The sequence below is a fragment of the Triplophysa dalaica genome, chromosome 14 (assembly GCF_015846415.1).
Source record: "Triplophysa dalaica isolate WHDGS20190420 chromosome 14, ASM1584641v1, whole genome shotgun sequence".
Lineage (NCBI taxonomy): Eukaryota > Metazoa > Chordata > Actinopteri > Cypriniformes > Nemacheilidae > Triplophysa > Triplophysa dalaica.
In genome coordinates, this window is record NC_079555.1 from 19,102,728 (window position 1) to 19,224,623 (window position 121,896).

Genomic DNA, 121,896 nt, shown 5'->3' on the forward strand with positions numbered 1-121,896 from the left:
TCGGTTGCAGAAGTAGCTCTCGCATTTTTTATTGCCTTCCCGAAGCATTGTGCTGGATCCTGCTGGATGTCTGTAAACGTCCCTTCGTCCTACATCTACTCGACAATTCCTTACTCATCGATTTTCCCAATTCCCAGACTTCCACTCTCGAGACATCTTCGACGAAGTAGGCGTTCCCCTGTCAAACGGAAAAACACGGGGTCCATCGAAGTCACGAACATTTCTAGGCATATTACTCGATAGAGTCAAAACGCAAGCTTCCCTTCTAAGCCATAAGCCAGGGGTGTCCAATGTCGGTCCTGGAGGGCCACAGTCCTGCAGAGTTTAACTCCAACTTGGTTTAACACACCTGTTTTGAAGTTTCTAGTCTGCTTTATGAGACCTTGATTAGCTGTTCAGGGGTGTTAGATTAGGGTTGAAGCTAAACTTTCCAAGACACAGGCCCACCAGGACTGACTTTGGACACCCCTACAATAAACTCAATAGAATCCAATCCCTCACGGAAGAACTTGCGATCAAAGGGAGATCTCACTTTTCTCCATAATGTCATCATCAAAGCCAAACACATTCCAGGCCACAACAACGTAATAGCTGACGCACTGTCTCGTCTTCATCTAAAGGCATTCAGACGGCTCTGCCCATCAGCAAACCAGGAACCAATACCCTGCCCCAATTTAGACGAGATAATGCTATATTAAAAATACTTCAAAAATTTAGGTCAGACACTACATATCTAAAAGCGTGGCTCTGTCAACACTCAGACGCATACATTGATGCATGATGCTGCGCTCCGACCCCAGGAAACACGTATCCAGCCTCGAGCGCTGGGGGGAAGGCAGTGGGGTACACTGCAACCCAATGCTCACGGCTGCCCGGGTTAGCATGGTTGCCATCTTGCCATCCGCTTCCTCCTGAGCTCAACTCTCGACTCGATTCTTCGGCATCGGATGGCAACAGGTCTCCCGCCGATGCTACGAGCGACATCTCATCTACATCACACATCGTTTCCGAATACGTGGCTGGGGATCCGGACGGTCTGCCACCGTCGGTTGGGGAGCGGTCAGGTGAGCGAGGTGGGGTGCGAGCGGCCCGTGAGCACTTGGCTGGCGGGTTTATGCTGACAGAAGTCCCCATATCACCAACACTGCTAGCCATAGTGGACAGCGGGGCCTAAGCCACCGTAGTCATGGCTCGGGTAGCAAACGAAGTGTTGACTGGTTGCCGTAGGAAGACAGCCACCCGTGACCGCAACGTCTTTATGACCATCCGCCCACAGTGCGGGCAAGATGAGTCTACGAATGCCGCCACAGCGTGCTGGACGCCCAGACACTTGACGCAGGCATCGTGTCCGTCCCCCTCCTCGATGAGGGTACCACACACAGGAGAACAGCGGAACATGCAACGCTGGAGAAAATAGCTTTGCCTTGAAAAGTGACTTTTGGAAGTTATTCTCGAACACCTCCGGAACCGGCGAGACGCCCAGGGGAAGGTCGCTGCAGGATAGGGACGATCCGCTGCACACGTTGTAGACCCAGCCGTTAGGTTTCTTCATATTCGAAGAGGAGTTGCAATTCATGAGCGATGGCTCCGAAGAACAAAAGGTGAATGAATGGTGTCTTCCTTTTATACCGGATATCTGGGGGCGGAGACCGGCATGCAAATATCATTAGACAAATTTCATTGGCCTTTTCTAAAGTAGTCAGAGCTGATAGGTTCTCAAGGGCGAACCCCATCTGTCGGTTCGACACAATGTCGAAGAGACCGACAGAAAGGAAACTTCAGAATTCTGAAGCAGCTCCCCCAGCCAAGCAGATAGTGCAAAACAGTATGCAAACGGTGGTGAGCAACACAAAACTCCAAGAGAAAAAAAACTCAGGTGAACCTTGGCCCAACCAAGGGTTTCCAGTTCCCCTCTGGGAAATGCAGCTGGTACATGACTTTAGTTGTTCTGCTTATAGTCACTGTGTCTCATGTACAGCTGCTTTGTAACAATGGAAATTGTAAAAATCGCTATATAAATAAAGTTGAGTTGAGGTATGAGTTCAATTTTCACAAAAGGCTGGCTTCTGATATTCTGTGTTTAAAAAGCATGCAAAGACTGGTGAAAAGCCATCTGCAAAATCTAAGTGCTGCCCCAAATCTGTAACGGAACGTCCACGGGAACACAGACGGAGGTAACTATTACACTTTAATGATTGCGATAACCAGATACAGGAGGTACAAAATTCACTAATAGAGAACATTTACATTTAAGAATCGACAATAAACAAAGGAGCAGGCTGAGTATATAGAGTGTCTGGGTGATGAGGGGATTGCTGGCAGGTGTTGACAGATGAGGGACAGGTGATGGAGCGTGGAGGATCATGGGAGGTGTAATCCAAGGGGAAAAACAAGGAAAACTGGTCTGGGGACAGACGAGACTGTAGCTGTATCCGAAATGGCATACTTTCTTACTATATAGTAGGCATAAAGCAGTAGGCAAATTAATAGAATGTCCGAATCGTCAGTGCACACAAAAAGAAATACCCTGGTTGTGGACTTTTTCTCGCAAGATTTGGAAGTGCACGAGAAAAGGGTAGTATGTCCGAATCGTCAGTATTCATTAAAGAGTTGGCAAGAAATTCCCGGATGGCTTATTGGTTACGACCAGATTTAGAAGAACTCAGCGCCTGATACTTGAGATGCTCTTTTTCCCATGAGCCCATGGGACAGAATACAAATACTCAAATTACTGTAATTGAGTAGTTTCTTTCAGGAATTGTACTTTTTTAAGTAGATTAAAAACAGTGTACTTTAGGTAGGTGGCAGATATGGACCTCACACGTTAGTTGCCACCTGCGTTTGAAAAGGAAAAGAGGAAGAATTATGTCACGTGGGATCACATTCATACTACACCCATTCAGGCAAAACATTACGTACCCATTTAGCCCTCGCTAAGTAAGTAATTAGTGAAATTGAGTACCTACTCATTTAGTTTGAAATTTTTGATCCAGCCTGTGAGTAAAACACAAGCCAACTCCCACAAATGCAATAAAAATGACAGTTATGTACTGCATAGATAATTTGCTGTTTTACAGTATACTGGGTGATATAAAGTAAATTCCTTAAAAAATTACAGAGATATCTAACAGTGAAGGACCAACCCACTATCACTGAAATCAAGATCGGTTGTCTGGGACAGCGCATAATCATATTTGTTAGATAAAAACTCTAAAAAGAAAAGGAGCAGTGTGATTTTGTAAAAACATACAATACAGAAACAAATACAGATACAGATATTAGCTCTGCTGCACCCCCCTACGAGTATCTCCTTTTACCTCCTTTAATGATGGTAAACGTTCTATTGAAAACCATGTATTTTCTGCTGAAATGGTTCTCAACAGTCATGCTGAGCTGCCTTCAGACTGACACGCCACACTGGCAGGTTCAGATAATATATGGTTATTCAATTATTACACAAAATTATTACACTTAGTTAATGTATGGTTATATTATTAATGGAAATGTACTTTAACAATTCATTGGAAAATAATTTGTTAAAATACTAAGCATATTAATAAAAAAATCAGGTGAAATTACATCACTCATTATTAACGTCTACTGGTTTTTGAAACTCTCACTTTCATTAACTATATTTCTTAACTATTTTTGTGACCATTAATTTAATGTTTAGTCAGTTCAGCTAAGAAGTCTGAAAACTTTTCAACTGTGTCAAACTGTGTTTTAAAACAGCTGTAATTTACTGTAAAAATCATTTTGGAAATGGAAGGTGAGTGTGTTCTTATAGCACATATACATCTCTACTTTAAACAGTTAAACAGCTGCATGTCTGACTTTGGCTTGATAAAACTCCTGCTTTGTACCGATATGGGAATGACCAGAATGTTCAATACAGTTATGTTCCATTTGCTTAAAGCCAAGTTGGACACATGAATAGATAAACATCCCAGTCCTCCAATATAAACCAGATTTTAGTTGCTCGGGCTGGGTTTGGGTTCAAGATTTCTTTTTTAAACCTGTTAATTCCCCGAACAGGAATGTCGTTCCATTGTTGATCTAGCAACATGCCCTACTTGGCAAAACCACCATTTCATATCCACATTGACTTTCAGATATTATTTGCTTTCATCTTTCAAATCCGTCGCAAGTAAAACATTGTTCAGTCGGATCTGCTGCAGTACCACATTCCCGACTTTCCTGAAACGTCAACAGGCAACAGAAAGTTATCTCAGTCCAAGTGGTTGTCTTAGAACACCTAACCCAGCAGCATGCAAAAGTGGCAGCAGCTGCGCAAACACACGTGCTAGAGGTCACAATAACAGAGTGTATTCACCTAACAGGCCCTGTCTGAAGAAGTTGGCACGTGAGTCACTAGCCTCCATGACCCCACAGGCTGTCAAAGCAATTGAACCAGACCAGCGGATAAAACCATTTTTTTCCTGCAGGATGCCCCACCCGGGGCTCTCACCTTATGATATTTATTAGCAGAGAACTGGTGAAAGGGTTTGCCAAGAAGTTTGAGGTCTTAAGGACTGTATTTTTCAAAAGGCTGTGGCAAGGTCAAAAATTAGGCCACTTCCTCTGAGGCTGTTTACCCTCTGAGTAAGGGAGAAATGAGGGTTAGCGTGGTGAATTCATCTGATGCTACTAGTTACTAAATTAGAATGTTTTCTTCCTTATTTTTCCCCCATGTTCATGTGTTTTTGTAGCTGGTGCATGTTTTTTTCAGCCAATTATTTTGAGGAAAAAGTGTTAAAGGAAAACCTAATATTACCTGAATATATAAAGTTTTATTTTCTAACATTCCTGTTTCCTATGACAGACATCATTATCGCTTCGGCTATTGAAAGATGAAAACTGACTTTTATTTACTAGGTTTTGCTGCATGATTCATTAGTAGGCCTATACATTTTACGGAAAAAGTCTTTAATCTTTCATCAAAACTTGCTCAGCCTCTAAAATTACTTCCTGTTTGAGTTCGTCTTATATTTCCAACCCCTTCCCTCAAACCAGCTGTTTTATAGAGCAAGGGCGTAGGTTTGGTTCAAATGATGGTGATATTGCATGAAGATAGGAAACAATCTTGGAAACGGTATTTTTTTAAACACCAACTATTAAAGAAGCATATCACATGACCTTGATTGATTAAATAAAATAAATAAAACAAACATACTGTAGGAAAATTACATTAATCTCTCATTTCACAAGTTTCTCTCATCTTCAATGTTTCCTGCCCTATCATCTAAATTTGTACTGCCTGAGGTTCAGTACGAATCAACTTACCAAGCTCAAGCTCATATAACACAAAGAGATGTATGCCTGTTCTTTATTACAAAGCATCAGAGAGGGAGTGAGACAAACACCTTTTTGACATGACTGTCAAATCCCACTGGCACTGAAAATGACAGTTCCAGATGTCATTGCCCGATAGTCTGGCCCACCCAAGGGATTTTCCTAACAGAGCCATTTTAATTTGAAGTACTACAAAAATCTAGAGCATTGTTTTTTTCAAGTCCAAACCTTAAGCAGCCCAAGCACAACTATTATAGACACCATGCCAAGATAAACTTAATGGGCCTCATTCATGAAACATTCGTAAATATATGATTCAATTGCAAATAATTTGCGTGTGAAACAGACCTTGCCGAAAAATTTCCTCCGGATTCACAATTACTTGGTAGACGACAGATTTCTTAAAATGTGTGTGTGTATATGATTTCCAATCATTCGTAAAAAGGGCAACCATGCACGATCATTCACACTTAGCATAATGCCCTCCTATGAATTAGAGCTCCACAAATTACATATTTTGGAATGCTGTAATCCTAAGGACTTCATCCTCGGGTTTGGCTACATTATTGGCTAACTGTTGCGGATATTCTAAATCGCAGCAACCAACGCGTCTCCAGAATAACGCAAACTCTATCCAAAGCGTTCTCAGGCGCACCAGCTTGTCATTTTCAGAATTGAACCAGGTATTATTATTTTAGCTGGCTAAAAACACATTTTAATTGGAAATGTTTTCGGTAAGCAAATTGCCTATTAGTAAATAGGATGTGTGTTGGTTGCTGTGATTTAGAATATCTGCAACAGTTAACATACTTGTTACTAGTATCTTATTTCGAAAATTAATAGTTAAAATGAAAATGCAGTATTCATTAATATTAACTTCTCCATTACTGTGCATGATGGTTGGTTATCGAGGTGATTTTCCCATCTCTTCAACGCTGTGATTGGACGTCTGTGTAAATAAGGACACCGACAAGCTCTGTGTTTTACCCAAAGTTAAAAAGTAAAAAATTGATTAAAGACAGGGTCAAAAACTTGTGAAATATAATTATGATACATAGTAGATCTAAATGCAGTTTTAAATACAGAACTTTACCTGCGGTGTTATGCACTTTACACATGGTATGGAGCAGATGTACATTTCTTTCGTACCAAGTAACATTTGGAAAATACTAAGATTTTCATGAATCCGAAAATGTATGTTAGAATGACTTTACGTACGATTTACACAAAAATTGGTCTGCTCCTGTTTCATGAATGAGACCAACTGAGAGAGTAAGCAATGCCATTCACACTAAATGTATTCTGGTATTCAAACAATTAGGCAAAGCACAACAGAGCTCAACATAAAGCGTTTTTAACTTGACAAGCTGTCCTAGAACGCAGCACTCATATTGTGCTGAATAGATGAAACACATTAATCAAAAATGAAAGTTTTCCCATGTAAATAAACTTACAGTAAATAAAGAAATGCAGCAGCACAAGAATGTGACCTGTACATTGACAAACTCCACTGAAGAAAAGATTGCGATTTTATCTAAATTGCTCACTTTACAGTATATCTTTCATTAATGATAAGTAAGTTTGCTTCTTTTTGTCAATTTTTAGTCAGTTATGTATTAGACGACTACCTGCTTAATATCTGCAAACACTTTACTTTGATGGTCCCTTAAAAGACATTCTATAAGTCACTCTGAAACTGCATGTCAATTTATTCTCCTAATCCTAACCCTATCTACCTAACCATAACCTTAATCTAACAGTCTATGTATACTCTAGTGAGAGTTAATTGACATACAGTTGCAAAGTTACTAATAGTCAGTAGAATATCTAAAGTGGACTATCAAAAGTGTACTTAAGGATTCACTAATATGTCATGAAAAGGCATTAATTCTCCAAACCTGCTCGTCTTTATACAATGAAAATCATACGGAACATTCAAATAAAGCAATAGCAACCCCCCCCCCATCCAGCTGTCACTGACACAAAAGCAAATTGCACTAAAATATACTGTATATATTGGTCACCTCGAAAAATTGGCATGCAATTGTGTTGAAACTGCCATGAAAACATATACCGGTTTCACAAATAAGGCTTAAAACTAGTCCCTGACTAAAATGAAAGTTTCTTTAAATATGTCATTGTCACAATGCTGAATGCAAATAATAAAAATAAAAATTCCTTTATATAGCATAGGAAACAAAATAATTTAATAATATTTTTTTATCTTGTCTTGATATGGCATTAATGCATTAATATTCAAGATGAACAAATGAACAATGTAATGTTACCGTAATAACTTTACATTTTTTAACATTCTTTAAATTTTGTATGCAATACCTATTAAACTCAAAATATTGGAGATTCTTGGACTCCTGAAGCAAAACCACTAAGGACCTCTGCATTAGAAACAAATAGTGCTTTAACTCATGGGAGTGCCGCTTTGGCACACCACATGCGATTCCATAATGTTCAGTGAGTTATTACTCAAGCTAAATGGACAGTCTCCAGGGGAAATAATGTAAACTCATTAACAAAGCATCTACAAATTATTTATGTAATTTCAGCAATGTTTTCCTTGTAATATTCTACTTCTACTTCCGTCAAGCTTTCAACATCCATTAGCAAGTAACTCTGAAATCTATAAATGTCACTATCGCTTTCACTTAATTAAAACAATAGATATCATACAAAAAACTATGGTGTCGTTCACAAAGCTCTCTGCATTGCAACATCCTCCAGCCACTTATGCAGGAGGTTGGCATAAATAACAGTCATTAAAATGCCAAGCTGGGCACAAAACCACATTACTGAAATTACCAGGAACACGTTACTGTAAACACGACTGACCCCCTTATTTTATGGGCTGCCCGATCTGAAGGGGAGGTACTGTGACTTGAAATGTTAGGAAACATTGATGTATAAACATGGGATGGCACTCCGATAATGCTATGAATGAACGGACAGTGTATATGCTATATGCGTATATTTAGCGTAGCCTATATATCTGACAAGACTGTTCAGCAAAACTCATAAATGTCTCCTTCAACCCGAGTAATCAAAACTTGACATTTCATTTTGAAAATGATCTATTCCAAAGCTATTTTAAAGGAGGGAGTGGCCATTATTAGGTTTTACTGCTGACATCACAGATATTCTTGAGGTTTAGTGAGTCTGTGTGGTAAAGGATCAGGGCCTGAATAAATGCCATCATGTCTATTGTGTATGGTAAAGTATAACAACATGATTTAAATCCTCATAGCAGGAAGAAAGAAAGATAGCTAGCCAAAAAACATATAATGTTGTGACAGAACACCTCTTGAACGTTCATAGCCCGAAACTTAATCTAACAAAATTTGCACTATACTCACACATTGGCATGGACAACATCGCCATCTCTTGAAAGAATTCAAGTTTAAATATAACAGGGCCTGTTTTCTTATTGGATTTATGTTTAAAATATGAGGCCCTAGTACATGGACCAAGCAGAAAACACTAACAGTTATTTGCCACATCAAGTTACATTTGTGATACATTAAGTGAAAAATGGCATTTCTTGCACACATGTAATCAAGCTGTTTTGGACTATACAACATGTAAAACCTTATGATCCCAACATGGTTTTCCAGAAGAGTGAGCGAGTGCACTTTGAAAAAATGCTGTTGAGCAGCATGCAGTTGGTGTTTTTAGAGAAGTGACTGGCATTTTCAGCCGCATAAAAACGCTCTTGTGGACACAGGGCCCAAGTTTTACCCTGTAGAACAGTGGTTCTCAACTCTGGCCCGCGAGATTTATTTTCCTGCAGAGTTTAGCCCCAACTCTGATAAAACACCTGATGAGGCTAATCAGTGACTTCAGGAACAGACGCGTTCAACTTAATGTAGCGCAGCACAGATTGTTTGGCATATGGCATTAAAGTACCGCGAGAGCGATTCAAATCCGTACCGAGCACTCTGCAGTTGAATTGCTCTCGCGGTACTTAAATCTCATACGCTGATACATTTGCGCAGCGCCGCATTAAGTTGAACGCGTCTATTCATAAAGACGCTGATTAGCTTGTTCAGGTGTTTTATATCGGAGTTCGGGCTAAACTCGGAAGGAAAATGGATCACGCGGGCCAGAGTTGAGAACCACTGCTCTAGAATTTACCAAGTCTGCTGACTAGCTACACATTTACTAAAAGACGAACTTGTTTATGAAGTTTGTTAACTTATTAGGTCATTGAATGGGTAATGCTTGGAATAATATAATAGCCGTCATTCAATTTTATTTTATTTATATAGCGCTTTCCACAATGTACATTGTTCCAAAGCCGTTTAACAGGAGAAAATAAGAAAAACACAAAAACATAGCACAGTGCAAGATCATTCTAGTGAATAATATCTAATGAATGGTGGTTTATTGCATATTATGCATTAAGTGAAAGCTTGGCTGAAAAGATTAGTCTTTAATCTAGATTTAAATTTGGAGATTGTGTCTGACCCTCGAATAGTATCGGCAAGCCTATTCCAGAGTTTAGGTGCTACATATGAGAAAACTTTGCCCTCTTTGGTGGATTTAGTTATTCTAGGTGTTATCAAACATCTGGAGATTTGAGCGTGGTGGGTTGTAATGTGATTATTACAATTACTATTGCAAAACACAAAATATGAAATAATGTATAGCCTACTACAAATATACTGGGAATGGCCTAGAATCACTTGTGGTAATATTTTATATTTTCAGATCATTGATAGAGAATATCTCATTGTATTTATGTTAAATGTATGCTATCTCATAGAAAAAAGACATAGATTTTTTTATGTCAAAATAACTTCACAGCAAGGATTACAGTTTTTCTCAATTGCTTTGGCACATTTTTCGATTCTCTAAACTGTGAGTGCAAATGTCACAACTGTTTGCTGGAACTTTAGAACGTTATTGCATGTCTGCAAAATGAAGTTACTCACCCAAAATATTTCATTCATGCTTCAAAACCTAGTTATCTTAGTTAGGCAACCAAAATATAAAGTACTTTTGTCATCGTGTGAGCCACACTGGTCAAAATGTTTAGTTGTTTTTTCACCATGAGAGTCAACCATGGAAATGAAGGTATCATAAAAAAAAATTGAGAAGAGTCAATAGTAAATACGAAAAAAAGTAAATGAACATTTCGATTTATTCAGTACATTTAAGTTTGTATGTGTATTACATGTGAACTGAAATCTTGCTTGTCCAATTGCTGTACATTTCATACTTCTAACGGTATGTTACAACAAAAAAATTTTTTGTTACATTTTACATTTTAATTTATAATGTAATTTACATGCGTGTATACCAGTTTTTGATAAGTGAATGGATTGTTTTGAATATGATGGCGTACACGATGAAAAATGATTGAGAAGTTGTGAAGAGTTTGACAGTTGAAGTGAGAATTGAATCAACAAGCCATATGCAATTATTTGTTGTGCAAACTGCAGACGATTGTAGTTAATGTTTGCACACATGTGCCAAAGCATTTGCAATTTTTTTAAAATCAATAAGAAATTCCAATCTGATGTGAACAATAAGCTAATTGTTCAGAGATCTGATCTTATTGTTTTGGAAAATACAATTTTCATTTGAGAATTGAGCAAAAGCAATTGAGAAAAACTGTAATAATCCAATGTGGTCAAATGAGTTGGAGGACTTGTTGCATACTATGCTCACATAATTTTGTCGCTACACTGTTACTTTTATACACATTGTATTTGTCCTCATCATATTTGTACATACTATACACATGAACTCCACACTGCCTGTATACCTCATGACAATATTTTATCATTCAGATGTTATTTAATTTCTGTTTTGATTCAGATTTCAACAAGCGTATTTTCAAAAATATTGATGACTGTAGTTATTAGCTCGTTTACTGATTCAGTTGTTTGTCAATTTGAGCCCTTTGAGCAGTTTGAAAAGTACAAAGGCTTTCTATACCTTTACAACAATAATGTGCTGGGCCATTCGGAATCTGTGGACTTTTTGTTAATTCCGCTCTAAAATGTTGTGAAAATATGGAATTGCATAAAATAGTTTTAAATGTTTAGTTTCATACACAAAAACCTAACCCTGACCATCATTCAAAGCAAATTCTACAGAGAAGATTTGTTATTGATTGGTGCGACTGAATGAACTCTGAATACCAATTATCATGTATTTGTGTACACATGTATTTTTATTTAGTTTTATTATACAGAAAATATTCCTATGTGTTAATTGGGATTTTAATTCTGACACCTACACTTATAAGTATGCCTAATATACATTTATAATGTTCTAATTTTTTTCTACTTTACCTTGAATCAATAGTCATTGTACTCTTTTGTGATTTACATGATCATAACCATTACAACACTGTTTTAATGTATAGATTTAAATATATGTAATTTACTTGCAATAGGCCTACTTTGTTCCAAAATAAATACATATTATACAATAACAAGTTTTTATCTTTACAGAATTAAACTATAAAATGTACCACAACACATATTTTTCCAAAACAGCTAAAGAAAAGTATATGTATCCCGTGAGCCAGCAACTGATCTTTAACGATGAGGAACCTATATAATAACCTTTTCACTTTTTCCCCAGAGGGAGGCAGCATTTTACCACAAATGCAACCATGAATGAACGTTTTGTGTCTAGGAATCAGTGGAGCAACGATTCACACAAGATCTTGCTTGATGAAGCTGGTTGTTAACGCATGGAATATTTTGTAATTTTGGATGTCATACTGGATATTATATGTACATAAAGCTTGCCTTTTAATGGATTGTTTAATTTGGCATGAACTTTTTTGCTATAATGTTTCCAAAAGCAATGAAGGAGAACAAAATATGGAGAAAGAAACTATTTCCCAAATACTTCTCTAGAGGGTATAAATTGCTTATTAAGTAAGTTGCATTTTCGGCATTGCACATTTTCAAAGATACTACAGCCTTTTTAAATATGACTGCGGTTGGAAAGACGTGACGAGAGCCGTCAGGCGGGGCCGGTGGCGTGATTGATAGTTTGAATCAGCTGTGCCCACACCGGTCCCGGATATCTCATGGTGGAGATTGGGAGCATAAGAGGACGATGGACGGGACTGTTGTAGAGGACCGGACCGGGCCCGGACATGATTTATGTTCTTGTGACCGGCGGTCGACCGTGAGGTGGCTGCCGGCATTTTACTTCCGTGTTCTTGTTTGTTTATTTTATTAAAACTTTATTTAAATGTCTGCCGGTTCCCGTCTCCTTACTTCCCTACTTTGAATCTATTTACAATGACTCAATATTTTCTTTAGGTTTTTAGATTCTCATGGTATGCTGGTGAAATAATTTATTTTTATACCAATCCATGTCATTAATACTGTGGTTCCAGAAGCAGTACTGTCATTAATTGATCTTGGAGCTGCAGGATTTGATTTCCTGAGGACAGGAGGCAGTGAGTCAACTTGAAGACCCAGCCTGCTCCAGTCTGTTTAAGTCACTATCTAAGACAGGGCTGTTGCCTCTGAAGCTGGCAAAGAGTCGCTTTGGTGACCCACTTAGAATCTGAGGGGTCCTTGTTTCCATGGGACAGATGTAATCTGCTGATTCTTCTGTCCTGAGCTTTCTTAGTTGTCTGAAGTGGGTAAAGCCTAGCTTCTTTGGCTATGACAGAGAAATCACAGGAACACTGTTACTGCTGTGAGGGGGAAATAGCTTGTTTTTTGATATGTTGCATGGAATAAAAAATATCATACCCTGACTTTGGCGGTGGTGGTAAGTGGTGCATGCCTGCTGGCATTGTCAAATTCCCGTTTCTCTTGCTGTGCCTGAGATCCAACAAGTGTGCTGAAGTTGGTGGCGAGGTGCCGTCTGAGGAGGGTCTTCTGAGGGGGAATGTTGAGGAGCATGGCCAACGTTTCAAGGTTAAAGCGAGGCTCCAGAATCTGATGAACAAAAATATACAAGCACATATTTGCAATTTTTGAAACAACAATTTATTTTGCTAGTTTAGTGTATTACGGTAGGGGGAGTCTTGAAATTTAAAGGAATCATTTCATGAAAAACAGACTTTTTCCATGTTTAAATGCTAAAATCGGGTCTCTTGTGCATCTGCTAACTCAGAAAACGTGAAAAAAGACAAATCATTAACTTTTTTTATATGAGTCTATCTCTGCAAGCTTTTGAGAAAACGAGCGCTTAAGAAATCGCGCTCTTACTGACGTAAGTGGCCGTTCTTATTATAATATTTCCCCCCCTTGTTCTGAATGTGTCCACCCATTGCGCCACCGCCATTGTTGTTTTCACATGAGTTAAGTTCCAACACCATGGCAAAAGTAGCAAAGCTTACGAACTGTTGTGTTGTTGGCTGCACAGAACAATGTTCCCAGACTCACGGGAGACAGAGAGCAATGGATTTATTTAGTTTTCAATGGAAATCATCCACACTGAGCGAGGCAAAGCTAAAAATAAAGACATTGTAAGTACCGGTATTTTTTAAGTAAAACCCCAGAGAACTGCAGTAACTTAAAAGTAGCTCTCTTGCATTTAAAGAGACACACACACACCAAAACGGCGCGTTTCTCTTTTCACATGCAAAAGTGGGCATGTAGCGCATGGTATATTAAAAGATCTGTGGTGTTTTTTTAGCTAAAACTTCACAAACACACTCTGGGGACACCAGAGACTTATTTCACATCTAGTGAAACCATTCGAACAACCTCTCCTTTAAGGACCACTTATGGACAAGATATGACTTTCTAAATTCAGTAATTCAGAAAAACTCAAGCAGACAACAGCATTCTTAATGTAGCTTATAGTATTTTACAGGTACTGCCATATTTTAAAATTCAGGACCCACCTAGACAAGTTCAATCTACCCACCAAAATATTTTCAAATGGAAATATACACATGCATTTATAGAGAATAATTAGTTTGTGCCTTGTTTGAATGAACAAAATTGAATTACAATACCAAAATATTGACATACAACTTCCGTGTATCTTGTTTTTGTTTATTAAAAGTATGGCTTGCCATGCCTGTGGCAGTTCATGACAAATATTTTGTGTAAATCTAACCAAACCATTTCCATTGTTATTCATAAAATGGACCAAACAATTTTTTTGTCACTGCCACAGTATCACTGCGTGACCCACAAGTGGGTCCGGACCTGCAGTTGTTCTCAACTTTTATTTATTTATAAAGCGCTTTTTACACTATTGATGCCAACTATGGAAGTAAAATTATGCTGTTTCGTAAGTCATTTTCAGGTTGTTACATATGAAAATTGTGTGATGGTGAAGCTGGTGATGTTATAATCATGATTTTACTCCTGACCAACAGTTTGGGTCTGTTTGTTGTTTGGTTTGGTAGAATAACTATGCTATTGGTCTAATTCAGGGTGAACAGATAATCTGCATCGTGCATTTTTCCAGCTATTTTTTGTCTGAATACCTAGACATTTTGATATACTTTATAAAGAGTGTTTTGAAAAAAAAAGAAAGAGCTTGCCGCAAAAGTAAGTGTGTGTTACTTGCTGCGTCCGAAATCTCATAGAATAAAAAAAAAATTCTACATGTACATTTTTATACATTAGGCAGACGCTTTTATCCAAAGCCACTTACATTGCATTATACTATACATTTGTTTCTAGGTATGTCCAATCTCTGGGATCGAACCCATGAGCTTCTACCGCCATGGTGTTACCACTGAGCCGCAAGAAAGCTTACTGTAACAGTTCATACTGAATTTGAATAAGTACCTCTCTATCGACCGTTAAAACAGTATGTTCTATATAGTATGAATGGGGTAGAATGAATACATTCGGGACATACTGCGTCCGCCATGTTTTATGGTCATGTGACCCGTAATCTCTTTGACCAATTACGTATTAACAACCTGTACCTGGCGTCGGTACAAACATAATTTATTCACAAGAAATTAATTACTCTGTACTAACATTTAAAAACAGACACCCACTTTTACATTTCCTCAATTTTTATTTAAATCACTATTTTTTTTGATTAGGCCATCCGGGTATTTCTCGTCTACTGTTTTTTGCATACTGACGTTTCAGACATACTATTCATGGCTCATTCTCATTTTTGCCTACTATATAGTATGGAAGTGGGCAATTTCGGATGTAGCGATTGTGTTCATGGTTGTGACAATAATTGTATAGTATAGTTGGACTGGGGAGGACCAATGAACACTGTATCACTGTATATCTACACTTTACCATAAATTCTCTCCGGTTTTGTCTCACATTAGCTACATTACCAGAAATACTTAAATGTGGAATGAAAGTCAACGACTTACAACCAGGCCTCCATGAACTCCACTGCCTCTCAGATTTGGAGCATATTCGGCCAAATCCACTGATCTCAACCACTCCATCACACGGTGATTAGACCACTGAACCACCTCAGAGGGAGAAGTCTTATTCTGTATGGTAAAAATGCAAAAACTGTTTAAATCAGTTTAAAACAATGTGTCATCTAATTGTCTAATGAATTGCCAATTCTCCATGTATGTATTTTTTCCTATAAGTAGTGTTCTCAATTTGTAAAGCTTTGCATGAGCCCTTGTATGACCTCGTCCCCTGGTCTCCGTCTCAAGCAGTGTGGGTTGAACTTGTTGGCATGAAGAACATGGATTGCACATTTAATGCTCAAATGATGGAGTTGGCTGGTGACTTTCAGGAACAGTAGATCATTCTGAAAGAGAAAAAAAGCATTTACAGTGCATCATAAATGTGCAGAGATGTTATTTTTTACATTCCGGTCGTTCATTTACTCTTACCACCGTCAAATACTGTAGCATTCGTCCATCAACCCTGCTCTCATAGAACTGATCTTTGTATTGGGGTAAGCCAATGTCATCAAGCCAGCCTTCAAATGCAAAGTGCAAATATAAAACCAAGCAAATAATATTGCAGATTTTAATATATTATATTATTATAAAGAAAGGGTGACATGCATTATTCTCATAGAACACGTAAGGCCTGTCTAAGATCATTCTCCATGTTAAATGTTATTAATTGGTGACAATACGTACGTGTAACCCAGATGTGATTAAGTTCAGAAGATTTTTCCATTGACTTGTTATTAAAGGCTCTGAGTGCCAATTGCAGCTTCTTTCTGTGCAGAGGATGTTTAATACAAATCTCCTGCAGGAGACACTTTCGTAAATAAAAGACAAACTACTCATGCAACTGCTTTTTTAACTTTAATCTTCATTTTAAACTTTACAATGAAATAACTAAATATTGATAATACAATACTTTTCTGAAAATAATAAATGTAGACCTTCTCAAGCTCCTGTGGAGTGGCAGATAGTAAGGTTTGACCGCTCTCCACCCATTGACGGGCCAAATTAACATACTGCCCGAAACCGCTGTCCTCCAGCCAGCTACACACCTGCTCTGTGTTCCACTTACAGAATGGCATGTGCAGACTGATGAAAACATAAAAACACAAACATCAATATATTTTGTAAAAGGTATATCAGGAACCGTTACTTGACAGTTAGTTGCTTGGATGGAACATTTACCAAGCTGAGTGTCCTGAATCAGGGTTCCGTGTTAACCGGGGTCCCGCTGTGGCCCTGAACCCTCCTCTCCTGAACTCGATGGGCTCCAGGTCATCTGACAGCACACCTGTTCTCTTGGTCCTCAACACAAACATGCATAATTCTTAGATACACGCTCTATCTTTTACAAACACACGATCACAAACATACTCACTTTCCCCAAAGTTTGAGTATACTGGTGTTTTTAACATTTTCCTGTAACACAGGTGATTGCTGACCAGAATCTGCTCCAGACGACAGTGAGGATAGGTCAGATGCTGTATCCTTCATTTTCTCTGTGTTTTCTGTGGATTAAAAGTTAGACATCTCACATTCCTAATCCTCATAAACTCAATTTCATGGTAATTTGTCACTACTTTCTTCTTGGGGTGGGGTTTCATTGATTTTTTTTCACATAATGTTTTTGTAAGATTCACACTATCATATGTATGATAGCTACAAATTCCAAGACATCAAGCTGTAAAATTTCATCAAATCAAATCCAATAAAATCAAAACAAAATCAAACCAAGCAAAGCCACTTTGGGTTATGAGAGTGTGATGAAGTCAAATAAGGACTGGCCATGGAGCAACATGCAATTAATCTATCATCGTACATTTATATTGTTCTGGGGGGGGATTTTAGCTTAATTAACACTGTCTGGATAAGACCAGTGTCAAGCAAGTTCATTTAAATGTAAGCTCAATTTAGACTCATCCCTTCATTTGTGATAACAAAGAAAAAACACAATTACACGAAATACGTTTAAAATAGTATCTTTGAGCAGTAGAGCTGGAAATTGAAAGATAGGCAATTCCAATTTCATTGATGATGTTTTGTAGGGCGGGGTCACGGTGGCTTAGTGGTTAGCACGTTCGCCTCACACCTCCAGGGTTGGGGGTTCGATTCCCGCTTCCGACTTGTGTGTGTGGAGTTTGCATGTTCTCCCCGTGCCTCGGGGGTTTCCTCCGGGTACTCCGGTTTCCTCCCCTGGTCCAAAGACATGCATGGTAGGTTGATTGGCATCTCTGGAAAAATTGTCCGTAGGGTGTGAGTGTGTGAGTGTGTGAGTGAATGAGTGAGTGTGTGTGCCCTGCGATGGGTTGGCACTCCATCCAGGGTGTATCCTGCCTTGATGCCCGATGACTCCTGAGATAGGCGCAGGCTCCCCGTGACCCGAGGTAGTTCGGATAAGCGGTAGAAAATGGAATGGAATGGAATGTTTTGTAGGGCTTTGTGAAAACTAGTGACTTGGTATAAACGCTTGTTGTATTATAGCCTCCTTATGAAAAATCGCTTTATTGTTTCCTAATTTCTTTGTACAGTACTGAAGTCACTTTGGATAAAAGCGTCTACTAAATGCTTGTTACTCATGTAAATGTTGTGGAAATCAATTGAAAACAGCGGCACTCTTTACACAGAGACCAATGGAGCAGGGTTCCATAGATTAGTCTCCAGTCGACAGTCCCTGACTGAATGGCTCCGTCAAGCCACATCTGGCAGTGGTTTTGTCTCCCTTCAGTCATGCTTCAGTTCCAGAGATTGCCAAACAGGTGGGGTCCATATGAAGGCTGTTTGCCCCTCCTGAAGGCCCTTTCATTAGAGCCCATCAAAGGATCAGGGAGATGGAGAGTGTTTTTAAGGAATGGTAGAAGTGGTTTTTCCCTAGAGCATGGGTGGAGGATCGACTGGAAATATACATTCAAGCGATTGACCAAGAATAGAGGGCAGATATCTTAAACCTTCTGATCTTGTGCAAAAATTTTCCCAGAGAGCCATGACCAAGAGACAACACACTAAAAGAAGCGATACTACATATGCATAGGTCATGTCAAGGCTCACTATTTGTGCATTGACTTTACATAATGAGAACAAAAAATTACAGCAAGAAGTAAAACAACTGAAGACATTTTTTCTATACCATTTTGCAATACTGCAAAATTGGAACGAATGCAATAGGCTCTAAATTTAATAAACCAAAGACCAAACAACCCAGACAGACAGGGCTTATATACTCCTAAAAATGTGTATGATTTTGTTCCTGTCTACATGGAAAGTTTTGGGCTTGCAAGGATGCCCATACTTTATTCTACAAGTTAAAATCTGTTCTCTTACACACACTATAGGACATAAAATATTATAACTAGGTTTAAAAACATAAACTGCAGATTCGAAACAGGACATAAAAGAGTTTCATACTAAGGCTGACATCCTCTGGAGAACTCTGGTCTGATGTTCCACTCGCCTCACTCTCTCTTTTCTGCGAGAGTGTCTGTATCGCTGGTGGTGTTTGTTGTCTGTTATCAGCTGGATGAATCTTTAAAAGTGGGGAAAAATGTAATCATAAGTTTACAATTTCGCACTACAATTATCAACAGGGCCATGACATGAGCTGTGTAAACATCTTTAGTTTAAGGTTAACAGAAGACTAGAATGAATTAAAAAAGATAAATGTGTAGATGAAAGAGTGAGCACTGGTTAAATTGATAATCAGTGTACCTCCTCTGACAGGACGGGCCCTACCAGTTTGCCTTCTAGAGCCTATAGTAACACAACAAATGTTTGCAAAATGAGATTTAGCCAGCTATTAGTCTGGATTTTAATCTGGCCGTTGGTAAATCAGTATATGCAGGTCAAATTTTAAAAATCAAATTTAATTTTTATAGTATAGTCTTCAGTAAGATCATATCACATTGACGACAATGAGCATTGGACAGCAGGTAGTAGATGCTTGGGTTTTATTAAAGCACATTACGATGCAATGTCTGGGTTGTTGCACTCAGCACCCCCCAAAAAATTTTTTGCACCAACTACATGATCTACCTTCGGGGTTGGATACACTGGATTGTAAGGTTTATTAATTGTAACGTGAATTTGCACCTATATGTCACAGCACATTTATATCAAACTTGTCAAAGTGATTTGAGGTGATTCGGCCAAACCTTTTGTTCTGAGCTGGCTTTCAAGTCTTGCATGCTGATGGATCTATAGAAAAAAACAATTTATTTTAATTTTATTAATTTATGTGGGACTTTTATTTTTAATTTTTCAATTTTAAAGTTGCATAAATTATCTTAAATTAAGTGTAACAAGTTCAAACAGAGAAGAAAACTACATTACATGGAATTATTGAAAAATAAGGTCATCCTAATAAAAGGAATCTTAACGGAATTTACAGAACCCTAAGATTATCTAATGTCAGCAGTCAAAGAACCAAAACTCCAATGATGAATAAATGGAGAAAAAAACTTTGTGTTAACAAACTCAACTGGGAGGACCTGCACTTAAAAAATTGGTAGCACAATTTTCTGTAAAGACTACTAATGCTAACTTATTTTTTCTGTTGCATCCGCTTTAGGTTCTATGTTAATACAACTTAATCTGTTTTGTTTTAACCTGTGCAAAATCAGGCAACAGAGGAAGGTTTAAGCAGGAACGACAATAAAGGCATAATGGAACTATAATGGAACGATAATTATAAAATAAATAATAAATATATACTATTTACCTTGAGTTTGCATCCTTTTGTGAAGAATCTGAAGTGACCAGTAAAGGAGATGAGCTACTGAAGCTCAACTTTGACAAAAGAGAAAGCACATATAAGGAACCGAACATCACTGAAAAGCAGAAGTTTACATTTAAAGATGAACAATAACTCACAAACCTCAGTGTGAGCCTTGTGTGTTAAAGATTTCGTGTTTATACTTCCATTCTGTTCGTCTTCCTCACTGCTGATGGGAACAGATTTGTCTCCAGATGCTGTAAATATGATATCAATTCCATATTATTTATGATTTTAAACAACAACAACTACTACTACTACTAAAAACAACATCATAGAAATAAAAGCAAAAGCAGATTAGCACCGCAGAGTTTTAAAGGTTTAAACAGATTAATAAAAAGACTGTTGAATCAAACTGTCTTAAAAAAATGTTTTAAGACAGTTTTAAGACAGTAAAAACAAGATTTACCTTGAACTAATGTCATGATATCACTGATCTGTCTGCACTGGGTGAGGAGTAGAGTAAGCTCTACTATTCGCCGGTCCTAAAAACATAATAACAATAATTCAAAATAATTCCCAATAAATGGCAACAATCAGCAGTGTCACATTAGCACATGAACTGAATATCATAGACATAGAAGGCAATGAATTATAGCCTAAATCTGAGATCTGGAGTACAGGAGAAACAGAGAAACCTCTTCTGGATTTTGTTTCACGGACATTCTACGTCCTCAAGTCCATAAACACAGTGAGAGGAACAAAAGCCCCAGTGTGCTCGAAATTGATTTCGGCTCACCCTGTGGATATTACCGGTTGGGAGGGAAGTGTGTTGACAATATGTTTAATTTTATTTTTAAATCTGCATGTGATTATAACAGCTACAATAATTGATTCATTAATATTTATGTTGTTCAACTTATGAAATTTAAAAAAAAATCCTTCTACAGTTTATACTGTACCTTTTCATTATTGGCTGCAATAAGTGACTCCATCCCAATTTTTATTCTCTGGAGCTCCTGATCTGTTGAAAAGAGAAATCAGAATGTCAAATGTAAAAAATAATATACCGTATACTGTACTTACAAACAATTTTGTGTTTATGTCCACTGGTTACTGCCTGGATTTATATTAGTCAACATTTAAAGGTCTACAACTCAAACTCAAACTCAACTGAACTTCATTTACATTATATAGCGCTTTTAGCAATTTTCATTGTTACAAAGCAGCTGTACATGAGACATATTGACTATGAGCAAAACAATTAAAGTTATACCTGTCAATTACAAGAAAAGGGTGAAAACACAGAACCCACATACAAACGCTAAAAACACACAAAATATGCACACGTACTAACACACATAGACATAGACACACACAAAACCTCAGGAGAACCCCGGCCCAATCAGGGGGTTCCAGTTCCCCTCTGGCAAAAGCTGCTGCCTCTGTACAAGTGCTTACACGACAGTGCTTACACGACAAGGTTAAATAAAAATAAATAAACTTACTAACAAGGTAAATTATAGATGTATCATTAATAATATAATAGCATTTGAAATTTTGTAGTGGAGACGTGTCAAGTCGCCGCATCCTTCTTTATCCAGCTCAAAAACTCATTATGTTTTACAGACAATGAAAAATAAATCTTAAACCTCTCTATATAGAAGCTAAGTAGAGCTATAAACTCTTGAGTTACCACCTCAGAGACACACACACAGTTTACAGTCCCATTAAACAATAAGAGAATCCACATAGTGAAACAGAAATAAGTTTTACATGCACAGATGTGATTTGCATTTCGTTTTAATAGTTTTAAGTAGGGTTATTATGTATACATGTAGAAGAAAGCGTACATTTAGTGTTGAGTCTCCTCTTGTATATCTCTTTTAATGGTGAGAACATGTCAAAACGAAATGGGAACATAAAGTTGTCAACCAATATGTTTTATAGGCAAAAAAAGAGTGTGGTGGGTAAAATTGAATAATAAGGGAAGTAACACAAAAAAGCTCAAATTAAATTAATATTTATGTTACTAAATATATTTAATGTTTATATAATAAATCTGAAAATTAACTAAAAAATCTAAGTAAAAGTCTCCAGCTGTACAGCCACAGAGCCATACTGTACATAATTCACAAAAAAAGCACATTTACCAAATGATTTGCATGCTATCTTTTAATATGATCATACAAGTGTGTTCTTTTCAAAACAAATTGTGTGATCACAATTCTTCTAAGCCATATCTATTCATATATGTCTTTCCTTAGTTATCTGCCTACAAAAGCCACATATCTGTTCATTGGTCTGCAAATGGTCAGTATATTCATGTTTCACTAGGTAACACATGTAAGTTTAAGACACCTGTTAAAAACATTACATTGCAGGTGAGGTTAGTCTTGACATGCATAAGAAAAGGCATTTGTACCTCTCTCAGCGCTATCCACAGACACTGGAGCTCTGGAGAGCAGCTGAGACTGAAGACTCCCAATCTCAGCAGTTTTACAGCTCAACAGTTGCTGCAAACTTGTGATCTCTGCCTAAATGTAAGAAAGAAAGATTCACACTTTCTGTCATCATTTAACGTGTATAAACATCTAAAACATTTACAGTAGTCAGTCAAATACTACACAGCATCTTATAAAAGAGAAAAGTGAATTTTAAATTGTTTCTAAACACATTTTAAATGCTAGAAATGATAAAACACTACATATTAGAGGTCTTCACAGAGGACCTTGGATACGGGACCCGTACGGGTTCGGGTCTAAATTTTAACTGGTTAGTCGGCTCGGGTCCAAATCTTATTACTTCGGGTTCCGAGTCTATTTAATACTTTTTTATAATACCCGAGTTGATTAAAATTCAGCACCGTTTGTGTTTTGTAACTTAGTTTCAACTGGTAAAATTAGGTGAAAAAAACCCACAAGCGAGCTCAGTCAGTGAGAAATGACAACGTGTGAGCAGTGACAACGTGACTTTAACAATTGACGATTGGCTCTTTTATTTAGAAGGCAAGACTTATTCCATTGCGCGCATTGCAACGTACCCCATTCCATGTTTATATTGATACAAATTAAGCGTCTTGTTGTATTAAAAATTTTTATTCCGACTTGGCTCATCGATAAGGTCAGAGTAATGCTGCTCGTTCAATCGGCAAGAAAAGAATAACATGGATACCACATTAGCAATGATGATTGCATCACAATCCGGTACGAGGGAGGAACGTTAGAAGGTAAGACAAAAACTTTTATTTTTACAACTTGTTTACTGACTAAACAGAAATTTGCTGTGGAATTTGTGCTGATCAGGTCCAGGGTCTGTCTTTCCGGCCAGGTTCTGATCTTACTTTCAAATAATAGTAGGGTCAGGGTAGTACATTTCTAGCATTTCTCGGGTCTTAACCGGTTCGGGTCCAGCTTTCAAAATATTGGACGGGTCCGGGATGGGTCTGTGTAGCACAATTACGGATCTCTTCGGGTTGGGGTTCACATTTTTGGACCTGTGAAGACCTCTACTTCCACCTTATTTCTCGATGACACACTGGAGCCACAGAGCATGCATGACCCCTCCCCTAACACTAAAGCGCACGCGTGCACCCAGGTGAACTAGCGACTGCGTCGACTATAACCAGCCCTTTAGTTCCCTTTCGATACTTCACTCGTACTGCGTAGCAGGACGCTATGGGGAAAACTCCTTTTTCTTCGATGACTGAAGCTTTTCAATAACGCAGTGAATACTGCACGGCCATTGGTGCGTGCAAAGTAAAACTTTGCACCAATGGAAGCGAAGCTGCACGGACCTATGGCGATGAAGCCCGCCAGAAGGGGCGGGGCTTATGGCTATATAAGCAGACACATCGCCGTAGTGTCTTCAGATCTCTTCTCCTTCAGCGACGACTTGTACCTCGCTACCCGGACTGATAGCTTCGCCGTCGAAAAAGCCTTGCAGCGGATTGGACCTCTCTGCTCAGCGATTCCGCCAGTTTCAGCAGCGCTGTATCCTTTTCCCTGCCGCTATCCGGCAAAGAGCTCTAAAAGACAAATTTTCCAAGCAAATTTCCTGCGGCGATGTTGCAAATGCCGCGCCGTACCTGTCACTCGTGTGGGGTCCACCTCCACGCCGCTGACGGTCACGGCGAGTGCGTCTCATGCTTGGGAGTTTCCCACGCTCAAGACGCACTCAGAGAGACGGAATGCCCTCACTGTGAGAGCATGAGTCTCTCCTCTCTGCGCTCGCGGATAGCTTTCTTTTCAGAGAGCGATTCCGCTCCTCTGCGATCCCTCCCGCGATCCCTCCCGCTTCAATCCCCAGCGGAGACGAAGCAGCGGGGTAGAGGAACTAAGCGCTCGGGGAAGAGCGAGCTCACGTCTGTTTGGCGTGCCTCGCTCTCTCCACAGAGAGATATTTTGCCGGTTTGCTTCTTCCACCCTGACCAGCGTCCATCGGCATCCGCCGGTGACACGGTCTCGTTTGGCGGACGCGAATTCGATGAAGACGACGCTATGTCGTTAGCGGCTTCAGACGGGGAGGAGCTGTGGGGCTCGGCTTTCGACCCCGCCCCCCTGCCGTCTGTAGAGCACAGCGAACCCGCGCCGGGTGTGGACTGCAAGCTTTTTCGGGTTCTCACTAAGGCTGTGGAAGAGCTGGGCTTGGAGTGGTCCTCTCCAGAAGAGCCCACTCGCAGCCGCTTGGACGAATGGTTCCTGCCGGGGCGCCGCCCAGCCCCTCATCAGCGGACTTCATCGTTCTTTCCGGAAGTTCACGACGAACTCACCAGGTCATGGCGTGCTCCCTACTCGGCCCGCCTACGACCCTCATCCTCCTCCGCTCTCACCTCGGTTGACGGCGCAGAGGAAAAAGGCTATGAGAAGCTGCCTCCCCTGGATGAGTCGGTGGCCACACATCTGTGTCCGCCTTCGGCCATCGGTTGGAAGGCGAAAGCAGCTCATCCCTCCAAGCCGTGCAGAAACACATTGGCCCTTGCTGGACGCGCTTTTTCGTCTGCCGGCCAAGCGGCTTCAGCACTGCATTCCATTGGCAGTGCTCCAGGTATACCAGGCCAAACTTCTCCAGGGGATGGACGAGTCTGGCACTGACATCACGCCGTTCAAAGAGCTGCGGAGCGCAACGGATCTTGCTCTACGCGCCACCAAGGTCACGGCCCAGGCGATAGGCAGATCCATGGCCAGCCTCGTAGTACTCGAGCGTCATCTATGGCTGACACTCACGGAGATCAAGGAGGCTGACAAGGTCCCCTTCCTCGATACTCCGATTTCCGCCACCGGCCTTTTCGGACCAGCAGTGGAGGGTTTCGCGGATCGTTTCACGGCAGCGCAGAAGTCTTCGCAGGCCGTGAAACATTTCCTGCCAAAGAGACCTGGATCCAGACCTGCACCAGGCTCGCCCCAAACCAGTGCCGGCTCAGCAGCCTGTCAAGGCTGTGCCACCCGCTGCTCAGAAGGCTACCGGAAGCGAGACTCATCAACGCTCTCGCTCGGGGAGACGCTTCCCCCACCCTCAGTGCCAGGGACCCCGGCCAAAGACCACGCTGGACCCTGTGCCTCAGGCACCATCCTGAGACCTATGTGAGGAAGAGGAAGTTCCCGTGTCTCGCTGTTGCTGGACCTCCTCTAAAGAAAGCTCTGGTATGTGCCCAAGCACCCCGTTCTGTCCCGGGTGCCGGCAAAAATGTGTTTACCTTTGTTGTTGCAAATGCTGGGTCTGTTCTCATGCCCGCACAACCCACCGCTGTTCTAGCGAATACTTTAATAAAACACAAACATTGTCAGAAAAAGAGCAATCTTCCTCTTCCACTCTCCATGGGAGTCAAGCCCCCAATTGGCGGCATACCTCCCCAATGCATTCAACCCCTTGCCCTACGGGTCGAGGCCTGGCAGGCCATCCCCGGGGTATCGGATTGGGTAATGAGCATAATATCTCGGGGATATTCTCTCCAGTTCGCTCGCAGGCCCCCACGGTTCAGCGGGGTCATCTCCACCCGTGTTCAGAGCGCGAATGCACACGTTCTGCGCACAGAGTTGCGGAACTTACTGGACAAAGGAGCCATAGAACCAGTTCCTCCAGACCAAACCGAGTCGGGCTTCTACAGCCGCTACTTCCTCGTACCCAAAAAGGATAGCGGTCTCCGCCCCATCCTCGACCTCAGACATCTGAACCTCGCTCTTATGAAACGGCGCTTCAGAATGATTACACTGAAACAGATCCTCTCTCAAATACGCCCAGGGGACTGGTTTTTCTCCCTGGATCTGAAAGACGAGTACTTTCACATCCAGATAGCCCCCCATCACAGACGATTCTTGAGATTCGCCTACGAAGGGGTTGCATATCAATACATGGTCCTTCCGTTCGGGCTGTCTCTAGCTCCTCGCACCTTCACGAAGTGCATGGACTCTATCCCCTCTCAGGCAGACGGGAATCCGCATTTTGAACTACCTTGACGACTGGCTGATTCTAGCACAGTCAGAGGAAGAACTACGGGCCCACAGGTCCATTCTCCTCAGCCATCTCGAATGCCTGGGACTCAGGATCAACCATGCCAAGAGCGCTCTGTCCCCCAGCCAACGAATTTCGTTCCTGGGGGCGGTTTTCGATTCGATCCGTATGACGGCCAGAATCGCGCCAGACCGTGCTCTGGCTATTCAGCAGCTTGCGGCCTCCTTTACACCGGGAGCGTCACGCCCCCTCAAAGCGTTTCAGAAGATGCTGGGTCTCATGGCTTCTGCGTCTCAAGTACTGCAGTTGGGCGTTCTTCGGATGCGTCCACTGCAGTACTGGCTAAAACCAAGAGTTCCGCCACACGCTTGGCGTCTCGGACGTCTACACATCTGGGTGGATCAAGTCTGTGTAGCCGCTCTAGCACCATGGAAGGATCCCCATTGGCTGGAGCAGGGTGTGCCCCTGGGCACCACATGCAGATGAAAGGTGATCACGACAGACGCCTCCAACACGGGTTGGGGGACTCTGTGCGATGGCACACCGGCCTTCGGCCACTGGTCGATTCAGGAGAAGGGACTGCACATCAACTACCTGGAAATGCAGGCAGTATGGCTAGCCCTTCGTTACTTTCTGCCTGTCTTACGGGACCGCCATGTCTTAGTCCAGTCCACAACTGGCCCAATTGTCTCCTTTATGCCTTCCCTCCGATCTCTCTCATACCACAGACGATAAAGAGGATCATAGAACAGAAGCACAAGGTGCTGTTCGTAGCCCCACTCTGGAAGAACCATCCTTGGGTTGCAGAACTGTCTCAGCTGCTCGTAGCAGCCCCGTGGCCTATCCCCCTGAGACGAGACCTCGTCTCTCAGGCAGGCAACACGATTTGGCACTCCCAGCCAGAACTGTGGGCTCTGCACCTTTGGCCTCTCGACGGGAGCCTACGGTCCTCCCCGAGAGCGTCATAAATACGATATCACAGGCTAGAGCTCCGTCTACAAGGCGACTCTATAACCTCAAGTGGTCTGTCTTCTCTGCCTGGTGCTCCATGCGCGGAGCAAACCCAGAATACTGTGACATATCACTAATTCTGTCCTTCCTGCAGGAGCTGAAGGATAAGGGCCGTTCCCCTTCCACGCTCAAGGTTTATGTGGCAGCAATTGCAGCTTCTCATGCCCCCATGGAGGGCAGAGGAGTTGGGAAGAACGATTTGGTTGTTCGATATTTGAAGGGTTCCAGGCGGCTACGCCCTCCTCGCCCCCTCACAGTTCCCATATGGGATCTACCCACGGTGTTAAGAGCTCTCAAGGGTCCTTCCTTCGAGCCTCTGCAGTCCGAGGACCTTCGTCCCCTAACACTTAAAACCGCTCTGCTTCTAGCATTAGCATCGGTAAAACGTGTGGGCGATCTGCAGGCGCTCTCTGTGAGCCCCTCCTGTCTTGAATTTGGGCCTAATGACTCTAAAGTAGTCCTCAAACCGAGACATGGTTACGTGCCTAAAGTGCTCTCTACTCCCTTTAAAGCACAGGTAGTGACACTTTCTGCGCTCCCCTCCTCCGAGCAGGACCCGGAGCTCAATCTGCTCTGTCCTGTCAGAGCACTTAAGATTTACATTGAGCGTTCCGCCCCCTTATGGAAATCGGAACAACTCTTTGTCTGCTTCGGTGACCGCACTTTCTGGCGGGCTTCATCGCCATAGGTCCGTGCAGCTTCGCTTCCATTGGTGCAAAGTTTTACTTTGCACGCACCAATGGCCGTGCAGTATTCACTGCGTTATTGAAAAGCTTCAGTCATCGAAGAAAAAGGAGTTTTCCCCATAGCGTCCTGCTACGCAGTACTCGTTCCCGTATCTCAGGGAACCAAGGTTACGTAAGTAACCGAGTACGTTTCAGTGGTGAAGAACGCGAACGGCAAATGGATAAGATAAGAGTGCGTGCTTGCAGCGTTTCAGTGATTCCCTATGGATAAAGATTGTATGTATTTACTTTGTAGGGCATGTTTTGGAAAGAGGATAAGCAGCTGTCTGGCAGAAGTTCTAAAAAGGCTAACACTGCTTAAAACACGTTCAACTTCTCATCAAGCATCAAAAGTAAAGCACAAAGTCTCATACCTGTGTCACCTTGAGCTTTTGCTTGTACTCTGACTTCTCTTGTTCCAGATGTTCAACTTGATTCTTTAACATCTTCAGCTCCTGAAGCAGATTCTGTACAAAGACACACTTAAATGTTTACTTATATCATACATTAACACTAAAATAGGGCCTCCTTTGAAGACATAATCTAAGTATGGCACGAATTTCATAAAAAAACTGTCATCAACTGTAGTCATGGAAACAAATTATTACCTCAGCAAAAATTACTTTAAAGGATAAATCTCACATTTTTACAAACATCACAACAAAGTTAGTAAGTAAACATCCTTAACAAAATTGATATTAAAACCTATAGCGTCTCATTTAAGTGATAACTCATAAACTGTTTTGAAATAAATCATATATTCACCTATCAGAGAAATTATGAAAATTGAAATTGTGGTAAGCTATTTGTTTATGCAGGCTAAGTACTTTTAGACAATGTTTGTTACAGACATCATGTTATATGTAGGTCAGGGCATAAAAACAATATTTTTTAAACATGAAATAGACTTTAAGACACTCCCTACTAATTCTATCTCATCATCTGTAATAGATTGAATAGTTTGCTTAATATTTTCCCAAATATACAGAGTCTTTTCACAATTACTGCCTTGCATTCATCATAAAGCTGCTTGGTTCAGCTTACTTTTTTTCATAGTTGAACCAAAGGCTGCTAAAAAGTTTCCATATATTAGAGTTGGTGTTAAAAAACTTTTAAACAGTATTCAAATTACAGTTTTTTTATTTATTTTTGTTTTATGTGTGTTTTATATTGTGTCCTTGTGTAAAGCTGCTTCGCATAAGTATAATCTGTAAAAAGCATTTCATTGAAGAATGAATTAATTTAATGAATTTCATTTAACAATGAAAGATGCAATCTCTTGTACAAAACACTTCTGCTATTCTTCTTAGTGTGGAAATTTTAGCAACACATACTGCCGTTTTACACAGATGAGATTCGTGCAGAGCCTGTGTGTTCGCGTGTCCAAGCATGACTAAAGCTCCGGATCTCTGACCCACTGCTGGCTTCGGCTCAGTCAGAGACGCCTGAGCTGGCTCACAACCTTTCTCTTGGTCCAACAACAGTGGCTTCTCTGTGATCTTACTGGAAATCTCCTGCCGAATTCTGCACATCTGCTCCTGCAGCTCACTGATCAGATTCACTACGCTCTGTCAGATAGGATAGATAAAACAGATAAAAGCAGATGAGAGAAAGTGAAAAGGATGGATTAAGGGAAGGAGACATGATATGTGGACGTATGTGTTTTTCAAGTTAATTTAAGAACAAGGTTACAAAATAAATCCCTTTGTTAACTAGATGTAATTTTCTGATACAGTATTTTCCAGAGTGTGTTTCCTAGTTTATTTACATGGATTTAGGGGTGGTTTGCCAGGCAAGAATTAAATTAAACCAGGGCTAGGTCTTAGTTACAGTAAATTAGGACATGGCTAACGAAAAATATCACTTGTGTATTTTAAACAAAACAATGGCACTGAAATTTACATATGTCAGTCACATATTCTATGGTGACAATTCTAACATGTAATTTAGTCTAGGACTAGACTTGAGGCATGAAACCACTTCATAGAGATTTAAAATGGTTGTATAAATAGTTGTTAATTTGCCTTGGAAGTTTCATTTGTTAGGAAGTAAACCGGACGCTTATAAAAAACACTTTATTTTACAAGTTATCTCTAAACACAGTTTTTCAGGTTTTAATCGTTGATGACCCCGCTCCAGGAACTTACGCAGTGGCGTCTCAAGCCACGGTCACACTTGACTTTTCGCTCCATTCATATGCATGCGTCAGACCGGAACTGCAAGACCATTCGAAGATATTTTGCATTTTGCTGCAGTGCAAAGCTTCAGTTTGGTGAACTCTGACCTGCGAATTTGCGTCACGTGAGTGCGTGAGATCAATAGAAAATCAAAACAACACAGCATGACCTCTCAGTACTGAAATGTAAAAGATGGAGGAATTGCTCTCGCTAATTGTTGCAGCACCGTCTGAACACATTTCGCATGATCAAAGTTTAGCCAGACCGTGGCATCATTCAGACATAAACACACGTTTAGCGGGTAAATGCAATCGAAGCTGGACGACCAATGCCCTTTCCGAACGTAAGGGAATGTAATGACGCAACCAGTCACGAGACACACGAGAGCCAATGCACAATTACATTCCGGCAGCAGTTTTTAAAATTGTACTCAACCTGATGCGAGTTTTACGGCGGACGGAGAAGGCAATCGCTTTTGGGTCTGTTTCTCTGGCCTAGGAACACGTGGAACAATTGCACTTTTTGAATAAATAGCATACGTATCGAACTGAAGGGGCTTATTTTCCTCTTATAGATGGATACTTGCCGAGAAGAAACTGGACATTAAATGTGATTTTTAAATATTTTATTAGCTATTTTTGACCAAATGCAGACCTTCCGTGAGGAAAATCCGTTTGTATTCAAATACTATTTGTATTTGAGGTAAGAATCGAAGCTCAGATATCAGGAACAGGCAATTTGGTTTAATCATTTGTAAATATAATGCCATAGATGTTATTAAAAGATGTATACATTTAATTTGGAAAAAAAAACTCTCAAAATGATTTGCTCTATCCGGGTTAAGGTTTGTGTTTTGAGAGGTTGTTACTCTATCTGGGAATAATGAACCTGCAAATGTTGCGACTGGCCAATCAGAATCAAGCATTCCGAGGAGCCGCGTACTAAATGATATCATATCATTAAAAAATTATTAGGTTTAGGGGTTGGGTCGGTTACGTGCTAAAATGAGTTTAAAGTGCACTCACAAAGAAATAAATTAAAAATCACACCCGTACACGTCATGATGGCAAATTACATTAGGTAATTACATTAGAAAATCCCTGCTGCTAACGTTACTCCACCTTCATACATGCATTTCATTTTTCACACCTAGAAGAGGGAAAGCGTGACACTTACACACTTTCTTTAGTTGACCAGCTTATCTATTACACGTTTCGGTGTGATACTAAAAGTTTTACCATTTGCACTGATTCTCAAAAAATATTAATTATAAACCTGCTTACACAGATCACATAAAAACAAAGTGCAGTTTTGCAGTTTGATCTCTCTCTAAGTTTAAAGACCTGGAATATTTGAGGGGCGTTCAAGTTCTTAATTTCTCTGATTGACAGATGGTTAAAACCACAATGCTCACACCCGTATGCGGACCAAAATACCTATGTGACCCATTTCACAAGCAAGTGGCTCTAATATAGGGCCCTTTGTTAAAGAGCCAAGGATTTCTTTTCCAGGATTTCCAATCTGCATTTAAACACAAACCAAGTACTAAATGTGGTGTTTAAAATACCATCTACGCCTGGGTACTAATCTTTGAAAACATTTCAAGTGAACTTATGATTCAATGCATAAAACAGTCATCAGCTGGAACTTGGCTTTACTGTTTCCATAATGGCTTAATAACCTATAATAAACAAATAACGTTTGGTATGCCAAGCACAAAAACAGTGGTGAAAATAAGTTCCAGATACATATCAAGTTCATGAAACTCAAACAGTTAAAGTGTCAAATACAGCTTTGTGAGGAGTCATTCACAGCAGAGGAGTGTGTTCCAAGTGTACGGACAAACTTTCAGAAAGGCAGGAGAAACCAACAACATAGTAAACTAGTTGACCGGCGTATTAACAGCATGTATGAGAGAGAGAGACAGAGAGAGAGAGAGAGAGAGAGAGAGACAGTTTGGCATGCTTATGGAATGCTCATGAGAGAATCGGTGCCATTTTTTTCTCTGTGTGGACCCTAACAGTTGTCAGATCACACACTGGGGTCATCTTCAAGACTAAAATCACTTTGGCTATTTCTCACTCAACTTCTAGACTTTTATCCTGACTAAATGTCACATGTGCCAACGTATACTAGCCTCTAACATATTATTTTTAAAAAGGGGGTACACAAACTCAAAAACAAATAGTGCTTATGCCAACACACCATTATATCCAGAAAGCTATAATTTACATCTCTGTGCCACCACAGTACTTTACATAGATTGAACATAGTCATTACATGAATATAGCAAACAGTTTACTAAATGACTGGACAAATTTGTTGACTCTCTACAACATCAATCCTGTACACTGTCGCAATCTGTAATAGGTCCAATGACGTGCGTGTATAACGACCACTGGTCATGTGGTGCAACCAAAAAGATCAATTATCATATTCAATTAAAAATAAAATATATCTAGTGGCTGAAATATGCTGGTCATGGGCAATTCGTGGATGAAAAACACTAAAATCACTTCATTAAAAGTGTTCATCTGCATTTATGTGTAGGCTACACCACATTCATAATGTTTGAATAGCTTCAACAGATTATTTATTTGTATTTTAAAATTGGCATGTCGAAAATCCTTTTGTGTCATTGAACCAATAAGCACTTTTTTAATGGAACACATAATAACGATGAAATGAGGTTTACAAAATGTTTTAAGCTTTTTGTCAGTTAAGCACTGTGTGATATTGCTATATGCAACAAGTTAGTATTGAGATATATCAAACACAATGTGTTCATGTTTTTCCAATAACAAAAGAAGTTTCATTATAAATGGATGAAACAAATGTATCTAGCTAATACAAACTATGTAAAATGTTACAGGTAATGTTTTTTAAGCCTCTTGTCCACTGTCCACATGTTAACTGGTTTGTTCCTGAATAAGTGAACATCACTGAAATGGTCATTGGCTCAATGGTAGCAAATGATATGCTATACTCTGTTGTCCTGCATTTTCTATTCTGATTTTAAAGCACACCATTGAAAAGAGAGAGTTTAGATACCTCAGCTTTATGTTGCCTCTTAGTGCTTTGAGCTTGTTTGTTTTCCATGTCCCCAAGGTTTAGTTTCAGACAGGACACTTCCTCCATCAAACCCAGCTTCTGCGTTTCAAGACAAGTCCTGATTGTTAGCTCCTACAGATTCCAAGCACATAAAATCACAGAAAAAAAAGCAAGAGAATCTAAGGAAGCTGTATTAAGGCAAACAAATCTGAGGACTGAGCCGAGCTGTAGTCCCACAATAGCTAAATATATACAGGTTATGAGGGCTATATTTACCCTCTTCTCTGGTAGGGACTGTCACATGGCATAGAGAAAGTTCACACATTACACGTGAGCCATGTAAACAGAAAGATAAACAATGCAATAAAGTCCATGCACTCAATTCCATGCAGAACATTTTAAAAGCTTTTTTGGATCTTGATGCATTTTGAAATTCATGCTGACCTTTTGGAAAACACACTGAACAGGAATCCATTTTACAACAAAGAAGTCTAAAACCCCATTTCAAAAAGCCAGTAGCTTGTGTTGGGGACTTTTCTATGAGCTTTGAACCTTCCTGAGACGGCATATGGAAAATATTAGGCATGTGTGAATGGAATCGGATTTGAAGGCCAAAACCTCATAATGACCACAGGCACATGCCCTAAAAAGCTTCACATCTGAGAGGCAAACCCTGGATATTTAATCAGCTGTAGAGCTTTCAAAGTAAATGAAACAAAATTGCACAATCTTTTCAGGAAAATGAGGTTTAGGAATGTAAAGGTCATTAAAATGGTATGAAAAAGTACAGGAATCATGCCATGCTTTGTAAGATTCTATCATCGTAATTTGAAGGACATAAATGTCTCTAGCATGCCTGTCTTTCTTTGCTTTTGTAACTCTCACTCTCTCTTTATTTATTTTATTTGTTTTTAATTATATTGCTGTAAATCATGATTTTTTTTTCTTCTTTTCTCTCCCCTCACTGAACTCACTGTCAACTAATTCTTAACCTGATTTCAAATACCACTCCAGCTCAGGAGGCTGGTCTTCTGCCATTCCTTTATTTTTGGGTTGCTTAAATAATGTACATGAACAGTCTACTATATTGTGTGAGGATTGTTCTACTGATGTCTACAGTTAATGCTGCTTTCAAGACAGGCAACCCATATTATTTTTATCTTGTATACATTCACTGTAAAAAAAGTTTTTTGCTGTCTTAAGTTTTCATGTGCAACAACTTGACTTAGATGTCATTTCAACTTACTAGTTTAAATGGTGTCCAGTGGTGAGTTGCTTTTATATATCATTTTTTAAGTTGCTTTTACAAATAATGGACAATGAAATTGCTTAACTTAATTTGATGAGTTACCAAAAAATTCTGGGTCCTTTCAAAACAACGCTCTGGGTCAAAAATGGATACACCACGCCGTTGCATTACAAATTAACCTATGTTGGGTTGTTTTAAACCAAAGTTCTGGGTTTTTTTAATCCCGCCATCGGGTTTGTCCATATTTGACTCAACGATGGGTTAAAATGCACAACATGAGTGAACAGTGATGTGAAAACAGTTGAAATTACTGGTAGAGCCAAGTTGATCATACTTAAAAAGATTATTTTTAATTATGATAAGTACCAAAGATTTTTTGGTATCTCCAAAAGTTACCAAACCACACTTGATGAGTGAATTAAAAAACCTAAGTAAAAAAGCTGCAAATCAATGTGCCTTTGAACTTAAAATATATTGAACTGACAAAAAATCTATAGTTGTATTTTGTTTAAATTACAAAATGAAGTTATATGACCGCAGATTGACATATGCTGAATGTATCACTCTGTCTATTTCCCCATGCCAACATCGACAGAATACCTAACTACCACTATATATATATATTTCAAGTTTTGTGACTGATATTATGAGGCATGTAGTCGTGTGATAAGCAGGATAATGTACTGTACATTTAACAGGTTGTTATTGCTTAAAAAAACTTCATAAGATCTTATGCTTAAATGGATGCTCGTTACCTCTCACAAACACTAATATTAGAGTAGTTAGTTATTACAGAAAAAGAACAACTAGCAACTATATTTATATTTTCTGGATATTGATATTTGTGGATGATAAGAAACTTAATTATGCCAAACTTGGTCCACCATGTTTCTGTGAAGAAATTACTAACTAGATTGAAAGAATGATAAATGTTATTATTCTTACATTATAAAGAGAAGGCTTAATAAATCAAATGCGTCAAATAATGTGCAGTTACTGCTTGTGTAAGGTGAAAGAGAGGCAAAGATTCCCTTTTCACTCTAATCCAAGCAATTTGTGTGCTATAGGTGTGTACAAAAGTGCATTACATTTGTTAAGCAATAAAAACAACGTGCTTTTAAGATAACTGAGTAAAAATATATAACTTGTTGGCAGTCCTGGTGCAGTATACACCAAAAACAGAAGATGCCTGAAGCTCCCAAACTATTCTGAATTGTGTCTGAATAAATTTTGTTTTATACTATATTTATTTATTCATTCATTTAATGATTCATTTACTTATTAGATATATTATTTATTAGAATGATCTTGCTTCGTCTATAAACACCATGCACAGTGCTGTGTTTAACCTTTCTGTGTTTTACTATTTTTCATATTTGCTTCTGTAAAGCTGCTTTGGAACAACGCACAATTGAAAAGCGCAATATAAACAAATTGAATTGGTTTGACTGTACAACTCAAGATAACTCACTACTAATGTAAATCTTAGTTTAAAACTTTCCTTTACATTTGAAATCTTTTTTTGCACCTGTTGAAGCATCTTCTCAGTGCAGTTGAGCTTGTGTTGATATTCCTGAAGAGAGCTCTGCAGGTCTCTGATCTTCTCACCTTGAGCCTCCACCTCGTCTGTCAACACACTCACCTGAAAAACAGGATCAAATTAAGTAAGCCAAGGTACATTAAATCTGTCATCTGTGCTGCTAATTATGTCTTAAAGAAAATAAATATTTTACAATAGAATCACAGTTTCATTATCACAGTTATTATCTTTAGTCATTGACAGCAGGTCAAACCTATTGCTTTAATTTGTGTGATACAGTCTTGAATATTGTTGTCAGCCCGGTTGTTTAGGAATGATCAATCCTTAATACTTGCTCAGCACCTATTGTCAGCATACAACTTACTACTAAACAAGCCAGGACAAGACTAATCCATCTAAAACCCATGATCCCATGACACACCACCAGTCTGTAGTGACAGGAAAATACTTTAAAACCTTATAGTACAAAAGCCTATAGGGTTTTAAAACATATATTTTTGTACCCAATAAGTGACAGTCACAGTGATTGTGTGGGCAGTATGAGCAGATCTTTTGCTCATATAATCAGTATAATAAATAATTCAATAATACATCTTATCATGCCGCCTTAAACAGCAGATTTTATTATTTTTATTAGGTACTTTCTTAGGTATTAGTGTGTAAAATGTACGTACATTTCACATTTTGACATATTTAACCTGGGGCTGTCATAATATCAAATTGGTTATTGTCGATACTGGTATAATTGTGACACACTTAAATGGGCACTGACACACTGACCATTAATGACTTAGCCTCAAGTAGTTAATCATCTGTAGGACCTCCACTTTTCCCAAAAATGCAAGTTAAGGTAGTTTTGGAAGCTTTCCGACTCCTCCTTAGATTGCAATGCAACCAATCTTCATAGCGCTGAAAGTGCGTAGACATCGTAAAATTGTCAGACGGTTCAGTATAAAATTAATGTAATGTGACGGGGATACTTTTTGTGTGCAAACAAACAAAACCAACGACTATATTCAAAAAATTCCTGATTTAATTGTGAGTTTCCAGTGCGCTTTTCACGAGAGCCACAGTGACAGCATTCCTCGACGCATGCGTGTTCTGACGCCATATGCACTGTCATGTGGCTTGTGTGTTTGGTTGTGTTGCAATCTATGGAGGAGTCAGAAAGCTTCCAAAACGACTTAAATTCTGTTCTGATGTGCTAGGGATGTTAACTACTTGAGGGTGAGTAATAAATGGTAGAATTTTTGGTAGAAATTCCCCTTTAATTACAATATTGTATAATACTGACATATTCACATAAAACATTTACCTTTATAAAAGTTTACATTTTCAAGACATCCAACACAAAATATGTGAACGAAATATGAATATGTGAAAAATTGTTGTGAAGTCGTACTGTCCATATGTCCTTGAAGGAATAGTTTACCCCCAAAAGGAAAATTCTGTCATCATTTACATGCCCTCTTGTCATTTCAAACCTGTCTGACTATCTTTCTTCCGCAGAACACAAAAGAAGATGTTTTGAAAAATGTTGTTAACAGCCCCCCATTCACTTGCATTGGTTACAATAGAAGTGAATAGGAGGCAGTGCTTTTCATTTTCCAACATTTTCAAAATATATTCTGTTCTGTAGAAAAAGAAGTCATACAGGTTTGAAATGACAAGAGGGCGTGTAGATGATGAAAGAATTGTCATTTTGAAGGTGAACTACTCATTTAAGGTATTCATTACAGTTCACCCATATGTTTTACCTGTAACACAAGAGATTCTTTATCTCCTTCTAGACGAGACAGTCGCTCTAGATTGCTCTCACTGTTGCCTGCGCTCTGCACATTGACCTGTGATTCACAGATGGTTAAAGTTACAGTAAGCAGAGAAGATATCAAAAGACTGCAAGCAAACCATACCATAATACACGTGTATAGTGGCTCACTGGTTGAAAGAAATTTCTCTAAATCTCCTGTTTAAAACATTCAAATCTTTGTTAAATTTGTATCAACCCTTTATCAAACTTTACATTACTCAAGCTGTTTACAATAAACAATTTTGTTAGACAAGAGTTTTTGTAAAATATTTACATCTCTAAGTAGGTTTTATATAAATCCGTGTGCTGTGTTGAATATCTGAACAATGCAAAAAAAAAAAACAGAGAAGGATTGTTATTGTATTACTGTTATAAAAACTTAAATAAATGCATACTTGTGCAGATGTATGTATGTGATTAACTGTATTAGTCTTATACACAAGACTAATACACAACACTTCACAACATTTAGGAGGATAAAGCATAACTATAAACACACTATACAGGGACTGCAAAAATAAAGAAAAAGGTTTAGGAAGAATGAAGCAGCAATGTGGTCTCTGGTATATTTTATGAAGACTGTAAAGCCATTGCACCTGAATTGGCTTTTTTTTAAACACTAAAAGTGAACCTAACTTTACTGTACATCTTAAATTATGCAGTTATAATTTTTTCTCTATCGTTTGAGGCACAGACCTCACCTGGTAATACCACACAAATGCGTCAGGCAAATGACTTAAGAATAATAAGATGCTTTTAAATGTTTGCACTGAGCCATGCAGTTTCTGACTAAAAAAGATTCAATCATTTTGTTATAATATATAGTGCTTTCTGCATGCCTTCATTCCTTTAGTTAAATATAATCTGCTTATAATCAACAAGAGCCCATGGAGTATATAAGTGCTCACTCACCTTTTTAAGCCATGCAAAATGTTTGTAAAGATTAACTTCCAATTCCATTCTACAGGGCCATTACTACATCTTTATGCCTGATACGATAACATCCACTAGTCAAGAAACGTCTTGCAAAAATAAAGTCTCTTTCTTTGTTTTCACTCTTCGCCTGAGCATCTGGTTTGGTGCAGCAGTCTGTAATATCAGGCTTCACTCTTGCCAACTGCTATTTTTTGTTGCCTCCCTCCCTTTTCCCCTCCTAAACTCTCCTCCTACAAACTTTCTTCCTCAGCCAAACCATTTTCCTTTTTGTTTCTAAACTTTTTTGTACCGTTTGCTATTTTTAATTAGGCATGCTTTGAGGGGCTTTCCACCTCTTGCAAACACATGCCCATGACACAAGTAAAGAATTTGTGTGAATTGCTAGAGGTAGGGCGCACTGAAAAGCAGTGATACGAGAGCGTCTACTTGAGATCATGTAAGTACCAGTCAGCCTCTAGTGTCAAATCTCTATTGAGAAGAGCCGCTATGGTTGAGTCGCACAATAATCCAGTTAGCATTTTACATGGTGTGATGGCAAACCTCAGGTAGGTAGCGGCAGAAGGTAGGAGGGACGTTCCCTGAGTGCTATTCATTAAAAACACGATACCTTTAAAATGATTCAGTTGTAAGTTTAAGAGAACATTTCAACCAAAAATGAAAACACTGTTATCATTTATTTATTTATATAACCCTGAGTTACAACATAAAGGGACACAATTTTGGAATTGGGTCAAATTAACCCAGAAAATGTTTATTTTTGACCCAAAATTGGTTTAAGAAAACGCAGAACTTTGGGTTATAACAAGTCTGGTCAATTTCTAACCTATAGTGGTTAGGTTGTCCCTTTTTGACCACAACCTTGCATTTTTTAGTGTCCACAATACAAATTGTTTCGTAGCAGACAAGCAAAGACAAAAAGCAGGGTGTTGAATAAATGCTTGGTGCAACAGGTCTTTGCACGCTGCTACTTGTACAACTTCTGACTCTCATGTAGTTTCCTGCACTATAGGTCCCTGCTGTGGCGTCTCATGGCACCACCTTAATGAGTTTTTTTATGGAGAATTCCACCAGCCCTTCCTTGGCTACAGCTATGGGTGGTGCCATATTTTGAGGGTGAGGAGGTGAGAGTATTACCGATTAACATAAATAATTTATAGGCTGGTCCTTCTTTGGTGCCGCACCCCATTGTTTCCAACACCCCACTGAGAACTACCGACTGTTCTCAAGCGGCTTGTATTTATGCTGATTTAACAGCTGTAAACTAAAAATGGGGAGTGCCCTGTGCCTAAGTATATTGCTACTTGACAGATTAATAAAGAATTGTATTGTGTGGTCAGGTGTGTATGTGTAATTTATATGATGCTTTTTATGTGGCATAGATTCTGATGTTGGAACTATAGTATCGTAAGACAAAGGTACATTATAATCAAAGGTCGTATTGTAAAAACAATTTCAATGGGGAGGGTGTGGAAAAATATTATATATAAGTATAAAATAACTTTATACGACAATTACACATTATATTAAATGTAATGAATACCAAGTGTTGGAGTAAAAAAAATACTTTTTCTGGATGGACTGATTTATTTTAGTATTTTGTATTAAAATTTGTATTTGGTATTTATATATTAATTTGTTATATGAAGATTTGTATATTTTGCTATGAGTTTGGTATACTTTATGTTGTTCAGTCAGCCTATTCAGGCCAGGCAAGGAAGTGGGTGAGCGGTAGAGTTTTTCTTACTGTGGACTTCCGTGGTGTGGCGGGCTGTTCCATGTGCGATACACCAGCTATGATGTTTATCTGTTTTTACCTTTTGCTAAAAGTAACAATAGGATGTAAAGCAAACTAAGCTACGCATTCACGCATCGACTGTTTTACCTCTACAATGATAGCGGTTAAGAAGAAATTGACCGCTAAACTAAGTAATAATATAACTTTAATATTTATCCAACTAAATTGGAGCTCATCAAATATAAAACAATACAATAAATATTAAAAAATTAGAACAAAGAAAAAAAATACATATTGGATAAAAAAAAAAAAAAATGGAACTTTAGTGATTCCCTACAGCGTTACTCCTAATGGAGGAGGGAAGAATATGATGCAGTGGTAAATGCATATTAAGCTTGAAATTGTAAAGAGAAGAAACATTTATTAGACAAAATAAATGTAATTCTTGGGTAAAAATGAATGAAACCTATTTGTTGTGAGAACACAGTGCAACCTGAATGAATTAAGTAAGCTGATTGGCTGTCCAAACTGCATGTCACAGGGCATGCTGTGAAACACAATCCTGCCCCAAGGAATTAGATTTTAAAAATACGACTGACATGACCGTGACAAACACTTCCAGACATTTACTGCTGCAGTTAAAAAAATTAAGACAAACTAAGCCTGACTGAAAAACAACTTTTACCCATTATCCATGTACTGTTAAATTGACTCCAATCTGAAACTCAAAACTGATGTTATGAAGACATTTCATCTTATCTGATCCTCCCGTTTAAGCAATACTGCCTTTAACAAATACAAATCAGGAGTTCAGTATTTAGAAATAGCCTACATCTGACACATTAATCAACATGAAAAAGACCAGCTGTTCATGGGAGTAATGTATATATTAACTATGGATGTGGCTTATGGCTTTAAACTGTCCTCTTATTATATAGCAATCAGAGGGTCTTCTGTTGGTTATTTTTGATAGGGATTCAAGAGAGTGTGGCTCCAACAAAGATGCATACTGTAAAAAAATATCATTTCATCTTACAATTTTTTTTTAAATGTGTTTACATCACTGTAACTCTACGAAGAAAGTAACTTATTTTATAATTTAAATCAACTCTTTACACGATTTAAAATAGACTGATCTGTAAAGCCAATTTTGTACTTAAACAAAAGCACAAAAAGGCAAAACAATGTTTATTGGGGCATTTCTTAGTAATTGTCTTTAAAACATACTAACTATTAATTAAGTGCCTTCAAGTCTATTTGTATTTTGGGTAAAGAATGAAGTATAATTAAATATAATATACACGTTATAATGATATTATATCTTCAAAGAAAATATTACTCTAACTTTGCAGGCCGTGTTTCTCGATAACTATAGATCTTAGCACATTTCTAAGAGCAAATTTACAAATGTGTATTATTGTTTCACATGTGTTTCCCAAAAACGCATTTCACATAATCGTGCACAGCACTGCTTTAAGTGATACTGTACTTACGAGTCGCCATCCGTTTGTCACATGCTGAAACATTACCTTGCACCATTTTTTGTTTGGGGCCAAATATTTTTACACGATGAGCATGTGACAGGATAATATTTATGATTATATTAAATCATGACTCCAAAACCTTTTTGATTTAATGTTTTTGATGTCTGTGGGTTTGCTCCATTAAAGGCCTAACATCCTATGCAATACTACAGTATGAGTTTTCTTATTTTAGTGTTTGGCTAATATTGGATGTTTTCAAAAATAAGCATAGAAGCCATATACTGCAGCCAACTTTTTATTACACACCTTTGGGTGGTTTAAGTTTTTATATTGTTGCACACATTTCCATGGGTGAAAACAAACGTTAATTTTAAAATAAACGTTTAGTTTAAACGTTATAACAGGCTAACAGGAATTCCATCTTCAAAACAACATTATTACTGTCTGAAATGTATAGGCCAACTGTCATCCAGCAAAACCTAAAATTGGACAACCAGAGCATTACACCTAAAATTAATTAATAATCACTGCTACATGTGATATACATTAAAAATTATATAAATGTCACATGCAGCAGTGATCAATAATTAATTTGAAATGTAATGTACTGTTTGTCCTACAGGTGACCTCATAACTTCGTCCCTTTACAGCAGTGGTTCTCAACTCTGTCCCGCGAGATCCACTTTCCTGCCGCGTTTAGTGTGACAAGTTGTATGTGAAATTATAGTTCCTAATTTATCATTTCACAATAGTTAGTTATATTAATGTTTATATTAGAATGCATATTAGGTTTGGTAACCGTTTAAAAATAGACAACGAGTAATATTAATAGTATATTAATTAATAATAGTAATATTAATGCAGATAATACTGATCCTTGTCCTTATTGGTTGATTATTCGTCGATATGTTGGTAATGCCTTGGGGCTTCCGTCGGGAGATCGTGATTCGCGCTTCTCTTCCTCATTCAATACAGACGAGTGATTGCGAGAACTGCATGTGTGTGTTTCTTCAACCTTCTCCCGTTATTTTCCCCTTTTTAAGGTAATTACCACTCACGAGGCAAAGTAGATGTTAACATATGTTGATAGTACATTTCGTTATGTTACTGTGTTTTTTATGAGTAAACCGACGCTTTGCATGTGTATACTATATTGTTTAAAGAGTTTTGTGCTAACTGAGAAGATGTGTGAGTGTGACGTTATGCTAGCAGCCGGACACCTCGTGGCTCCGTCGTGTCTGAGTCCCGCCATATACAAGTGTTTATTTGATCGTTGGCGTCAAAGCTAGCTACTGCTACGTTAACATATTTTTGGTTGTAAGGGTTGTGTATTTATTATTATTATTATAAGGGTGAGTTTGTGTCATGCTGAGACAATAAATACTATTAGCAGGGCTCTCAAGTATCACGCATTGAGCGTGACAGTCACTCATTTCGGTCTTTTGTCACGCACTCCCGCCACACATTGTATTTCTCACGCAGAAAAACTATTTATAATACATTTAATATGCCGCAGAGCCCAAAAGTTATCTGGTCGCGCCGCTCTCACTATGGAAACCGGCAGGAATCAAGCGTGTCTCCCCTGGAGTTTTTAATCTAGCCTGCCACTTATCAGCCAATCAAAAAAAAGCAATAGGCTACACAATAGCCAATCAGAAAATAGCACTATTGTATCTGGGTAAGATTTAACACAACAACCAATGAAAAAAAAGCATCCTGGAATTGTTCACCATCTTCCTCGTTCACCCACAGAGGAAACCACTGGACCTACGAGCATCACTTTGAGCACAAAGTAAGTAATGATCTCCTGTTACAACAAATTCACAACTTAATTGACAAAAACAATGACAACTTGACTGCTGTTAGAGAATGTTTCCCAGATAATTAGCATCAGTTTTTCATGAGTGTCTGTTACTTAGCCAACAGTTTTACAGCCTGTTCACTGACAACATCTGCTCAAAACAAGTAACGTTAGTCTAGGCCTAGTCATATTTTCGTTATCACACGATGACTGACATATTGTCACATTATAAATATATCTCTCTCCAATAGGCTTAATAATTTTATTAGCACTAAATTAATTAAAGTGCATTGCATAGTCGATGTTATAGGTCACTTTTAAAATCATGTCATATTTTATAATTATATAATCCTGGCCATGTATGCATTTATCATTGCATCTGTCTTTCAAAGATGTCAGGTAAAAGGCAACTAAGCATCCTTTCATTCACCCTGAGAGGAAAGCCCCCCAAAAAGAGCAGGTTACAGGATGCTGGCCCAGAGAAGGTGGCGAAAATGGTAGGCACATTAGGGGAGGAGACAGAGGAGGAGACGGTGCAGGTGGAAGATGATGAGACAGTGCAGGTGGAAGAGACAGTGGAGGTGGAAGAGACAGTGCAGGTGGAAGATGATGAGACAGTGCAGGTGGCAGATGATGAGACAGTGCAGGTGGAAGAGACAGTGCAGGTGGAAGATGATGAGACAGTGCAGGTGGCAGATGATGAGACAGTGCAGGTGGAAGAGACAGTGCAGGTGGAAGATGATGAGACAGTGCAGGTGGAAGATGAAGAGACAGTGCAGGTGGAAGATGATGAGACAGTTTTGAGAACATTTATTGTGCAAAAGCAAAACTGTAATTATACAACAAAATGTTGCAGATGAATAGTGCTAAATGAAAGCACAAAATAAATAAATAAATAAAATACTTTCAGTATAAGGAACATATACGTCAACTAAAGAACATTTTTAAAGTATTAAAGTTTCTTTACAGTAGTGCCATGCCATATATACAGTAAAAAGTGCAAATGTAGCTTTAGTTTTCTTGAAGGACACAAAATATGCAAAGAACAGGAAAAACTGTCTGGTGTCTTCTCAGTTAAAAAGCAACAACAACGAACCCTAAAATCAGGCACTCACTGAGATTTTGTTTAATACACACCATTTGTCATTTGTTAGGCCCTAAAGATTATTAGCCAGGAACACAAGCTGGTCCACAGTCTCTGGCTTCAACAGAGACCGGTGGCATGTAACAATGTTGCCACCAAAACTAAATGCCCTTTCCGAAGGAGCACTTGTGGCCGGGATACAGAGATATTTCTGGGCCAGTCTAGCCACCCTTGGAAAATTAGCTTGGTGCAGTCGCCACCAGTCCAGTGGATCAGTCTCTCCATCAACCTGCATTGTCTGCAGGTAACTTTTTGGCTCCACTTCGATGGCCTCTCTGTCAGCGAGAGTAGCTGTGCCATCGGAGGAGGCCATTTTGAAAAAGCTTCCCAGGCTCCGTTTTACCTTCTTTGATTGCCTCTCAACAGCTACTTCAGCAGCTTCAGCACCATCAGCACCATCAGCTGCAGCTTCTGTGCTTGTGTGTGGCAGTGGCTCTCTGACCGTTGCAGCTTGCACCTCCAACAGTGACAGAATTTCTGCTACCGTTCTGATCTTGATGAACTCCTGGCAGTCATCAGCTATATATGCATCTTTAAACCGTGGGTCGACCAAGGAGGCCATATCCAGCAGGTCAACCGTTTTTGGGACCGAGTACTTGTCGTTTAAGTACTTTAGGATGACTCTTTTCATGTCCTTGGTCAGCTCGGTGTCATCATCAGCTGCAGCAAGAACAGTGTTGTTGAAAAGATGGAGAACAGGTTTGACGTACGACACACTGACATAATCTTCACCAGACAGCGCGTCTGTGAATTCCAGCAGTGGGCCGAGGGTCCGGCTTATAGATTCCAACACATCTGTATCTTGCCAAGTGGGTAACATGTGTTTGGTTTTCTTGTCTGCTTTCATTACCTGTGATAGTGCCTTCTTTTGTTCAAGCACCCTCTGGATCATCATCTGGCGTGACCCCCACCTTGTTGGTGTTTCTGTGATGAGCCGATGAAAGGGTAGATGGTGCTCTGCCTGGGCTTTCTTCAACTCTTTTCTTCTTCTCCAAGAGTATGAAAAGGCACTCACAATCTTCTTGCATACGCCAACAGTACGGCCAGTTCGGGGGTCTTTCATACTTTTTTCTGTTGACAAAATTTGTAAGATATTATTGGTTAATTTCATCTATAATCTCTCTCTCTCCCCACACACACACTGAACAACTATCATTACAATTATTGAAATGCTTGATTAGGATTGAATGAACATCACTTAACACAAATGCAACATTAAAATAGCATTAGGTATACAACTGAACAGATGCAAATTCTACATCTCTAAACGCAAATGCAATATTACTATGAAGTAATATAGGCAACTATTACAGTATAATGTTAAAATATTATAATTATGCACTATTACATGAATATTATATATACATACACACACCAAAATAATTAATATAATATTAATATAATACCAAGTGGGTTTATATATATATATATATTTATTAAAATAGTAATATTATGCATATGCACACATTTTTAACCTACCGATGGCGAGGTGCAGCCTGTGTCCAAAGCATTGCAGCCTGGTCCAATCATTCAGAGACGCTGCCTTGACCACGTTCGTTCCGTTATCAGTAGTAATGCAAACTTGGCGTTCTTCTTTAAACCCCCATGACTCAAGCGCTTCCTTGAGTCCTTGTGCTATCTCCTCGGCCGTATGTTCAGCGGGGAAGTACGACGTCTGCAAACACCGGCTGCCAAGATTCCAATCATCCGTTATATAGTGAATGGTCAGACTGAGGAAAGGCTCCATGGTAGGGCTCGACCATAGGTCCGTTGTAGTAGCAAAGTATGTCAAGTCACACAGCTCTTTTTCAACATTTTCACGGAGCTCGGCATACAATTTTGGCATCTCGGTTTCTGTGAAGTATTTGCGGCTTGGCACCTCATAACGTGGATCAATAGCTCTGATCATGGCTTTAAATCCGCGTCTCTCTACCGTTTGAAAAGGAACCATGTCCTTACACAAGTAAACAGTTATGGCCCTGGTAATTTAAATTCATCGCGGGCTCTTCCTAATATCAGGAGTACCTTTTAAAAAATGACTGTTGGATAGAGGTTTGGATCAGTTACTGTTTTTTCTGTCCAGCGTTCTTTGTACTGGATCTTGCGGTTGGCTTTATTGCCTGGCAATGCTGGTATTCAACGACATGTTTAGTTTTTAAGTGGTAGAACAGATTAGCAAATTATTTCGTGTTACCGCTCTTAGATGGAACTTTTGCCCCACACACTCTACAGAGTATATTTTTCTGCTGCTCGTCGGACGGCTTAAATCCAAACCAAGTCCAAATAATAGATGTTGCACCGGTCTTTTTCACGAGCTCCTCTGTTTCGCTGACGCTTTCAGACATGTTTATTCAAGATGACGAATATGATGATTCGTTGCAGCCGGCTGCAGCTCGTGGCTCTAAATTTTGCGGGTAGATTGCGTCATCAACATGCATTATCGCGATATCGTAGGCCAATTTTGTATCGTTTATATCGCATATCGCTTATATTGCCCATCCCTACTGTATAATGTAAAATACAATTTCCCATCAACAATATAATACTTGTCAAAAACTCGCAATACAATTGAAAAAATTCATATTTTTTTATATCGCTTTTCATGCAATTCCAGTCATTAAAGTTATGGTTCAGGCAAAAATTTTAATTGTGTCGTCATTCTCCCAACCTTAAAGATGATCCAAACCAGTATACATTTATTTGTTCTGCTGTATACATTTACGCATTTGGCAGACGCGTTTATCCAAAGCAACTTTCATTGCGTTTTCTTATACATTTTATATAATAGTATGTGCAATCCCCTGGGATCGAACCCACGACCATGCTCTTACCACTGAGTTACATGAAAGCTAAATGTTTTTGTTCTGCTGTACTCTGGAAGAATGTTGGTAACCACACAGGTCTCGACCACCATGGACTATATAGTAGAAAAAAATACTATCACTGTGAATGCTGGGCGAGATCTGTTTGGTAACTGACATTCTTTCAAATACCTTCCTTTGAGTACAGCAGAACAAAAATAATTGTATACAGGTTTGGATCAACTTGAGGGTGAGTGTATGATGACACAATTGTCATTATTGACTGAACTATTCCATCAACATTACAATTGTAACATTTTAAAGCTCAAATTATTTCTAATACAAACGAATGCAATGTATAACGCAAAAACATCCAAAAAACATTGTAACAATTCTACAAAAACCTGTTAAGTGACTACAAATATCTAGCTCCTACATACAAAACATGATCAACCATATAGAGGTCAAGTGCCGTGTAGTCCAGTTCATCTCCTAGCATCATACAAAACCAGTCCTTGTCATATGAAACATGTAAGAAAATGAGAATCAAACAAATGTGGAAGCAACAGTTTCCCACACAGTATCAACAATGTGTCTGTTGAAAACATAGTTAACCTGAAAGAATATTGGAACTTCCTCTGTATGCATAACAGACTCATTTTTGCAAAAGAAACGCTGACACTCATCAAGTCCGCACCAGATAGAAAAATTTGGCTAATGAGCATGAATCAAGCCTATATGTTTAATTAGTTTTACTGCAGTAAAATGTCCATGTGAAGACTTTGGACAAGCATAGGGCAGTGGCATGCTCTGAATCTGGGATAAAAGATGAATAATCCTGACAACACAGCAGTTGGCAATGACTTGTCACCAAGTGTAGTTACCTTCAACACATGCCTCTGGAGAAAGAGCAGGGTATTCCTGTTGTGCACAAAATACACACAAAAAGCAGAAAGAACTCTATCCTCAAACCCAACTGCAAATTTCAGATCCCTCCATTTTTACAGTGCTGAAGATACTCTTGTCACTGAAGACCTGTTCCCTATCAAAAGCTACACTCGATGCTGCGTTTCAAACGCTATGGGAGAACAGTCTTTGTTCGACCGGTTGTGAAGCACGTGTGTCAAACACGCCAAATCGCTCTGTGAGAGGATCCTCACCGATTTCGATAAACATGAGTTCTGCTTTGAGTGCTTGGGGGCTGACCATGTCACCCAGGGACTTGAGGGAGAGTTTGAACTTTGTGATATCTTTGACTTCAGAGTTCTGCATGCTCTGCTTGCCTTTTTTAAACGAGACAGAGCCACCTCTTCCTCACCCTGTGGTTTGCAGTTTGTTTTTGCTGATGCGCGGGAGATGGATCCGTCCGCTTCTCCTGTGCATTCGCTGAACCGCGACATGCCCCGGTACTTCTTCTGAGCCGGCGGAGGACGAGGTTTCCCTTGTTTCTGCAGGGTTAGATTGCTCCGCCTCGGGGCGGACCGGGCCCTCCCTTTCTTTGAGGATCTCCACGGTGAGCTATCTCGCTCATGGCAGAAACCTCACTTCTCCCGTGTTTTTTCCGACCATCGTTGGCGCAAGGACAAGGGGGTACACGGGGGTACACGGCGGTACACAGTGATGCCCAGGATGGAAGAGACGCTGGCTAGCTATCTCTCCCCTGGGACATCGTCGTCCCGGAAAAAGCCTTCTCTTCCCACCAAACCTTGCAGAGTCAAATCTGCACTGGTGGGAAAGGCTTTTCAGGCAGCGGGTCATGCTGATGCTGCCCTGCACACCATGGCAGTTTTGCAGGCGTACCAGGCTGACCTACTGGTTGATGTCAGCACTGGCGGGGTGATTGATGAAGCAGCATTTTCAGTCTGCCAGCCACTCCGGACCAGTTCCCCGGTCCCAACCAGGCACACAGTCTCAGGTGGGTCCAGTCTACCTGAGGCGTGATATCCATAGAGAGAGTGTGGCGAGTCGCGCCCCCCTTTGCAGAGGCAGGGGAGCGGCCCACCGTGCCCCTCAGGCCGCCTCGGGAAGGCCGGAACTGAGGCGCTTCATCTCTTCTAAGATGAGATCCTGAGATGTGTGCCCGGCACTGTGGGTGTGTGCTCCCCGAGGAGGGGTGCACAAAATTCCATGGGAAATTGGAGGCTCCCCTTCGGCACCCTCAAAAAGAATGCTAGATGTCTGGTTGTCTCCTGCCATATCTCAGGCCGCCATACATCTGGCATCCCCCAATGAGAAGTGCAAAAATTGATACCCCTTTTGGAGAAAAGCTGGCAGCGTGGAAACTACTGCCAGGTATCTCTCCATGGGTTGAAAGAACCGTAGACCAGGGCTACAGGATAAAATTTGCACATCGCCCTCCGCAAATGGCGTGGTCTTCACGTCCATGCAAGAGCGAGCAAATCTGTTGGCACAAGAATTACAAGCTCTGCTGGTTAAAAGGGCCACAGAATGTGTTCCCCTACCAGACAGAGAATTAGACTACTTAAGCCGGTATATTTTAGTTCCCAAAAGGGGATGGGGGATTGCGTCCGAAGACGCACATGATCAAAATGTTGACAATCAAGATGATTATGTCTTATATTCAGTCCCACAACTGGTTCGTGATGAGCGATCTGAAAGATGCATACTTTCATAAAGAGATCCTGCCACAACACAGGAAATTCCTGAGGTTCGCTTTTGGGGGCGAAGCTTACCAGTATCGGGTTCTTCCTTTCGGCCCTGCCTTGTCCGCCCGCACATACACAAAATGCACCCTGTGACTCCAGGGCATCCGCATTTGAAATACATAGATGACTGGCTGAATTTTAGCTCAGTCTTGCGAGTTAGCGCTTCAACATCGGGATGACGTCCTATCTCATCTCAAAGCTCTTGGGTTAAGACTCAACGCCACAAAGAGCGTTCTCTCCCTTACATAAAATACAATGTATCTAGGGATAATATGGGACTCGACCGCGATGCAAGCACAACTGTCTCCTGCACGTGTCAAATCCATCCTGAGGACCCTGAGAAGCATCAGGCTAGGCCAGAAAGCTACTCATCACTTTCAAAGAGTTCTAGGTCTCATGGCGGCGGCTTACACGGTGATACCTCATGGACGCCTGCACAAGAGACCGTTTCAGTTGTGGCTCAAAGCCAGGGAGTTATATTCAAGGGCCAACCCCCAGAGGCAGACAAGGGTGACGCGCCAGTGGCTTCTCACCCTTACTATGTGGTACAGACCTCGGTTTCAGACTTTTGGTCCCACTCTCGTTCCTTGTTGTCGTTGCAAGGTGCTAACGACAGACGCATACCTTATGGGTTGGGGTGTGGTCTTAAATGACTGTCCAGCCCAAGGGATCTGGAGAGGTCATCTTCTCTATTGGCACATCAATTGCCTCGAAATGATGGCTGTATTTCTGGCCCTGAAATACTTCCTCCGGTAGTTACGAGGCTACCATGTCCTAGTGCGGGGGGGACAACCCTTCAGTAAGTCTCGTACATAAATCAACAGGCCAGTCTGCGGTCGCGCCACCTGATCAAACTGGTCCAGCAAATCCTGCCCTGGGAAGAGGGCACATTCTTTTCCCTCAGAGCGATTCACATCCCGGGGCATAGGAATGAGGGAGCAGACTTGCTGTCCAGACACGCTGTGACAGACGGGGAATGGAAATTCCACCCCGAAATAGTCAAACAAATCCGGAAAGATTTTATGAAGCGGATATGGACCTCTTTGCTACGCAGGAGACAGCACAATGTCCCCTCTACTCATAAAGATTCCCTGGGTCTGGACGCGATGGCCAATACGTGGCCCAGACTGCGTCGTTACGTATTTCCTCCAATAGCTCTGCTCCCGGGAGTTCCGGCAAAGGTCTGTCAACAGGGCTCGCACCTCTTATTGATGGCTCCCCATTGACCAAACAGAATCTGGTTTTCAGACCTAGTATCCCTTCTCGACGACTCGCCATGGGCGATCCCAGTCAGGAGAGATCTATTGTCTCAGGCGAAGGGGACAGTGTTTCATCCCCATCCTGAGCTCTGGAACCTCCATGGCTGGCCCCTGAAGGGCAACAGCTGAGAGATGTCGAGCTTCCACCTGATGTAGTAGAGACAATTCTAAGTACTAGGCCTCCCTCCACTAGAAGGAGCTACGCCCTAACATGGAGCGATGTTGACAGATGCTGCATGGCACAGCATGCAGACCCAATTACTGCCAGAACATTTCAGTGTTGGAGTTTCTGCAAGATAAACTGTCCTCAGGGTCAAGCCCCGTTACTCATGGTTTATGTGGCCGCCATTTCGGCCTGCCACACCCTGATTGAGGGGGTTTCTGTGGGAAACACCCTTTAGTCGCCCGCTTTATTTGTGGAGCGCTTTTTACAATTTTCATTGTTACAAAGCAGCTGTACATGAGACACATTGAATACAAGAAAAACAACTAAAGGCATATACCTGTAAAAACAAGAAAAAGGTGAAAACAACAAAAGACAGACATACAAATGCTCCACACACACATATGCATACATACTTACACACTTTGACATAGACACACACTCGCACACAAACACACACAGTGAAATCACACATTTGAGATAAAGAAGAGAGAACCACAGGTCAAATATTAAACGGACTATAAATTCTTATATGCAATATTAATTAAGTCTAACTTCTAAATTCTTAAGCAGCCCCCCCGGCCAGGCAAATAGTGCAAAACAATATGCAAATGGTGGCGAGGAACCCAAAACTCTGATCGAGAAAAAAACCTCAGGAGAACCCAGGCCCAACCAGGGGATTCCAGTTCCCCTCTGGCAAAAGCTGCTGCCTCTGCACAAGCTCAACAGTGCTTGCACAACAAGGCTAAATAAAAAATTAATAAACTTACGAATAAGGTAAATTATAGATTTAAGATTGTCATTAACAATCTAATAGCATTTGAAGTGTTGTAAAAAATATCACATTCAAAAACCATATCACATTGGGTGAGGGATGCTATTGCTCTGGGCTATGAGTCGCGCTATCAAGCTTCACCTCTAGGAGTCAGAGCTCATTCTACAAGGGGGGTTTCATCTTCTATGGCCTTAGCAAGAGGTGTCCCCTTGCAGCAAGTGTGTGATGCGCATTCTCATCCGCCGGCCAAGCGGCTTCTCCTCTCCTCTCCTCCATAGCAGTATTCCAGGTAAACCAGGCCAAACTCCACCAGGGAATGGATGAGTCCGGTACTGACAGTACGGCCTTTAAAGAGCTGAGGAGCGCGACGGATCTGGCTCTACGCACCACCAAGGCCACGGCCCAGGCAATAGGCAGATCGATAGCCAGTCTCGTGGTTCTTGAGCGCCATTTGTGGCTGACGCTCATGGAGATTGAGGCGGACAATGTCCCCTTCCTCGACGCTCCGATTTCAGCCAGCGGCCTCTTCGGACTGGCAGTCAAGGGTTTTGCAGAACGTTTCACGGCAGCGCAGAAATCTTCGCAGGCCATGAAGCACTTCCTGCCCAAGAGACCCGGATCCAGACCAAGGTCGGCTCTCCCCAAGCCAGCGCAGACTCAGCAGCTGGTGAGCCACGCCCCCAGCTGCGCAGAAGGCAACAGGTGCTGAGACGCGTCAATGCTCTTTCTCCGGGAGACGTTTCCCCCATCCTCAGCGCCAGGGACCCCGGCCAAAGATCACGCTGGACCCAGCGCCTCAGGCACCATCCTGAGACCGAGGTGAGGAAAAGGAAGGGATCGTGTCTTGCTCTGGCTGGACCTCCCTCAAAGAGGGCTCTTGTTTGCGCCCAAGCATTCCGTTATGTTCCGGATGCAGGCGAAAATTTGTTTTTTTTCCCACAATGTGAATACCGGGTCTGTTCTAACGCCCACGCAACCCACCACTGTTATAGCGGGCACTTTAATAAAACACAAACTTTTTCAGAAAAAGAGCAATCTTCCTCTTCCACTCTCCGCGGAAGTCAAGCCCCCTGAGACGGGACCTCCTCTCTCAGGCAGGCAACATCATTTGGCACCCCCAGCTGTGAGCCCCTCCTGTCTTGAATTTGGGCCTGATGACTCTAGGGTAGTCCTCAAACCAAGACATGGTTACGTACCTAAGGTGCTCTCTACTCCGTTTAGAGCACAGGTAGTGACATTATCTGCGCTCCCCTCCTCTAAGCAGGACCCGGAGCTTAATCTGCCCTGTCCAGTCAGAGCACTTAAAATTTACATTGAGCGTTCCGCCACCTTCAGGCGGTCAGAACAGCTTTTTGTCTGCTTCGCTGACCGCAACAAAGGGGCCCCGGTCACGAAGCATAGACTATCTAATTGGATAGTTGAGGCTATCGCGCTTGCATATTCTTCATTGGGCCTTCAATGCCCCCACGGGAGTAAGGGCCTAGTACCGGCACCTAGCACATTTTGGGACGATTAACCGGATTAAGCCACCTATTAGCTTGGCTTTTCTGTCTTCTGAAGGGCTTCCCTGCCTTATAGCTTTGCTGTAGCACAATGGTAGGAGCATTGCGTTAACAACGCAAGGTTGTGGGTTCGATCCCAGGGGATTGCAAATGCCAATGTAAAATGTATAGGATTGTAAATCGCTTTGGATATACTGGTTCCCCATAGCGTCCTGCTACGCAGTACGAGTGAAGTATCGATAGGGAACGTACTCGGTTACTAACGTAACCTTTGTTCCCTGAGATACGGGAACGAGTACTGCGTTCCTGGCCGTGCTTACAAGCTGCATATGGTCGTCGCTTCAGTCGAAGTAACCTGAGGACCCTACGGCGATGTTCTGCTTATATAGCCATTAGCCCCGCCCCTTTTGGCGGGCGCCATCGCCATAGGTCCGTGCACCTTGCCAAGTTTTACTTTACACGCACCAATGGCCGTGAAGTATTCGCTGCGTTATTGTAAAGCTTCAGTCATCAGAGAAAAAGGAGTTTTCCCCATAGCGTCCTGCTACGCAGTACTCGTTCCCGTATCTCAGGGAACCGAGGTTACGTCAGTAACCGGAACGTTTTAGAAAAGTCTAAAGTACATTTAAATAGCCAGAAACTCATAATTCTAATTTATGATTGACATCACTGAGTTTACTGGTATTTTAGTAAGGATGTTCAGTAGTTCAGTAAAGATTCAGTAACCCTAAGGACCAATTGTGTATACCTTCAAATTTTTTCTCACCTAAGGTCTTTCTTTCTGACAGTGTACGTACAGTAAATTGTTTGATGTTATATTGTCTGATTTTATATATGTTATAACTGCTGTTGTGTTTCTACAAATACTGATTCTAACAAAAGCTCATGATGTCAGGATGCTTCTTTTTGATTTCTCCATGTAAGGAAAATCTAATTATTTCTAGCAAATGTAATTGATGATATTACAAGGTAAAATAGTATTAATAATATCATAATAATTATGATGTTATCACTTATGAGCTTTGTATACATGACAGGAGAGATTTTTTTTTTAGTTTTCAAAGCAGACTGCAATAAAATTCACCTGATTCATATTTTCACATCCAGATGGCAGTCAACCCCGACTTTTTACAAATCTTTACAGCTTCAGAAATCCGCATTTCGATGTAATAAGCATAAGCAAGGAAAATTATCTCCCAACTAAAGAAATACGACCACTAGATAAATGAATAAACAATACAAATCTGGAGACACTATAGGGCTTTATGATAAACAGACGTTTTCTATTGTGATCCTGCTATTACTAACCATAACAGTTAACTCCACAAATGTAACCGTCGACTAACTGATCTGTTTTAATACTGGAATAAACACATTGTTATAACAGAAGAGAATACATACTTCAAAGCACAACCTCAATAATATTGTTACAAATTTGCTCAAATTGTTCAACATTATATGTGCAAGCAGATCATTTTTCACGCATTAGGATTAGGATTTTTTTCCAGTCAAAATGAAATAATGGTTAATATCAACCAAAGACAACGCAGGGAGGCCATCGGAGGAGGGCGAAGAAGAGCTGCAGTCAGAAAGGCCATCATCCGGTGCGAAAAGAGGCCGGTGTTTGCATAAAGAGGACATCCATCAGCACTGATAAAATTTGACCATCTGTAGTAATAGTTCATGGTTTATGTATTACAACTAGTAAAATAATAAGTAATAAAGTCATATTATGTTAGACTGTGTTATTTTCTGTTGTCATTATACGCGTGTCTGGATGTAGACCTGATGTGTGCTTTTACGCAGTTGTGTACAATGTTTTTATACTTTTATTGCATTTGGTCCGAATGTAATGATAAGATGTCCCCCTTGTCTGTCAAACTAGTTTTTTTCTTATGTCATCATTTCGTGCTTTAATGATGCGCTCATAACCCGCGGCCTGGTCGGGACATTAAAATCAAAATAAAAAAACATGTATGTTGTGTGCAATTCCCTTTAGCCTATATGAAATATTTGGGAATATATACTTTAATGTTTTATTAGGTTCTTTGATAAGGTTATAATACGTAGGCCTATGTAGCAACGATGTCCCCAAACAAAACACGTCACGAATTTGCCAAGCAGCTCCCGCCCGCCAGCCACATCAACAAAACTAACAGAGACATTCAAGTGATGATGGAAGGAATTAAGGTCGCCAGTTTACATCATTAGAAGAAAAGTAGGGCCAAGCTGCTAAATCTAATGTTTTGGACCGGTTCTCAGGAATAGTTGCAACAGGAGACACCTATCGGCTACACGAAGTGCAAGTTTCTATGGTGCATAAGCCTATTTGTTGCCAATTTACAGGGTGATGTAATCTAATTGCTGTTTTCAAGCACTTTTAGGCTGAAATAAAGCCTGTGTTCATTTACATTAAAATGCCTAGCACGTCTATTTAATGGTCGCGGGGCGGGTTGTAAACATAGAGGCAGTGGTTTTTGTCCACTAGACTGAATGCCGAATCATGCTTACGTATTTCCGGTAAAATCTCAGGGAGCGGAAAATATTCCGGGTTGTATTCCGTATTCACCCACAGCAAATGTGCTTTACCAGTACTTATTTTGGGGGGAATTAACATGTAATATAGATTAGTGAAATACATCGTATTGTTAAGATACTGTATATTAAACATGTAGTACAAACAAAAGCTCGGGTTAAAATTGGGATTGGGGTTAAAAAGAGTGCTTCTGTATTTTACTTCACAGTTGTGCAGCTGACAGTCTCAAAATAATGACGAACAATTTTTGTTGTTCTACGGCAAACTTTATGTAACTAGCAAGTACAATTCATCTTCTCCTCTGTCATGTTCACAGCTCTAGGTAGAGATGAATGGCTTCCAGTGGGGCAGCGGATGTTTTCACGCACCCTGAGCGTAAACGCGGAAATGACCATGGATTAAGTCTATAACACTTTAGTTTTGTCAAACTGAAACCAACCTTGGGATCCTTCACTTGCTTTGCAGTACTGGAGGCAAGGAACGAATCATCCCTTGAAGATACGTAAATTTCATATTGAATCGGGAAGATCCGTAGTTATGCTTCTCATTTCCATATTATCAAAGATTTCCATGAACTGTGGGCATTGTAGTCCTTCTTCATCAATGCAGCGATCTAATTTAAAAATAAAATTATATCACACTTCATCTATAACGGTGTTCTATCATCAACAGAGCTCATGGTAGCTATGACTCTAAAACACTCTTTTTTTTTCCAGTACAAATGTTGAAACATTCTTATAGTTGTGCGGTTAAATTGTTGTATACCTTTCTTTTATGGCTATTAGAAAAATCTGAATCACAAATTTAAGACTAGCATAATGCTTCTGGCTGAGCCCTTTCTTTCGTACCATCTTCATCAGTTAGTTACAAAATTCCACCAGTGTTCCCTCCCCCAATGTCTGGCAGAATCAGGTTTTAGTTTCCTGGCAACCGAGAAGCTGAACATGTAATGCTTCACACACAGACTCACACAATAAAGATGATAGCTGTGAGTCAAAGCAAGACAATAAATGTGCCTCCTTTACAGCTGTGTCAACAGGAGGGGAAATTAAATGTATACTATCAAACATTCCAATACAAAAAAAATGCTTTCACTTTCAACGACTAAAAACATAGCTACTTAGCTTTTGTATGGAATCAGTCATTTGTAAAGAATAAAATAGCCATTAAATTGTTTACCGATATATATATAATGAACTCATTTATAAATTTTTGACAGTGGACCACAAAACCAGTCATAAGAAGCACAGGTATATTTTAAGCAATAGCCAACAATACATTGTATCTGTCAAAATTATTGGGATATTAAGTAAAGATCAGGTTCCAGGAAGATATTTTTTAAATTTGCGAGTCAGTACAACCTTTCTCCTTGTCACTCACACTGTAAAAAAATGACACAGATATTTACTCAAAAACTTCTGGTTACATTAATAAATCAAGTATAATTGCATAATTTTTTTAAGCACACGTCACATGATACACTTTAAAAGGTCAAGAAGAAATTCTAATTTAAGGATTGGAGTCAACTTTTTGATCTCTTTTTTTAACTTCTGTTTTACATGTATTATTGCTTATAACATATATGATGTGCAAGTAATCTGAGGGTTGTCTCAGTACAGGCATAAGCAGCAATACTGCTCACTGAGTGAAATAACATATCAAAACTTCCCATAAACTAAGCACATGCACTACTCTTCTAAACAATGAGCAAGGGAAGACGCGAGGACGGAGGAATAAAAAATGTGAAATGGCATATCCTCGCTCTCTTTAGCATCACTTCAAAGCATCGTCAATTAATGATGACTCTATACATTGCACATAAAACAAAGTTACATACATACTTTAGACAGATGTCATAATCCCCACTTAAATAAAATTTGTTAAAAACATGTTTAAAATTGTAGCCTATATAAAGTATGTCAAATGTATGTTATACATAAATATTACTTATAGTAATATCTTAACTATATGAATCTTAACTTCTGTCTGAAATAGATCTACATTTATAATAATATAATGATTTATTATCATATTAATGCGTGCTTGAATTTGATCTTAAGATGTGACAATGTGCAGGGGGAGGAGAATTTAAATGCGCATCAGGTTTAGTTGATAAACATTTCCGCAAAGGAAACACCTGTGTATCTTTAATCATGACTCCTCAGAAAGCCTCCTCGATCCTCGCCTCCTCCCGGTGCAATTTGAGGAATAAGATGTTCTTAGAGATGGTCGAGCTCAATTGGTTTCCGGGTCATAGGAGGGAGGACGGATGAGTGAGGAAGTGAGGAGGCATATTGAGAAGCACCCCAAGTCTTTCATTTTATTGTAAAGCACATAAAATATAACTTTTTCACAAAAATGACTCTCCTAATGCTGTCACATGCAAAGAATGCTGGGAACTCTGAATTAACTACTCAGTTATGGAAATTAACTTAAAGAATTCATGTAGTCCCACCACCAAATATTTAAGTAAAGATCCTTTATACAAGTTTAAGTGGGTTGAACATGATACGATAAAGTTGAATTCACTCAATATTTTGTGCATTTCGAATTCAGAGATTTTTTTCTATAATTTTAATTTAAAAACAAGGACACAATTGTATTAAGTAAAGCTTACTCGATTAATATCATGAAATCTACTATGACACAGAATACATTTTAACAGTGGCACGACTTTCAATGTATCATATTTTAATACGCAGTATCTTTGCTGTCTCTTGAAACTCGCATTTTTAGCTAAATTTGCCTTTGCGGCTGTGATTTTAGGGTTTGGGTGAGATAAGGTGCTGGTTAGCTATAAGGAGCATCAGGAGTCTCTTTTGATAGTCTTAAGACATCAATTATGAGCTAAATATTACTTTGGTCTTTACTGTTAAAATTAATGCATTTTAGTGGTATTAATAAGTAAAACATTTCCTGAATGTAAAAAGGGAGATATTTAGACAATAATGTGTTATTCAGTTTTATTATAAGTAGTCTAGTCATTATTTCTCAATGGATAGATAATTAATGTGGACCTCATGAAACCAGTCTGCCATATGAGTCACCACATGACTCACATGAGTGCATTTGCTTGAATTCAAGAGTTGCTTGAAAGTCAATTAATTTCATCTAACATCTCTCACACACAAACTGTACTTCCTGCTTTTACAGCTTGTTCCCGACTCGGGTTTCCAATAAAAACACGGTAATGAGGTTGTAACGACTCTGGTGAGCTCTCTTGTGACCGTTGACTTTTTAAAAGTGATGAGGTTGGGGGTGGGGATGGGTCGATGGTCCGCACATGCTGAAAACAAGTAACGCACCGACCTGTGCAGAAATAATGCAGATGCTTTATGCAGAACAAAACCATCAAACCAAGTAACAAACAATCTGATATTTTTAAGTTGAACTGATAAGAGTGTTTGGTGTGAGCAAAGATACTGTAACGCAGTAGCTTGGTTAATTATAATGGCTCCTGTTTGTGTCACATGTGTGTGTTTGTCAATTTATTCACTGTGAAAACAAATTCCTTCAACAAGCAAGGTAAAAATATAAATAGTAAATGTTGTTAATGCTCACGCACAGAACGAGCAGTATGGCTGGTGGCATTGTCCTGCTGGAGGATCATGTCCGGATGAGCATGCATAAAGGCTACCACATGAAGGAGGAGGATGTCTTCCCTGTACCGCAAGGCATTGAGATTGCCTGCAATGACAACAAGCTCAGTCCGATGGTGATCTGATATACCGCCCCAGACCATGACGGACCCCCCACCTACAAATCATCCCGCTCCAGGGTACAGGCCATGGTGTAACGCTCATTCCTTCGATGATAAACCCGAATCCGTCCATCACCCCTGGTGAGACAAAACCGTGACTCATCAGTGAAGAGCACTTTTTGCCACTCCTGTCTGGTCCAGCGAAGGTGGGTTTGTGCCCACAGGCGGATTGTTGCTGGTGATGTCTGGTAAGGACCTGCCTTACAACAGGCCTACAAGCCCTCAGTCCAGCCTCTCTCAGCCTATTGCGGACAGTCTGAGCACTGATGGAGGGATTGTGTGTACCTGGTGTGACTCGGGCAGTTGTTGTGGCCATCCTGTACCTGTCACGAAGGTGTGATATTTGGATGTACCGATCCTGTGCAGGTGTTGTTATACGTGGTCTTCCACTGAGAGGATGATCAGCTGTCCTCCCTGTCTCCCTGTAGCGCTGTCTTAGGTGTCTCACAGTACGGACATGGCAATTTATTGCCCTAGCCACATCAGCAGTCCTCATGCCTCCCTGCAGCATGCCTAATGCACGTTCACGCAGATAAGCAGGGACCCTGGGCATCTTTCTTTGGGTGTTTTTCACAGTCGGTAGACAAGTCTCTTTAGTGTCCTGCGTTTTTAGAACTGTGACCTTAAATGCCTACCCTCTGTAAGCTGTTAAGGTCTTAACAACCATTCCACAGGTGCATGTTAATTAATTGATTATGGTTAATTGAACATGCATGGAAAACATTGTTTAAATCCTTTACATTGAAGATCTGTAAAGTTATTTGGATTTTTACAACATTATTGTTGAAATACACAGTCCTGAAAAAGGGACGTTTCATTTTTTGCTGAGTTTATAACATTTCAAATAATAAATTAATATAAAATTCAATTAAGGATAAAATTTACATTTTTACTTTAACTTAGTTTTAATTTTACAAATAAAATACTCTGGTTTAATACACTCAGTGTAGTCTATATAAAGGGAATGAATTTTATGGGGAGTTTGGTCAAACTATGGCAGCGAGACAGCGAATAGTTGTCTTATATCAAAGACGGCGCCGTCCCCGGAGCCAGTTTGTGTATTTGCACAATTTCATTAGAGAACATTTTAGTCCCCTGGCTACCATGTCTGAAGAGAAAATTCTAAACAAATTCAGCCTGCCACGGGAACGAATTCTGCAGCTCTTGCATCTTGTTGGCCCAACTTTATCCAGACAACCTAGACGGAGCTACCCCCGAGCTGTGGCAGCTCTTCGTTTTTAGACCTCGGTGTGGCAGTGCGTTCACTCCGTGACAAACATCCTGCTCTGTCATGCCACTGATTACGTACTTATGCCTCTCGCTAGGCATGACGTGATGGAGCCTGGAGGCACATCAAGGCTTCCATGCCATTTCGGGTGTCCCGCGAGTGATTGGCATTCTGGATGGGACACTTATCCCTCTTCACAAATGAGTAATTTACGCCAATAATGTGAATCAAAACAGATCGTGGAGAACATTAACACTCAATGGCAAACTATGAGAATATAAATGACCCTTACTAAAAACAAGCAAAGCCAAATAGGCAGTTATGTAGCTGGTTAACGCAGAAAATAAATGGCTGTGAAGGTGCGGGATCGGACAGTTGCAAAATTATAAATACACACAAACACACACACAAACACACATTTCTTTATACCATTTCTGTGAGCCCTGATAAATGCAATTTCTACTATTTCTTCAGGGTTTCTTTATAATGAACATTGTTTTCTCAATACTTTACCCACTCTATAACGCGAGGTAGAGTGAACAATCGATTCTCGAGGCATCTATATCAACCTATTCAGCACAACCTCCATGGACAGCACCTGCTAATGTCTCACTTAAGAATGTTTACCATTAAGTAACCTCAAAAGGTATAGTTCGGGGAACAAGCCTAGACAAGATATAACTTGAGTTAAGGTGTACCTTTAGAGTCTTTTTAGCGTGCTTAGAGACAATGTTATCGGGAAACGCAGCCCAGTTTAGGTGTGATTAAATGTATCAACTGTAGCCTCAGTAACCTTTTAAAAGCTGACATTGTTGGTGGCTTGGTTCTGCCCATCTCTATGTTCAATTTGTTGACGCATGTGGTTATGTGAGTTCCTGTTGTCTTCATGACAGCTTGAACCAGTCTGTTCATGCCAAACAGGCCTACAGAAAGGCTCCGTTGAGGTTTTCTGTTTGTTGTGCATGAAAAATTAAGGAGATTTCCACTCATTGTGATCCATTCTGGTCAGAAATATAGGCACATATTACCAATGTCTACTTTTTTTTGCTGAGGTGCTGGCAGATAATTTGCTGAACAAATAATTGCATCAAAGAACGTGTGGACACTTCAAGGTTGGCACAATTTCATTTAATGCATTTTTGTAAGTCTAAATTTTTATTTATTGATTTAATTAACCATTTGAAGTCTGAAACGTTATTTCATGAGTTGTGCTGACTTAATAATGTTCAATTTATATTAAATTAATTTGTGTTTAATTATACTTATTTGTGTTAACGTGTTTACAACAACATTTAAGTTGCAGTATCTTAAGTATTTGATTAAATTGCTTTTTCCTATTAGAGTTAGGGCTGCGTTAATAATTGCTGAGGATTTCTATTTCACAGCATGCTTTGCTCTGGACTGGATGAGTGAATGTAGAAATAAAGTTTTATTTTATGGATATGAGAAGCAAGACACTTATTAATGTTCTTTATTTTGTTATTTTGGCATTTTCAAGGGATGGTTGTGATTATGTAAGTGGTTTTTAAAGGTAACCATAAAGAGTTGAGCATTTCCTTGGGGTGAAAACAGGCGCCTACACCTCTATCGAAAAATCAATTGTCTTGGAGTGTAGTTCCAACCTGCCTTAACACACTTAACTGCAAGTTTCTATAATGAGATCTCATAGAATGAGATCTGAGATCTTGATTAACTGGTCAGGTGTATGATTAGTGTTGGAGCTCAAATCTGTGAGAAAGTAAAATTCCGGGAGACTCATTTATCAACCGTGTGTATACAATAATATATGTGTATTCATGCACTTGTGACCTCAAGACTTGACAATTGTAATTCTCTACTTAGTGGTTGTCCTGTATCATCAATAAACAAACTACAGTTAATTCAGAATGCAGCTGCCAGAGTTCTTACTAGGTCAAGAAAATACGATCACATAACCCCAGTTTTATCATCGCTTCACTCGCTACCCATTAAGTATCGTATTGATTTTAAAATTCTTTTAATTACTTACAAAGCTTAAAATGGTTTTGCACCTACTTACTTAACTGAGCTTTTATCACATTACAACCCATCACGCTTTCTACGATCTCAAAACTTAGGACTTTTGATGACACCAAGGATAACTAAATCCACTAATAGCCTTCCCGATACTATTCGAGGGTCAGACACACTCTCCCAATTTAAATCTAGATAAAAGACACATATTTTCAGCCAAGCTTTCACTTAATGCATAGTTAATGAACAGCAGCTACACTAATTATTCTCCTTCTGCCTTCTGCCTGAGGTAGGATGAAATTCCGCCAGGTCCAGATGATCGACATATGCCCATCCCCACCTGGAGATTACGCCAGCTACAGCTGCAGACTGACTGACCATCCCAGCTCCATCTAAGGCAATTCCACCACCACCCAAGAGAAATACGACCATCGGACCATCATAGCTCAGACCACTACATCCCCAACCAAGAGCAAAGACGGACTACCTTTCACATTAATGCTGAAGTTACAATACTTGGTATTTAATGCTTAATTTACATCACATGTCAGTGATGCAGTTGTACTGTCTTGTTATTTCAAAAAGTTTTAGAACAATAAATCTCAATGAACTTGCATGAATTATACAGCAGGGGCGTAAAACGGCATACTCCCCCTCCTGGAGAAATAAGGAATAGCAGGGGCGTAAAACTGCCTGGGGCGCAAAACTTCATGCTCCAGGTCTGCAGACTCCCCATATAGGAGCATCTTGAAGAAGCCTGAAGTAGTGGGGGATGGGATCTCGCAAGGGTGCAACAGTTGTGAGCAATTAAAGTGGCTGCAGGTTTTAGTTTTTTTGCTCAATGTTTGTGGAAATTTGAGTAAATCTGCTTGACTGTTGAAATGAGTAGATTCTGATTAAGTGAAGTAATCCAAGTGTCAAAACAACATTTAAAATAAATATAAAGACACATAAGTGCACTATATCAATGTAATCACCCAATACGGGATTTATTGTGTTTGCACTTGTATATTTAATTAAACATTGTGTAGCTCATTTTGAGCCCATGCACACATTTCCCTGAAATGTTAAATCATTGTCAGATTCTGATTATCAGCATAACAGTGATGAATTTATGAACTACTTCACGAGTAAAATCCAAGATATAAGAGAACAAATTATAACAATGCAACCTGTAGTGAAATCCGCTGAACAAACTAACTACAGCACCCCTAAGGAGAAATTGCAATTATTTTCTACAGTAGATCACGATGAACTGTCTAAAATCATTAGATCATCTAAATCAACAACATGCATGCTAGACCCTATACCTAAAAAACTATTGAAAGAAATGATCCCAGAAATTATAGACCCTCTTCTCAGCATTATTAACTCATCTCTGACATTAGGGCATGTGCCTAAAGCATTTAAGGTGGCTGTTATAAGGCCTCTTTAAAAAAAAAAAAACTCGACCCTAAAGAACTAGGGAATTACAGGCCTATATCGAATTTACCTTTTATATCTAAAGTTCTGGAAAAAGTAGTTTCAACTCAATTATGCTCCTTCCTCCAAAGGAATGACATTAATGATGAATTCCAGTCTGGATTTCGAGCATGTCACAGTACAGAGACTGCTTTGATCAGAGTTACAAATGATCTGCTTTTGGCGTCTGACCGTGGCTGTATTTCATTATTGGTGCTGCTAGACCTCAGTGCTGCATTTGACACCATTGACCACAGCATACTCCTACATAGACTCGAAAATTACGTCGGCATTAACAGAATAGCATTAAAATGGTTTAAGTCTTATTTATCTGACCGTTTTCAATTTGTAGCAATAAACAATGAGGTGTCCCGCAAATCGCAAGTCCAGTACGGTGTACCACAGGGCTCAGTCTTAGGGCCTCTGCTCTTCGCATTATACATGCTACCTCTAGGAGATATAATAAAGCGACACGGAATTAGCTTTCACTGTTATGCTGATGATACTCAACTTTATATTTCCTCGAAGCGTCATGAAACACAGCAGTTCGATCGAACAATGTAATGCATAGTCGATTTAAAAAACTGGATGAGTAACAATTTTTTACCACTGAACTCGGACAAAACTGTAACAACCAAGAATACTGCTTGACTATTGAAGGATGCTCCATAAAATCCTTGTCGTCAGCTAAGAATCTTAGCGTTGTATTCGATAGTACGCTGTCATTTAAGAGCCATGTCGCCAACACCTGAAAAATTGCATTTTTCCATTTTAAGAATATATCTAAACTACGTCATATGCTGTCACTGTCAGAAGCAGAGAAATTAATTCATGCATTCATCACATCAAGACTAGATTACTATAATGCACTTTTAGGTGGTTGCCCTGCAGGCCTATTACAAAAACTCCAACTGGTTCAAAACGCGGCAGCTCGAGTTCTTACACGTACAAAAAAGTATGAGCATATAACCACGGTTCTGTCAACCATGCACTGGTTACCTATAAAGCATCGCATTAACTATAAGATCTTGCTTATTACCTATAAAGCCCTTCATGGTCTAGTGCTGCAGTATTTGAGTGAACTTCTATCGTATTACAGTCCTCCACATGCATTACGCTCTCAGGCGTCCTGTCAGTTGGTAATATCTAGAATTTCAAAATCAAGTGCAGGTGGTAGATCCTTTTCTTATCTAGCGCCTAAACTTTGGAATATTCTTCCCTGCGCTGTCCGATGGCAGACACACTCTGTCAGTTTAAATCTATACTAAAGACGCATCTTTTCAATCTTGCATACACTACACTTCCAAAATATGAATCCTCAGAGGATTTAGGCTGCATTATTTAGATCAACCAGAACCAGGAACACATCCAACAACAAATTATGTACTTGTTGCATCAAAGAATGCAGAACAGTACTCTACTCTCAGCCAGTATTGTCTCTTTGTTTCAAGGTCATGCCCAGACCTGATGGCAGAGCTGAGAATGGGAAGCGGTGACCTGACAAGAGCTGAGATGATAGAGCTGGATAAAGGACGCGGCGACTTGACAAGATTTCACTACAAAATTTCAAATGCTATTAGATTGCTAATGATAATCTTAAATCTATAACTTAGCTTATTAGTAAGTCTATTTCTTTTTTATTTAGCCTTGGTATGCAAGCATTTTTGAGCTTGTGCAGTTGCAGCAGCTTTAGCCAGAGGGGAACTGGAATCCCCTGGTTGGGCATGAGATTTTTTTTCTCGATTGGAGTTTTGGGTTCCTCGCCACCGTTTGCATACTGTTTTGCACTATTTGCCTGGCCAGGGGGGCTGCTTTAGAATTCAGAAGTTTTAAATAATTAATATTGCATATAGGAATTTATAGTCCGTTTAATACTTGACCTGTGGTTCTCTGCTTTATCTCAAATGAGTGCTTTCACTGTGCGTGTGTGTGAGTGTGTTTGCGTATTTGCGTTTATGTCGATGTGTGTAAGTACTTATGCATATTGTCTGTGTGGAGCATTTGTATGTTTGTCTTTTGTGTTTTTACTTTTTTCTTGTTTTTACAGGTGTATGACTTTAGTTGTTTTACTTGTAGTCAATGTGTCTCATGTACAGCTGCTTTGTAACAATGAAAATTGTAAAAAGCGCTATATAAATAAAGTTGAGGTGAGTTAAACGTTTACTTATAAGGTAGCTTGGGACAAAAATCGATTTGAAAAGTAAACAAAAAGGCTGTTATACTTTTAACAGTACATAAAATATAATAATATTACAGCAATATTTATCATGCAAACATGAGTTTCTGCTTCATATAAATCTGCATCACTTTGCATTCGGGTGTTACTACAAATCCCTTACAAAAATTATCAATGTTTTTTTGTGGTTGATTTGCAGTAAACATGTTTTTGGTGTATTGATACTGTGGCAAGTGGGGCGTGGTCTAGCAGAGTCTGGAGAGAGAGAGACAGGAAATCGGCGGGAAATAAGTAGGTCAAAGGCCGATTGTAAACACCTGTCTGTAATTACAGTGATTGGCGGGAAGAGGATAAAAGCCAACACGAGGGGAGGTTCGAGAGAAAGAGTTGAGTTAGGTACACGGAAGCAGACTAGACACCGACACTGGGAGAAGAAACAGAGAAAAGATTCTTACGTGCCAGGAGGCCGTAGTTTAATATTATTTCCTTTTACTTTGTGTTTTATGCTTATCAATAAAAGAGATTCTTACCAGCCACGCCGACCCTGTCTCCTTTCTTCCAAAACCACGAACCCTACTACAGATACTTTTGGCAAATCCGTAACCATGATTATGTTGTGCTAACCATGTTTTTAACTGTAGTGAAACAGTTTAAACAGTTTTTTGTTTTAGCTGAAACATTTTTGAAGGGATTATACAAATAGTTTAATACAATTACTATGCCTTTTCTGAAGGAAGTAATCCCGTTTTAGAGATCAAAGAAAAAAATAATATATAGTTGCTACCCATTTTTTTTCTTGTTACACAACAGAATGAATTTGAATGGAACATGACCTCAATGAACCATTGGAGGATTGCGTCTTTCATGATTGTGTCGCACGTAACAGAGAATTTAGTAAATGAACTACTTTATAGAAACAAGTTGTACGTTCTAACATAACATGACCATTTAGCAGGTTCATTTACATTTTCGCACATACACTGCAGAATGTTTTCAGTGCTGTAGCTTTTTATTCAATTTCATTCTTTGTGTTGACTCTTCAATAGTCATAATCTTGTTTTTTGTTAGGTTGTTGGTAAAATTAGAGGGAGTACTGTAGATGAAGCCGCAAAAAAAAATATGGCCTTCCTTTTAGACCGCACCTAGTCAAGAGAGTATAAGACCGCCTCAAACTGAGGTTGTATATGGTATGTTTACTTGCTGTTGGATTGTTTGAAACATTCACATGCAAAGAGAGGTAAATAGGTAAAACTTATTATTAAAAGCAATTTCGATGTATCCACATATTTATACCATACAGACAATTCCCCAAATTATGAGAATATGGATGAGGTGTAATTTAAAATGGACAAATTTTGAGAGATTTCTGAGGCTGATTTAATTTTGGGGTAAACCATGACTTTCAACCATAGTTCACAGTGCTGTTCCCGAATCACTTATTTTGTATGGAACAGAAACCAATGTAAGTGAATGGGTGCAGGATAACACAATTTTATCTTGATTTGTCATACTGGTTTGAAATAACAAGTGGGTGAGGAAATGGTGACAGACACATGTTTGGGTAAACTATAACTTTAAATGTTGCTTTGTGTCTTTGTCTGTGTTTGTCTGCTTAAGAAACCCTTGCAGCAAAAATTTGTTCTTGTCCCACAAATACACAGAAACCACTTATGTATGATAGAATATTATATACGATACCGTTATTGTACAGTATTTTCTTGAAAAATGTAAATAGAGATAACTTCTATCTGTTGCAAGGGTTTAAAAATGGTAATAATTTTCTTTTTTATTTGTGTTTTACAGGTAGCTTTAAACTAACCAAATTTAAGAAAAGAGGCAGAAAAGGCAATGTCAAATTGGCTATTCTGTGGGAGGGATGGGGAGGAAACCTTTCTGCGAGGGCACGTACTATAGTGGAGAGCAAGATGGGTAAAAGTCCATCCTTAAAAAGTCTTAAATTCCATAATGTCAAAATAAGGCCTTAAAATTTCTTAAATCTGCGTTTCCAAAGTCTTAGAGATGTAGTTGAACCGACACCGTAAAGAAGATTTTATTTTGTCTTTAAATGTATTTACTTTATTTATGTATTTAAATCATGTACGTCTATTTGTCATGCAGAACAAAATAGAGTGAACCAACTAAAAAATAACACGATCGCGGGGGTTAGGGGAGTGGACTGGACATTACCACATGGAGAAAAGTTAGAGCTTTAGCCATGGGGAAGTGCAAATTCGACGCTAAGAAATTGGTCTTAAATTTCATTCTGCACGGTATTAAAAAGTCTTAAATATACACCGAGTCACCGAGAGACATAGTCCCTCCAGCGTGTCCTAGGTCTTCCCCGGGGTCTCAGCCCGGTGGGACATGCCCGGAACACCTTCCCAGGAAGAAGTCCAGGGGGCATCCGAAAAAGATGCCCGAGCCACCTCAGCTGACCCCTCTCGATGTGGAGGAGCAGCGGATCTTCTCTGAGCTCCTCCAGAGTGACCGAGCTTCTCACCCTATCTCTAAGGGATCACCCAGCCACCCTGCGGAGAAAGCTCATTTCGGCCGCCTGTATCCGGGATCTTGTCCTTTCGGTCATGACCCACAGCTCATGACCATAGGTGAGAGTAGGAACGTAGATTGACCGGTAAATCGAGAGCTTCGCCTTGCGGCTCAGCTCCTTCTTCACCACGACAGACCAGTACAGCGACCGCATTACTGCAGATGCTGCACCGATCCGTTTGTCAATCTCCCGTTCCATCCTTCCCTCACTCGTGAACAAGACCCCCAGATACTTGAACTCCTCCACTTGAGGCAGGGACTCTCCACCCACCTGAAGTGGGCAAGCCACCCTTTTCCGTCTGACAAGTTATAATGGTCATGTTTAAATTTATTCCAAATAAACTTTACTTAAAAGCATTAACTAGTGGTTTATGTTCTTTGAATGCCTTTAGGATTCTAGTGGATGATTATATTTAGGGGTTTACTGTAAAATAAGGTAGCCCAAACAGACAATATAATAGCCCAAATGTGTATACCTGTTGTGACCCATAAGAGACCAACATATTACCTAGCTGGGTCCCATCAGTAAACCATGTAGACAGACTTTTGTGGGTACTAAATGGGAGCTGCCTGGTAACCCCGTATGGGCCCTGTATGGAACACATAAAGGGCCCATCAGCCCATCTCGGCTAACACATGTGGGACCTCCATGGAAACTGCGGACAAAATTAGCTGGGTCCCATGTGTGTTTAACAGGTGTATTTCCAGACTTTGACGTTTAATGATTATGCACATTATTAAAGGAAAATTTTATTTTCCTCACCCGCTCATAGTGTGATGATGAGACAACGCTGACTAAACATTTGTATTTAACATTTATTTAACATTTGAGTTTGATTTTACAGGAAGGTGCATGAAACAATTTTCACTCAATACAAGTGCAAATAACTATGCCGATCTGGGTTTTTTTGTGCCTTTGTGTCATTTATAAACATAGCATACGCACAAAATTGGGTGATCGGCATAGTTATTTGCGCATGTATTGAGTGATAATTGTTTCATGCACCTTCCTGTAAAATCCGACTCAAATCTTAAATAAATATTCAATACAAATGTTTAATCAGCGCTGTCTCACCATCACACTATGAGGGGGTGAGGAGAAGATGAATACAGGACAGCATCAAATACAATAACTGCAGAACACAGTGAAAATAAAAAACTAAATATATTTTCCTTAAATACTGTGCATAATCATCAAATGTCCAAGTCTGGAAATACAGCCATTAAGCTCTCGCACAATCGTTTCATTTGTATGTCCTCGTTATCAGTCCTAATTATGTTAAGATACATTTGTCTTTTACAATTATGTCTTCAAATTTGATCTCAGGTAAAAGACACCACTTATTAATGATGTAATTATAATGAGGTGTTAATGATCATTGTAAATGCGATAAACATATAACATGCAGCAGAGACCTTGTTTGACTTAATATAATTCTAATAATAATTTTGATAAAAAATTATAACAATTATTAATTAGTAAATCTCATCTGTGGCCATTTGTGATTTCGTTACGGAGATAAAGGATAAAATCACATGTTTTTTGGTGGTTTTAAATCATTTTTGTTATTTTTCTGTTGCATCCCATAGAGGTTGTCTGGTGCGTGACGTCAGACATAACAAGTGAATTGGATGACAGCCTTATTTATATACTAATCAGCATTCATGAGATGCTTTGCATTGACTATTTATGGGTAAAAATGGGCTTGTACAGGTTGGGATATTAGGCTGGTTGATGGATGCAAACTTGACGCATAGTTATACAAGTCTGAATATTTTTTGGCGTACGCTAATTTTGACTTTCTGGACTTTCCTATAGCTCAGTGGTAAGATCATTGCGTTAACAATGCAAGGTTGTGGGTTCGATCCCAGGGGATTGCACATACCTAAGTATAAATGTATAGGCTACTGCAATGTAAGTGGCTTTATATAAAAGCGTCTGCCAAATGCATAAATGTAAAAAAAGTATAAATGTAACATACACTTTGAGTAAGGATCCTATGCACAGTTTTATAAATGAGACCCCTGGTGATTAGGAATCAAGTAGGAATATCCCTAAGTATTTAAGATACTGTGTTTTGTGATTGTCTGAATGCATTCTGTATATAGAGAGAGGAAACCGGTGTTTCAGATTGGTACAAGCCCCCTGTGTACTCACAGGAACAAATGGAGTGAGATTGGCAACAACGCAAACAGATCAATGAATAGCTAAATCAATCTCCATCAATACAACCCATCTGACATGACTCGCACCTTCTCTTGGACAGATAACACCACGTTTTCATCACAGCTGTTATAATGAGCATACTAGAATCATAACGACCAAACGAGAGAGACCAAACGTCTGCCAGACTCTAATGGGGGAATGAGACCAGTTGGATCCTCTCTAGAGTCATGAGAGGAAATGGCTGTGGGTTTTACCAAATGTAGATCAATATATCAGCAGTTCCTGGAGTGAAAATATATCAATATACAGTTGAAAGAAAAAATATGTGAACCCTTTGGGCTTACTTGGATTTCTTAATAAATTGGTCATAAAATGTGTTCTGATCTTCATCTAAGTCACAACAATAGAGAAACACAGTCTGCTTAAACTAATACCGCACAAACATTATACGTTTTCATGTTTTTATTGAACACAACATTTAAACATTCATAGTTCAGGGTGGAAAAAGTATGTGAACCTTTGGGTTTAATAACTGGTTGACCCTCCTTTGGCAGCAATAACCTCAACCAAACGTTTCCTATAGTTGCAGATCAGACCTGCACAACGGTCAGGAGAAATTTTGGACCATTCCTCTTTACAAAAGTGTTTCAGTTCAGCAATATTCTTGGGATGTCTGGTGTGAATCGCTCTCATGAGGTCATGCCACAGCATCTCAATCGGGTTGAGGTCAGGACTCTGACTGGGCCACTCCAGAAGGCGTATTTTCTTCTGTTGAAGCCATTCTGTTGTTGATTTACTTCTATGCTTTGGGTCGATGTCCTGTTGCATCGTCCATCCTCTGTTAAGCTTCAGTTGGCGGACAGAGGGTCTTAAGTTTTCCTGCAAAATGTCTTGATAAACTTTGGAATTCATTTTTCCATCGATGACAGTAATCCGTCCAGGGCCTGAGGCAGCAAAGCAGCCCCAAACCATGATGCCCCCTCCACCATATTTCACAGTTGGGATGAGGTTTTGATGTTGGTGTGCTGTGCCTTTTGTTCTCCACACAAAGCGTTGTGTGTTCTTTTCAAACAACTAAATTTTGGTTTCATCTGTCCACAGAATGTTTTGCCAGTAGTTCTGTGGAACATCCAGGTGCTCTTTTGCAAACTTCAAACGAGCTGCAGTGTTTTTTTGGACAGCAGTGGCTTCCTCCGTGGTGTCCTCCCATGAAGTCCATTCTTGTTTAATGTTTTCCTTATTGTAGATTTGTCAACAAAAATGTTAGCATGTGCCAGAGATTTCTTTAAGTGTTTAGCTGACACTCTAGGATTCTTCTTCACCTCATTGAGCATTCTGCGCTGTTCTCTTGCAGTCATCTTTACAGGACGACCACGCCTAGGGAGTGTAGCAACAGTGCTGAACTTTCTCCATTTGTAGACAATCTGTCTTACTGTGGACACATGGACATCAAGGCTTTTAGATATACTTTTGTAGCCCTTTCCAGCTTTATGTAAGTCAACAATTCTTGATCGTAGGTCTTCTGAGGGCTCTTTTGTGCGAGGCATGGTTCACATTAGACAACGCTTCTTCGGAACAGCAAACTCAAAACTGGTGTGTGTTTTTTATTGGACAGCCCAGCTTTAATCAACACATCCAATCTCATCACATTGATTGGACCCCAGGTTGGCTGACTCCTGGCTCCAATTAGCTCTTGGAGATGTCATTAGCCTTGGGTGTCAACTACTTTTTCCACCCTGCACTATGAATGTTTAAATGTTGTGTTCAATAAAAACATGAAAACGTATAATGTTTGTGCGGTATTAGTTTAAGCAGACTGAGGTTTTTTTCTATTGTTGTGTCTTAGATGAAGATCAGAACACATTTTATGACCAATTTATGAAGAAATCCAAGTAAGCCCGAAGGGTTCACATACTTTTTCTTTCAAATGTATATCAATTCGTTTGTGAATGTACTAAGTCAACACTTTTGTATGGTTGAATACTTATGGATATTTATGTTATCATATTGATATCTATAACAAAGCTTTTTACCAACACACATCTTTTGAAACTAACAGATGTTTTCAAATTCTCTCTGAGGATGCTTCAAAGCTGTCCGTACAGTATACAAGTTAACATTATCTTCAAAGTTTTGATACAGTCATACAAAAATATATCAGCTAAATTTACGCTTAACCTTTGATCATTTACTGTTCTCTGGAATACTTGATTTTGATAACGGCTGATAAAACTGATCATCCCCTCATCTTGACTGGCACTTGTGTGTTTAATGTATCACTCCACTGTCTCTATACTTGATCCAGGTTTGAATCTGTTACAAATTATCCAGATAATAAGAAATAATAATATTATTTGTTACAAATAATATCTAGCTCCAGATGGATATGATCCATCATAGTTCTCTACCCGCCGTATACTGTGGAAATAAACTGAATATCTAATGAAGTAATTGTATTTCAAGAAGCTTGGCTTTGTAAGAAATAAATGTTTAATAACATGAGAAATAACATTTTACTAATCGCAATGTCTGTAAACAATTCACCACCAAGACTTTTTGACAAATCCACAGAGCATTTCAAACAGAAACAGAGAACATCTTGAACTGTACCACACCAAAACACATCCATGCGCTGTGATGGGGAGAGCGGGTAAATAAATACAAAAAGGGAAATTCACATTCTGACCTTGAGAGCGTTGAGTGAAACATTGACACTCCCTTCAAAAACATATACCAGGACTGATTTAGAAAACACTTAGTTTGGATCGAAACTTGGAGAACAACATAAAATACTCTGCACTTTTTCCACTAAATTCTTTTCCATTTCACCATGAGTAGCACAAAATAACCATACAGTATGTGATCACTCAACATGCATCTGAAACATTCATTGTCCCCATGCAGTGGAAGGGCCTCCAGGTGCACGGGTTGAAAACAGCACGGCACTTTCTTCGTTGTGAGAACCAGCCATCTGGAGGTTTCTGTTACTGGGCCTCTGGATCCCAGAGCAAAACATCTTGTGTATGAATCCTGTAGTAGGTCTGAAGATGAGACCATGGACTTCCTCAGGCTATGGAGATGGTGGGCCCTTCAGGGAATTACAGGAGCCCCCCTGGCTTCCACCTCCGGTGCTGTGATACTGCAAAGAGTAAAGCAGAACAAAGTCCTAGTTACCCTGGTTCTGTCACAGCTCCCTCGGGGGCTGTTTATACCTGGTATTAAGATCCTTTTGGTCAATCGGATCACAAGTAAAACATAAACACAATTGTATTGTGTGCTACAAAAGACTACAAAAAATTAAGTTAATTCAACACAATAAAGAAAACTCAAATAAGGTTTTGTTGGAAAAATGTACTTAATTTTTTTTGTGTGCATGCTTTTTGACTTTGAAATTGAAAGGAATGCTACCCTTAGTTACCAATTAAGCAGTAAGCCATTGAGTAACTGAAGTAACATGCTTTAATATACATGTCTTATTTAGTAATATAATAATCATAATTTTTGGGGGTAAAATGTGAGCCTGACAGGTCTTCTACAAGTAACAATGATATACAAGTAAACCCTGACAGTGCAATACAAATCAACAATGATAAATCTGACTCAAAGATTTTATTTAATGTCACAGACTTTAATATCCTATTCATGCTTGAAATTTTTTTATGAGGGAAATAATAATTTGATCCCCTGCTGATTTTGTTAGTTTACCTTAAAAAGAAATGAAGGGTTTATTTATTTTAGGGACAGAATATTAAAACAAATCAGGGGAAAATGTTACATAAAGGTTATAACTTGATTTGCATTTCATTCAGTGAAATAAGTATTTGATCCCCTATCAACCAGCAAGAATTCTGGCTCCAAAGATTGGTTATGTACCTATATGGACTGCAGATTAGTCCTGTCACTTTAAGTAAGTACTCATAAGTCAGCATGGGAAATGGATTCACATGTGAAATGGATTCACATGGGAAATGTCAAAGGTGAAATGAAAAGACAACAGCTGATGTTAAGGAATGGTTACCATCAATAGTCATATTTAGATTAGGAGATACAGTTGAAAGAAAAAGTATGTGAACCCTTTGGGCTTACTTGGATTTCTTCATAAATTGTTCATAAAATGTGTTCTGATCTTCATCTAAGTCACAACAGTAGAGAAACACAGTCTGCTTAAACTAATACCGCACAAACATTATACGTTTTCATGTTTTTGAAACATGAAACATTTATAGTGCAGGGTGGAAAAATTATGTGAACCTTTGGGTTTAATAACTGGTTGACCCTCCTTTGGCAGCAATAACCTCAACCAAACGTTTCCTATAGTTGCAGATCAGACCTGCACAATGGTCAGGAGAAATTTTGGACCATTCCTCTTTACAAAAGGGTTTCAGTTCAGCAATATTCTTGGGATGTCTGGTGTGAATCACTCTCTTGAGGTCATCCCACAGCATCTCAATCGGGTTGAGGTCAGGACTCTGACTGGGCCACTCCAGAAGGCGTATTTTCTTCTGTTGAAGCCATTCTGTTGTTGATTTACTTCTATGCTTTGGGTCGTTGTCCTGTTGCATCGTCCATCCTCTGTTAAGCTTCAGTTGGCGGACAGATGGTCTTAAGTTTTCCCGGAAAATGTCTTGATAAACTTTGGAATTCATTTTTCCATCGATGACAGTAATCCGTCCAGGGCCTGAGGCAGCAAAGCAGCCCCAAACCATGATGCCCCCTCCACCATATTTCACAGTTGGGATGAGGTTTTGATGTTGGTGTGCTGTGCCTTTTGTTCTCCACACAAAGCGTTGTGTGTTCTTTTCAAACAACTCAATTTTGGTTTCATCTGTCCACAGAATGTTTTGCCAGTAGTTCTGTGGAACACCCAGGTGCTCTTTTGCAAACTTCAAACGAGCTGCAATGTTTTTTTTGGACAGCAGTGGCTTCCTCCGTGGTGTCCTCCCATGAAGTCCATTCTTGTTTAATGTTTTCCTTATTGTAGATTTGTCAACAAAAATGTTAGCATGTGCCAGAGATTTCTGTAAGTGTTTAGCTGACACTCTAGGATTCTTTTTCACCTCATTGAGCATTCTGCGCTGTGCTCTTGTAGTCATCTTTACAGGATGACCACGCCTAGGGAGTGTAGCAACAGAGCTGATCTTTCTCCATTTGTAGACAATCTGTCTTACTGTGGACACATGGACATCAAGGCTTTTAGATATACTTTTGTAGCCCTTTCCCGCTTTATGTAAGTCAACAATTCTTGATCGTAGGTCTTCTGAGAGCTCTTTTGTGCGAGGCATGGTTCACATCAGACAACGCTTCTTCAGAACAGCAAACTCAAAACTGGTGTGTGTTTTTTATTGGACAGGCCAGCTTTAATCAACACATCCAATCTCATCACATTGATTGGACCCCAGGTTGGCTGACTCCTGGTTCCAATTAGCTCTTGGAGAAGTCATTAGCCTAGGGTTTCATATAATTTTTCCACACTGCACTATGAATGTTTAGATGTTGTGTTCAATTAAAACATGAAAACGTATAATGTTTGTGTGGTATTAGTTTAAGCAGACTGTGTTTCTCTATTGTTGTGACTTAGATGAAGATCAGAACACATTTTATGACCAATTTATGAAGAAATCCAAGTAAGCCCAAAGGGTTCACATACTTTTTCTTTCAACTGTATATGCACTGCTTCGTATGTAGCACTGCAGGGAAAAGACATATGAAATTCACATGTGCAAAAAACACATGTGATCACACGTGAAATGTGTTTTTGGAACACTTTTGTGTGATTCCAATGTGAATTCCCATGTGAAACCCATGGGATAACATTTTATATCACATGTGCAATATGTGGTGACATGTCTCCAGTCTACATTTGAAAAACTTGAAATTTGTGTCTTTTTTGTAAGGGACAAATGATTTATCTCACACAGCAGATGGTTTTGAAGGCTGAGGTGAAAAGTGCTTTTTATCTTTTAAATGAGAAAAATCTTTAAGCGTACACTCCCACCTTACATATCTTACACCTACAGTGAGGGAAATAATAATTTGATCCGCTGCTGATTTTGTAAGTTTGAAATGAAATGAAGGTCTATAATTTTTATGGTAGGTTTATTTTAACAGATAGAGACAGAATATGTCTAAAAAATCTGGGGGGAATTTCTTTTATATAAAGGTTATAAATTGATTTGCATTTCAGTCAGTGAAATAAGTATTTGATCCCGGAAAAAAATAACTTTGTGGCAAGCACAGAGGTAAAACATTTCTGATAATTGGTCACCAGGTTTGCACATATGTCTGGATACATTTTAGTCCACTCCTCTTTGGACTTGGCTGGTTTCTCAGAAAATTTGAGTTTAAAGCGCGAAGTATATCTGTCCGCATGACGCAATTTTCGTCATCAGAAGGGTCTGTGGTCGTCCGCACAGCCCGTCTGCGTGCAGCCCATTTTTTGTGACCGCACTGACGTGTCGCTTACAACAGCACATGCGCAAAAAAGTGCACTAGTCCAATATGGGGGCAATACACACACAGAAAGTTTGCAGTGTCCCGTTGTCGAAGAAGAATGATAAAAACTCAACATGCTAAAACCACGAACATTATGCTAAGAAGCATATCCTTCTCCATACTGTTTGGTTGTTGTTCTTGTTGTCTTGCTATTTGCTTGGATTGTTAATGGCAATGGCGAAAACACTTTCTCAATCTTTAATTTGGAGTGGGGCTGTGAATAATGCAACTCAGCGCTTCCCTTTGACGGTCTGGTAGAGCACACATACTCATTTATATTGTGCATGTGTTAAACCCGGACATCCATGCTTATCTGGGATGAGTATGTGCAAAAAGTCAAAGTATAACCTGGCCTTTTGCCTCCTTCACAAATGTTCTTTAGGAATATGGTCTAGAGACTGGCTAGGACATTTAATGTGCTTCTCCTTAAGCCACTCTTTGGTTGTCTTGGCAATATGTTTTGGGTCCTTGTCATGTTAATGGCACATCCACGACCCATCTTCAGTGACCTAGTTAAGGGGAGGAGGTTTTCGTCCAAGATTTTAGGGTCCCTCAGCCCCTCAATGCGGTGAAATCATCTTGTACCTGTAGCAGAGAAAAATCCCTAAAGCATAATGTTTCAAACACTCTGCTTCTCTGTAGGGATGGTGTTCTGGGGTAATGGTCATCATTTCTCTTCCTCCGAAAACAGGAGTCAATTTTGGTCTCACAGCAGTGCCAGGACTTTCGCCAAAGCCTTTTCTGAATCATTTTGATGTTCATTGTCAAACTTCAAAGGCCTTCTTGGGCAGTAGGACCTTGCGGGTGCTTGCTAACTGTGGTCCGAACTGTCTTGAAATCATTAACAAGCTTCTTCCATTAAGTTCTGGGCTGATCTTTAACCTTTCTCATGATCACCTTTACCCCATTGGGGATATCTTGCAGGGAGGTCCAGATCAAGGCCAATTAATAGTTATTTTTTATTTCTTCTATTTCCAAATAATCGCACCAACAGTTGTCTCATCTTTTATACATTTGTTATGCAAAACAAGCTGACTTATGCGTACTTACTTAAAATGACAGGACTAATCTGTGATCCATATAGGTACATAACCAATCTTTGGAGCCAGAATTCTTGCTGGTTGATAGGGGAAATTCCCCCAGGTTTTTTTAGACATATATTGTCTCTATCAGTTAAAATAAACCTACCATAAAAAGGATAGACCCTTCATTTCTTTATAGCAGGAAAACTTACAAAATCAGCAGCGGATCAAATTATTATTTCCCTCACTGTAGGTGTAAGATATGTAAGGTGGGAGTGTACGCTTAAAGATTTTGCTAATTTAAAAGACAGAAAGCACTTTTCACCTCAGCCTTCAAAACCATCTGATGTGGGAGATAAATCATTTACAAAAAAGTCACAAATTTCACATTTTTCACATGTGGACTGGAGACATGTCACCACATATTGCACATGTGATTTGAAATGTTATCCCATGGGTTTCACATGGGAATTCACATTGGAATCACACAAAAGTGTTCCAAAAAAACACATTTCACGTGTGAGCACATTTGTCTTTTCCCTGCAGTGCTACAGACGAAGCCGTGCATATATCTCTTAATTTAAATATGACTATTCATGGTAACCATTCCTTAACATCAGCTGTTGTCTTTTCATTTCACCTTTGATATTTTCCATGTGAATTTTTTTTCTTTTAAAATATCAAGACAGGACAACTAACATAGGAAGAAAGCTATTATTATTTTATTGTTTGGTGTTCAATTTAACAGGACATAATTTACAGGAGCGATATGGACTGGGATCACATTTATGATGCTAAATAATCAATTACATTTGGCTTCAGAATTTCCAACCAACAGAGCATAAGAAACGTCTTCACGTAAATTACTATTTTTTTTTTCTTACATTTTATTTGTTATATAGGGTTATATCCACGTTTTAAGACTGACGTCATGCACCACCGGTTCAGGGTCCAAACGCTCAATCAGTTGCCAAAGGCAAACAATAGAAATGCTAAGATACACTCATAACATGCTGTAAACTACTGTACTACTTTATCTCCATAGTGAAATTTCTGATGGAAATATTAAACATTAAAATATTAATGTCGGAGGCTTCTTAAATAGTAGCTTCACTTGAAATGAGTAGATGCTTGTATTACTTACATTACGACTTATCAAGTAGATTAGGCTTTCACAGAAGCATTCTTTTCGGTAAACACATTGTCTTGGCCCAGTAAAGGTAAGCAGGTATTCTGACCTCTTTTTTAGCTGTTTCTTTTGCTTTGCCTTTCAGAGCACTGTGTGCGAATTTCAACTCTGAACACAGCAACTTGGCATTTGTAAAAAACTATTCTAGAAGTGATCACATCAAAGGCTCAAAATCAGAGTACAACTCTGGATTGAATGTTTTTTTTATGATGAGAAGGCATGGTCACATTGAGGACAGCACTGAGTGAACATTTGCAAAGCTGGAAGAAATGGAGTGTGTATTAACTCCAATCTGGACTTTTCAGTGAAGCTTAAAATAGTCAGGCACTCTGTCACAAATGAAAAGCCCAAGAGACCTAGAGAACAGCTTTTTCAGATAATGAGATGTCATTGTTGGCTAGCCTGACATCCTAATATGCACATGCTACAGTTTTGTTTTTAAACAACACCTCAACAGAGACATACAGTAACATACTGTAAGGCTACTGTAGTAGAGTAGGCGGGGCGAGACCGTGGTTCGAGTCCGGTGAGTAATTGTGAATTAGCGCCAGCTGTGCGCACACCGGGCTTGAATCGCGTAGGAGATAGGGAGCATATAAAAGGAACGAGCGACCGGACCGTCGAAGAGAGAGGACCGGGCCCGAACTTGTGTTATGTTTATGTTTGTATTTGTATTTGTATTTGTATTTATATTATCCGTGAGGGGCCGCCGGCTGTTATATTACTTTATTAAATGTTAAAATGTTTGCCGGTTCCCGCCTACTTCCTTCCTTTTATGGAGAATTGTTACATTGGTGCCGAAACCCGGGAGGAAGGAGAGACATGCTGTCGGAGAGTCCTCGCCGCCGAGTGGCCTCGCGGTGCCGGAGAGTTCGGGCAGCGCGGACGAAGGGCGTCCGCCAGTGGCTGCCCGAAGCGGTGGCTCTGGGGAAACGGAAGTGCACAGTGCGGCCACCGTCAAAGCTTCGGTGGAACGGCGACCTTTGCTGCCGCGCCCCTGGGTCGAGGTGGGGTGGCTGTCGTCCAAGCGGGAGCGGGGGGGTTGCCGCCGTCCGCCAGAGGCCGGAGCCTGTGTCCGTCCCCCGAGGGGGAGGAGCAGGGGGCGGAAGTGCTGAGTGCGGCCACCGCCTGCCAGAGCTTGAATCACGTAGGAGATAGGGAGCATATAAAAGGAACGAGCGACCGGACCGTCGAAGAGAGAGGACCGGGCCCGAACTTGTGTTATGTTTGTATTTGTATTTGTATTTATATTATGTTTTGTTTTGTTTGCCGGCGGTCGTCCGTGAGGGGCTGTTATATTACTTTATTAAATGTTTAAATGTTTGCCGGTTCCCGCCTCCTTCCTTCCTTTTATGGAGAATTGTTACAGCTACATTCTAGAAAAAGCATGCTGAGTTTACCTACACCATGTGAGGACTATTCCAACCACAATTTTAAAAGTATTAGCTTTTCATATGTTAAATGATTTTAAATTGGGTTGTTATTTTTAGAATAATAAGCTTGACCTTTCTTTTGAGGCAATTATTAGAGTATTTTACTACTGTCACATTCAGAGCTTTTCCACTGGTGGCCTATGGGCATCCCACGCAGAAATCTAATATATATTAAAATAATGTATAGACAGAGACATAAAAATATGTAACATACTTAGATTTGAAACACATATTTCAAAATACTACAAATACTTTCCATATGCTGTTTTTATTTATATAATGGCCTTATATATAAGGGTACTGTAATTTTCCCTGTGATTGTCTGACTAAAACTCCAGACAAGATGCTCAATCAAAACAAAAAGCTTGTGGGTTGCAGAAGTGATGAAAAAAATCTAAATCGGTCCTACCTCTACCAGAGGGTGCCAGTGTGCGATGGGTTTGCGTGGGTAGGTAAGCATCTCATTCCAGTGTTCTCTGCCCAAACCCTCAGCATCATTACCTACTCGACACACACCTATGACCTCATTGTGACCTACACTGTGAAAAAAAGCAGAATACTCTCATTACAAATAGTTCTGTAAAAAACAGTAAAAGCAAGACTGGAAGAAAGCAAGGCAGTTTTAAATCATTTTAAGATACATCTCAGGTGATGTCGACAAGCAATTTCACCCAAATGGATGGACTGTATTTCTGAGAAAATATGAAACATATTGAAAAACGCTCCACAGTTTTTCTGTCCTAGGCCCTGTTGATTGTCTTACCATCTAATGGTGGGGGGGTATCTTATCTTTATGAGATGACGGAATATCAGTTTTGGGTGAACTATCACTTTAACGCCTAAACAATTATAAAGTTTAGATATAGGTGATATTAACAGGTGATGTGTCAAAATGCAATGTTACACAGTAATACTTGATCCATTAAACAGAAAAGGACAACAATTTTTTTTTACTTTTATGTTGAACAGATTTGTTCACAAAATTATATTTTTTACATATAGGATTGTTTCCAAACAAACTCCATATGAATAATTATTAAGCATTATGTCAATAAGACAAACATCAATGAAAAAATGCATTTAAAAGGTATCTGTAAAACAAGTCTCTCCATGTTGTACAACACATTACTATTATACCCATCAACTTACAGAGAAAATATTACAATCAAAATTGTGTTGATAAAAGTGGTTTGATTAAAAAAAAACTTCACATGAAGCTATTTTTCTTAATTTAGACCTTTAAAACTAAATCTAACATTATTTTCAGGTTCAGTTTATACTTCTGTATGTTCTGAATGCTAGACACGAAAGACAAACAGACAATTCTCACCGGTCATAGTCCATAACAGCTACTAGAAGGCTGATTTGGTTGATGTTCTCTGGAGGGACATCAAACACTATAGCCTCATTGTACACTGGGTTCAATGTGTTTCTTTTAGTGGAGGTTTTCCGCTTTTTCAGTCTGCGACCATCACACATCAAAGAAACCTTCACATACGGATCTAGAGTTCAAGTGGAAAGTGTATAGTTTTAGTACATTGTGAAAATGACAAACTAAAGAAGCAAATATATAATAAATATATCGAATACATCTTCAAAGTCAACAATTATTTTGCTGTACAAATGAAATGTTAAGTTGCAGAATAAACGAGTCAGATGTCATGCTTTTATTGTAGTTTTACATTGTTTTTGAGCTTTACTGAGTCTGTCCCCACTTCATTGTAGGAACAATCGTTTTGAGTTCAAAACAAAGTAACATTAGTTTAAAACATGGATATGAGATGTAGTATATGTATAGATACTAGTACAATCTAATGATTATCAATCATTTCTGAAAAGTAGGTCAAACTTTAACATTTTGAAATATACATTTTTAAATGTATCATAATACCAAGTACATTTCTGTATGCAGAAATAAAGCTATACAAAGCGCCTTCTTTAATCCTTGATTTACAGTGCCCACCTGAAGCTCCAGTGATGTCCATTGCCTTCAGATTTCTTGCTTTGATCATGGTGATGGTGAGACGTCCAGCAGTAGGCAGGAAGCAAAGAGAAAACATCAAATCGCCCAGATCAACATTATCCTAAAGACAGAAACAGGCAGAGTGTACTCTTAATTTAATAAATAAATCTATTTTTAGAATGCATTGATTTTTATTATGCATTGACCGATTGATTCAATTTTACATTTGTTCATGAATTCACTCTTTCATTGAAAATCGTGTAATCGCTGAGTAGGAAACGCCCATCATGAGTTTTATAGCACCAAAGTCAGCAGCGTTGAAAAGTAACAGCCATTTTATCACTTGCTCTGGAAATAACTCCGTCGAGAAAGTGAGATGAGGTTTTCAACACCTATTTAACAGAAGTTCATCCAATCTGCTGCAGAAAGATTCCACTGAGATGCCAATGCCATAATGCTGAGAACTATCAGCTCTACAATGTGAACGTAAACAACATAGTTACAGGGATCTAATGATGTTATGTTGCCTGGTGTCTTAAAGGGGTTTAAAATGTATAAACATAGATATTTTAAATCAAAATGTTGTGAAACAAATGATTAAATAAAACCAATTTAAAATACCAACTGTTCTCTATTCATATGCCATGGTACTTATATGGGCTTCAGTGTATATCTCTGTAACATTGTAATGGCCCTATGTTTTTGTAAAGAGTTTTAGCAAGTCTATGGCTTGCAAATATATGAGTCTCTTTTCTGACAGCATTTGGAGGTGCAGAAAACCCCAGGGGTGACACTGAGTATGCATGTCCAACAGCCGTTGTACGCCTGAGGCCTTGGGTTAAAGATAAGAAGATCTGAGAGGATAGTGTTCCCTAAATGTATTGTTATATAATAAAGAGGTTTTGTGCACTATCGGCAACAGAGCATTTTACCTGGGGCATTTCCCCTCGCGACCATACCCACTGTACAGAAACATTTTGAAAGCCTGAATAATACTGTATAAGATCGCTCTGTAAAAACACTACACAGTCTAAAGCTATCTCTACAAAAATACCAAATGTGGCTCAGAAACCACCCCCTGTAGCAAAATAAAACCACGAAAATGTATATTTATGAAGGCTGATTTATATTGTTCAGAAGCAACAAACTCGCATTTAAACATCAATAAAAATAGTGGTAAATAAAAAATAAATATAAAATGAGTTTTGCCAATATATCAATAAATATTTGTAATAGTATAAAACACCAAATTAAGGATGACCATAAATAACCAATAGTTGCGAATTTGGGCTGATTAATTAAAAAGTTTGTGTTTTAATAGACAGTTTTGAATGTGGCAAATTTCACCTCATACACTTTGAAGTAAAATAACTAACAAGAACTATTGCTAAAAATAGAACAGATACTTGAGACAAGGCTTGGACTTCAACTCCAAGACTACATCAAGAGACTGCATTCATTCATTTATTTATTTAGAAATTAGATGTTATTTATTAGAATGAACTTACTCGTTGTATAAATACCATGCACTGTGCTGTGTTTTAACTTTTCTGTTTTTCCTGTTTGCCCCTGTAAAGCTGCTTTGAAACAATACACATTGTGAAAAGAGCTATATAAATAAACTTGAATTGAATTGAACTCGGAGACTTAAGACTTTACTTGGAGTCCACTTTAGAGACTTGACTTAGACTCAACCTCAAAGACTTGAGACTTGACTTGGACCTCAGAGACTTGTGTCCATGTCACACGCTTACAGCTGAATGTTTGGTAGTCACTTTCAGAGGACGGGTCCAGTGGAGATTAATCAAGAACGGGCAAGTGGTGAGGAAAGAAAAGGCGAATGGCTGTGGTTTAGGCGGATGGACACAGCATGGGCTGCCAGATGACCTTGTAACAATGCGACACACTCCCTTGGCTGAGGGTGTATTGTGATAAAGGACCGAAACACCCAATGAGGCTGAGGTGCACAATTGATGATGTGTTGCATTGATGGGAAATTTACAAAGGGCATTATCAGCAGCACCTCTCCAAAAGGCATCTTTCACCCAGGATAAGGGATGTGATGAAAGTGGGATCGGACAAACAACTCATAAAGGTACATACATATGCTATGTATTTTTAAGTGGTGGGCATAGATTTTTTTTTTTTAATCTAGATTAATCTTGGAAATAATCTAGATTAATCTAGATTAAAATGGCTCATTTGAATTCTGCCGAAGGCATTCAGAATAATTGTGTTACCCAAATAATGACTAAAAGTAAGTCTTTGAGAACGGGTTTCTCAAGCCAGGTGGCGCATTAGACCAGGGGGTTAATCTCCTGTTTCTCCTGATTGCATCGCTGCCGGCGGCTAGTTTGTATCCTCTGACACTTGCTTCACATCACATTTGTTCCTGGTCTAAATATTAGTGTATTTTACTATAGTTACCTATCATTGTCGTTGCCGAATTATTTATAACTTTATTTTCTAAATCTATATTAATTGAAGCGTAACGCCGCTAGCATATTAGCGTGTTAGCTTGCCTTCTGTTTACAGTGTGGAATATCATCTCCCCCTATTTGTCTTGTGTGCTAACTGTTTCTCTTTTTAAGCGTATATACTAAGACTCATCAAGCAACCTTGGTAAGTTAGGATTGCACTTCATACCCGGTGAGTTATGGCTTCTATTCCTATTGTTGTTACTTGCACCTCATGTCATATGTTTAGTTTAGCCTTCTCTGTCAGCGGCGAGGGTTTTACATGTGATAAATGCAGGGAAGTAGTTAGGCTGACGGAGAAGATCTTAGAATTAGAGTCTCGCATCCAATCTTTATTTGAGGATAGTAAGAGTGTAAAGACTGTAAAAAACACTTCGGATGCGAGCAATGTTAGCGCACACAGCTCGGTTCCGGTTGAAAATCCCCTGCAGCTGGGAAACTTTGTGACGGTGAGACGGCATAGTCGCAGGACAAAACATCACTCAACCGTTCCGATTAAAGTCTCGAACAGGTTTGCCCCGCTCAGTGACGCACCGACTGAGAAACCTGCTGAAAGTGCCCTAGGGATCGGTGATTCTATTGTCCGGAACGTTAACATAGAGACACCAGCCACCATAGTCAAATGTTTACCGGGAGCCAGAGCGCCTGACATCAAGTCAAATTTAAATGTGCTGGCTAAGGCTAATCGTAAATACAGTAAGATTGTTATTCATGTCGGCACAAATGATGTTAGACTCCGTCAATCGGAGATCACTAAAGATAATATTAAGGAGGTGTGTGAGCTCGCAAAAACGATGTCAGACACTGTAATATTCTCTGGCCCCCTCACTGTTTACCGTGGTGATGAGATTTATAGCAGATTATCATCACTAAATGGCTGGTTGTCTGAGTGGTGCCTGCAGAATAATATAGATTTTATAAATAACTGGAAGAGTTTTGAGCGCAGACCTGACCTGTTGAAACGAGATGGTCTCCATCCCTCCTGGGATGGGGTTTCCCTCCTCTCTAGAAATTTGGCACACAGTCTTAATAATGCTAAAGTCTGACTACCTAGGGCCCAGGTCAGGAAGGAGACAGAATGGCTTAACCAACTGTCTGCTTGCCGTCTCGCGTTACAGAATACACAAAATATACAACATGTAATAATCCCTTCTTACAAACAACATAAAATAGAGACTGTGTCTGTCCCCCGGATTAGCAAACATAAGATATTGCGTAAACCTCTTGAAAGTAATTTAATAAATGTTAAACAAATCAAACATGAACAAAATACAGATAATCAGCTGTTACGACTCGGATTGCTTAATATTAGATCTCTCTCAAATAAAGCACTTTTTGTTAACGATTTGATAACCGATCATAAAATAGACATGCTTTGTTTGACAGAAACATGGCTAAAGCCAGATGATTTTATTACTCTAAATGAATCCGTTCCCCATGATTATTACTATAAACACGAGCCTCGTCTAAAAGGTAGAGGGGGAGGTGTCGCTGCACTTTACAAGAATTCTTTTATTACCTCTCAGAAGTCTAATTTTAAATACAATTCTTTTGAAGTCATGGTACTTCACGTATCGACACCTAATACTAAGGACAAAACATTTTTAAAATTTATTCTAGCTATTGTATATAGGCCTCCAGGGCACCACACAGATTTTATTAAAGATTTTGGTGGGTTCTTATCAGAACAAGTACTGGCCGCAGATAGAGTCCTTGTCGTCGGTGACTTTAATATCCATGTAGACAATGATACAGATGCCTTGGGACTGGCTTTCAAAGACACTCTTAACTCCATGGGCGTTAGTCAACATGTGTCAGGACCCACTCACCTTCGTAATCATACTTTAGATTTAATACTTTCTTATGGTATAAATGTGGACGATGTTAAAATCGTTCAGCAGAGTGAAGATGTTTCGGATCATTATCTGATATTATGTTTGCTTCAATGGCCTACGGCTGCAAATCAAACTCCTTGTTACAAATATGGTAGAACGATTACTTCAACTACCAAAGATGCGTTTCTCGATAATCTGCCTGAATTGTCTAAAATATCTAGCATGAGTAATAACGTTGACGATTTTGACACTACTATTGAAAATTTTAACTCTACTTTCTCGGAAATATTAGACACAGTTGCTCCTCTGCGTTTAAAGAAAATTAAAAATAGCAGCCCAACACCGTGGTATAATGAACACACTCAGACTCTAAAAAAAGCATCCCGTAAAATGGAGCGCAACTTTAAGAAAACGAATTTAGAGGTATTTCGTATAGCATGGAAGGATAGTACTCGAAATTACAGGAATGCAATAAAAACGTCTAGATCCGCCTACTTTTCAACACTAATAGAGGAAAACCATCACAACCCTAGGTTCTTATTTAACACCGTGGCTAAATTAACAAAAAATAAGTCGTCATCGACGTCAGATTCTGATTATCAGCATAACAGTGATGAATTTATGAACTACTTCACGAGTAAAATCCAAGATATAAGAGAAAAAATCAGCTGAACAAACTAACTACAGCACCCCTAAGGAGAAATTGCAATTATTTTCTACATTAGATCACGATGAACTGTCTAAAATCATTAGATCATCTAAATCATCAACATGCATGCTAGACCCTATACCTACAAAACTACTGAAAGAAATGCTCCCAGAAATTATAGATCCTCTTCTTAGTATTATTAACTCATCTCTGACATTAGGGCATGTGCCTAAAGCATTTAAGGTGGCTGTTATAAGGCCTCTTTTAAAAAAAACCAAACTCGACCCTAAAGAACTAGGGAATTACAGGCCTATATCGAATTTACCTTTTATATCTAAAGTTCTGGAAAAAGTAGTTTCAACTCAATTATGCTCCTTCCTCCAAAGGAATGACATTAATGATGAATTCCAGTCTGGATTTCGAGCATGTCACAGTACAGAGACTGCTTTGATCAGAGTTACAAATGATCTGCTTTTAGCGTCTGACCGTGGCTGTATTTCGTTATTGGTGCTGCTAGACCTCAGTGCTGCATTTGACACCATTGACCACAGCATACTTCTACATAGACTCGAAAATTACGTCGGCATTAACGGAATAGCATTGAAATGGTTTAAGTCTTATTTATCCGACCGTTTTCAATTTGTAGCAATAAACAATGAGGTGTCCCGCAAATCACAAGTCCAGTACGGTGTACCACAGGGCTCAGTCTTGGGACCCCTGCTCTTCGCATTATACATGCTACCTCTAGGAGATATAATAAAGCGACACGGAATTAGCTTTCACTGTTATGCTGATGATACTCAACTTTATATTTCCTCGATGCCTCATGAAACCCAGCAGTTTCATCGAATAAAGGATTGCATAGTTGACTTAAAAATGTGGATGAGTAACAATTTTTTACTACTAAACTCGGACAAAACAGAAGTGTTACTTACTGGACCGAAAACTGCTATGCGTAACAACCAAGAATACTGCTTAACGATTGACGGATGCTCCATAAAATCCTCGTCATCAGCTAAGAATCTTGGCGTTGTATTCGACAGTACTCTCTCATTTGAAAGCCATGTCGCAAACACCTGTAAAATTGCATTTTTCCATTTTAAGAATATATCTAAATTACGTCATATGCTGTCACTGTCAGATGCAGAGAAATTAATTCATGCATTCATGACATCAAGACTAGATTACTGTAATGCACTTCTAGGTGGTTGCCCTGCGGGCCTATTACAAAAACTGCAACTGGTTCAAAACGCGGCAGCTCGAGTTCTTACACGTACAAAAAAGTATGAGCATATAACCCCGGTTCTGTCAACCTTGCACTGGTTACCTATAAAGCATCGCATTAACTTTAAGATCTTGCTTATTACCTATAAAGCCCTACATGGTCTAGCGCCGCAGTATTTGAATGAACTTCTATTGTATTACAGACCTCCACGTACATTACGCTCTAAGGGGTCCTGTCAGTTGGTAATACCTAGAATTTCAAAATCAAGTGCAGGTGGTAGATCCTTTTCTTATCTAGCGCCTAAACTTTGGAATATTCTTCCCTGCACGGTCCGGGAGGCAGACACACTCTGTCAGTTTAAATCTAGACTAAAGACTCATCTTTTTAATCTTGCATACACTACACTTCCATAATATTAATCCTCAGAGGATTTAGGCTGCCTTATTTAGATCAACCGGAACCAGGAACACATCCAACAACAAATGATGTACTTGTTGCATCAAAGAGTGCAGAACAGTACTCTACTCTCAGCCAGTCTTGTCTCTTTGTTCCAAGGTTACCGCAGGATGCAGTTCATGCCCAGACCTGATGGCAGAGCTGAGAATGGGAAGCGGTGACCTGACAAGTGCTAAGAGGATAGAGCCGGATAAAGGACGCGACAACTTTGTTTTTCCTACAACATTTCAAATGCTATTAGATTGTTAATGATAATCTTTAATCCTTAATTTTTATATTTTTACTAAGCCTTGTTGTGCAAGCACTGTTGAGCTTGTGCAGAGGCAGCAGCTTTTGCCAGAGGGGAACTGGAATCCCCTGGTTGGGCCTGGGTTCCCCTGAGGTTTTTTTTCTCGATGGGAGTTTTGGGTTCCTCACCACCGTTTGCATATTGTTTTGCACTATCTGCCTGGCCGGGGGGGCTGCTTTAGAATTCATACTTGTATTAAATGTGTCTCATGTACAGCTGCTTTGTAACAATGAAAATTGTAAAAAGCGCTATATAAATAAAGTTGAGTTGAGTTGAGTTGTTTCCAAAATGCATCACAAACTGCTTGAGAAAGCTGTTCTACTATGATAATTGGTGATGAAAATAAATTATGTTCAATAAGATGTACTTGTGTTTACTTCCGCATTAGCTAAGGGATGCTTTGCGTTTAGGTGGTACTTGAGACTGGAAGAGCTCCTACAGTACATTTACATTTAGTCATTTAGCAGACGCTTTTATCCAAAGCAATTTACAAAGAGTTAGGAGTTAGTTAGCAACAAGCGATATGTCATACAGGATCCATAATACATTAGGTGCCAATACAAATTTACTGGTTTTAACTAAAGCTAGACCACTACCTGTTGAGAGAAAGTTTTTTTTCTAAACCAATTCCGCATTGCACTAGGTGCAAACAACCTCAGTTTTGTCGATGTTTCCATTGGGAAGCTTCTTAAAAATAAATTTTCCCTGAAGCAAACCCGGCGGCTTCAAAGCTGCATCCATGTTAGCACATCACGTTTGATGTGATAATTTCACAGTAACGTTATGTTGTGTTCAGACCAAACGCGAATGGCGCGTCAAGTGCGAGTGATTTACATGTTAACACTTAAGTGAACCCTTGTGTTGTTTTAAATACTGTTTCCTCTGGGGAACACAAAACTAATAAAGAAAACTGGGGATCTATATAGTAAGAGCAAAAAAGAACCTATTCAACATTTGCTATATTTAAATTCTTCTGAATAAAATACACAATAGCTTTGTTTTGAAATACAGACCAAAGTTTAAGTGATTCTCACTGAATAGTGGGCCTTCTACGGTTCTAAAAGATCATTCAGTATATTACATTTTGGTTATTGAGACACGCAAAAGACATTTGGCATCATTCAGTGGTGCAACACTAACAGCCCGTCATCACAAAATTCTAACATTCACTCATTTACCATCACTAACAAATCATATATGAGGTATAATAAATAACAAATATTCTTTCAATTTTCACTTTCCATATTTTTAAACCACCTTTTTAGCTGAACAATTACATTTCTTACAAAGAATACATTAACACAATGATTGAGTAAGAGTTAATTTTAAGATAATTTGACTGAAATGTTTAATGTTTTCAATGTCTACAGTATTGATGAAGGAAACATCTTGATGGCACAAACCCGTACAGGCATTTTTTCTATGGTGAAATTCTGTTGAGTAAAGATCTGTTTAGTGGCACCAAAATAGGTACAGAGAACCCCCCCATTCCCACAGGTCAAACAACATAGAGATGCGATCATCTTGTCACATTCAAAAGCCATTCTCTCTAAACAGCCAACACTATATTATATGTGAAGCAATTGCTCATCCTCATGGTCTGAGGCATATGTAGAGATAATGATGAGGGAGGAAAATGGAGGCAGAAAGACATTGAAGAAAAATGGGATACATTAAAACAAGCAGTCGAGAAAGTATAAGATGAAGTTAAGAGTCGATTTGTGTCATCTGTATGAAAGTTGAAGGAGGTTTGGGATGCCTGTTTATGTGTCAATGACAGCACGCTCATTTTTTGTGTCCCTGTGGTTTAATTACAGATAATAACAGTTCAAATGTCAAAATATATGAGAAAATTACTTGTATACATTCTCTTTGCTAGGGACCAAGTCTAAAATTCTGTTTTTAATTGATTTTGAGGGAATATTTAGGGAATGTCAATGTGGTGTAACCGTAAAACCATATAATTGATCTTGTTTAAAAAAGGGGAAATTCATATCAGCTAACTTGGCATAATCTTACAATAGCCCTTTTTTATAGTAAATAAAAGTAAATAGAACACCATTGTATTGAATATTATAATTAATTTGGGGAAGCATCTAAGTCAAATCAAATTCATGAAGTGTCAAGGTGGTATAACCACCATTCAAGGAGTAATTCTGTTAATATTGTGCAAGACAACATGAGACAGGAAATAAAGTGTGTAGCATTAGTTCTGGCAGGTCACATGAGTCAAGCTCGCATCAGCTGATCTTTATCTAACTATAGAAATATGATGCTATCACATCTTAAATTGTATTAAAGCTAACAACAGCTTACCGCGTTGCTCAGGAGCAAATTACCCTCCTCCATCCCCAGCTCCACATCACATTTTAAATCGGGATTCAACTTCTGTTATTCCTTTTCACAATCTCAATGACTTTATTGAAACTTTAAAAATGTCATTTGAAATATTCCCATCAAGGCTATATGTATTTTTATTTTAAATTGAAATGTCAAATAGTGTAACCCATTACACCATTGGACTTCTATAACAAACCTTTCTGTTAGGGGCCAATTTAGTCAAATATCACTAGTTAAGGACGTCATTTAAACTAAACTACTATAATTGGAACTATTTTCAAGAATTCATTGTTACATGTTTGAGAAAGTGGTGCCTTATCCACAACTTTAGAATTAAGATCTGTATGTCTATGATAAATTATGATAAATAAGATAATTATGTTGCTCAACATTAGATGAAATGTTTAGTTTGAATGCATATTTCTATTCCATTTATTTAAAATCTTAAGCAATATATAACATCACTTAATATAATCTAATTGTAGTGGAGTAGGCGGGGCGAGACCGTGGTTCGAGACCGGTGAGTAATTGTGAATGAGCGCCAGCTGTGCGCACACCGGCTCGAATCATGTAGGAGATTGAGGGCATACAAGAGAACGAGCGACCGGACCGTCGAAGAGAGAGGACCGGGCCAGAACATGTTTTACGGTTGTATGTATGTTTTTGTTTTGTGATTTGTTTTGTTCGCCGGCGGCCGGCCGTGAGGGGCTGCCGGCTGTTATTATTTATATTAAAACTTTATTTTAAATGTCTGCCGTTTCCCGACTCCTTCCTTCCATATCTTGAATCTTGTTGCAGTAATATATACATATATGATTTAATTATGTAACAGAATGAAGTGGGTGTCTACATTTAAATTTAAATTCAGAGCTAAAAGAAATAATACAATTTCTGAAATTGTATATGACCAGGCACATATGCTCAGTGCTCTCATGGACTTGTGAAAAGGCAGGAAATTATTTAATATTGTTGATGTTTTTGTTTTATTTTTTCCCCAAAAAATATTCTTCTCGCTTCATTAAATGAAGGTTGGACCACTGTAGTCACATGAATTATTTTAATCATATCACTATACTCTCTGACTTGGTCGAAACTATCCAAATTTGTCTTCTGAAGATGAACAAAGGTCTTATGATTGTGAAACGACTTCAAGATGAGTAGTTCATCACAGAATTTTCATTCTAACCCTGATCTAACCCTTTAACTGAATTTACACAACGAGATATGACTTTTCAGCATTGAAAATTTTAAAACCACTTCAGCTGAGCTTGTTGAGCGTCATACTTGATTTTCAGTGTTAATGATTTGAACAAACAATTGCCTTTGACTGCAGAACCAACATGGTTTTAATGGTCTGTGTCAATTAACCAGAATTTTCCATAAAAATATAATTATTAAGAGGAAAAGTAATGTGAGATAAAAGAGAAACATCCAGTTTAGTGTATTACTATATATTTTCTAAACATTTTTACATAATTTCTCAAATATTATTTGGAAAACAAAGGTGTTTTCAGCATATGTCCTAATAAACATTACAAAAAGCATTACATTTTATTTTTTGAGATAACCCTAATAAAATCTATTTTCGTGTGATATTTAAAAATGAATGATTCATTTTTGTGAGTATGTTTACATTCCATCTACGTAGATTCCATTCCATTCCATTTTCTACCGCTTATCCGAACTACCTCGGGTCACGGGGAGCCTGTGCCTATCTCAGGAGTCATCAGGCATCAAGGCAGGATACACCCTGGATGGAGTGCCAACCCATCGCAGGGCACACACACTCACTCATTCACTCACGCACTCACACCCTACGGACAATTTTCATCTACGTAGATAAAATATATAATATTTTCATTTACTTTCACTATTAACTTTCATAAAAAATGGTGCAAATGCTATTTTTAATTACACACAATCAAATAAATACACTAAATACATTTTAAAATGATGTTGTCTACAAAATCACCGTCTTTGTCTACATTGTCAGACAATTAAAAAACAAGACACATTTGCTACTCACCGAAGACACATACTGAATATCCCTGGAGAGTTTGGTCTCCCTGGGAAAGTCTACTAGGTCCAGAAAGTTGTCAACCACCACCTGGCCGATGATATCATGCCGTGAAAAACGATCAAAATCGTAGACACTGAAGTGCAGCTTTCTTGTAGGCAGATCGGCATACTCCACAGGGAAGAGGAAGACCTCATCAAACACAGGGTTTAAAGTCTTACGGTGCACCTTGGTTTGATGCTTGGTTTTGCGGTCTGGTAGAAGATAGATTTTCACATATGGGTCAGAGGTCCCAGAGAAGTCCTTGGCGGGCAAGTCTTGGGCTCGGTGGATCTTGACGATCAGCTGCTCCAGGTCACAGTCATATTTGAGGATGAAGTGGAGACGTCCACAGCTTCCCACGTGACTGCTTCGGTTATCATCGCCATCCAGGGATCGTTGTTTGTAGAGCTCTGGTTTTAGCTGGCCGAGGCTCATACCAGTCAAAGAGTCCTGCCTCTGAAACTGACTTACTGTGAAGTCAGGGTTTGATTGATTCATCTGACGCCGAATTGAACTTTGCCTGCTGACAAAAAGAAAAATATGTGATGTTAATTTGGAGAGTAAATCAATATAAAATCGCATATTAGAAAAGTAGAAAATTATTGTCAAATGCAAATGAGTGGGAATATGAACATATGAAAAGAGATCCAAAATATATACGGTGCACAGTAGGGGAGAAACTGAATATCTGAAGATCTGTGTAGATCTGAATATCACAATGATTTGCATTAGTGAAATGGTTTTAAAACTGGAAGAACTTTGTACAGTCAAATTTTTGGTTATTGAAGACTGAAAGATTAGTGATGCTTTCTATTCCCATAAAGAATGAGAATCATGTAAGTTTGTCATACAATTTCAGGTCATAAATATGTCATAATATAATTACATATTTTATAGCTTTCAGCATTATCACATTGCACATTAAGTTATTTAGCATTTATTTTCTTCAGCATACCCAGTGCACATGTTCATGAAGTGTACAGGCCATGATATATTATACAAATGCAAAAATATATATTAGACAATTTAGGCCAACCAATTACCAAGCAATAATTTTTAGGTACTGTATAATATGTCATAGTTAACTTCCTTTTCCTATCCTCACTTACAACTACGGTGTCCTGCACCCAAAAATAAAAATCTGGTGTCTAATTATTTTTGGGCTTGACTGTATACTGAGGTGCATACATCTACTCTCAAATAAAAGATTGTGTTAATACTAGAAATCTGTCACCTCAACCTTTATGAGGTTGTTTTCCTCTCTTGCAGAGGTATTAATTCCTGATTTCTTGTAAAGAGACTGAAATTTCCCCAGAATCCATTAAAAGAATAATTAAAAGTCTACTTACCTGACACAGGTTGAGGAAGGATCTGTGATTTGCCTCTGCGTGCGTGTGCTGCCATTGACACCATTCTCCTGAGTCTTGGTCTCCACCTCCACCTCCAAAGGAATATCAGGTGAAGTGTGGCTTATCTTTAGGGATGCCTCAGGCACCGGGACAGCAGGAGGAGATCCCGGGGCCGCTGGAGAGACTGGAGTGGGCAGCACCATGGTCTCTTTGACCACTGAACCACGGGCATTATTCCGGCGGTCGAGGGTGGCATCCACCTCTGTATAGATGGACTGGGGCTGAAGGGGTGGAGGACGGTGGTGAGGAGCCTGTGGATGTCCCTCCTTGGTGCTGGTTGAAGGGGCTCGCTCTCGCCATGGAATCCAGCACAATTTCCAAGAAACAAAGAGAGAGACGCCAAAAAGGGCCAAACCACAGGCAGTCACCACCAAAGACAGCAGGCTCACTGATATTTCTAAGAAGACACAATTGAGCATACAGAGAGTGAGTGAGCGAGGATGATTTGCATCACGTGATTATGTAGCCACAGAAGTTACACAGAAGGTTAGGTATTTGGTGTGATTCTGTTGGAGGTGCAACAAATAGATTCATTAGATTAATATGCATGCTTAATGCTGTTGATGCAATTGCCATTATTTATTTTTGTGTGGGTAAGCAGCACAGAGGTTTTGGGTTTAGTCCCAGAGAACAAACATACTAATATAAAAAAATTACAGATAAAATGCATTGCAAGTTACTTTGGATAAAAGCATCTGACAAATGTATCTTAATCACTGTGTAAAATATTTTGTAGAGTTTTGCACTAAGAGAATGTATTCAATTAGATCACTAAGGAATAGTAAGAGTACACATGTGATTTATAGACTTTAATGTCCTTATAACTCCTTCTATGTGGACCAAAAAGCTTAGACTTTTAAATACGGGAAAGATAAATTACGGGATCACAAAAATGCAATTTGTCCAAAAACAAAGACTATCACATGGCAATACACTATGCATCTGTACATAACTCTGATCGATCTACCTTAAAAATTATTGGATTAGAAACAGTGACTGGATCTATAAGAAAGGGTGATAGACTACCCAGACTGCAAAGGGAAGCTTATTGGATTTATCAGTTGAAAGCAACCAGTTTTCATGGGCTGAATGAAGAACTAGATTCAGCTTTATTTATGTGAATATGTTTTGGTATGGTACCTTTTCTTTGGTTGAGGTATGCTTTAGAATCTTATAGAGGTTGACACCATTATAGGTTCACTCTTATCCCCCCCAAAGTTTTTGGTTTATCCTAACCATACACAGTTGCTGTGTCCGAAATAGCCCCCCATACCCTAATATAGGGCACTATTTGAAAGGACATCCATTTTTAGTGATGTCCGAATTCATATTGGACATTATTGATCTCACGATGCATCATATTAACGAGTGTACAGCCATTGTACACTCACGGCTAACTGCTAGCCATCTATCATGATGCTTCCACTGAATGAATTCCCGCGTCTCGGCAGAAGATGGCGCCCGCAACATTTCACGTGAACTGAATATCAAAATCTACTCACTAGTTGCTCCTTAAAGTGGACTATATTAGTGAACTAAAGTAGGGAATAGTAAATGAGGGTATAGCGGGCCGTTTAGGACACAGCCAATGAGTAATTGTTTTCACACCTGAGAATGATCTTGTATCTGACACACACTGAGGAAGGCTGGAAGCAGAAATGCATTAGTGTACAATTATTTCGATTTTTTTACTCTGTTTTTGTGATGTGAATAAAGGCTTTTTTACCATTTTTGTCAACGGAAGAAGTGCCTTGTATTCTCTTTTAAAGTATTCATTTTTATATACTCGTAATCAGACTACAGTTACTCTTTTTATTGATTACATGGTTACATATAATAATCATATAAATATGTAAAGAACAACAGCTTTAATGGGCATTAAGATAAATTAAAGTACCGTAGTATGTGTAACAGATCATAGAGTAAACGCAAGTATGATGACATCATGAATATGCCACCTTGCGGCCTAGTCATACAAAATACTGTGGGAAATACTGACTTTTATAATGTAATTTGATATCAGTAACTGATTACATTTCCTAAGTAATCTACCCAGCTCTGAGACGTTACATGTCGAAGCATGCAAGGTGTAAGTAGATAGAAATAGCTCGTTCTAAGGTAGTAAAAACATAACGCTTCATTATATAAGGTCTTAAATACACCTCTGATGACACTGTTATGTATGTTATATTGCATTTCTATCAATAGATCTTCCAAAACAATATTAAATGTTAATGTTCAAACATGCAATACTAGCTTCAATTTAGCTGTAGTGAGAAACCATCAATACATATAATCGGTTTACCCTCTTTAGCGTTTTGTTAAGTTGCAATGTAGTAGAAAAATCAGAAACGGCATCAGAAGGCAGACATCGCAGTGCTGTTACTGGAGAACAAACTGTTGTTGCTGTTATAACATTGTAAGGAGCTTATGATTACACTTACAGTAATCTTAGACCTACAGAAACTGAGACATCAAGCAACATTGCTAAGAACTTTACAAATGCCTTACAATGACCCCATAGGGAACAGACCTGGGTTTGCACAACGAGGCAAGGGGGAAACTGTAAGGCTTGTACCAAGGTGTCCACACCCAAAGGGCATCCCACCTTGAGAAGCACAGAGCTTCACTCAATACAATGAACTCTCCACAGGGTTTGCATCTCCATCTCAGACAGCATACAACATTGAATGATGATTATCAACTCACACCTTTACATCTGTTCTCTTCTCAGCCTCTCCCCTTTCTCTTCAACTCAACTCAAAGCACTTCAAAGCTCACCTATGAACTGAATTTGACAAATAGCTTGTCTTTTATGAACAAAGAATCTTCATATGCATGTTTTGTATTATTTGAAATGTCTCATTTCCACAGCAGTAGAGCAGATCATAACATAGGTTTGAGGGTTTAAAGATAGTCTGCTCACTGTTGAGGTTGTGTCTTCATGTAAATGCCCATTTGTGGCCTGATCAGATCCAGCAAAGAGTCCTTTAAAATGTTGATTGTTGTTGTGTGGAGGAAGGGTATTCTGGTCTGGGTAGCTGGCAAAATGTTCTAGGGAATTCTTACTAAGATGAACCACATGGTGCTGTGTGCCTTTAGACACACAGCACTGTGTTTTTTCCGATCGCATCTTGTTCTTCTGTCAGGTATGCATCTTAGACTTGTAGACTTATCTTTTAGGATTTTACGTTTTTTTTTTTTAATTCTCTGAATTGAATTGTAATTGGCAAGAAACATTTACCTGACTAATAAATTGTCATGTTTGAATTCGTTATGCATTATTCTGAGTTTATGAACTTTAGTAGATCACTCTATATCCTTTGTTACTGCAAATCTACGTTCAGGTTAGTGACGGACTAAAATCCTGTATTAGGTGGAGCATTGGGGCATGCCATCCGAGATTTTAGAGCTCCGGCAAACTACTTGCCATTAGTTTAAGTGTACTTAGACCGTAGGGGCTAATGTTTCCGTTTAGAACAGCACATATGTCGTCTGACCAATCTAAATAGGGTAAGTCTCAAACCTCTGATTATTGGAATATTATTCTAAGTAAGTGTAAATAGGAAACTATGGCATGATTATACAAAGCTACCATGAGAGGAAGTAAGATTGGTCTATTTATCTTTTTATATATAGTGGTCATGACCTCTGGTTAAAAATAATCATTACTTTAATTAAGTTTTTATCCATAAATACATTTCACAAGCCATAAACGAAACCTGTTATATTAACTGATAGCATACATTGCAAAGTATAGATCATGTGATCAAAATAAACAAGTCAGCTGTGTGCTGAGGTGTTTTATTTACTTCCATTTTAAATTTACAATAAACGCATCTCTGAAGGATGACATGACACTTATCTGTCTGTTTCTAATAATTTCCCCATACATTTTATTAAATATATGTGTCAGTAGTCATTTTAAAGTTAAAACATAACTGAGAGAAAACTCAGAGTTTAAAATAATGGAACAACAGGATTAAGGTTAATCTTGATTTACTGTAAAATTAAAACCCGGATCACATATAACCCTTGTTATTTTTAAACAAGGTTTAAAGTTTGGTGCCACAGAATAATTAAATAAACCTTGAGTTACAGTAGATTGAAGACTAATCGTTGTTAGTACAACCCACCCTTATCTGGGTTAAGACTAGACTTTGAGCATGCAAAATTCGTTCTGACGGTGCAACGAAAATGGGCGGGAGCAATTCCTTCATCTTCTATTGATCTTACACACCCACGTGACGCAAAATCGAAGGTCAAAGTTCACCAAACTTGAACTTTGCTACGCAGCGAAATGCTAAATATCTTCGGACTGGGTTGCATTTCCGGTCTGAGGTATTTGCATTTGTGTGAATGTGAAAATTTTATGTGAAGACATGCAACAACGGGACAAGTGTATACCATATATAATTTAGCAAACATGTCATTATAATAGATTTTTTAGAGGTAGAGTTTGACAGCTTAGGACAGCATCCAGTGAGAGCCGCGTTCATGTGATGTCATCAGACAGTGTTTTCAGGGTGTGATTTTGTTATGATTAATTACACTTAGGTATACAGTTTATGTAAGGTGTACATTAGAGAAAGAATATCGACATCTGACTTCCAATGAGTAGATAGAGCCCGAAAACAGGTCACATGATTCTCTTGAGCCAAATAAAGCAACTGCCATTGAGATAACAGCAATAGGATATGGAAATCATAATTTACTCTTTATATTAAACCACAGTTGACAGGGGCACCATGTTTTATGTATTTTCATTAAGCTGCTGGTTTAACACAGCACAATCTATCTGGTAACTCCTAGGCCATGGGATTGGTGTGACCGACTATACCTGAGACAGTTGAATAAGTTTCTTTGTTTGGTCACAGGGTTTGATCAGTTGCTATTTATTCAAACCATATATGTGACCCTGGATGACAAAACCAGTCTTATGGGTACATTTTTCAAAATTGAGATTTATACACCACATGAAAGCTGACTAAATACACTTTCTATTGATATATAGTTTGTTATGATAGGACACTATTTGGCCGAGATATAACCATTTAAAATTCTGGAATCTGAGAGTGGGAAAAATCTAAATATTGAGAAAATCGCCTTTAAAGTTTTCCAGAAGTAGTCCTTAGCAACGCATATTAGTAATGATGGGAAATAAATGAAACTAACACCCTTGATTTACCACAGCTTAAACTTTATACACACAAAATTTCATAAAATTAATTTTCCAGGAACATATAAAATTTTACACCTGAATTTTACACTTGAGCTGGCAACGAATCATCATTAACAGAGGCAGACCAACATGCTAAGATGATGTTTTGTTTACATTTTGTCAGAGCAAAATTGGCATAACTTTGACATAAACAACTCATGAAAACCACTACTTTGTAAAGAAGGCATTTAAGAACGTATGTGACTGACTGACCTGAACTTTGAAGAATTTTCCCACTCAAGCGGGTCGAATTCTGAGTCCGCAGTGAACACTTTGTATTCCTTCATGTCACGGAGTCGAAGCGATCTAAACATTGATTGAATTCGTCGTCTTCCGGGGCATCCTATTATGTCAAGCCGGTCTCTGGACATTCTGTATTATCTTCCCAATGATTTGCGAAACAATCATTTACTAGGTTCGTTAAATTATTGCTGTCATTAGCGTTTAGATTGAGCAAACGCGCTTCCATCAGAATCCATGTTTTGAAGCGCGATCATGACGGATTGTGTACGCTGCGCACGTGAGACGCTATAGCAGGCCGTTGCTAAGAAGAAACAGGTTTGTTTTAACACTCTCTATTGGCTTACCCTTGTAATGACATAGAAGTAGATTAATTTGAAAGCGGAATCTCTTAACTTTACATAGATACCAAACTTGAATGGGTAGTTTTCATAGAGCGGACAGCAGCGAGTTAAGTTTGTAGGCATGTTTCTGACCATTTTTTGTTCGCGATATTAAGGGATAGACTGACTAAAATAAAGTTTTGATATATTTACGGTAGGAAATTTACAAAATATCTTCATGGAACATGATCTTTACTTAATATACTAACGATTTTTGGCATAAAATAAAAATTGATCATTTTGACCCTAACAATGTATTTCGGCTTTTGTCAGAAATATACCCGTGCGACTTACGACTGGTTTTGTTGGCCAGGGTCACATATTTTCTGTTTCTTGCTTATTTTTTTTTCTTCATGAGATATCTTATTGTGCACCTTATTGCTTTCCAGAACACCTAAGGAAAGGCCTATTCTCAGCCATAGCTATATGAAAGAGCGGGTATTGTTGCTGCATTAGCAACCAGTGACTCTAATGAAATGTCTGAACTTCTCTGAACTCGGAAAATCTGTAACTTTAGTTAATGATCAGTGAGCAGTAAAAAGGAAACTCTCTCTCTATTCACTATAAGCAGGTCACAGCAGGTTAATTTGGATGGACAAAACTGGTCTATTTGATTAATTTGCATTGACCCCTGTCTAGACAGCCCACTTCACAGATCAGAACAATGAGATTTAAATTGAGCAATATAACATTTTCGCTGGTTCAAAATAAATTCACTGATCATTTCATTACATTATCATTACTCTTAAAATTACACAAACTTGATGTTAATTTAGACTGCCATTCTTTTCTATTTTTGAGTGTTCTGGATTGCATCCACTTGTTTTTTAGTACTTATTAGTATGACGTCTTATTATTATTATTGCAACTGTATTACTTTCTTAAGATTGTTTTTGACCATTCTATATTTAAAGCCAGTGGGAACCAAAATGGAGCTTGTTATAGACCGAAACGATGCACCTAAATAATTTTTTTTTCAAAAAGAAAAGAATTTGGGCCAAAACGAGTGTTGTTCTGTATCAATGGAAAATAGCTAAACATATTTGGAATTTAGCTAAATGTCGTTATATAACCTCACATGCAAATTGGTTTTTCCATGACGTCATCACAACGTATTTGACTAGTGTAAGTTCTTCAGGCCCGCTTTGCTTTTTTTATATTATCTGTATTATAACTGTATTTAAAAAAAAAAATATTCATCAAAGGGTGGCTTGCCCACTTCAGGTGGGTGGAGAGTCCCTGCCTCAAGTGGAGGAGTTCAAGTATCTGGGGGTCTTGTTTGGAACGGGAGATTGACAGACAGAACGGCGCAGCTTCTGCAGTAATGCGGTCGCTGTACCGGTCTGTCGTGGTGTAGAAGGAGCTGATCAATTTACCGGTCAATCTACATTCCTACTCTCACCTATGGTCATGAGCTGCGGGTCATGACCGAAAGGACAAGATCCCGGAAACAGGGGGCCGAAATGAGCTTTCTCCGCACGGTGGCTGGGCGATCCCTTAGAGATAGGATGAGAAGCTCAGTCACTCGGGAGGAGCTCAGAGTAGAGCCACTTCTCCTCCACATCGAGAGGGGCCAGCTGAGGTGGCTCGGGCATCTTTTCCGGATGCCCCCTGGACGTCTTCCCGGGAAGGTGGACCCCGGGGAAGACCTAGGACACGCTGGAGGGACTATGTCTCCCGGCTGGCCTGGGAACGCCTCGGTGTCCCCCAAAAAAGCTGGAGGAAGTGTCAAGGGAGAGGGAAGTCTGGGCATCCCTGCTTAGACTGCTGCCCCCGCGACCCGGCCCAGGATAAGCAGAAGAAAATGGATGGATGGATGGACTATTCTCATTTACTTATATACTGTTGTCAGACAATTAATTAGTATGAAACAGTTTATAAAAGCGACCTATTAAAACAACATATAACGAACAATCATTAAACAGCTAAAATCCATCTGCACAAATGATACACATTTTTAAATGTGCATTGTTCATATTCACATATTCCAAACAGTAAAATATGTTTTTATATAATGAAAATGAGGGTAAGATATTACTTCTCAGGAGATGGACGTTAACCTTGTGGGTTTTCTCCCATCTAGAGATGGACGGCTGACGAACGGACACTATCTCACGGACACTATTTTACAAACATGCCGGGCTACCCAGAGGATTCATGAGCACAAAGAGGACAGACCCTAATACCTGTAGCGATTTTAGCTGCATGTTAAAATAAGGATGAGTTTAACTCACCAAATATGATTCTCCACGAGATCTATCAAGATCACATCCATGAAATTAGTTATTTGAAACATCAATTTCAGTCAAGGAATTATTTTAGCTCGAAGGAAAATACGTATAATAATCGTCATTATACATACATTACAATTCTGATTAGCAGTATAGTGATAAAAATCCTATATGTATTCGTCCAGCAAATGCATCAATAATTTATACACTATCGTTATCTCATGACCATAAGTAACGTGACTTTACCAAACAGAACTAATGCGGGCGCACTGAACAATTAGCGATATGGCAGTAAGCACTCACCCCCATGTTAGTCCTTGTCCCCCAGGAAGTTACGCCCTCCCTCCCACCTGGACGATCGCAATGGAGGAGATCATTCGCCGGCTAACGGAGCTCACCGCTCGCCAGATGCAGTTCTCTGAGCAGCTCACCAGGAGACAGGAAGCCACGGAGCAGGAAGCTCAAATGTTATTGTTTGTTTTAGATGTAATGCAATTTGTATAAACGATTTAAGGTTAAAAAGTGCTGTATTTTCCACACACCGTGCATGTTTGTTTCTCCTCTTTGCACCGCCTCACTGAAACACACAGATTTCTTACAAAGTGCATTTCTCTGAAAAGCAAGGTGTGCTATGATTGGGGCAGTTAACCATTGCGTATTGATTGATCGAATACTACAAGTGAGTGACGGAAATGTAACGCATCTTACTATACTTGGAAAATCAGGATCCAAAGCAATTGTAATGACAGGTACACCTTACTTGTGTAAACATTTGGGCGGTTTTAATCAAATCATACCACGAACTGACGGTCTGGGTGAGCATTGGCTTTTAGATAGTTGTTCCCGACACTTTTTTTCGGAAAGTTTTCAAAATAATGAGATGACATGAGAAACATTTTTTCAGGTTACTCAGCTGTATACAACCTTTTGCTTTTATGCATAGATACAGAATATTTCATGTCAGCATTGCGATTCTACAATTTAAGATTTTATCAATCAGTTTGAACTATTTTTTAAAAGTGACTAATGTAAAGTTGAATGATGAATTTAGCTAGGGAGTTGAGTTTGTGCTTACGAATTGGAATTGACTCTGAATTCCCTATATCTTTGAATCAAGGAATAATTTTTTTTAATTTTAATTTTTTAATCTGGATCTGGTGAAAAGTAGTAAAAACAGTAGTAATTTTTTTTTACTACTGAACTCTGACAAAACAGAAGTGTTACTTACTGGACCAAAAACCGCCATACGTAACAACCAAGAATACTGCTTAACTATTGACGGATGCTCCATAAAATCCTCATCGTCAGCTAAGAATCTTGCCGTTGTATTCGATAGTAATCTGTCATTTGAGGGCCATGTCGCCAACACCTGTAAAATTGCATTTTTTCATCTTAAGAATATATCTAAACTACGTCATATGTTGTCAATGTCAGATGCAGAGAAATTAATTCATGCATTCATGACATCAAGACTAGATTACTGTAAATCACATTTAGGTGGTTGCCCTGCAGGCCTATTACAAAAACTGCAACTGGTTCAAAACGCGGCAGCTCGAGTTCTTACATGTACAAAAAAGTATGAGCATATAACCCAGGTTCTGTCAACCATGCACTGGTTACCTATAAAGCATCGCATTAACTTTAAGATCTTGCTTATTACCTATAAAGCCCTACATGGTCTAGCGCCGCAGTATTTGAATGAACTTCTATTGTATTACAGACCTCCACGTACATTACTCTCTCAGGCGTCCTGTCAGTAAGTAATACCTAGAATTTCAAAATCAAGTGCAGGTGGTAGATCGTATTCTTATCTATCACCTAAACTTTGGAATGTTCTTCCCTGCACTCTCCCGGAAGCAGACACACTCTGTCAGTTTAAATCTAGACTAAAGATGCATCTTTTTAATCTTGCATTCACTACACTTCCATAATATTAATCCTCAGAGGATTTAGGCTGAATTATTTAGATCAACCGGAACCAGGAACACATCCAACAACAAAATGATGTACTTGTTGCATCAAAGAGTGCAGAACAGTACTCCACTCTCAGCCAGTCTTGTCTTTTTGTTCGTAGGTTACCGCAGGATGCAGTTCATGCCCAGACCTGATGGCAGAGCTGAGAGTGGGAAGCGATGACCTGACAAAAGCTGAGATGATAGAGCTGGATAAAGGATGCGGCAATCTTGACATGATTTTTCTACAACACTTCAAATGCTATAAGATTGTTCATGATAATCTTAAATCTATAATTTACCTCATTCGTAAGTTTATTTATTTTTTATTTAGCCTTGTTGTGCAAGCACTGTTGAGCTTGTGCAGAGGCAGCAGCTTTTGCCAGAGGGGAACTGGAATCCCCTGGTTGGGCCTTGTTCTCCTGAGGTTTTTTTTCTCGATTGTAGTTTTGGGTTCCTTGCCACCGTTTGCATATTATTTTGCACTATTTGCTTCTTTAGAATTTAGACATAATTAATATTGCATATAAGAATTTATAGTCCGTTTAATATTTGACCTGTGTTTCTCTCTCTTATGTGTGCTTTCACTGTGCGTGTGTTTGAGTGTGTTTGCGTGTGTGCGTCTATGTCAATGTGTGTAAGTATGTATGCATATTGTGTGTGTGGAGCATTTGTATGTCTGTCTTTTGTTGTTTTCACCTTTTTCTTGTTTTTACAGGTATATGCCTTTAGTTGTTTTTTCTTGTATTCAATGTGTCTCATGTACAGTTGCTTTGTAACAATAAAAAATTGTAAAAAGCGCTATATAAATAAAGTTGAGTTGAGTTGAAACTGGACGACGGATCTGGTATTCCATTCATGCTTTAGCAGCTACTTCCCCTTTATCCCCTTGACCCTATACAGTAAACTATTCTATTTTTTAATTAAATTGTAACTTTTCTATTTTTCATTAAATTGTAGTGTAAAAACCCTGAGACTGTTTTCAGGTCTCTGTTTATAATTCTTAAAATAAATGCTGCATTGTCTGTCTTCCACATTAATAGTTGAAATGTTCATTTTCAAAGTTAAAACTGGTTAAAAATAAACTATGAAAGCTCTTCGGCGTACTGCTACTCTTAATCAAGCATGACTCAATGAGGTATCAGGAAGTCATTATCATTTCCAAAAACAGAGAGATGAGTACAACAATACATAAAGTTGATTTAGTTTCTACATTATGAACTTTTCAAACAACGTAAAATAATTTGTTATTTGTTTATGGACATTAAATATATATATATATATATATATATATATATATACAGTATATATTGGCTTGATACCAAAATTTTGGCTTCGGTATGGTGCTAGAATCTAAAACAGGTAATATCTGGACCATATGTGATCAATAATCAAGCCCCAAAAAAAATTATTAAAATATTATTAAGACTGCATGAAACATTTAGATATAACAAATATTAAGTATACGGTTAGGTAAAACTCAAATATTTTCACAAAATCAAAAAAATTTTATGCTTTTACATTCACTGTACTCAACATAATATTTTACGTCAGTGGACAACCTGAAAGGTAATCTCTAGACAATTTCTAGAAAGGTAAAGAAAATCAGACACTGAATTTGGCAACTATAAAATAGGAAAAAAGACAAAGACCTGCAGGAAAAGAAGACTACCTGCAGGTCAATTTACTAAATTAAAGAATAGAGTATATTAGATCTGTGAAGTGCATAAAACAAAGGAAAAATATTATAAATAATATTATGAAATTATATATTGCACTATAATTTGCAATTATGAAAAATATTACAGTCTAACTTTCAATTTAAACCGTCAGGATTAACTGTATTACATTACACCATCCACGCATTTTGAGCAAGTAGAGTAGCACATTTATTTATTATAAAACATAAAAGAGAGCATATAAACAATCAAAATTCTTTAGTTTTTGAATATATAATTTTTCCAAGTTGCCGTTGAGATAGAGACAAGCTCGCATTACAGCGGGGAATGGTAACATAATAAATAACGCAAGCGCTTTGGCCCTTCTTGATCACCCAGTGTAACGCCACATCTCGTCGCGACTCAACAAAGTTAACCCAAAATAACCCAGTTAACCCAAAATAAATACTAAATAAAAAACATTATAAACACAAAATTTGTTGCCTCTGGTTGGAACATTATAACTTATTATTAGGACTTATGTTGTCTTTTTTCACGATGCGCATGTGTCTGCATTTGCAGAACACAAACACACGACAAACTCAACTCGCATTAGTCCGTAACAAAGTCTTTTACAATGAAAATATACTTGGAAGGATTGGAATGGCCCCACTTTTTAACCAAAGCTTTTGTGCATAGCCGGTCTTATTCTCTCTCCCACTTTCGTGAAGCAATCGTCAGTGAAATGTGGTACACAAACTTGAACATTTGGATTGTACTTTTCTTGATCAGTGTTGTAAATAAAATGTAACCATTCATTTTAGTTGTATCATCTTTTGGCAGGGGCCCGTTTCAATAAGGAAGTTCAACCAACACAGAGTTAAAAACTGAACTCTGAGTTGATTTACTCAGAGAATCGCTACTCTGAGTTTTCAGTTTCAGACCAGCTGATTAAGCTGAGTAAGTTCACCCTAGGTTATGCGCGTGCAGCATGGCGATGAAAAGCCATCATCAATTGAGTGAAGATAGCACGATTCACCATGGCAACGGCACGTGACAAAAAGCGCTCTGTTCATTTGTCGCCAATCGAATTGAAGGTACTGTTCACAAGCGTATGGTGAATATGAGCACATATTTAGAAAAAGAGCAACACAGCCGCAGCAGTGGGAGAAAATTGCTGCACGTGTTAATGCGCAAGTTTATATGTCAATCACTCTTATATTTATATTGTTGAAACTGTGAAAATGTGAATTATATTTAACTCTCTCGCTCTCACTCTCATGTAGGTGCAATCCTTCTGCAATAAAAAGATCTTGGCAGCAGCTGAATGTGAAATACAATAACATCATTCATTCAGGAAAGTTTAAAGAAATAAAATGCTCTTTCTAGTAGGATGCATGATTGGGAAATGTTAAATATACTACTTAAACTGGCCTTAAAAGTAAAGATAAAAGGTCCATACCGTGCCTCACAATTCTTTCCTGACATAAATGAAACTCTCTGCGAATTAATGCAGCTTCCTCATCTATGGGTTCCTGAAAAAAAAGGACATGCCATTTTAAGGTCTGTGTGACTAAATTGAGCGCGATTAGGAACACCAATCAATAAACAAATGGCGTATGCAATTTCAACAACGCTCGCACTTCTTAAAAGGATGGAGATTGTAACAAACCATGTTTTTTGCGGAATAAAACCTGCAGCCGACCAGGTTAGGTTCACAGAGTATGTTACTCTGGTTACTTACTAGGAGTATAAGATACCTCGATTTCAGAAATGGGTTTGACTTACCCACCAGTCGCGGGTTTGACATACCTCGCGTTCTGAAACCAAAAAACCCTGAGTATTCCGTTTTCTGGGGTTGACTTACTCTGAGTTTGCACTTATCCTGCTTTCTGAAGCGGGCCCCAGGGAAAACAATGAGGCTTTCTTTTTGCAACGACACACAGCGTCTCCACGACATGGATGCGGCGGCGACGATACAATGAGATTTTCAAGTACTCCCACCTCACTCGTGTTTAGATTTGGGCGGTCTTAGTCAAATCTTGTTACGAAGTGACATGAGGCGTTTCTGGCAGGTCTGGGTTCACATTCGCTTTAAGATAAAATGCATCTTTTGTTCCGACACTTTAATTTTAGCAATTGTACGAAAAACACGTATTCACGCCATATGACCCCTTTAATGCAATGAAAAATTAACTTGGTTTTGAGGGCCTGCTATGCGTGACTTGTCTAATCTAGGCGAGTTGACCCCTTTTTGTAAGACACTGGTCACAAATGTAGGGGTATTGCTGGATAACACTTTGAAAATTGATAAACAAATAAATTCAGTTGTCAAAACTGCTTTCTTTCATCCAAGACTCTTGGCCATGGTCAAATAATTTCTGTCGTACTGAAGAAGATCTGAAGAAGCTGATTCATGCTTTTGTGTTCTCTAGACTTGACTACTGTAATTCTCAGTGAGTGGGCGTATGTCAAACAACATTAATTCAGCTGCACCTAATTCAAAATGCTGCAGCCAGACTCTTGACAGGGACTCGCAAGTATGACCATAATTCCCCTATTTTGGCTACCTTGGGCTGATTACCACTCCAAGATAGAATTGATTTTAGACTTTTAGTTTATGTTTACAAGGGCTTACATTGACTAGCCCCTCCCTATCTATCTGAGATCCTTCAGGTATACAAGCCACTTAGGTCTTTGAGATCGAGGGGTTTTATGTGTTCTGAGGACAAAGTACAAGCGAAGGGGTGACAGGGCTTTTGCAGTGCAGGACCTAAGGGATGGAATAGTCTACCATCCTATCTTAGACTTGCTTTAAACTTGAAGTTCTTTCAAGAGTCATCGGAACGTGCATCTCCTTTTTGTAGTCTTTGTGAGTGTAGAGGGTTGATCCCGTGTTTTAATTTTTTTTAATAGTTATCAAGTGACTTAAATAGTGATGTTCCGTGTTTTATAATTGTGCTTTCCTTTTATTTGTATTGTATGATTATTAAATGGTTGTACAGAACTTTGGTTCAACGTCATGTTGTTTAAATAGTGTTTTATAAAGAATCTGAACTGAAATTTCCGGAGATCATTACTGTAAAATTGAACGTGGGTACAACTTCCGGTGAAGCGGCGGAAGTAGTGTATTGCGTTATTCTGATGTGTAATGCCTTATTCTGATGACAGAAATGAGAGTTTGATTCATATTTTTAAATGTAATACTGTTGGTTTCAAGTTGTTATCTATTAAAATATAATTTGCTCCACTTACAACAAGGCAAAGCTAATTTCACGTTGTATTAAAAAAAACGCTTCACACACAGATCTAAAGTTAAGACGGACTGCTCCTGTGAGGGATGGTACAGACAAACTTCAAAATGTGGACCTCTTATCTCAAGCAAATAGATAACGAACATAAAACCTCACTTAGACTGAATGTGCTATTTATCACATCTTTAAATAGCACATAATTGACATGATGTAAAGAACTTGTTTTACTGTCACAACAACTGAATCAATAAAATTGCTAATTATCCGCAGTCAAGTATTCAAATCATCATCCTATAGAGAAATCATTTAAATCTCCTTTAAAAGGTTTGATATCCACTAAGATTTTGACAACTACTTAAAAAAGTGGTTGGAGCCATTTGAAACAGTTACTGAATCCAAACCATCAGATGATAAAAAAACGAATATATTCATCTGTCCATAATTTCCTAGAGCCCTATAATTATACAAATTAACACACATGAAACTAGCATGGGTGAAGTGCAGCTGACGAGACAAACAACCTTCTGCTCACAAAAACTTCAGACCTGCAAATGTCTATCCTAGGCAATCTGTGAAAACATAACTATTGTATTGTATATGCAAATATTGTAAATATTGATTTTATAACATATTAAGAGTTTTACGGAATGACACCCCATTTACATCACAATATTATCGGTCTGGTTGCTGTGACCACACTAGACTCTGATAGAGTCACTGAAATCACAAATGTGGCTGTCACATTCTTTTGCCAAAGGCATGTTTCTCGTCACAGCTTCTGCTATATGTCTTATTCTAAGTTGCTAATAGGTATAGAGGCATATCCTTCAACACAATGCAATAGTGTTATAAAATTATGGTTATAAATGTGTCTCTTGCAACTTGTTCCACATTTACTCAAGTTGTATGTTGTTGCATTTGCTACGGGGACCCACATTTTGTAGAAAGTGGGGCAAAGACCTTGATGTCTTTCTACAGATCTCATTAAATGGTTTTCAGCATTAGCCCAATATCCCTCTAATTTATTAAATCTTCCCACACACTCTATAGCCCATGAGTTATGACGTAAGAAGTACTCAATCACTTTTGACAGTAGGTAAATGCCAAGCATCTTGCCATGTCAGTTCTTAAGAATTCGCCCCTTTAAAGTAAAACCAATGACTACATTGACCACATTTTCTTCAGTCCTTAAAATACTAAATATTTAGCAATGATCAATTTTCAAATTTGCTTGTGTAATGTAAGAAATTAAAAAAATACAAAACATTACTTTAACATTGTATTATGGATGATTTAATACATATAATTGCTTAAACCATTGTTTTTTGTTTGTCACAAGAGGCTGTCAATTAGACCGGTATAACATTTGTCGGAGGATTTACTGTATAATTTTTCATGACTTCTTTATTTTCTTCAGAGTTCAGCAGAGGCAGTCGCAGCAAAATTCTATTTGATTTGTGCAGTCTCTAAGCAGACTTCACTCTGAGCAGTCCAACTTGTTTCAGTCCACAGAGTATGTCAGTTACACTTCAAAGTAAAAGCTCCAAAATGGCCAGCATCTCTCAAACCTGTAGAAACATTCCAATACACAAAGAGCTTCAAAGAGCCAAGTTTCTGAGGTTCCCCCTGTGGTGCAGCTTTCTGTGTGAATGCATTTGTGTTACCGTTGTATGAACACAGAGAGAATGCAAACTGATCTCCCATTTGAACTGCAGCAGATTTTAGTACTTGACTACTCATCAATGGGTATGAAACATATCAATTTAAATTGCTTGGTTCTTAAGTGATATCTTAGAGGGTGAAAATATATAGCATTATTCTATACAGTGTAATATTGTCTATTTGCAGTAAATTAACATGTAAAATATCAAAAGGTTTGCGACACAAGATGTTGAGCCCCCCCGCACGTCGAAAAATGGCGGTAAACTGGCAACCTTGTGCGTTGATAAATGACAAAGATAGGCGCTGACTGCTCATTAATATCTGACGAGTTGGCAGTGATAATGTGCTGACAGATGAAGAAAATGCATGTATTTAAGGTAAAAACAATGTGATTTGAAAATTAGTGAATCTCTAAAATGATGCTTAACACGTTTCTCTTTCTTTCTAAACACAGCGTACCTTTTCCTAACATGGTCTTTAAGTTGCTTTAAAAGCTTTAAATAAGCATCATTATCTCATCAGTTATGCTCAAATTGTATTTTCCTCATGCAGGACTTGCCAGAGAGTAATCTCAATGAGATCCCAGGCAACGTGAAAGAAACTGTTCATTTTCCAATTTTAAAACATGAATTGCTCATGTCTCTAGACCTGAAATTGTGTTATTATAATCACATTTAAAACTACTAGACTAGACTGTTATTCTTAAAAAATGCTAGACTGTCATTCACTTTAAAGGGATAGTTCACCTTAAAATGAAAATTATATTATGATTTACTCACCCTCAAATTGTTCCAAACCTGTGTAAATGTCTTTGTTCTGTTGGGCACAAAGAAACATATTTGGAAGAATGTTGGCACCTGACAGTTCTGGGTTATCATTGACTACCATAGTACAAATAACTGTTTTTTTGTTGTTGTTCAGTTTAACACAAAAGGAGATATTATATATGTAGTCAAGCAAATAGTTCTGAGGAACCTTTGACTACCATTTTAACTGTATTCTATGGTAGTAAATGATGTCCCAGAAATGAACATTGATGACATTCTTCTAAATATATTTCTTTGTGTTCAACCAAACAAATAAATGTTTAGATGTTTGAAGCAACTAGAGTAATTCATGACAGAATTTTCATTTTTGGGTGAACTATCCATTTAAAGCATCTTGTGATAAACCAAAACTAAACACTTAAGATAGTTTTGCATTAACACCTCATCCCTTCTTCAGTTTCAGCTTCAGTTTTGAATAAGGTGTATTTGTGATTGTTTAGGGTTTCAAATGTTGATGTGCTTTGATGCAAAATATTAGGACAACAATTTGGTCTAAAGCTGTTGAGTGATTACAAAAAAAACACAAACACAGAAACACACTCAATATCGCCCCTTGTGTTTTCAAGCCTGTTCTCAAAAATGGTTTGATTTTCTAACAATACAAAAAGAAGAAAATTGCTGGTTGACATGCCACTTAGAGAAGGGTGACCATTCCGGCATTGTGTGAGGCTGGATAATGATTGTTTTGCCTTTTTTCTTTTCTCTCGGGCTTCATGCTGCTGATTATTTAATTATAGTTTACACAGCCACTTTGTCTGTATGGCCTGATCTCCTACAGAGCAAGGAACTGCCTGCCATAGCATAAGACAGGTCAAATCCCTTTGCTCATCTAACGGTATCCAACTGTGAGGGAGAATCGAGATCTTTAATGTATAAATGTTTGATTTCTGCTGAAAGCACACTGACTACATTTTAAGGGTCAGATCACCATAAAATGGCTCCCTAAATGTTCCATTCCCTGCTATCATATTTTTCAACATTAAGATAGTGTGTAGTGTTGCTGTTAGAGCATAAACAATACCCGCAAAACGACAAGGCTCAAAGTTCAGTGTCAACCAAGATATTGTCTTTAACAGAATTTGCTTTTCAAACTACAGAGAACGGCTGGTATCGGCCTACAGCCCTGTCCTTCCCGGGTACATGATGTCACAATTCCGAGTGCTTTTATTAACCTCTCCCCAAAGAAATACGCAAAAAAAGGCCAATCAGAGCGTTTCGGAAGGAGGGAAATTATACATACTGGAAGAAATTCAGTTTTTTTTTTATTTGTTAGAAGAGGGACAGCGGTGAACAATATACGTAATACGAAATATTTTAAATATAAAGCGTTTTTTGAAACTACAAACATGAACATCCATTGTTAAAACACCCAAAATACATAATCAAAGCTTTAAAAACGGCAAAAGAATGTCTCCTTCCAGATATCGACTACTTGTATTCACTTTTTATGGTGCATACAATATATATGTCATGATTCTGCCTCCTTGGTCATGGTTTTCTAGTCTAGTGGCAGGATCATGGCAGATCCCACGTGTTTAGTGTGAGAAAGACATGGCAATGTTTATATATTGCCATGCTTTCTCTTGTCTTCTCATGGCCCCACCCCTATCGTTTCCTTGTTGGCTTTCCTTCAGTGTTTCATTACCCACACCTGTCAATTGTTATTTATTCTTTGTTAGTTTGTTAGTCTGTTAGTCGTTTTGTTCCATGCCCTAATGACGGTGTCTTGTTGTTCTGCTACATTTCCCAAAGTCAAGTAAGTTGGTTTAGTATTAGTTCATTGTAGTTATGTCAATTGTTGTGTTTAGTCTTTGTTAGTTTAGTCTAGTCAGTTTATGTTACGTATTTTCCCTTGTTTTTTAATACAAGTCTTTGTGTTAATCCCCACTGCCGTTAATTGGGTTCTTTCCTAGTGTATCACAACAATATACAGTATTATTTAAATGGTTAAATATTTAAATATTAAAAGGGGACAGAATTATGTGACTTTTAAATAAAACAAATTAAAATCACAGTGGAACCTGTAAAAAAGAAAAAATAGCATTTTCTAAACAGGGATGAAAATATTTTTGCTCAGTGAATAATAGTATTAGTATTATCAAGTATGAGCTCTTACTTCAAGTGATACTTCAGGCATAAATCAAAATTTCCCCAATGTTTTACTTACCCTCAAGCTATCCTAATTGAAATGACAACACTATTAACGATAATGTCTAACATCCGCTGCAGGAGAACGACAGGCTTGTTAATCCGGCAAATGACGCAGGCAATGTTGTAAATTACTTTGATGAACACAGCAGTTTTTTTTCAGCCAATAGAAACACCGCCTCCTTTGGGCGGGAGCTTTCGTCACCATCACTTGGCGGAAAAACAAGCCTCTTGATCGCCTGCAGTGGGGGTTAGGCATTATCGTTAGTGCCGTTGTCAATATGGATATTTCTCTTATACAAGCGCACAGATTCACTTCAGAAGACCTTTGTCAAGACCAAGGAGTGTATGTGTGTTAGATTACAAGATTTACAGTTCGGCCTACATGTGATAGCCTGTGCAGATGTGCATTTTGAGAATATATTTTCGTCCAAAAATATGACATATTTTGAGCCTTTGTACCCCATCAAATAAATAAAATTTGTCAAAAGTGGTTTAATGCATTGTGTTATAAATATACTAAATACATTCAGCCCTAATGTGATTTCAGGTCACCGCGGCTTTCAGAAAATTTGCATTGCGTTCAAACGGTCGGTGGGCTTCATCTAAGCTTTGGACACTACTGAAAGGTAGGTGGACCTAAATACATAGCTTTTATCTTGTTACTGAGGAAATTCCATCGAAATCCATGGTGGAGAAAGTATCGCAGAAATTGGTTAGTAACATTTGTGGCGGGTAGATTAGCAATGTACTGCAGGCGCTGTTCTAAAAAAAAACATTGTCTATATTTAACTCCTTCTGACTGTGTTTTTCTTGACATTTTTACTGATGCTATGTAGTTTAATATGTATATCATGGTTTTTCTGACATACGTGTCAATATGGTAACATATAGCTTTACTGCTTTCCTGTAGCTCAGTGGTAAGAGCATTGCGTTAACAATGCAAGGTTGTGAGTTCGATCCCAGGGGATTGCAAATACCTATGTAAAATGTATAGGATAAAGCAATGTAAATCGCTTTGGATAAAAGCGTCTGCTAAATGTAACATAGTTAACATCACTTTAAGTTAGATTACTGAAGACTAGCCTGTAACTCTGTCTAAATTAATAGGCTAAGAACACTTGATATGACAGTAGGCCTGGGCAAGTGCAATGTGAATATGACAAAGTAAATAAGCATAATATTATTTAGGTCTTTTTTCCTTTTTTTCATGTAACCTCTAGCTGAATATAGCAAATCTATGCACATAATTTAAAAGTGGCATTGGATGAATGTGATCAAAAAGTTATGCTTGTTGTCTGTTAATTTTGTTTACTCTTTTATCCAAAGTATCCTGCAACAGAGCAACTGAGAGCAACCGGGACAAGTGAGAGTACACCCTAAGAGTATACTCCATATTTTATAAATGGTTCCCTAAGAAAGAGCTACAACAGGCAAAAGTGTATTTCCACTTTAAATATAGTCGCTAATTTATATATATAACTGTTGCTTTTATCGAAAGAAATGTACAGTTTGCCTACACTTTTGCGTGATCTCGGGCTACAATGCAATTTCAATAATGCATTGTACATGGATCCATTTTGAAACATTTCAACCTACAACATTAACACTCATTATATTAAGCCACCACCATTGCCTCAGTCACGTGTCCATGTGATAGAAGGAAGAAGGACTTCCATATCCAGAGTCAAATAATGCATGATAATATAATTTATTCTTGATTTTAAATGTGATCGATCACGAATTCTCTAAAAATCCAACAAGACCCAATAAAATCTCTAACATCGGAATTTAAGTTTAACCATTAGGATTGAGGGTGTTTTAACAATGCTATTTGGATTAATAGGTAAAACTGACACTGAACAGCACACCATCAATTCTATGATTTACCTGATGGAGATAAGGGTTACACGTGTTGGAAAAATCGTTGTGCAACAAGTCAACACCAAATTAAATGCGAAAACACCCTACCACGACTCAACAAAATATTTTCGTATAAAGTTAATATATTGGAGTCTATTCACCTCTTTTGGTTCACGATCATGGGGAAGAAAAAGCACACGGGATTAACCGTTTCGTGACTGAGAGCACGAGCGTCGCCTACCTGAGTCCGAATACCTCGGCCTGGCAAGATCACGGAAATAATAAATGAAATCCAAACAGTTTTCGTTTTGCACCTCCCCCTTAGAGCAAAGATCGGACAAGAGCTCGAGCGCTTTCTGACAAATCTGGTCCTCTCTGTCGACAGGCATTTCCCACCAGCATCCTTCTGACAGCGCAATCCCCTCACAGAGAAAACATCACCTCACGGACAGCATCCCGCTCTCAGCGACAAAAGCCGTCAAATGTTCTTGTAAAAGTCTTCTTTTTTGTAGCCTCTCACGCTCCACTCTATGCGGTTAAATTGGGACGATGTAAGAATCCCGTGTGTGATGCGCGCGGAGCCACCGGTTGAATCCTCACACACGAGCGAACTGAAGAAGATGTGAGAGGCGCAAGATATCCACGCGCACGCGCACAGGCGGGGGAGCTCATCGAGGTGTCATTATTGTTGAACTCGGGCTCAGTTAAATTTATCACACTTAAGTCTTTCTTTGTCCAAAACACGTTTATATAGATAATATATTATGCCACTTGACAACTTGGAACAACAGAGTAGTACGAAATATTAACGTTAAATCTCTTCTTTGTCACTTAACCATCTTTTACAAATTGTAAGGGTATTAACCGTATATAATGCAATCATTTAATGGAATGTATGTTTGAAAGCAATTAAAAGCAAGTCTTCTCATGCGAAATGGCTTGACATGGGATAAACAAAATTGTTTTCTGTATTGGTTGCGTGTTTGCCCTCATCTGCCAAATATTGTGCTTTGCATCGATAGACTGATCTGACGACATGAAACAGCTGTTGTTGGAGTTCTTATATAAGCGTCCACACAGATGTGGAGCAATTTAAGATCAATCCCAAAAAAAATGTATAATGAATATTGCGGGACAGTGCAAATGCACAAGTATAGTTGGGTTTGTATTGGTGTCTGATTGTTGTAATCTTCAATTACACACATAGCTGCTAAACACAGAGTTCTTAAATCTTTTAACAAATTTCCTATTTCGATGTAATAGCGATTTCACATTTAACACAATTTGAAAGACAAATCTAAATATCCCTCCATACTAACATTTTTATTTTATTATTTAGCTTTTTTGTTAAAACAACTGATGAGAACAGTCAAAGGCATGTTCAATGACATTTTGACCCCCTCCAAAAAAAGACAAATAATAATGAATAAATACATAAATCCTAATAATAATAATCGATTTAATTAACAATAAATAAGTAAAAACAATAATACATGTTAAGGATTTATACAAACCACTACATCTGTATACTTCACACAGCTTTAAATATACAGAACATTTAAGACAATACATTTTCAGATTTCTTAATCAAAGTAAGAAAAGAGCCCCATATTTTCATATATACATTAAATATCAGTCACTCATAGCTAGCAAGATTATACACGAGTTCCAGCCATTCCTCAAAATAGAATGAGGTAGATTTCCAATGTCTAGGAATGATTCTACATTCACACACCATAGTTATTGTCTCTGTTGATGGAAAGGTTCATGTCCTCTGATAATGTACCCAACATACAGAGGGCAGGGTTCTTGTACATTCCTTTGACCTTGTCACATTCATATAATACACTCACCTAAAGGATTATTAGGAAAACCATACTAATACTGTGTTTGACCCCCTTTCACCTTCAGAACTGCCTTAATTCTACGTGGCATTGATTCAACAAGGTGCTGAAAGCATTCTTTAGAAATGTTGGCCCATATTGATAGGATAGCATCTTGCAGTTGATGGAGATTTGAGGGATGCACGAAGCTCCCGTTCCAACACATCCCAAAGATGCTCTATTGGGTTGAGATCTGGTGAATGTGGGGGCCATTTTAGTACAGTGAACTCATTGTCATGTTCAAGAAACCAATTTGAAATGATTCGAGCTCTGTGACATGGTGCATTATCCTGCTGGAAGTACCCATCAGAGGATGGGTACATGGTGGTCATAAAGGGATGGACATGGTCAGAAACAATGCTCAGGTAGGCCGTGGCATTTAAACGATGCCCAATTGGCACTAAGGGGCCTAAAGTGTTAATTAATGAGAAATTGAACAGGCGTTCCTAATAATCCTTTAGGTGAGTGTATATGACCCATAGTACTTATATCAATATTACATTGCCAGCACAGATCATCATCCCTTAATTTAAGTCTAGCCATCTCTTTCCCATGCCATTTATACATTTAGCAGACGCTTTTACCCAAAGCAACTTGCATTGCTTTATCCTATACATTTTACATAGGTATTTGCAATCCCCTGGGATCGAACCCACAACCTTGCGTTGATAACGCAATGCTCTTACCACGGAGCTACAGGAAAGCCCACATAAAATTTAAGACCACGTAAATTTGGTGCATTAACATCTCTAACTAAGTTATAGAAAACTGAACAAATAATTTTTTTATACCCACTAGTGGCAAAGATTTGTTGTATATTTCGGTTAATGGTCAGGACCTTTTTATTATAGAAAGGAGGCAATGTCTTAATTGCAGATATTATTATAATGGCAAAAGTCATTATTCAACAGGTAATACTTCTGTTTTGTCACGAAACGTATTGTGAGAGAAGAACCCAAATGCAGGCAGCGGTACGGGGTAACAAAGGACTTTAATAAAACACAAAACAAAAACCCACAATGGGGTAAAATATAGGGAATAACAAAGACAGCCAAATAGGAACGAAAAACTCACGGACAGTAACAAGCTGTAACAAAAATCTTAAATCCAAACTCAGGAACAGAGCACTGGAGCAGAAACGCTGGGACACAGCGTATGGACAAATCCTCAGTAGAGTTCCAAAGAGCATACAGGTACAAGAACAAACGAGCACAGGACAGAGAATACAAGGGCATTTAA

At 38.9% G+C, this 121,896-nt stretch overlaps 3 protein-coding genes across 9 annotated transcripts; all 3 read right to left on the reverse strand.

The window, feature by feature from the left end:
* Positions 1-9,628: 9,628 nt before the first annotated feature.
* On the reverse strand, positions 9,629-39,459 carry ppfibp2a (PPFIA binding protein 2a). Of its 7 annotated transcripts, none has more exons than XM_056766712.1 (23): positions 39,277-39,459; positions 38,312-38,398; positions 36,543-36,656; positions 33,766-33,897; positions 29,872-30,105; positions 28,912-29,004; positions 22,777-22,888; positions 21,314-21,375; positions 20,821-20,896; positions 20,514-20,608; positions 20,358-20,425; positions 19,792-19,834; positions 19,349-19,390; positions 19,049-19,166; positions 17,025-17,154; positions 16,832-16,951; positions 16,588-16,735; positions 16,337-16,448; positions 16,082-16,170; positions 15,874-15,996; positions 15,599-15,724; positions 13,038-13,226; positions 9,629-12,945 (listed from the first exon to the last, which is right to left on the reverse strand). In XM_056766712.1, exons 1-23 carry the CDS (start codon positions 39,322-39,324, stop codon positions 12,742-12,744), a joined length of 2,565 nt encoding a protein of 854 aa, XP_056622690.1. In that variant the 5' UTR covers positions 39,325-39,459; the 3' UTR covers positions 9,629-12,741. The 7 variants fall into 7 exon arrangements, with proteins under 7 accessions (XP_056622690.1, XP_056622691.1, XP_056622689.1 ...); XM_056766713.1 differs by having other exon boundaries at positions 33,766-33,864; positions 36,522-36,656; XM_056766711.1 differs by having other exon boundaries at positions 36,522-36,656.
* Positions 39,460-45,477: 6,018 nt separating this feature from the next.
* Positions 45,478-47,415, reverse strand: LOC130436006 (E3 SUMO-protein ligase ZBED1-like). The gene is made up of 2 exons (XM_056766901.1): positions 46,944-47,415; positions 45,478-46,535 (listed from the first exon to the last, which is right to left on the reverse strand). The coding sequence occupies exons 1-2, from the start codon at positions 47,413-47,415 to the stop codon at positions 45,478-45,480; spliced, it is 1,530 nt and encodes a 509-aa protein (XP_056622879.1).
* A 27,572-nt stretch (positions 47,416-74,987) lies between these two features.
* On the reverse strand, positions 74,988-119,397 carry syt9a (synaptotagmin IXa). Its single transcript, XM_056766639.1, has 7 exons — positions 119,016-119,397; positions 97,276-97,732; positions 95,894-96,449; positions 84,597-84,717; positions 83,964-84,135; positions 83,043-83,172; positions 74,988-75,636 (listed from the first exon to the last, which is right to left on the reverse strand). Exons 1-7 carry the CDS (start codon positions 119,161-119,163, stop codon positions 75,568-75,570), a joined length of 1,653 nt encoding a protein of 550 aa, XP_056622617.1. The 5' UTR covers positions 119,164-119,397; the 3' UTR covers positions 74,988-75,567.
* Between the last annotated feature and the right edge of the window lie 2,499 nt (positions 119,398-121,896).

What these genes read in the sequence shown, in the direction of transcription:
- ppfibp2a (XM_056766711.1), bottom strand. Translation starts at nt 39,324, where the DNA reads ATGGAATTGGAAGTTAATCTTTACAAACATTTTGCATGGCTTAAAAAG. An exon ending in ATTTTGCATGGCTTAAAAAG is followed by an intron (nt 38,399 to 39,276) that starts GTGAGTGAGCAC and finishes TGTGAATCACAG; the next exon opens with GTCAATGTGCAGAGCGCAGG. An exon ending in CAAAAGGATGCAAACTCAAG is followed by an intron (nt 19,835 to 20,357) that starts GTAAATAGTATA and finishes TTTTTTCTATAG; the next exon opens with ATCCATCAGCATGCAAGACT.
- LOC130436006 (XM_056766901.1), bottom strand. Translation starts at nt 47,415, where the DNA reads ATGGTTCCTTTTCAAACGGTAGAGAGACGCGGATTTAAAGCCATGATC. An exon ending in CAGGCTGCACCTCGCCATCG is followed by an intron (nt 46,536 to 46,943) that starts GTAGGTTAAAAA and finishes TTTTGTCAACAG; the next exon opens with AAAAAAGTATGAAAGACCCC.
- syt9a (XM_056766639.1), bottom strand. Translation starts at nt 119,163, where the DNA reads ATGCCTGTCGACAGAGAGGACCAGATTTGTCAGAAAGCGCTCGAGCTC. An exon ending in GGACATCACTGGAGCTTCAG is followed by an intron (nt 84,136 to 84,596) that starts GTGGGCACTGTA and finishes CTTGAACTCTAG; the next exon opens with ATCCGTATGTGAAGGTTTCT. An exon ending in GCTGTTATGGACTATGACCG is followed by an intron (nt 83,173 to 83,963) that starts GTGAGAATTGTC and finishes TTTTTTTCACAG; the next exon opens with TGTAGGTCACAATGAGGTCA.